This window comes from Leopardus geoffroyi, chromosome E3 (assembly GCF_018350155.1).
Source record: "Leopardus geoffroyi isolate Oge1 chromosome E3, O.geoffroyi_Oge1_pat1.0, whole genome shotgun sequence".
NCBI lineage: Eukaryota > Metazoa > Chordata > Mammalia > Carnivora > Felidae > Leopardus > Leopardus geoffroyi.
Window position 1 is genome coordinate 37,564,154 of NC_059340.1, and position 114,719 is coordinate 37,678,872.

A 114,719-nucleotide genomic window follows, 5' to 3' on the forward strand; every position below is an offset into this window, starting at 1 on the left:
ACTACACTGATGGGTGGATGAATGAAATGCAGCAGCAATGATAACTCTTATTTGTGCAGCTTTCTCCTTCCTTCCTTTCTCTAACTCCTAGTTCAAGGAAGTAGGGCAACATAAGGGCTAAGAGGGCAGACTCTGAAGACAGACTGCCCAAGTTCAAATCCCAGCTCCACCATTTACTGTGTGACAATGAACAAGCTATCTAGCCCCCTCTGTGCCTCCGTTTGCCCATCTGTAAAATGAGGGTATTAATAATCCCTTCCTAATGAGACAATCAGGTTTAGATGAGTTCATATACATAAAGCACTTGGAACAGTGCCTGGTATGCAGCAAATGCTCAAAATAAGCCTTAGTTGTTATTGTTCCCATACTGGTTTTCTCGGCACATGTATTATTTCAGGCTTATTTGACTTGCCTCTTGCTATAAGCTTCCTTGAGCCCTTTTGGGGAAGAGGCAGAACACAAATCAATTTAATAAATGAACTACTCAAATATAACATTTACAGGGTGGACTTAATCTAACAGATTTTCCCCTAATAAGACACACTTGCAAATTAAACTGTCTAATTTAGTAATATCTTTCAAAATGTTAAATGCTCATACATTCTGCCCCAGAAATCTCACTTCTAGGGACTGATCCCACAGATATGCTCACATGAGTGAGTCAAGATGGTATACAAGGAAATTCATTGCAACATCGTTTGGAAAAGCCAACAACTGGAAACAACCTACATGTCCATGCATGGAAGATTGCCTAAATGAATTTATGGCATAGCCATAAAGCAGAATATATGCAGCTACTAAAAAATGGAGCAAAGTTTTATGCATTGGCATAGAAATATCTCCAAGACATACTGTTTATGAAAAAAAATGTTGCAGAGTATCATATAGAGCATGACTTTGTTTGTGCTTCTAAACACGCGCACCTACACACACACACACACACACACACACACACACACACACACACCATAGTCATTATCCACATTTTATAGATTAAAACACTGAGACTGATAACCCAAAGGTCCCATGGCTAGAAAATGATTATGTCTACTCTTATCCACTCTGCCTTGTAACAGGGTCTCAGCACAGAGAGCCACACAAAAGATCAGAGCACTTTCAAGGTGCAATTCTGGTAACAGATCAGGAAAAACTGAAACAGTTAAAGGTGCTGACATCAGACAGGGCCTGGAGGTATGTACTGGCTCTTTTTTCTAGGCTCGTTCTAACGTCTTGTGCCTCTCTCTTTCTGAAAACAGTATTTACATAACACTTTCTAAAAATGTGCCATTTTCCAAGAGATAAATAAAATAAAAAGATAAATAATGATGAAAATAGAGTATATGCATACAATGTAACATTTTTCTGTCTTAAAAAAGGAAGTTCTGATGCATGCTATAATGTGGATGAACCTTGGAGACATTATGCTCAGTGAAATAAGCCAGATACAAGAAGACAAATATTGCATAAATCCATTTATGTGAGGTACCTACCATCATCAAATTCATAGAGACAGAAAGGAGTATGGTGGCTGGGACAGGGGAGAATGGGAGTTAGTGTTTAATGGGCAAGGAGTTTCAGTTTGAGAAGGTGAAAAAGTCCTGGAAACAAGTGGTGGTGATGTTTGCATAACAATGTGAATATATTTAAATGCCACTGAATTGTACACTTAAAATGTTTAAAATGGTACATCTTACGTTATGTGTACTTTACCACACACAAAAAAATTTTTATGCTCTAATCTCCTAAACCCCATGGGAAATCCATGGAAATCCATGAGAAAAGAACCTGAGGGAGATGTGTGGGATCAGGGTTGGAGACAAAAAAGGCTCAGTTATGGGTACTACTTGCCCACCTTTCACCCTTCCCTGCCCCCTGCCTTCAAACTAAAGTGGTTGGTTGAAACTCTTTTGTTTTGATTTTCTTTGAGAAAACATTTCATCCTAAATCAATGCACCCATGACAATTATAAATTACTTTTAAATTTATGCAACAGACCAGACAGTGGCCTCATGACAACACTCATGAGTTCCAAATTCACACTCTCCTGCTCCAAGCACATTTCCACATAGTAAACATTTCCACTCTGGCATATGGTCCTGGTTTGGGGTGGTTTGAAGGATACATGGTTTCCCCTCACTATATCACCTTCAAAAGTTTAAGGCTGGGTCCCCCATACCACTTGGGTTGACTCAGGGACTGGTGATCCAAAGATTCATCCAAATCTATTTGAACCTTGTATTGGTTTGGATGCTCTTGGAGTCAAGTAACAGAAAATCTGGACTCAAGCTCACTCACCCAATAAGGAAATGTATTTCCTCACACAAGTACAGGTCACAGGTAGGGCAGGGCCCAGGTGCCTTATGCATCTGGGTAATTCCATCAAGATCTGAGGCTCTTTCCATCTCTCTCCTCTACCAATCCCAATCTGCACTGCATGCCAAGACCAGTTCCCCTGCTGATCACAGGATGGCTGTGACGGCATCTGAGGCCCCATGCTCCACTTTCAAGTCCAGGAAGGTTGAGGAAAACCCCTCTCTCCCATGCAAGAAATATAAATTCCCTTCAGCACAACCAGGTAAACTTTAGGACCCAGTGACCAGACAGATAATAGTCACCAGAGCAATGACATACACCAGTCAGCCTAACTCAAGAGCCACCAAACTGTATGCCACAGGTCAAATCTGGCCTACATCCGGTTTTGCAAATAAAGTTTTACTGGAACACAGATATGCCCAGTCATTCATATATTGCTCATGGCTACTCTCTCCCTACAATTGGACAGGTGAGTAGTTGCTACAGAGACCAAATAACCTGCAAAGACTAAAATAGTTACTGTCTGGCCCTTCACAGAAAAAGTTTGCTGGTCCCTGGCTTAACTGGTCACATGGGGCATAAGGGATATTGGGCAGTCAAGCCCAATGACCACCACAGACTGTTTATTATTGTTAGCCAATATTACCTCTTAGACTAACAAAGTACTATTAATTTATCACCCACTGGGTAAAAAAATCATTTCCTTTTGTTTGCTCTAGTGTCTCTCCTTTTAAACTTCAAGGAATATCATTTAGTTCTCTGCACCCCAGATTAGGTAAGTAAGTGTGTTTAAGCAGCCTGATGTAGCAGGATGCACACAGGCTATGGAATGAGTAGCCAAGCCAATAGCCAAGTGGTGGCACTGTTGTGGATATCTCATTCTACTGTTCACCAAGCACCCGTTCCCCTTCTTCTTGGTATGGTCAGCCCACTTTTCCTTTAGGGCCTGTATCCATTGCCTATAATTACATATCAGACCTTCCCAAAACTTAGTGACTTAAAACAACAACAACAATTTATTTTGTTCATAAATCTGCAGTCTTGGCAAGGCTCAACAGGTCAACTAATCTCTGTTTCATAAACCTCAACCCGGTTAATGGAAAATTTACTTTCAAGATGGCTCATTCACATGGATGGTAAATCAGTGCTGTTGGCTGGAAGCTCAGCAAAGCTATGAACAATGGAATTCCTTTCCTCGTGATCCTCTCCATGGGCTCCCTCGTGACATGGAGACTATGTTCCGTGATCAAGAGTTCCAAAAGCAAGGGGGCAGGAGAAAGCTGCCCTTTTTATGACCCAGACTCAGAAGACACAAAGTGCCCTTCCCAGCATAGTCATGTGCCCAGGTTCACAGGAGCGAACACAGACCCCATGTCTCAGTGGGCAGGGGTTTGGTGAGAAACATCCTAAATGGAGCTATTGTATATTCTTGTTTCAATAAAAACAATTCAGCACTATGTTTTTGCCTTGCTTATTGAAACCACCCTCATTTTCTGGATGGAACAACCCATGTATAACTTTCCAAACTCAGAAAATACATTAAGATTCTCTGACTAGCAAATTACAGAAATACAACTCAAACTAGCTTATATTAAAATGCTATTGACTTATGTACCCAGTAAGTTTGAAGGGTGGTCCTAGCTTCAGGCTCAGCTGAATCCAGGTTCAAATAATGTCATCAGGGCTCTGTGTATGACTCTATTTTTATCCCTCAGCTCACCTCCACTTTATTCTCCAACAAGCTGAGCCCAAGTGGACACAACATGGCAGTTCACAGCCCCAAGGCTACTTCCTACACACAGCTCTCAGTACCAGCTTACAAAAAAGCATCTTTCCCCAAACCTCTAACCGCATGGTGAGAGACGATTTGTAGAAAACCATGATTGGCCCCATTCTTACAATATGCCCATTATGAACAAATTAATACCCAGCAGGATCGAGCCCTCTGATTGAACAAGCTTGAGTCACATAAGTACCCTGAACTACGTGAACTAAACAAGATTGCTCTGAAAGTGGGAAGGAATAGTTTACCAAAGGAAAAGGTCCTTTGTACATACTGGTCAACAAGCACGTCTGAAAAATCCAGGAAATCACAAAGGGTTCTAAGAGGATGGCAAACATTGACGCTCTAGGATCCCAAAACTTCTAGGGAAATGGCAAAGAAAAGACTATTTGATGCCTTGAGTTTCCTCCCCCTTAGATTTTCTCTACGGTGGCTTAAAGAACTACAGCCCTTCCAAAGTTTCAAAAGGACAGCTAGGTGATCTGCTTGTTTGTTAGTTGGTTTCGATTTAATAAAGACAGATGTGAGCTCCAGGATCTCTTGGGAGGCTGCCAGATAAAAAACCATGCAGTTAAGGGGCAGCTGGGTGGCTCAGTCAGTTGAGCATCCGACTTCAGCTCAGGTTATAATCTTGCAGTTCATGAGCCCCCTATCAGCTCCATATCGGGCTCGCTGATGTCAGCCTGCCAGTGCAGAGCCTGCTTCAGATCCTCTGCCCCCCTCTCTCTGCCCCTCCCCTGCTTGCACTCTCCTCAAAATAAATAAATATTTTTTTAAAAGGACCATGTGGTTAAAATTCACCCTTGGATCCCATAGTCACAACAATCGCAATCATGGCTTTCTACATCTGGCAACAAGAAACAGTAATCTTTCAGCAAGTTTGAAATTTTACTTGGTGTATTTTTCTCAGCCTTGTCACTAGAACTTCAAAGTTAACCTAAAGATACTCCTGAGTTAGTAGGAAGCTCGACAATATTTTTTTCCTGACAAATCATTGTACTTCAGCTCCAGCTATCTCTAGGAATGCAGTGGGACTCCTGGTTGGGAAAAAACTGCATCTGACCCTTCCATAGTAAGGGCTGTTGCTCACCATATGTAGTGAGGTTTTTCCAAACCCAAGAGAGAGAAATATGTCCCCTTTGCTCCATAACGCAGAAGAAAATAAAATACAGATTCTCACAAATAGAAGAAGGTTGAATTGTGTTTGTTATTCTCAGCTTCGAGGCTGCATTGATTACTTTTAGACAAAAAAGAGTTCCATTTCTAATATACAGTCACCCCACATCAGATTTATATACTTGAGTTTAAAGGAAGCCAAGTAAAGTTATCTGTTCTTGTTGTACCTGATTAACCTCAATACACAAATCCTACAAATCAATAGTTAATTAAAAATGTGGCACTGCCTCCATAGTTACCTCATCCCTCTGCAAACACTGCCCACTCTGTATATTATTAAGCTAAAAACAAAGGAGGCCACCCTCTAGGGCAATGTAGAATTATATAGGCAAGGAAAAAACACAGTTCCAAAATATTTGTACACAGGGACCTCAAATGTAACATTTTGGCTGTACTTGGGGCCTCCCATAGAAGCTGCCTCATTTGGTCTACAGAGTTTCCCGAGTCTTGGAATCATTTCCTCATGTGGCCATGCAGCCCATATCTCTGAATATTCGTGGTTGCGAAGATACTCCCATGGTAATTTGAAGTACTGGGCTTCCATTTTCAAGCTATCTCCAGGCTGAGAACCTACAAAATCACCCTCCCCCTGATCTCATATTCACTGACACCTTCAAAACTACAAATACTCAAGAACAATAAGGCTGAATTGATTTATTTGTTATTTCCTGGTTACTGGTAACTTTTTTGTGGATTTCTTTGCTTTAACTTCACATTCATTTCTGCCATAACAAAATCATATATTTTATTGATAAATGTATCAGTGCTCTGCCTTATTCCAAAGAGGAGTTGAAGTGGCTAAGAAAACAATGCATTGAAAATGGCTTTGTCAGAGTCATTCATTGTGGTAGACCCAATCCACAGTGATTTCTCCTGGCGGCCTTCTCTGTGTCTCCCCATCTTTCTTCTGGTAACAGGTACACCTAGCCTTAACTCTGGACTCAAGTTGGGCCAATCATACTATCTCAAACCCTTGCTCTACAGATTGGCAAGTGGCCAAGGAGGGTCCATTACAACCCTTTCCTGGGAGTTTACACCAATGTGCAGTTTTCTTCCTGGCAACAAAGGCATAGGATAAATAGCCAAGACACTTCTGCCAACATCCCCATCATATACAAAAATTCCATCTACAGTAGGAGGAAAGAAACCAACATACAGAGATGAGAAAGGGAGAGAAAATGGGCAAGAGAGAGCTCCCCATGGTCTGGTTATGTCAACCAATACTTTCCCTTTTCTGATTCAGTGAGTTAGATGCAGAACCCATGAAGTAATAAAGATAAATACTCATACCTCTGGTCTTTACTGAAGTCAATGTTTGCATATTTTATCTGACCCTTGACACCAAACTTAGTTGACAGAATCCAAAAGCCAAGAAATCTCACCAGCCAAAAGCAAAAATTATTGGCTTCTGCCCCTCCATCCTCCTCATTTGCAAGCACGGCAGAAGAACTCCACTCCTCCTATCTGTAAAGCAACCCCTACCCAGGAAATCAGGCAATCGGAGACACCTGATCACTCCTCCTGGCCTGCCTGGGGTTAGGGATCTGGGAACATGGGGTTGGCACTTGGTGAGTACAATTAGCCAATTGGCTACCTAAAGAGAAGTAGCATCCTGAGAGGCAAGAAACCCATCTGAGTAGCCAAAGAGTCTAGGCAGAAGGAAAGGATTTGAGGATCCCAGGGGAAGGAGTTTCAAAGAACAGGTGGAGGTAGTCTGAGGGGACTGAGATGAAGTCATGGCTGCAGCCATCTAAGAGGATGCCCACAGCCTCAAGCATAGGCTTTGAAGATGTCAATCCCACTTGGGTAAGCTCAGGTGCATCAGCTGTGGTTCCTAAAAGTCACCTATCTTGCTGCTGTAGAACGATCTGTGCGGTCCTGAGATGCGCCGGGCGGGGGGCAGGGGGTGGGGGGACCCACCTGCATGCCCAGCAAGCTACAGCCTCCCCAGTCTTTATTAACAAATAACTGATATGTTTTGAGCACCTTCTAAGTGCCAGGAACTATGACAAGAGCTTACCAGGCATTATATAAATTAATTCTTGCAATAACCCTATGAGGTATAATTCCGTATTATAGGTGAGGAGACTATAAGATTCAGAGAAATTAAATCACTTTCACCAAGTCAGTGGCACAGCTAGTCCAAATGCATTCTTTCCAGCTCCAAAGCCACAATGCCAGAGTGCACCCCTGAACAGACTCTCACAAAAGACTGGACTCTATTGCCCACATCCACATCTTTAGGGAGCAGATAGCACCTTTTTCCCAATTCTCAGACCACTAAAATTGGATCAAGGATCAGCACTGGCTCAAAACTGTGATCGCTGGCTTTACCCTCAGGGCTTGACATCCTTGGACAGTATCACCAGCCCCAAACCTTCTCACATTCTCCATGCCTCTTTGTACACAGTAATTGAGAATTCTGGGGTTCACCATCCCCTCATTAAAGCCAACTTGGTTTCCCCAACCCCATTCTGTTAAATCTCCCTGCCCTTCCCCATCAGCCTACCCCAGGGAGGTCCAGAATACCTCATGGCCAAATACACTCACATAATGACACAGGGTCACAATTTTCCATCTCAAGTTCAGAGTGAAAGTCTGTGCACTGGGCACAAAGGAGAGAATGCTTTGGCTTATTTCCAATAAAATGAAAGTACAGAGCAGAGGAGAAATAAGGAAGACCAGCCCTGAAGCTGCACCAAGTCTCATAAATGACAAATGCTATACACTCATGTCAGGAAACCAAGGCTATAAAAGCCACAAGTGAATTAGGAAGGAGTCCAAAGTGGTGATGTCATGTGAGAACATCTTTATGTAGCATCATTGCCTTGCAACGAGGCTGTCGCTCACCTCCTGGTGAGACAAAGTTCTCAGACCCTGATGGAGCCAACCATCAGGAGAAGAAGGTGGAGAAAAGGCAGAAATGAATTCTGTAGTCACTAGTCTCAAGGAAGCCAAGGTGGTCAAGAAACACAGCCACCCTTTCACTGTCCATGAAAAGCATTCCAAGGAAAATATGATAGTAGACATTTGTCAGTCTATGGCTGACACCCCATTAGCATCCTGACCTGTCTTTAGGGAGAAGTCCTCATTATATACAGCTTCAGTAGGGGTTAAATCTCAAACCTATTTCCCACTGCCATTCCCCTTCCCAAATACCCATGATGTTTGCTACCAGGGTTTTGAATCTTAAGAAAGATTTGCAAAGACAGAGTTCAGTTCTATCCCAATAGATAGCTCCAGCTGGCTGGCTCCAACCATCATCACCCCCAAACAAACACACATTCCTGCCCATTCCCAGAGCCTGGTCCTGCAGCTGCCTGTGGATTCTTCAAACCCCCAAGAACCTTGCAGTGAACTCCCTTTTTGCTTCATAAACACTTAGAGCCAAGGATTCTTGCAGCCAAGAGTCCTAACTGATATACGCTTCATTGTGTTCACTGGGTTTGTTTTCAGAGCCAGCAGCCCTGAGGATATTTCAAACTGTGGGCATAGGTACAATTCTATAAAAAGGAGCCAGAAACTATTTAGATGCTTGCCAGGAAGAAGCACTTACAGATGTTTGGAGGAAAGGTATACAATATTGACATATTGAGTGAGGCCCAAATATGGGGTTCTCTCTTTCAATACCTCATGATCTTTGCACATGCTCTTCCCTGGGCTTTCCATCTGGCTAATGCTCACCCAAGTCTCACCCTAAATGTCACTTCCTCAAGAAAGCTACCATAACTGGTCACCATATGTTGACTTTATCTAACATCCATGTACCTCACTAGCTTGTGAACTCCAGAAAGGAGGGACCAGGGCTATTTTTCATACCACTCTGTCCCAGTGCCTATCATATCCTGGCATCAAATAGGCATTTCAAAAATATTTGCGAAGGAATTCACATTCATGGGATAGAATCACCCATCCAAGCTGTTGTTGTTATTTAACCTTCTTGACAACCATGAGGTAGATGTTATCATCATCCCCAGTTTACAGATGAGAAATCTGAGAATAAGGAATTTGCTGTAAGTAACCAAGTGGTTACAGGATAAAGAGGGGATTTGAACCCAGGTATTCTGATTCCAGAGTTCTTTTAATTAACCAGAGCAGGGACTTTATGCAAAGTAGGTGTTCTAATTATTTCTTGTTGCATAACAAACCACTCCAAAATTTAGTGTCTTAAAAAATACATCATTTGTTTTGCTAACAAATCTGTGATGTGGGCAGGACTCCACAGGAAAGGCTCATTTCTGCTCTTCATGCCTTCAATTGGGGTTTCTTGAGTGGGGTTGGAGGGACCACTCTCAAGATGGCTCAGTCTGGGGCACCTGGGTGGCTCGGTCGGTTGGGCATCTGACTTCAGCTCAGGACATGATCTCACAGTTTGTGAGTTCGAGCCCCATGTCAGGCTCTGTGCTGACAGCTCAGAGCCTGGGCCTGCTTCAGATTCTGTCTCCTTCTCTCTCTACTCCTCCCCTGCTTGCACTCTGTCTCTCTCTCTCCCTCAAAATAGATAAACATAAGAAAAAATTAAAAAAAAAAAAAAAAGATGGCTCAGTCCATGGCTGGAGAGTTGATAACACTGTCTTCTGAGAGCTCAGTTGGGGTTCCTCCATGTGGGCCTTGCCATGGGCTCCTTGGGCTTCCTTGCAGCATGGTGGCTGGGTTCCAAGAGTAAGCATGTGAACAGAGCCAGGAGGAAGCTAGACAGCTTTTTTTAACTCAGCCTCCAAAGTCAGAAAGCCACTGCCACCACAACCTATTTGTGGAAATGTTCAGACTCAAAAGGAGGGGAATTGTGCTCTCCTTTCTGTGGGGGGAAGACAAGTTTCTAGAAGAATCCATAAGATGGGAGAGATTATCATGGCCATCTTCGGAGAATACAATCTGCCACAGCAAACAGTATGTTGCATGACCAGGCTGTCCTAACTTACAAACATTAAAATAACCCCCTGCCCCCAACAACCCACCCCAGGGGACCCCAAATAAGAGTTCAGAAAATCAATGCACTCAGAAAAGAAGCTAGAAAAAGTAAAAGCCACTCGAGGGACAGGCATGGCAAAGGGAGTCTTCCCCCACAATATTTACATATTTTCACTTCATTTCCTTACAATGCCTAAAGCTCTACTAATTAGAAACTCATTTGAGATAACTAGTAACCAATTTAAAAATGCAAACACCTCAGGGGCTAGCCAGAGTCCTCCAAACAGTCCTGTAAATTGGTTTCATCAAGGATTTCCTCCTACCCATTGTGAGAGGCCTGTTGCAAGGACAGACTGCGGGAGGGCAATGGGTAACTCTGTTGCTTAAAGCACTTCCCGATGGAGAGGTGGGATAAAGAGACAAATGGAGTTCACCAAGAGGAGGTAGAAAGGGAAGCTTATTTATGCATCTGAACAAACGTCCTGGTTTGTGGCTCTGCAAATATAGCCCCGATCAGGCTACAAGATGTTGTGGCAGCAACATTTACACTCAGTCACTCCTCGTGGGCCCAGCCACTTTTCAAAACACCCTTGCACAGCCGTGCAGAGCGGCCGGCTCCACTGGCAACCGGCAGAGCCATAACTCACGCTGTCACCGCTCCCCTCAAACCTCTTCTGTAAGCACTTTTAATCAATGTAACAAGAATAAACATTTGCTGCAGAGTGGCAATATGCAGCGAGGAACATGGTTCCGCTTGGCTCAGAAAGCAAAACCTTCCAGCTGTTTCCATCTATGAGAGCCCACAGGAAAAGCCCCTCCATCCCAGTGTCACTGCCTGGCTGGACACATTTTCCCCAACCAGGTAAGCTTCTCTTTCAGAGTTAATTTGTGCTCTCAGGTGCCATCTGTCAATGACATTGTTCTCCAGTTGACTTTTCAAAGCATCACTTCTCTCTAAATGGTCACCAGCCCCGCCCCACAAGCCTCCAGGTGACGTTAGACTTCAGTGAGAAAACTGAGCATCCTCAAGTCTCTGCATGGGGATGAAGCCTTTTTTTCCCAAGCTGTGGTCTAAACCTTTGTTTGTAACTTGCTTTGGTTGCTGGAGACTTGGAAACTGACTTCCCATGTAATCAACAAGAGTAATGCCATTGACTTGGGTCTAGCAATGAAGTTTATGATTAACATTACCAAGGGGTGAAACCTGACCTGAGCATTAGCACATTTCATCCTCCTGAGAGCCCTGCAAGGTGGATACCCTTGCAATGCCCACATTACAGAAGCGGAAACCGATCCCAGAGAGGTTGAGCAACTAACACAAAGTCACACAGCTAGTGAACCAGGATTCTAAATCATTCTTCTGAAGTCTGTGCTTGAAATCAATCTCCTCCTGGGATGCACACAGAGGTCACCTTCTCCATGTTCGGGGTAAGAGAAGAAATAGAAGTTGATGGCCTTAGAGGAGAAATAAAGCAGGTGAGAGCATAAAAACAGGGGACCGAGTGGGGAGCAGTCACAGCCTGTCCTTGAGAAGTAGCATGCCTTTCTTCCAAAGACAAACCAGGTGTACAGAAACCCAAGAATCAAGAGTCAACTTGGGGGAGCCACAGTGTAAAAGCAGAAGGGAATCATGGTATGGCTAAGGTGGCAGTCTTGTTTCCAGGGCACCTATGGGGAGGTGGAGGGGGTGGGAGTAGCGAGGGGGCCATGAGGTGCTCAGACTATTTGCATCAGAATCTCTAGGAGGCAGGTTTCTTAAAAATGCAGGTTCTTATATATGGATGAATCCTGAAAACATTTTGCTAAGTGAAAGAAATCAAGCACAAAAGGCCACATATTGTGTGACTCCATGTCCAGAACAGGCAAATCTAGAGGGACAGACAGCCAGGGTCTGGGGAAGGGGAGTGGAGAATGACAATGAATGAGTGTGGGTTCCTTTTTGGGGCGATGGAAAAGCTCTGGAGCTAGATAGTGGTAATGGCTGAGCAACATTATGAATGTTATAAATACCACTAAATTGTACACATTCAAGTGGTTAAAAAAGTAAATTTTATGTGCATTTTACCACAATTAAAAATGTAGCTTCCTGGGTTTCATTATTCATTTAACAAATACTAATGGTACCTCACTACATGCCAAGCACTGTTCTGAGTGCTGGAGATACAGCACTGAACAAAAAAAAGACAAAAACTCTGCTTCCATAGTGTTGGCATTCTAGGGGGAGGAAAGGAAATTAAGTAAGATAAATGCTTTAAATGTTTATGTGTTAGAGATGAAAGTGAGAGGGGAAACAAAGTAGGGACGAGGATAGGGAGTGTTGAAGGAAGTGTGGGTATCATGATTTTAAAGATATTCTTTTAATGTTTATTTTTGAGAGAGAGAGAGACAGAGTACAAGTGGGGGAGAGGCAGAGAGAAAGGGAGATGCAGAATCCAAAGCAGGCTCCAGACTCTGAGCGGTCAGCACAGAGCCCGACACAGGGCTGGAACTCACAAACTGTGAGATCATGACCTGAGCCAAAGTCGGACGCTCAACCAATTGAGCCACCCAGGCGCCGTGGGTATCACAACTTTAGACAGGGAGACTAGGAAAGGCTCATTGAGAGGTGACAATTCAGCAGGGAGTTGGAGGGAAAGACAGAGTGAGCCATATGGATGTCTGGGGAACGGCATTCCCGGGAGAGCACAAGTGCAAAGGCTCTGAGGCAGGAGCAGGCCCAGCATAGTCATGGAACAGAGAAGAGGCCACTGTGGCTTGAGCAGGAGGAGTGATGGGGAGAGGGGTAGCAGATGAGAATGGGGAAGAGGCAATTAGGGGCCAGGTCTTATAGAGCCTTGTAGGTTATAGTCAGGGTTTCAGCTTCAACTCTGAGTGTTGGGAGGCACCAGACAGTTCTAAACAGAGGACTAATACAACCTGACTTCTGTTTTAAAAGGAACATTCCAGGGCGCCTGGGTGGCGCAGTCGGTTAAGCGTCCGACTTCAGCCAGGTCACGATCTCGCGGTCCGTGAGTTCGAGCCCCGCGTCGGGCTCTGGGCTGATGGCTCGGAGCCTGGAGCCTGTTTCCGATTCTGTGTCTCCCTCTCTCTCTGCCCCTCCCCCATTCATGCTCTGTCTCTCTCTGTCCCAAAAATAAATAAACGTTGGAAAAAAAAAAAAATTAAAAAAAAAAAAATAATAAAAAAAAAAATAAAAGGAACATTCCAGATACTCTGTGTAGAATAGACTCTGGGCAGGCAAAGGCAGAAGCAGGAGACCACCAAGGAGAATGAGCAGTGATCCAGGCGGGAGTCAGTCATGGCTCAGTCCAGGCTGGCACTAAAGAGGGGGCTGGAATCTGGATATACTTTGAAGGCGGAGCAACTCATTGATTCTAAGAGTGGCCCCCCACGAGTCAGCATTTGTCACAACCTTCCTAGAGGATTCTAAATCAGCCTGAAGCTGAAGAACTTCAGGTTTAAGCTAATCTTCTGTTTCATATTTTGGGAAGATCCTTCGGGATTTTCTCCAACCCAACTCAGAATAGATTCTAGGAAGGACATTCCACAACATCTGACCTTGTGTGCACAGCTCTAGACAGACCTCATGGCTTCTGGCAAATAACACAAGCTTTGAAGAGAACGTCAGGTGATGGGAGCACAACAGTGAATGACCATGGGCCCTTTCCTCAATGAGCCTTGCCTTTGATGAGGGAAATAAATAGTAAAAAATCAAAAATCAAAAATCAGGGGAACCCGGGTGGCTCAATCAGTTAAGTGTCTGACTCTTGATTTCAGCTCAGGTCATAATCTCACAGTTCATGAGTTCAAGCCCCGAGTCGGGCTCTGTGCTGACAGTGTGGAACCTGCCTGGGATTCTCTCTCTCTCTCCCTCTCTCTCTGCCCCTCCCCCAGCTCACTCTGTGTGTGTGTGTGTGTGTGTGTGTGTGTGTGTGTGTGTGTGTCTCCCTCAAAATAAATAAATAAACTTAAAAAAAAAACCTCATTCACAACTCCAAGTGGAAAGTGCTATGACAAGAGTTCACATGGGGAAGTGGAAGCACACGGAAGAGAAAAAGAATCTAATATTAGGTGGTCGGAAATATATCTCCGATCAGATGACCCTAAGTTGAAGACTAGAAGGTAGTAAAGTTGTCCAGGTGAATAAGGAGGGCCATGGAAGACTGCTCCAAGCACAGGGATAAGCACATGCAAAGACTGAAAGGCAAAAGGGTATGTGAGGAGCAGAAAGAAGTTCATATAATTTTAGGAGTAAGAGCTGAGGAATGTAGAAGTTGGAGCCAAATCATGGCTCTTGCCAACCACGTTTATTCTGTGGACAAAGGGAGCCAAGAGATATCTCCACGCAGAAGAATAACAATCTTCTTTGTGCTATGAAAACAGAAATCTGGCTGAAGGATGGATGGGAGGAAAGGAGACCAGGTGACAGACTGCAAGAACCAAGTGAGACAAGGTGTTGGCTGAACCAAGCTTGTAGTGATGTAGTTGGAGAGGAGAAGATGGACTAACTTGACTGAAGAATGGGGAGAAATACAAGATGGCATCTAAATTTTTTTGGAAGCTTTATGGATGGTGGAGTGAGTTGGACCAGTTGAACCCAGGCAGAAGAGGAAATCAGGAGAGGAGAGATAACCTGAGGTCAGTATGAGAGGGACATCCAAGTGGAGAAGAATCCCCAGTGGACAGCTGGATATGCCAGAGCAGAGCCATGGACAGAGTTCTGAAATGTAAACAAAGATTGAAGGACCTTCAGAGTAGATGATCCCCCAGAGAAAGTGCAGAGGAATAAGCATAGAACCTAGGACACAGAGGAAGGGGAGAGATTCATGATTAAAACCAACCAACCACGGGAGCCTGGCTGGTTCAGTTGTCGGAGGATGTGACTCTTGATCTCAGGGTTGTGGGTTCAAACCCTATACTGGGTGTAGAAATTACTTTAAAAATTTTTTTAATTAAGAAAAAAACCCACAACCATCAGACATATTCCCAGAAACACAAATTGGAGGTTTCCTCAGTATGCGTTATTCAGGACCATATTTAAGATCACATTCAAAATAACTATTGGGAAGTTCTCAAAACATGTAATGGTGCTTTTTAAAAAAAATTTTTAATAAAAAAAAATAGGAGTTCAGCTATTGCACAGACCTTGAAGCAATTTTCCAGCAAGTGTCTATCAAACAAGAATCTGATCTGACTCAAGAGGGTGTCACATCAAGTGTAAGAATCCAATTCCATTGTCTGTACAAGCCTTTCTGCCAGGTACAAGACTCTAATCCAGTTGAAGTGATTTTCTATTGATTAACAGGCTGGGAATACACAGGTTGTTGGTTTTTGAGATTCCCTTTCCTGGGTCTTGATGCCAGCTGTGAATAATTTTCACAGAGTCGAAAAGCTCCATACCATCAAAATAAAAATGACACTCGGTCACGAAGGAGGCAGATTATAGGTCAATCACCTTGATTATTTTTTAACTGTGAAGCACCATTAATGTTACTGAATAAGCAAATCTGTTTGCATAGCCAGATTTTTATAGGCTACTGGGAATAAAGGTTTTCCTAAGTGGATGATTTGTACAACGATAGCCTTTGGGTCTCTGATGGAACAGCTCTGATGAGGAAATGTTCCTTTAATTATGTGGAAGGCCAATTACCATGTTATAGCCACATTGTTTTGCAGATTGCATATAATTTCGCCATTTCCATAGCTTCAGCACTATAATTCTGGAGAAAACGCAGGCACCAAGAAGACACTTGAGGCACATTATGCTGGAGATGAAGATGTTTTAGCGAATTCAATTTAAGCTACAACATTAAAGTTATTTTGTTGAATAAAACATAACGCAATAATGAGCTTGTGTATGTCAACTCTATAGTGGAGGTAATAATAGCTAGAGAGAGAGCATCCCCTCTCCCCTTTCTCATGCTCATTAGAGTAATAGATAATGCTATGGAGAGAACCTTTCTCTAATATGTGCTTCATCTCAGGTTAAGTGTGTTTCCTGCAACTGTGCTTCATAGGGGAAAAAAAAAAAAGTAAAGGGACTAATTTGGGAGCCATTCACAGAAGTACTACTACTTGATGTTTTTTATCCACTGAGATTTCTTGTTCCCAATGCCAGCCAGGAAAGGACTTCCTTGAGAAGGGCAAATTAATCACTATCTTTATGAACTTAACAATGGGAGGTTTGTAGAGAGAAACTGAAGAAATCAGAGCAAAGGTAGAAGAAAAACAACATGATGGCAGAAAGGCAAAACTATTGCAGTATTGGTCTCAATTCTGCCACTAATTAGTGATACCAATGACTTCCCTCTCTAGAACTCAGTTGTTCTTGTCTGCAAAATGGAGGAATAGGAGAGTCTTTAAAGCCCCCCAAAAGTACCACCATTCCATGACTCCAACTATCTATAAAATACTTTTCATTCATACTAGTAGGGATCTTGACCACTTTGCCAAGAAGATACAATAATTATCAAGCTGAATACAGCAAACAACATAGCCTTGAACTATGTAAGCAAAAACTGTGTAAATTATTTGGGAAGACAGGCAAATCCCCAATAAGAATAAGAAATGTTTGGCACACTCTCTGTGTGCCAAACACAAAACTGTGTCCACCACACTGTTCCTCTTCCTGGACATGTAGGACATTTCCCAGCCTCCCTTGTGATTAGGTCTGGAACCATGTGACTGCATTTCCACCAACAGGAATATAAGAAATCATATGTCATTTCTGGTCCAAGATAATTAAAGGCAAGTGTGGGTTCTCCATGCCTTCCTCTTTTTCCACATGGCTGTAAGTGGAAAAACTATGAGATGGCAGAATTACAAAATGGAAACCTCCAAGATCTCTGAAACACTGACTTGCACTGGACTGTGATGTGGGTGATAAATGATTGTGTGAAAACTCTGAGATTTCAGGGTTTATTTGTCATAGCAGCATTGTCAGAGTGTTACTCTGACTAACCTACAAGGTTCTGAGAGATCTAGCAGAGAAAGAAGTTAGACTTCAACTATACTGCTATCCTTGACTATATATTTAAAAATTAAAACTCTCCTGGGGCGCCTGGGTGGCGCAGTCGGTTAAGCGTCCGACTTCAGCCAGGTCACGATCTCGCGGTCCGTGAGTTCGAGCCCCGCGTCAGGCTCTGGGCTGATGGCTCAGAGCCTGGAGCCTGTTTCCGATTCTGTGTCTCCCTCTCTCTCTGCCCCTCCCCCATTCATGCTCTGTCTCTCTCTGTCCCAAAAATAAATAAACATTGAAAAAAAATTTAAAAAAAAAAAAAAAAAAAAAATTAAAACTCTCCTAAAAAGACAGATCATCCACATGCCTTTGAAGGACACATGACATGTTTGTGAAAAGTTGACCACAATGGAGGCCCTAAGAGAAATCACAACAAAATCCATGACATAACTGGCATTTTACAGGCCACATTTTCTGACCATAATGAAGCAAAATTAGAAATTAACAGCAAAAGATAACTAAACATAAGCATACATTTAGAAAATCCTTCTGAATAATCCACGAGTTAAAGGGAAAATCACAATAGAAACTACTAAATATGTATACTGAATGACACAACTACATATATTTTTTTTTTCATGTGAATTCATTCAGCTACTTGACTTTTGCTTTCATCAAGTTATTCTAGGGGCAGTAGTTGCTCATTCCAACCTACTTTTATTGCAACCCGTAATTGATAAGAACACACCTCTTCCAGAGGGCTAAACACTGAGCTGATTATGCTGCAGCACAACCATGGAAGGAACAACTATGCTACTGGGGAGCGATGGGGTGAGCATGCACACACTGGCAAACCTGTGCAATGACAGAGACAAACAATGGCTTGAGCAGGTCTTTTGTTATGCCAAGCATCCAGACAGAAGCTAAAAGTCAATCACTAAGCCATCTCAATACATTTTTTTTTAATTTACATCCAAGATAGTTAGCATATAGTGCAACAATGATTTCAGGGGTAGATTCCTTAATGTTCCTTGCCCACTTAGCCCATCCCCCCTCCCACAACCCCTCCAGCAACCCTCTGTTTGTTCTCCATATTTAAGAGTCTCTTATGTTTTGTCCCCCTCCCTGTTTTTATATTATTTTTGCTTCCCTTCCCTTGTGTTCATCTGTTCTGTGTCTTAAAGTCCTCATGTGAGTGAAGTCATGTGATATTTGGCTTTCTCTGACTAATTTCGCTTAGCATGATACCTTCTAGTTCCATCCCCTAGTTGCAATTGGCTTAATACTTTGATTTCACTGTAACTTTTGGCAGCAGGTTGCAATTGAGAGGAAGAAAATAAAGTAACGAGAGTGTAAGGTAAAGTACACACACACACACACACACACACACACACGTATAAAAGAAGCTGGTGAGACCAGACTATATATTTATCTCTCTGTAGCTCCTCAGGTCATTTGTCTTATAACATACCAAGGGGCAAAATACAAACTTGCTCCTGTGTCTACTTCCTGCTCTTTGCTCATGTGTCCCAGACGTATGAGGCCCTTTCTAGGAGCCAGTGTGCAGGTCAGTTCTATGTGACAAGCATGTGCTCAAGAAAGCACAGGCAGGAAAGAACTTTGGACAGTGGTTTCCTCTGAGAAGGGGGGAAATGAGATGGGGTGGGGATGTTCATCTGTATCTGTGATGTCGTTTCTTAAGAAACCACAAAAGATCTGAAGCACATATTGCAAAGTGATGTTAATAGGGGTCTTTTGTATTATATTTCCTTATCTTCTGTACATTTCTGTATGTTTGAAATATTACACAGTTTAAAAGAAATTTAATAAAAGAAAAATGAATTTAGAAAAATACCTAACCCTCCTTTGGGGGCGTGGTGGGGGGGGGACATCCAAACTGACTTTGAAGCAGACCCAGCTGGGAACATGACTGAGAATTCATCTGAGAACACCTTCAAGGAGGGGCTCCCAGGAAGACACCTTATGTGGCCCCACTTGTCCTGCTGCAGGCTCAGCCAGAGCTCAGAAGTCCTGCATGCAGTCAAGAGTTTAATTCTACAATGGAGTTTAATTCTAGAGTGTCTGGATTGAAATGCTTTTGTGAACTCCGTGGCTGAACCACAGATGTAACAGTGGATGGGAGGGAAATAAAACATGGGGTTTGGGAAGGAGCAGGTCACCTACCCCGCTTTCCCCACTGAGGGATGCAAGGGCATACCTACGTGCCCTCAAATACCAGCACCCTGATGGAGGTCCCTTCCACCCCTCGACATACTACTGTTCCATTCTGACTTGGGGAGAGGGTGCCTATAGCCTCCAACTAAAATCAAATCCTTCAGGGCTCTGCGAACGAGCCTGGAACATTTTTGATTCATCTTGGGCACCAGAAACACCCAGGTGTTAGAACACTGTCCCTTCCACATCTGAAACACCAAACTTCATCACAAATTTCAACCTAAATTGGAATGTTTCTATAAAGAACTCACCAAACTCCACACCCGAAAAACACATAATCCAGTGAAGAAATGGGCAGAAGACATGAATAGACACTTCTCTAAAGAAGACATCCACATGCCCAACAGGCACATGAAAAGATGCCTAATATCACTCTTCATCAGAGAAATACAAATCAAAACCACACTGAGATATCACCTCACACCAGTCAGAGTGGCTAAAATGAACAAATCAGGAGACTATAGATGCTGGCGAGGATGTGGAGAAACAGGAACCCTCTTGCACTGTTGGTGGGAATGCAAACTGGTGCAGCCGCTCTGGAAAACAGTGTGGAGGTTCCTCAAAAAATTAAAAATAGATCAACCCTATGACCTAGTGATAGTACTGCTAGGAATTTACCCAAGGGATACAGGAGTGCTGATGCAGAGGGGCACTTGTACCCCAATGTTTAGAGCAGCACTTTCAACAATAGCCAAATTATGGAAAGAGCCTAAATGTCCATCAACTGATGAATGGATAAAGAAGTTGTGGTTTATGTATACAATGGAATACTACTTGGCAATGAGAAAGAATGAAATCTGGCCATTTGTAGCCACATGGATGGAAATGGAGAGTTATGCTGAGTGAAATATGTCAGGCAGAGAAAGACAGATACCATGTTTCACTCATATGTGGATCCTGAGAAACTTAACAGAAGACCATGGGGGAGGGGAAGGGGGGAAAAAAGTTACAGAGAGGGAAGGAGGCAAACCATTGGAGACTCTTAAATGCTGAGGACAAAAAGAAAGAGAAAGAAAGAAAGAAAGAAAGAAAGAAAGAAAGAAAGAAAGAAAGAAAGAAAGAGAAAGAGAGATAGAAAGAAAGAAAAAGGATGGAAGAAAGAAAATGCTGAGAACAAACTGAGGGTTGATGGAGGGTGGAGGAGAGGAGAAGGTGGGTGATGGGTACTGAGGAGGGCACCTGTTGGGATGAGCACTGGGTGTTGTATGGAAACCAATTTTACAATAAATTATATACATATGTATATATATATATATATATTTATATATTTATATATTTATATATTTATATATAAGAGATGGATCTAGCTACGCAAACTCAAAAAAAAAAAAAAAGGAATGTTTCTATACAGGTTTTATAATTCTAGGTTAAAACTGATCATTCACTCCCTCCTACTTTTTTCTTTTTCTTTTTTTTTGTTTTTTGTTTTTTGTTTTTTGTTTTTTTGGAACCAGTTGAATTTCTGATGGAGCTTCCTTACAATCATGGTGCCTGGTTCAGGGCCAGGCAGGAGGTAGCAAACCCTCCCCATGCTGCCTAAGGCTGAGGGGTTGGGAGTAAAAACAAAGGTTTAAAGCTATGTTTGACAGTTTGGGCACTGACAGTGCCCTGGATGCAACAACCAGGAAAATCATGTTAATCAAGGAAACAAAAATCCTTCTAAACTCTGTGATACTCTTTTTTAAAAGCAGCAAATGAACAAAAATAAGTTGCCTAAGCTACTGCTCTCAGGATAATGGTTGGCCCGTACACTCCAATATGTGGCTGCTGTGTTCAGAGTTCCTTGATCCAGTTATTACTCAAAAAATGGTTACTGAGCACTGACTGTGTGCCAGGTACCACTTGAGGCACTGAGAACATGGCTGTGAGCAAGAGAGACAAAAACCATGGGTTTCATAGGGACTGCAGTCCCTAAGGAACACAGACAGTAAACAAATTAATATAGTAACGTGTTATTAACTTACCATCTGTGGAATGTATTACTATACAGTTACAGCTAATTAATACATATCAAGTAATAATAATATGTGCATATAACTGTATATTGACATTACATATATAGTATATACATGACATCTAGTTATCAGTTAGTTCATTAGTTGCAAGTGCTAAAGGGGAAAAAAGTGAAGCAAGAAAGGAATAAAAAGTGCCAGGGTTGGGTTGCAGCCTCAGTTGGTTGGCCAGGGAAAGCTTCCATTAAGTTAAAGATGACCCTGTAGACCAGAGTCAAGCCCATACCACTCCTAGGGGAAGAGGATTCCAGGTGGTGGGAACAGCAAGATTGAGTGCCCTGAGATTTGGTTTGTTGCAGGAATCCCCAGAAGCAGGGAGGAGAGGGCAGAGCAGCAGGAGATAGAAGACTCTGCTCTGGCCCACTGAGATGGAGGGAGGCCTTGTGAACACAGGAGTGACACATTCTGGCTGCTGTACATGGGGGAGGACAGAAGCAGGAGGGCCAGGTCAGAAAGTGCTGTCATAACTTGGAGGAGGGATGAGGCAGACCCGGAGCAGGGTGGTAGCTGTGGAGGTAAAGGCAGGGAGAAGCCCTTGGGAATTGCTGGTCAAAATCACTGCTAGGATGGGCAGAGCGATGTCAATCTAGGGAGTGACTTTTTTTCTATGTGCGTTCAGATTTCTGTGCCTTCTTTTCCTTGTCTTGAAATGGGCACAACATCACCTTGTCTGCTCCTTTGGAACGTTCCATTAGATTCAGTGATCTAAAAGGCTGTCAAGACTCAGAGGAGAAGTTGGCTCTGATGACACTGAAGGAGGGCTAACTCACTGTCCTGGTCACACTGTCATAAACGCCATGCCCTCAAATTTGCTAATAGAGAGTCTGTCCTCTGTCAAGATACCAGTGGTGGAGAAAAACAACTCTCCCCACAGAAGGCCAGTCTCCCCAAAAGCCTGTCCCCACTTGGATCCTTTTTTATTATTCTTGGGAAAGTGGTGTGAAAATTTGATAAGGCAAGACATCAAAGTCCTGGTATTGTTACAGAAAGGGCTCTCACTTGCTGATAATGTGCAGATACGGCAGGTCAAAAAGTACTTTTTTATTGCTTCAGGGCGCTCACTCAGTATCGAAGTTCCAAAGCAGCTGGCTGAGTCAGCTCATTCTCAGCTACTCAACCTTCCAGAACATCATCTGCACAAATCTGCAGCACAATGCTGATTTCTGAGTTCATCTTCTGGGTGAAACCAAACCGTCTCAGGGAGCAGGATGGGTCAGCCACTATCTCCACAACAATGGCAGTCATGATGGCAGATGGCAGACACCCAAGCTCTCTCAGGTGGAGGGTCACTCTCCTTGGAACACAGGTGTTCCAAATGTAACATCTGGGAAGGATTCTCCTCTTGGTTCAGTCCTGCCACAACAATCTCATTAACACATACTGCTGTGTTTAAAACTTCTAAATCTTTCCTTTGGAATATGTGATATCTGGATTTTACTTGTAAGTAACCAAGGAGCTAGGGGGAGGAAGCATATGGGAGGTATAGATTAAACAAGACTGGCCATGAGGTGGTAATTTTTACTGTTGAAATGCATGATGGGTACACAGTATGCGTTAAACAATTCTCTCTACTTTTATATATTAGAAATTTTCTATAATAAATTTTTAACCACCCTTAAAGCAGTTTGGCAATATCTCATAAAATTAGAGAGGTTCATATCTTTTGACTCAGCAATTCCACTTCTTGAAATTCATCAGACATACTAGCAAAGGTGCCAGATAGTTTTTCCTTGTAGCACCGGTTGGAATAGCAAGAGGCTAGAAACAAGCTAAGCGTTCATCAGGAGGGAATAGGTTAGGTAAATTGTGGTATATCCAAACAATGGAACATTGTCTATGAGGCTGATACGAGGGAAAGAACACTCTATGCCCTAACATGGAACAATCTCCAAGAAATATCATGATGGGTACAATAATGGTCCCCAAAGAAGTCCACATTCTTATCCCTAGAACCTCAGAATATGTTACATGGCAAAAAGGACTTTGCAGATATGATTAAATTAAGAATTTTGAGATAGGGAGACTACTCTGGATTATTCAGTCGAGTCCAATGCAATCATAAGAATCCTTATAACAGGGAAGAATGAGGATCAGAGTCAGAGAGAGATTTGAAGATGTTATATTGCTGGCTTCAAAGATAGAAGGGTCCTTGGGGCGCCTGGGTGGCTCAGTCGGTTAAGCATCTGACTGCAGCTCAGGTCATGATCTCACAGTTCGTGAGTTCGAGCCCTGCATCGGGCTCTGTGCTGACAGCTTAGAGCCTGGAGCCTGCTTCAAATTCTATGTCTCCCTCTCCCTCTGCTTCTCCCCCGCTCATGCTCTGTCTCTCTCTCCTTCAAAAATAAATAAAAACATTAAAAAAATTAAAAAAAAATAAAAAGAGTGGTCCTTGAGCCAAGGAATGCAGGCAGCCTCTAGAAGGTAGAAAAGGCAAAGGAACAACTTGATTTTAGCCCATTGAGACCCATTTGGAATTTCTAACCTCCAAACAACACAAAAATAAATTTGTGTTGTTTTAAGCACTAAATTTGTGGTAACTTGTTATAGCAGCAATGGGAAACCAATGCATAATTTAAAGGAAAAAAGTTACAAAATAGTATTTATAGTAAGCTATCATTTATAGTAGATGAGTAGGTATAGGTATAGATATAGATGATATAGACATAGATATTCTTTGTGGAAGGAGACCAGAAACCAATGAAACTTGTTGCCTGTGAGGGGAAAACTGGTAGCAGGGGGAGAAGGATGGAAGGCTGACTTTTCAATGTGTACCCCGTCTATAACAAAATACCACTCAAGCTGCTATAACAAAATACCACAGATTGGGTAGCTTATAAACAACATAAATGTATTTCCTCACATTTCAGTCAAATGGGAAATCCAAGATCAAGGTGCCAGCAGATTTAGTGTCTCTTGGTTCATAAATGGCCATCTTCTCCCTGTGTCCCTGGTAGAAAGGGTGAGGGAGCTTTCTGAGGACTCTTTCATAAAAACACTAGTCCCATTCATGAGCTCCACCCTCATAACTTAATCATCTTCCAAAGGCCCCACCTCCTAATACCATCACATTACAGGTTAGAATTTCAGCATGTGAATTGGGGGGGAGGGGAGGACACAAATATTTAGTCTATAGCAACCCTTACGCACCTTTTGAATTTTGTACTATTTGAATTTATTGACTAGTGAAACAATAAAATTTCAATATAAGTAAACCTCCCTCCATTACTATGACATATAGATTTTTGAAGATTCAGATTATTTAAAATGCACAAACTGAAGAAGTGTGGAAATAGAATGATCACTACCCAGTGGTTGGGGCTCCTGGGAGACCTGGAGTACCTGAGAAGTGGAGACAAAAATGGGAGGAAAATCTTAACCAGATTTCACCAGCTACATGGCATTCAACAACTCACAGGGCCAGTGGCCCATTTCAAGACTGACTTAAGGAAGAAATTTCTGGCAAATAATCCATAAGCCCCTATTACAGACCTTTCTCCAGTCTTCTCTGGATCCTGCAACATGCCCCAAAATGGCAGTAAAAACAAGCTGTGATGCCACCTATCCTGGAGCCTGCTCCGTCCTTCGAGGTTCCAAGTAGGCCACAGCTAGACTCTGCAACATCCCTTGCTCTACCTAAAAAATCCTCAATCCTCTGATTTTATATGTCAGCTAGGGAAAAGACTGGAAGACTATAATAGCCCAAGGCAAAAATGCTTCCAGACCTAAAGTGATTAGCTTTATGGAAGCCATTATGCAAATTTATGGCTATTTCAAAGCTATTCAGCCTTGAGAAGACCTGGCAGAGAATGAGAAGTAGAACTCAAAAGTTTTTGATTATCCACGTTCACTCAAATTCTAATATGAATATTAAACTTGCTATGATTACTATATGGTCCCTGTATCATCAGATACTTTTAAGCTTTACTGATATCATGTTCAAAATCAGGGCTGTAGAGAAGTGAAAACAGTAATGACTCAAAGAACAAAGGTTGGTCTAGTGTCATCAATTCCTGGGGGTTTTCTCTCCCATCACCTTTGTACCTGGACCAAGGCATCAGCCTGATCTTACCACTTAATTCTTGGACAAGCAAGATGAGGTAGCTGCAGACATACCCAAGCTCAAAGACTTTAAGCTAGAGTCCAGACTGAGGTCCCCAACAACTCAGAAAGAGACAGGAGAACATTTACTGAGCACTTGCTACCAGCCAGTCACACTTCACAATAGAGTACTTGTACGAATTCACGTACTCCTCCCAGCAGCCCCATGAGTTCCACACTGATACTACCGACCACATTTGACAAATAAGGAAGCTAAGGCACCATTGATTAGTGACAGCAGGGGTTCCATCCAGCAATTCACACTGTCTCCTGGATCAACATATGCTTCCCCCTCTAAAGCATATAAAACTAGTAATTTGGGATTTTTTAGATATGACATGTATGTATCCTACTTGGATGGACAATGTTCTGGACAGGATGAGAACGGGCTTGGGCCCTGAAAGGAGACAACCTGAGTTCAACCTTGGCTGTGACATTGTTCCTTATGTCATCACAGATGAGAGTCTTGTTGTTGTTGTTGTTGTTGTTGTTGTTGTTGCTATTGAGATATGACTCACATATCTTAAAGTGCACGGTTCAGTAATGTTTAGTGTATTCACAAAGTTATGCAACCATCACCACTATCTAGTTCCAGAACAATTTTCTTCACCCCAAACAGTAATCCCGTACGTAATCGCAGTCACTCCCAATCCCTTTCCCTGCAATTCCAGGCAACTGCTAATCTACTTTCTATCTCTATGGATCTGTCTACTCTGGACATTTCATATAAAAAAAATCAGACAACACGTGGCCTTTTGTTTCTGGCTTCTTTCACTTAATATCATGTTTTTGAGATTCATCCATATTGTAGCATGTGTCAGTACTTCATTCCTTTTTATAGCAGAATAATATTCCATTGTGTGAATGGACCACATTGTATTTACCCAATCATCAGTTGATGGACATTTTGGGGTGTTTCCACTTTTTGGCTATTATGAATAAATTCTCTATGAATATTTGTGTACAAGTTTTTATGTGGACATATGTTTTCAGTTCCCTTGGGTATATACCTAGAAATGGAATGGCTGGGTCATATGGTAACTCTATGTTAACTCTGAGGAAATGCCAGACTATTTTCCACAGCAGCTGCACCATTTTACATTCCTGCCAACAATGCATGAGTGTTCCAATTTTTCCACCACCTCACCAAGCCCAGTTATTATGTCTTTTTTTATTATAGCTATCCTCATGGGTATGAAATGGTATCCCATTGTGGGTTTTTTATGTATTTATTTTGAGAGAGAGAGAGAGTGCGCATGGGAGAAGCAGAGAGAGAGCGAGAGCAAGAGTGAGAGAGAGAGAGAGAGAGAGAGAGAGAGAGGAGAGAATCTCAACCAGGCTCTGCAGTGTCAGCACAGAGTCCAATGCAGGGCTCAAACCCACAAACCATGAGGTCATGACCTGAGCCAAAATCAAGAGGTGGACACTTAACTGACTGAGCCACCCAGGAGCACCCCCACCATTGTCATTTTTTAAACTGAGATATAACTCACATATCATGAAATTCACCTTTTAATTTACAATTCAGCATTTTTTGGAATATTCATAAAGTTGTGCAACTATCACCATGATCTAATTCCAGAACATTTTCTTCATCCCCAAAAGAAACCCCATACCTATTACTGGTCACTCTCCATTTCCCTCTCGCTATAGGCCCTGAAACCACTGGTCTACCTTCTAAGGGACAAGACTTTTATCCTCTCCATCTATACAGAAAGGCTGATAATAACCCCTGCCTCTTGAGCAGTGGTGAGGATAAGATGAGATCGTGTGTAGAAACTTGTAGCGCAGAGACTGGCACACGCATGCTCAGATCTAAATCTAGGCACTGGGCTGATAGACTCCCCTCCGCTCTACTTGCCATCCTCAGGGCTGTGTCAAGAAAGACCCCCAGCTCCAAGGCATTACTCAGAAATTCAGAATATTGGCCAGCACTTTCTTTTCCTAAATGAATGATCCTCCTGAGAAAAATTCTGTGAATGAGTGCAAACCCTGCTTGGTATGTCCTGGACCCCACACCCAGCAAAGCACTTGAATGTGACAGTTTCAAACTGGCCTGATCACACCATTCCCTTTCTTAAGAACCTTCACTGTATCCCCACTGCCCAAAAATGAAAACACATGAGTGACTCTCCACAATCTAGCCTCAACCTATTTGCTCCAATGATTACGAATTGTTGAAGACATTCCAGTTACTCTAGAGAAGCTCCTTTGAACTCAAAGGTTGTGACCTTGCTGGCTGTGGCCTTGAAAAATCACTTCACCCCTCTGAGTCTAAGATCCTCATTGTTAAAGAAGAAGCAATAATGGCTCCCTTGCAGGGCTGCTGTAGTTATTAGATGGAAATATAACTAAAAAAGGGTCTGCCCCAGCTTCTGGCATACACAAGACCAGGTATCACCTATGTTTTTGTTTGGTTTGGTTTGGTTTGGTTTGGTTTGGTAAATGGCCAGACAGTAAATCTTTAAGTTTTGTGGGCCATATGGCCTCCATCATAATTACTCAAAGCTGTAGTCATAGGGCCAAAGCAACCATACATCATATGTGAAGGAATGGGAGTGGCTGTGTTCCAATTAAACTTTATTTACAAAAGCAGGTGGTGGGCAAGTTTTGGCCTAAGGGCCGTGGTTGCCAATCCCTGCACTAGTCAATAAATTTCTCTCATTTGCCTACGATGTCTTATTCCTGAGCCACACCAGATTCCTCACAGTTTTCTGCACACAACCCTATACTCCACTCCATGTCTCCACTCAAACTTGTCTACTACCCCAAACTGTCCAGCATGAACCTTTGTCTCTTTTGTGGAGAATGTCCTAGATTCCCCCATGCCCTGCAGGCTGCCAAAGTCCATGCTCTTGTCAACACATGTCCACATCATCCCATGATGAGTGGCTTACAATTCTCTCTTCCAAACTGGACAGAGATCCCTATAGTCCTCATAATCTCAGGGCCTAGTACAGCACACAACACATCACAGGTGATCAGTAAATATTTACAGAGGAAAAGCAGCAGTAATATTCACACAACACGATGAAGAAATCTCACAGACATGATGCTGAGTGAAAGAAGCTGGACACAAAAGAGTTCCTACTGCAAGATTTCAGTTACACAAAGTTCAAGAATAGGCAAAACACACCAATGATGACAGAAATCAAAACAGGTTAGCTCAGGTGAAGACAGAGGTTATAAACTGGGAAGGGGCCCAAGGGAAATTTCTAGGTGCTAAATCTGCATCTCAGTGGTGGTCACATGGGTATATCAATTTGCTAGGTTTCTATAACAAAGCACCATAAAGTGGGTGGCTTAACACAACAGAAATTTGTCGTCTCAAGTTCTGGAGGCCAGAAGTCTGGGACAAGGATATGTCAGCACAGCCACATTCTCTCTCTGACAGCTCTAGGAGAGAAATCCTTCCATGCCTCTCCCAGCTTGTGGTGGCTGAAAGAAATCCTTGCCTTCCTTAGATTGTAGAGGCATCCTTTCAATCTGCACCTTCATCTTTACATGGTCTTCTCCCTGTGTGTGTGCCTGTAACCAAATTCTCTCTTCTCATAAAGACGCCTGTCACATTGGAATAAGAGTCCACACCAACCCAGCACAATCTCATCTTAACTAATTTTATCTACAACAACCCTGTTTCCAAATCAGGTCACATTCTGAGGTCCTGGGGGTTAGAACTTTCCATATATCTTTTATGAGGACACAATTCAAATCACAATGGGTGTATACATGTGTAAAAAATCATCAAATTGAAAATTTAAGATGATTACACCTTACTGTATAAACATCATGTCTCAACAAAACAAAATGAAAGAAAAACAATAAATAAGCATAACCAACAAGTCCCACCTCTCTGTCAGCATCTGAGAGAGCCGGTAATAATACACCTCACTTATGGAGAAGATATGTTTTATTTTTTCCTCTCACTTATGGCATCAGATATGCACTACCTCCCCATAAAATCTGCTCAGGCCCCTGGGATCTGACTCTTCCAGAGGTCAGGGAGAGACTGATTGTGAAACAGCCATCATTTTCAGCGTGAAGCCGTCTCAAAATTAGCAGGACCAGCCAGCTGCTCACTTTCCACCCTCACGTGCCACCCTTGGCAGACAAGAAGGAATTTTAAAAGACTGATTACACATTCTTTTTTATTGGTGCCATGTTTGTAGTATTTGCTGTCCCCAGCTGGTGCCACAGTAGGTGATATAAAAAGATATATGAATAATGTATACAACAGTTCCAGAGTCATCAGAGAACCTCACTGCCAAAACAGGCAAGGGACAGCAGGTCGAGATAATGGATTCGAAGGGGAAGCAAAAGAAATGCATATTCCTGCTCAGTTGTTCCTGAAAACTGTGGGCTACAGTCGGCTTGAAGATGAGCAAGTGAGACCCTCATCTAGCCCTAGAGGAAACTCTCACCAGGAATGTACAGGGTATTTGAACACAGCAATGCCACATCCCAAAATGTAACTTACCAAAATATGGTAGCGGATGTACAAATATTTATGGACAAGGATGTTCATTTCAGCACTGTCCTATTTGTGAGGAAAATAATTAAACCTACTGATTTAAGAGGGTTTTTCCAGAAAGTCCTCTTCATAGAGCATGAGCCCTACAAACAAAAGCTGCCTCATAATGAGACCGTCCCTGACATGAGTTGACATATATAGGTCTTAAGTGATCAACAAGATATGACTTGTTGCATTGGGAAGCGCATGGAAGAGCATAATGGATTAATTGGTGATTTACTTGGAAGAGTTGGAAGGTTGTCTATCCATGGGTAGAGACCCCTCCTCAGCTCTTTCTTTCTCTCTTGCCTCTGTCTACAGAGGCTGAACAAGAGATGTTTGCTTTCCCAGCTTCTCTTGCAGCTGGGGTGGCCAGGTGACCCAATCTTGACCAGTGAGATATATAGGAAGGTCTCCTGGGAAAGACATCTCCTCCTTCATAAAAAAAAAAAAAAAAAAACCTTCCTCCCACTCTCTCTCCCTCCCTCTCTCTCTCCCTCCCTCCCTCTCTCCCTCTCTCTCTCTCTCTCTCTATCACACACACACACACACACACACACACACACACACACACACACACACACCTGGCCATACCCAGCACCCTCTCACTCACTCACATTTCACAACTTTGGATGGAGCTGTGTGAACACTTCCTGCTTGATTCACAGCAGCCATCTTGCAACCAAGAGGGAAAAGCGAAAAGAAGCGCAGAATCCCCTGATATTGTGAAGTTTCTGAACCATCCCCAGAAACACCAACCTTCAGGCTTATTATGGATCTTCCCATTTACCTTCTGAGAATTGGGTTCTCAGTTGCTTGCAGGTGAACACTCCCTAACTGCCCTATGCCTAGCCTGTGACTGCCTGGCTGCCACAGTAACACCTGTTCAGCTCCAGAAAAGTCCCAGCCTTTTGCCTAGGACAACTGGAAGTATACCAGAACTCTCCCTGAGATGAGTTAAATAGTATGACTCTCCCCACTCCCAAATATCTACCCCAAGCCTCAGAATATGACCTTATTGGGAAATAAGGTCTTTGCAGATGTAATTAAGGTAAGAATTAAGATGAAATCATTAGGGCAGGCCTTAAATCTAATGAGAGTATCCTTGTAAGAGAAAAGGACACACAGATATGCAGGAAAGAAGGCCATGTGAAGACAGAGGCAGAGCCTAGAGGGACATAGCCCCAAACCAAAGAACACCAGGAGTGACCAGAAGCTGGAAGAGGCAAAGAAGGATCCTCCCCTGGAGCCTTAGGAGGGAGTATGATGGCAACACCTTGATTTCAGACTTCTGGATTCCAGAACTGTGAGGATAAGTTTCTGTTGGTCTAAGCCACCAAGTTATTGGTAATTTGTTGTGGCAGCCCTAGCAAAGAACAGCATTCACTCGAGTCTGTTCTGTGTTCTGCTAGACTCACTGGTGAAACCACTGTGCCTCCCTGACCAGATGGCCTGACCCACACTCTTCCTGAGGCCTTTCAGGCTGTGGGGATGATGACCCGATCCCCACCCCATGGCCAGAAAATTGCACTCCTTACTCCCTGGCTCAGAGACTCCTCCCTCCCACCCCACTAGGTGTGGAAGTGGCAGGAGACAGCCATGAAGTACATTCTTGTTTTACTTAAGTCTACAGAATCTGTGTCTTCAGTATAAGGTCCCCTTCAAAAGAGGAAAAAAACCTTTCATTTAATTCCACATTTACAAGTAGAAAATGCATCCTTATCTGGCTAGTATCCAAAATATATAAAAAACTCACCAAACTCCACACCCGAAAAACACATAATCCAGTGAAGAAATGGGCAGAAGACATGAATAGACACTTCTCTAAAGAAGACATCCACATGCCCAACAGGCACGTGAAAAGATGCCCAATGTCACTCCTCATCAGGGAAATACAAATCAAAACCACACTGAGATATCACCTCACACCAGTCAGAGTGGCTAAAATGAACAAATCAGGAGACTATAGATGCTGGCGAGGATGTGGAGAAACGGGAACGCTCTTGCACTGTTGGTGGGAATGCAAACTGGTGCAGCCTCTCTGGAAAACAGTGTGGAGGTTCCTCAAAAAATTAAAAATAGATCTACCCTATGACCTAGTGATAGCACTGCTAGGAATTTACCCAAGGGATACAGGAGTACTGATGCAGAGGGGCACTTGTACCCCAATGTTTAGAGCAGCACTTTCAACAATAGCCAAATTATGGAAAGAGCCTAAATGTCCATCAACTGATGAATGGATAAAGAAGTTGTGGTTTATGTTTACAATGGAATACTACTTGGCAATGAGAAAGAATGAAATATGGCCTTTTGTAGAAACGTCGATGGAAATGGAGAGTGTTACGCTAGGTGCAATAAGTCATACAAAGACAGATACCACATGTTTTCACTCTTATGTGGATCCTGAGAAACTTAACAGAAGACCATGGGGGAGGGGAAGGGGGGAAAAAAGTTACAGAGAGGGAAGGAGGCGAACCATAAGAGACTCTTAAAAACTGAGAATAAACTGAGGGTTGATGGGGGGTGGGAGGGAGGGGAAAGTGGGTAATGGGCATTGAGGAGGGCACCTGCTGGGATGAGCACTGGGTGTTGTATGTAAACCAATTTGACAATAAATTTCATATTTAAAAAGAAAGAAAGAAAGAAAATGTGTCCTTACCTAGACTAAACATAGCTGAAATTCCCATTAATAGGAGACAGGATAAATAATTTACAGAATATTTATCAGTGGGATATTACACAATAGTTAAAAAGCCTGGGGGTCTACTGAGAAAGTTATAAATGCAGTGATATGATATATGGCAATATGTGTGGGAAGGGGGGAATTGGATGGGGTAAGTGTCTAGATCAAATATGTTTGGCTAGGAGTTGATAAATGTTAAGATTCAGTAAAGAGGATTCATTTTATTATTCTCACAACTTTTGTATGTTTAAAAGTTTCTATCATAAAGAATTTTTTAAACAAAGTCTTCAGCAATTCTAATCTAACACTGTATGTCATTATATTTCAATAATAATTTTTTTAATGAGGCAGTCCCTAAGTATACTCCAGGAAAGAGATCCATGATATATTCTAAAGTAAAATAAAACAGCTAGTTGGTGAATAAACCCACTTATATGTATAAGTGTGTGTGTATACATGTGCATACTTTATACAAATGTAAGTATGGAGAATAATCTGTAATTATTATTACAGAAAATAATTATAAGGTCTATAATGATTTAGTTATAAAATCTATAAATTCTATAATAATCAATTCAACAAACCCAACAATGGTTTTAAAATTTGGCCCGCTGTTATGCTCTCTCATATTACTATTTCTTTTCCATAATATGCCTTCTTGTGTTTGTGATCACACACTTACAGCCTGTGCATATTAATCACTCCATGGATGTTTCCTGGGTGGGTGTTTGACTTCACTTCCCCATACCTGTGCAGGTTGAGAAGTCACTGAATTCACCAAACGAACAAGTAAGATATTGGACCTAAGGAGGCTCCGGAAGTTATTACCATTCCAGAGCAGTTTATTATTTATTCTCTTAAAGACAAAAATTCTACTCTTGGCAGAATAGCCTGTGGGCTCAAGTGCAAAACTGTAACATGAAGGCAGACCCTAGGAACAACCCAGGCAGCCCCAAACAAGATCATAGGCTTGAAATCGATCAACACAAAAACCCTGGAAGGGCTTCCCACCAGGAAAAGTCCATTTTGAAAGAGCACTTCACTGGAACCCAGAGGTCAGCTCACAGTGGGAGGGTCTGCTTAGGCTGGGAGCAGTGAGGAGTGGGGGGCACTCCATGAGAAAGGACCTGTCTTGACTGGAGTTCACTCTGCCAAGTTCAGCTCAAGTTGCTGTCAAAGGCTGGTACACAAGTAAAGCCAGGTCTGAGGTAGACACACTGACTCAACAGGGAGTATGGCAGCCAGGGCTGAGGTCAGGATCCTACCTTCTCGACCTGTACTATAAATTTATAGGGAGGCACCACGATGCCTCCCGCAGCTGGGAGTGGGAGGTATGGCAAGAACAGATTGGAAGCTGCCCAATCCAACACACGCCACACACTACCCACCAGTTACCCATAAACTCCACAGTGCAAAGTACAAACTTGGAACTGGACAGTGCTGCCAACAGACCTGGGCTCCAGTCCTGGCTTGGCTCCTAAGCATGGCCAAGTGGCTTCCATTCTCCAAGGCTCATTTTCCTCACCTGTAAAATGGGACTGATGATCATGGCTCCTACTGGGCAAGGATAATGTGAAGATTAAATACGAGCATATGCTTAAGACAGTTTAAGCACATACTGTCCCAGAAGCAGACCTCTTGAGATAATGGTTTGGGTGCAAGTAGTTGATTTGGGAGGTGATCCTAAGAAGCACTGATAGGGGAGTGGGGATGTGAGATGGTGACAGGAAGAAGCCAACACTACGGGTGTGATGAGCAAGCCCTGTTGTGGGCAACTGGGGCTCAATTGCACTGGACAACTCAGGGAGACTACGTACAGCTTATCTCAGAACCTGTCTCCTAAAGGGAAAGGAAGCTGGGGGTTTAACAATGAACCCCTGGGGGCGCCTGGGTGGCGCAGTCGGTTAAGCGTCCGACTTCAGCCAGGTCACGATCTTGCGGTCCGTGAGTTCGAGCCCCGCGTCGGGCTCTGGGCTGATGGCTCAGAGCCTGGAGCCTGTTTCCGATTCTGTGTCTCCCTCTCTCTCTGCCCCTCCCCCGTTCATGCTCTGTCTCTCTCTGTCCCAAAAATAAATAAATGTTGAAAAAAAAAATTTAAAAAAAAAAAAAAAAAAAAAAAAAAAAAAAACAATGAACCCCTGCCTGTGGTTGGCTGAGGACTGCTCCTGGCATGGTAACTTCCTGGTGACTGGTAACTTCCCATAAACCACTTGGTTACATCTGGTCTACCCTGTGCACTGGCTGAGCAAGCAGGTGGACATGGGTGCAGAAAGAAGCTCTGTATACAAAGGAGTGTGAGTGCTAAGCAATGAAGCAGGGCCCCAGCAGCGTCTGCTATAGCTACCTGCTACGGTGAATAAGAGAGCAGACTTTGAAGCCAGGCTGCCTGGGCTTGTACCCTGACTCCACCACCTAGCAGCTGTAAGACCTTAAGAGAGTAGAGGAGGAGGCAAGAGTCCACAGATGATAAGAGGGCTGTTGACAGAACATGAGGAAATGGGAGTGAGCAGCAAACAAAACTACACTGGGCACAGTGATCATTTAAAAAGTCAGCCCAGGGGCGCCTGGGTGGCTCAGTCGGTTGAGCGTCCGGCTTCAGCTCAGGTCATGATCTCGCGGTCCGTGAGTTCGAGCCCCGCGTCGGGCTCTGTGCTGATGGCTCAGAGCCTGGAGCCTGTTTCGGATTCTGTGTCTCCCTCTCGCTCTGCCCCTCCCCTGTTCATGCTCTGTCTCTGTCTCAAAAATAAACGTTAAAAAAAAAAAAAAATTTAAAAAAAAAAAGTCAGCCCAGTGATCCCTGAGAAACACAAGTACTTTGTAATATAAAATATATCACATAAGCAAGACAACCACTCAAAAATAAGTGGAATGACTCAGCTGACATGCAAAAAGAACCTTCTGAGCCTCATCTATGGCGGTGATTCTCCAGATTCTTATGCATCAGGGTCACAGGATGGGTTGATTCCTGGGCTCCAATGCGAGAGATTCTGATACACGGTTCCCTGGCAGGGCCCGGAAATCTGCATGTTAGCAAGCTCTCCAGGTGATTTGACACAGATGGGCAAAGGACTACATTTTGAAAAACACAGTGCTCACAGAACCCAAGGCATTGGTTTTTCAGATCTCCTGGCCATATCAGATGAGTAAGAGACCCCCTCTAGGGAGAGGTCACTATTCAGCATTTAAAATGAGTGCACGCACATCAACACTCATATATGTGTGCGCACGCATATGCACATATATGTGTGCGCACACATCAACAATACCAACAAACAAGGCTTAGAATACCAACTATGTTTACTCAACAAAATAAATGACTCTGCTCCCCAACATACTCCAGAAATTATCAAAGAATAATTCATAAGCTCTACGACCATCACCACCAACACCTCCCCCCAACCCAAAAAAAAAACCTCTTGAGAATGAGCCAAGGTTAATGAGGCTGGTGGTTATCTGCTGAGTAAGTGCTGGCCATGCAAGTTAAACTGCCTGAAGGTGGATTCAATTTATGGGTGCAATTTTTCCAAGAGTGCAAAGAAAAATGTTTGCATGGGAAGAGAGGCCAGACGCCGCAGGCCTGAGTAAGAGACGGCAGGGTTCCACTAGGCCAAACTTGGAATTTGGTCTGGGGAGGCTCTCCAAATGCTTTGTTTCCTCACTTTCAGACTTGCTCTTTTCCCATTCCAACCACTGAGCCAAAGGCAGCAAAAGGAACCTCTCCCAAACCTTTCTGTCACCTTGAGCAATGCTCCCTACTTCCTGCTTCTAAAGGCAAAGGTATCTGCGGTTTCCAACTCCCCTGTTTAGCTCCCCATCCATCCACAGACAGTTGGCAACAGGCTACTTTCAGTGAGTGTTACAGCTGGGGAACTTTTCTTCTGATGTGCACAGTGGTAGCACAGATCCTTGAAAATTTTATTGCTCAAAGTGAGGTTCTCGAACCAGCCAGCATTGGCAATGGCACAAACTTAGTAGCTCGTCAGAAATGCATAATCTCAGGGCGGCTGGGTGGCGCAGTCGGTTAAGCGTCCGACTTCAGCCAGGTCACGATCTCGCGGTCCGTGAGTTCGAGCCCCGCGTCAGGCTCTGGGCTGATGGCTCGGAGCCTGGAGCCTGTTTCCGATTCTGTGTCTCCCTCTCTCTCTGCCCCTCCCCCGTTCATGCTCTGTCTCTCTCTGTCCCAAAAATAAATAAACGTTGAAAAAAAAAAATTTTTTAGAAATGCATAATCTCAGGCCCCACCCCAAACCTGCTGAATCAGAATCTGCATTTTATTAAGATCTCTGTGTGACTTGTATTAAAGCCTGAGGTCCCAGACCTTGGCTGTTTAGGACACTAAAGTTTACAGACAGTCACTTTAGGTCTTCATAGACAGCACTTGGAATTTTTCTTCAGTGTATTTTTTTCAATTAATGAGAAATTGGCCATTTTTTTTTTTAATTTTTTTTTCCACGTTTTTATTTATTTTTGGGACAGAGAGAGACAGAGCATGAACGGGGGAGGGGCAGAGAGAGAGGGAGACACAGAATCGGAAACAGGCTCCAGGCTCTGAGCCATCAGCCCAGAGCCCGACGCGGGGCTCGAACTCACGGACCGCGAGATCGTGACCTGGCTGAAGTCGGACGCTTCACCGACTGCGCCACCCAGGCGCCCCAAAATTGGCCATTTTTATTTTGTCCCTAAACAAACATGATTGTGTTTGGCTACACAGATGATTTCACATACTTTTAAACTTCTCTCATGAGGTCTCAGGCCACAGTCCAAATCAGGGCTGCAGACCTGGTTGGATTTGCCTGCACAGTGTTTTTAAATTTTTGTTAATTAGTTGCCAATATTCAAAAATGAGGATTTTCTGCATTTTCTTAAAATCGGATTTATAACTTCTCCTAAACACTCAGAATATATGGCACAGTCAGCCAAGGCTTAGGGGTGGCTGTCCCTCTAGATAGGGACTATTTGTTCTTGGCCCCATCCAGCCCCTTTGGGCAACTGATTCAGCCACCCCAGTGATCACCACAATTCTAGTGTTTATACACTTTCCTCCTGGGGAGCAAGGGGACTGAAGGAGCAGATTTGCACCTCCTGCATTTTCCACCCCTCCGTGTTAGCTTTCCCCATGGCTAATGTAACAAAGTACCACAAACCAAGAGGCTTAAGACCACAGAAATCTATTCTCTCACAGTTCTGGAGACAGAAGTCCAAAATCAAGGTGTTGGTAGGGCACTGCTCCCTCTGAAGGTACTACAGAAGCCTCCTTCCTGCCTCTCCTAGCTTCTGGTGGCCCCCTGCAATGTCTGGCACTCCTCGGCTAATAGCTGCATCCCTCCAGCTGCCCCCATCACACACAGCCTTCTCCCATGGCCCTCCATGTCTCTGTGTCTGAATCTCCCTCTTTTTTTCTTGTGAAGACACCAGTCATTGGATTCGCCCTCCCCTTCCCCAATCCAGTATGACCTCATCTTAACTTAATGTCATTAGCAGAGATCCCATTTCCAAATAAAGTCACATTCACAGCTACCAAGGGTTGGAGCTGGGGCATATCTTTTTAAGGGGACAGTGTACTGCTAACTCCACTCACTTCTAGCTTCCTTTCCTATCTTCTCCCTGCCCATCCCAACTGCCCACACCCTAATCCTTGGGAATTCCACTCTGTCCCCCATGCCTTTGCCTTTGTGGGATGCTTTTTTAGCACTCTTCCTCCTGGCCCCTGCCCCATTCCTACTCCTCCTTCAACCTCAACCCAAGCCTTACCGTAGACCACTGACCACCCAATAAAGGCCCTTGTTTTTTTTTTTTCAAATTATATCCCATTCCTTGAAACTGCCTTTTAAAGCATCTCTCCTACCACTGTACTTAAACTCCGAGGGAAACAACTGTGTCTATTTGCTCACCTTTGTAACTCTAGTACCTGGTGCTGTGTGGATATGTGGTAGACACTCAAATATTTGTTGAATTAATGAATGAGCAACAGTGAATGAAATGGAGAAAGTAGGGAAGAGGGGGAGGAGACAATAGCATACATCACAACCCAGATTTACAAGGATGTATGCTGTGGCAAGAGATACTTTAAACAAAATGCAGTCATTGCCTGAGATTGTCAAGAACCGCTCGGCACATTTTATTTCCTCTCTTAATCAATATTGCCCAATCTCAGTGCTTGCTCCTGTCTCATTAACATTTATCAACAACGCTCGATGATATGTGGTCTTCTGCAATTGTTTTCCGACTCTGAATTTTAGTTCATCTTACAGGCAGCCCATTTAGCATCAGGCAAGGACAAAAGCTTCTTCTAATCTGTATCCCATTGAGCATCACCAGCTTTATCAATGTCATTCCAAACCCAGGCTGGCTGAGACTCTCCCTCCCCCTTTGGAATTATATCAATTCTAAGAATCCTTCATAATCCAAACTGACGCTCCATCTTACTCTATCATGCCACCTTTTCTGTTGACAGAGGAGGGTCCTTCTCCATCTTGTCTGGCAGTGATGTACAAGCAAGCAATTTCTATCCATTCTGTAGGGCAGATGTTGACAAGAACTAAGAGCAATTTCAAAGTGCAGAACAGAGCTGGATTTGAAAAGGGAGTGAAGGGGGCCCTCAGGCCAGCTTAAGACCTCCCTGGATATTTATTTGCTCCACTGTGGTCCCATTAGGGGAGCTGTGGGCACAGCTCTATGAAAGAGACCCTGTCACAGGCCCTATGAAAGAGGTCTCAGAGTGACCCTTTCAGCTCACTCCCCGGGAGTGATCCTGTCATGCTCAAGGCTTCACTGAGAGGAACTTAGAGACCTCAAGGTTAGTGGCTTTTTGTTTCTAGCTGACCTTGATTTGTATCTTGATTGTTATCAAGTGTGCCCCACGGCCCCGTGAGCAAGAAGAGACTATTTTCCTGCACAGGTGGTTAGTAATTTGGGTCTCGGCATATCACACCAGCTCCTGCAGCCCTCCTCCTGCGGAACTGAGACAGCATTTGTTTTGTTTCAAAGAGTCTCTGACATCTGGCAGTTTCCGAAAAAACATCACCACTTAAAATTCATTTTCTCTCTGGGTTTTTGTTCACTTGAAGTTTGTCTTCTTTTGCCTGTGGTCTGCGAAGCCATTGGGAAGAAGCATCATGGGTACTTCTCTGTCCCTGTGATCCCACCTGTTGCTCACCTGCATCTCTGATCATGGCACCTGGTGATCCTAACTCACAGCTGAAGGGTCTCAGGCTGGGATGGGGAGGGCTGGGAGACTACAGGCAGTGACTGGGGAGGAAAGAAGCAAAAGAATCCCAACAACCTGGTCTTAACATTGGCCTTGGCTTACGAAGGCACAGCCCCAGCAGAAGCACAAACTGGACAAAGTTTTATACACTTACTTCCCAGCTTCCTCCATCTGAGCCCAACATCAGGCTCTCTCAACCTCTGGGCTATGCTCATCTGTGATAATCCCTCCCTTCAACATCTTTTCTTCTTAGAGTAAGGCAATAATCTAAGATAGCCCCAAGATCCCCACTCTCTCGTGTCCATGTCCTCTATAATCCTCTGTCGCTGAGTGTGGGCAGAATCTGTGATTAAGTTACATGGAAAGGGGGAAGAAGTTTTCAAATGTGATTAAGGTCCCTAATCAGCTGACTTGGAGTTAATCAAAAGGGAGATCATCTTGGGTGGGCCTGACCTAATCAGGTGAGCCCTTTAAACAAGGTGAAGTTTCAGAGATTCACTTCTTGGTCTTCAAGGAGAAGCAGACAATCATGCTATGATCAGTCTGTGGAGAGGGACAGGCTCTAAGGAGCTGAGGTCCTCAGCCCAACACCCACAAGAAACTGAATTCAGTCCAATAAATTGGATAAGCTTGGATGAAGACCCCAAGCCTCAGATGAGACCCCAGCCCCAACTGACACCTTGATTGCAGCCTTGTGAGACCTAGTTAAGCCCTGGCCAGATTCATGACCCATGAAAAACATGGGATAATAAACCAGTGTTGTTTTAAGCCACTAATAATTTGTTATATAGCAAAAGAAAATTAATTATAGAAGCTACCATTTTTGATCACTGATAGAAGTTTCCATTCTCTCTTACATAATGATCTTTATCTCAGCCCTGAGATAAACTCCATTTCCTACAAATGAGGTTGAGACCCAGGGAAGTGATATAATTTAGCAAACTCATTCCCACATCCATACAAGTGAAGTCCACAATCTGTAAAACACCTACTAAATTCTGCCCCTCTCCCCCAGCCTTGCTCTTCAAAAACTTCTCCCTTCAATGATGGATCCCAGCCAAGAATTCAAAGTTATTGAACTCCTGATTTTGAGAAAATTTAGTAACTATCTACCAAAATTAATAATAATAAATACTATTTTTGAATCCATATGTTTCAAATACTGAGCTCTCCCCATTGGGATAGATGATATTATTATGATTATTACATATATTTTTATTATAAACTATATTATATAATAATATTATCATTTTAATTATCTCCTCCATTTTATTTATGAGGAAACTGAAGCATGAAAAGGTAAATAAAGTTGCCAGAGATTACACAGTCAAGAAACAGTAGAAATAGCACCTGAACACAAGCAAACTAACATCAGAGCCCTGCATTTAACCATCACAACACAGTATCCTCTAACAAAGGTCTTAAGTCTGACATTCTGAAACCAAAGAGTACCCAATAAGAGCTTGGAACTGCACATAGCCTCTGAAGGCTAATGGATTTCAATTTGCTTCCGGAAAATCACAAATAAGTACATTTATATGAGGTCTTCTGTGTAACTGATGGGAGTAGTCAACGAGACTATTCACAATTATTTGGTTCACGTTCCAGGCACATGGAAGTTGGCATAACCATGTGATCTATTTTGTCCAGTGAAATATGAGCAGAAGTAACTTATGTCACTACCAGGTGGAAGAATTAAGACACTGTTATTTGCCACATTACTGTCCCCCTGCAATGGTGATCAAGCAGACAAATACAGATGGAGCTTTCATCAGCCTGGGTCCCTAAGTGACTAGAATGGACAGACCACCCCCACAGTACCCAGACACACATTGGACATGCAAGTGACTAAGAATAAACCTTGTTGCACTGCACAACTGAGATTTAGGGATTGTTGTTACAGCAGCATAACCCAAACCAAACTAATACATTGCCCTACCTAGGTCTTCTTACCAAAAGCAAAAGCATTTTTAAAGTTAATGACATTATAAATAAAAAAGCAAATATCAACATAATCTGCACTTTGTCAGGCTAACAGACCCCACAAAGCCAACAGCCATAAGTTAAGAGAAACAAATCATTAAATTGAAAACATAACTGTCAAAAGAGGCACAACTGACTAATTTAGTGATTGGTGATGAACATCAGGCAAGACACAGATGTTGTCCCATCATCATTTATTGTATGCCTAATTGCACATAACGTCTGACTAAGAAAAACACAAAGTGTTCAAGCTCATTGTCTGTAGTTCAAAGAAGTCACTCTCCATTAATTTATCTGTACAATATGGATTTATTGAGCAATTCTCATGTCTCAGGTACTATGCTGGGTGTTGGCAATTCAATGATGAGCAAGGTCTGGCCTTGCCCTTGAGGAACATGGGTTACTGTGGGACACAAAAATAAAAAAGTGATTTAAAAAAACATAAAATGAAAAAAATAAGAAAGTCCATGAAGTGAGAAGCAAGAGGCTGAGGTGGAGAACAACAGGAAGTCCACTTCATAAAGGGGGTCAGGAAAGACTTCTCTGTGGAGACAGCATTTAAGCTAAGACATAAAGGATGACAGCCTACTTTGGGGAAAAGCCAAGGAAAATCATTCCCAGAGATGAGCAGGTCCTAAGACAGGAAGAGGCTTGTTGGGTTCGAAAACCAAAAGGAAACTAGGGTGACAGAAGCAGAGGAGACAAACAGGTGGGAGACAGGAAAGCAGTGGAAAAGTGGGAAGGAGGCTCAAGTTCTCAATTTTATGCTCCAAGCAATGGGAATCCAAAACACGAATCCTAAGATCACTTTAGATGCTGCCAGGTGGGATATGGATTGCTGAGGGCTCTTGGCAGGAGCAGGAAGACCAGTTAGGAGGCTGCTGCCAGAGCCCAGCTGAGATATGGTGGTGTCCTAGACTAAGAAAGGAACAATAAAGATGGAGAGAATGGACAACTTGAGATAAAGTTTAGAATCACAGGACTTAATGATGGGGGGAAAAGGCAAAAGAAAACAATGCCTAGCTTACTGCTTTAAATATCTGGGAAGATGGTGATGTCATTTAAGGAATGGAAGAGGCTCAGATTGGGTGCAAGGAAGGAAAAGGATGAAAAGCAAGAGTGTGGTTTTGGTGACTTTGGATGTGTTAAATGTGAGATGTCAATTTTGTTGACAAGTGGGAAAAAAAAAAAAAAAGAAAGAAAAACACTGAATGTGTAAGTCTCGTGTTCAAAGTAGAAGTCTGAGCCAGAGCTAGACATTTGGGAGTCAACAGCCCAAAAATGGCAGGTAAAGCTATGGGAATGGTTGGGCTCCTCTAGTGAGAAAGTCTAAGGAGAGCAGAGAAGTATGTCAAGACTAGGCTGTGAGAACAGCCAACATTTAAATGGTGATATTGCTGGATGAACAAAGACCTAATTAAATGCCATCCCCTACCTCCCAATCCTTGCATTACATTAAGAGGGGGCTCAGCCTCTGTGTATTTCCAAGGAACCCCTAGGTGTCTCTCTCTTCTGAGACCTTTTCCAAAATCCTCCTTTTATGTTTAGTGAAAGGGGGTTCTCAAAATACTTGCTTTTTCTTCCCCCATCCAGCCTAAGCAAAAACTTTTAACTATGAGAGGAAGAAAGAAGCTTTAGTATCTGTTCTGCACTGCTAATTCCATCAAAGATTTCTCATTATTCATGCCTGGCAGTCTAATTTTCTTCTTTCGCCTCTCCCAGCACAGTCAGAGCCTTAATTATTGACCTTTTCACTCTCCTACCACCACCTCTTCCCCTCATCTCAGTTCTCAGGGAGTTCTGCTCACAAGATTATCTGCTGGATCCTCATCTGGGTATAGAGGTTGTTTCCCGTGGATGAGTGTCCCCTTCAAATCTCTATCAGAAAAGTCAGAGATCTCTGTGCAACAAATATTAAACTCAAGCTGAACAGATCATGCTTCCGGTTTCTTTCCTTCCAGCCTGTGGATTAACAGGTTTACAACCTTTACTAAGAAGGTCACCAAATGTTCACAAGGTTGGAGTTCCCAAGGGTAATAGTACGCCAGCTCTCGTTCTCCTGCTCAGAATGCAGCATGAAACAGTATTACATGGCCGCATTTGCAGAACGATCCATCTTGTTCTAGGGGCCACATTTTAAGAGAGATGGACAAACTAACAGGTACTCAGAAAACGGTTACTACAATGAGGAAGAAAACTGAAACCACACCAAGTAAGCAGGGGTCAAAAGACTTAGGGATGTTCAGGCTGAAGAGAATATTCTGGTAAAGGGGCCAGGAAACTACGGTTCATAGGCCAAATCCAGACCGATGTGTGTTTTTGTAAATAACATGTTACTGGAACTCAGTTACATCCATTTATTTATGTATTGTCTGGCTGCTTTTCATGTTTTTCATGCTAGTGGCAGAATTAAGTAGTTGTGACAGAGACCATAAGACCTGCACAGTCTAAAATATTTACTATCTGGCTCATTACAGAAAAAGTGTCCCAACCCAGATCTGGAAAAGGAAGGGAATGGGCAGGGGGAGAGAAGCGCAAATATGGTTGCATTCAAACATCTGCTGTAAGTAAAAGGAATTCAATTTGCTCGGTGTGGTCCAAGGAGGTCAAATGAGGGGTGAGAGACTGAAGGTACAGACAAAGGATCAGTTGAGTATGAGGACAAACTCTCCAACAGGCATAGAATCCACCCCAGAATGCCTCTCTGGAGTAATGAAGATGATACTGGTAGAAGTCTGCATGTGGCAAGTGCACTGTGTCCCCTAGAAGCACACAGGTTTAGATGGAGATTTTGTTAAAGGAAGCATGCAAACTGAAGGGGTTTTGAAAGGCAGAGTGAGACTGGAGAAAAGGCTCCGGCCAGAGAGAGCAGAGAGGAGAAATTATAGGGAGGAAGGACAAAGTGATGTGGCCACATAGCAAGGAAATTCACAAAAGTTCCGTTCTTTGGTTTAATTTTTTCTTTCATTTTATTTATTTTAGAGACAGAGAGAGCATGAGTAGGGGAGGGACAAAGGGAGGAGAGATATACCCAAGCAGGCTCCATGCGTAGCACAGAGCCTGATGTGGGGCTCGATCCCACAACCCTAGGATCATGACCTGAACTGAAATCAAGAGTGGGACACTCAACCGAGCCACCCAGGCATCCCCAGTTCTTCAGTTTAATTTTCAGTTAAAGCAGTATTTTGTAAATGTTTCTGAGGTTGCATTTGTGGAAATTTAGAGGAGAGTGGTGGCATTTGTCTTAAAGAAATAGTACATTAGCCCCCAGAGACCTAGGTCCACTCCAGAAGAACCAACCCTTCTGGGTATGTCACAGACACTGGGAGGTCATTCTGATCCTGATAACCCTGAAGCCGTGTGAGTCTGAAAACATGACCTAAGAATAACACCAGCACTTATTTCAACATGTGGCATGAATCTGGCTGAAGTGAAGCCACAAGAATACGTTTTTAAAAATTTTTCTTTCATGTAAAATCCTTCCTCGGAATTTGTAAGGCTCAACTACATGGAGATATTTCCAGGAGGTAAAACAATTTTTGAGTTTTGAGATTTCCCTGAGATGGTCCAAACCTGTGAAAATTTCACAGAAGCTGCCCAAACCCACAGAATGTACAACACCAGGAATGAACTATAATATAAACTATGAACTTTGGGTGACTGTGATGTGTTCAAATGTAACAAATGTCTCACTCTTGTGGGGGATGTTGATAATAGGGGAGGCTGTGCATGTGTGGCGGCATGGGGTATGTGGGAAATCTCTGTGTCTTCTCAATTTTGCTGCGAACCTGAAACTGCTCTAAAAATTTAAGTCTTTAAAAAATGTTCACAGAGGTTTCAAGCAAGAGGACATTGAGGAAATAAGTCAGTTCTGGGTTGAATCCTATGAACTCATGGGTTTTCAGCAGATGGGAAATGCAGATCCTACATGCTCATCCCCTCATGAGCTATTCCTACTGCACCGAAAACTAAGTAGCTTTAAGCCACATCAGCTCATTATTTCTCATGATTCTGTGAGCTGGCCAGTCTTTCCCTCTGCTTGTTTCACCTGGGCTCACTTGTGTGGCTGCATGCAGCTTGAGGCCCAGCTGGGCTGGAAGGCTGACAATGGCCTCACACAATGCCTGGCAGATGATGCTGGCTATTGGCCAGGGAACTTGGTTTTCCTCCACATGGCCACTTATCCTCTAGAGCCCCTCTCCACACGGCCCCTTGAGCAGGACAGGCAAGGCTTCTTTAGTGCTGGCTTGCAGGAGAGCAAAAATAAGGGAAGCTACAGGGCTTGCAAGACCTAGAACCAGAAGTCAGAGACCATCATCTCAGCCACGATCTCTTGGTCAAAGCAAGTCATAGGCCAGTCTAAGTTCAAAAGAAAGGAAATGACTCCACTTTTTTTTTTTTTTCCAAGTAGGCTCCATACTGGGTGTGGACTTGAGCTCATGACCCTGAGATCAGGACCTGAGCTGAGATTAAGAGTTGGATGCTTGGGGCGCCTGGGTGGCGCAGTCAGTTAAGCGTCCGACTTCAGCCAGGTCACGATCTCGCGGTCCGTGAGTTCGAGCCCCGCGTCAGGCTCTGGGCTGATGGCTCAGAGCCTGGAGCCTGTTTCCGATTCTGTGTCTCCCTCTCTCTCTGCCCCTCCCCCGTTCACGCTCTGTCTCTCTCTGTCCCAAAAATAAATAAACGTTGAAAAAAAAATTTTTTTAAGAGTTGGATGCTCAACCAACTGAGCCATCCAGGTGCCCTGTTGACTCCACTTACTAATGGAAAGGTTTGCAATCACATTGCAAAAGAGCATTTGTGGCATGTTGGACTCATGTTTGGAAATCACCTACCATACACATACATACACACACACACACACACACACACACACACACACACACACACCCCTTTATATGCAACCCTCCCTTGAGGTGCATCCACTGCCAGCCAGAATCTAAACCTGACAGTACTCAATGGCAGAAAGAAACTAGAGTGTCCTACATGCCAGTTCTCTTCTTGCTTAATTTTGGCCTCATCATAAGCAGTGCCTAACATGGTTTACATCTCTTGAGAAACACTTTAATTGATCTTTGGATCTATCAATAAGAACTTGAACCCATAGCAACAGCCTGTGCATAGGAAATGTTCAGCTCATATAGGTTTTTCCTTTCTAGGGAATCATCCTGAGAGGACCACAATGAAACTTGATATTCAAAAAGTTTAAGTCCCAGTAATTACTGGGTTTAACAGGATGCATCTCCTAATCCTTTCCTTTCATCACAAACATGTAGCTTTTTCATCCTACCACTCCTCTCTTCTACTGAGACTTGTACCTCTTCCTACTTCAGCCATGTAGCTCTAGTGAAGGCTGCCATGAGCTTACATGGCCCTGCCCCCTGGTCACAGTTGATTGGTCCAGGGATGGGCATCTAACCCAAGTAGGCCGATCAGAGTTCTTCCCTTGGATTATTTTTCCTAACTGGAACTGGAATATAGTCATCTTCTGTGATGACAGGAATTCTGGAATGAGGAAATACAGGAGATTTTGTGGTCATATTCCTCACCTTATGGAGAAAACCAGTCCTGAATGAAAGAAAATTAAGGTGATACGCAAAGGCAGACACAGAGATAGAAAGAGAAATCTGGTGGTATGTGACTACCTGCTTGTGAAACTCAGCTGAATCCCTGCCTTTCTGCAGGATGATTTCAGTGACATGGGAAATCATTCCCTAAAAAACCCATAGCAGAGGCCATGCCCATAGCATATTCGTACTCATCATTCTAGCACTACATGTACCCAAGACTGAAACACCCCATGTTGGCCCCCTTCCCTTCCTTGAATCACTTCCCCATTCCCCTAGTGGTGCTTCCTGGGATTATCTCTCAAATAAATTCTTGTACCCCCATCCTTGTTTCAGGGTCTGCTCCAGGGTGAAACCAGACTCAAACATGGTCCCTCTTCTTACCTAGACTAATAATATATGGGTTTTTGCCACTTTCAACCAAGAGTTCTATCTATTACCTCCTTCTGGGATAATTCCCAAAATGTGTTTGGAATTCCCCATCTCCACTCCATTAACTATGTCATAAATATACAGATTTCTTTAAAAAGTTTAATGATATTCTTATAACTTCACAAAGTTTAATGGTATCCTTAGGTTTGACACAACACCCTGAAATTTTATAAAAGTTTCCATAACTGATATATGAACCATTCAAAAGACAGTAAGAGCCAGAGATGGCTCTACTGGACTTGCAAGGAAGTATGGCACAATCAAGAGGGCATGGCTGGAAGATGCTTCTGGAACTGTGGGACCCTCAAGCCTGCATGCCTCAGAGCTGAATACTAGGAAGCTTGAAAACATACTGGCAAGAAGAGATTTACTCTCTCCTCTATATTTCATCCTCCACCCCATTCAAAGTGCTCAATAAATATTTGATAAACAAGTGATGGATTTATGCCTTTCAAACCAGAACTTACCAAAGAGAAAACAAGACACTGCTATAACCATAAGCATCATATTGACCATAATGAGATTTTTCTCTAGTCAACTACCTCCACCAAATTCTGCTGATTACACCAAATGTGGCACTTCAGGGATGTTTCAGTGGACATGGCAGACTGTTTGTTGCATTATTGAAAGCTATTTTTTCTGTGCTTTCAGAATACAGAGATGCATACAGATTGTCCCAAAAAGGGCCTAAGTGATTACAATTATACAATTGTATACAATTCTCAAAGGGCCAAACCACTTACTACATGTATTCTAATTCCCTTGGAGAATCTACACACCAAGACTCAATATTCTCTCCTTGCACAGTCCCAATTCTGGGATCAACAGCAATTCTCCTCTGGGTCCGGCTTTCTCAGAGTAGCATACATTGTTCATTGCCACCAAGGGTATCCAGGGACACAAACTAAAGATAATAATGCTTTACTGTCCCTCAATCATCTGTCCCTGCCACATGTGGAAAGGAACGCCAAGTCCAGTTTGTCCAAGCACAAAATAGCATCATTGGCATCATCAGATCAGATAACAAAATTTTTAGTGGCAATTTATCATCATGCTACAAGTAACCAACATCTGTTGAGCACTTACATTGTTAGGGACCAACATAAGTACTTTACCTGCCGTATTAGCCACGATACACTGGTTATGCCACAGCAACAAATTAACCCCCAAAATCTCAATGGCTTGGCAACAAAGGTTGACGTCCCACACTCCATGTGCACCATAGGTTGGCTGGGAAATATGCTCCATAGGGTCACTCAGAGACCCAGAATTATGGGAAGCCTAACACCTCAACACAAGACTTCCAGTTAATGGGGTGGCAGAGGATAAAAGAACGGGATGGTCAGGCACCAGCTCTAGACACCTTCAGGCTGGAAGTCATGCATGTGGCTTCCACTCATAGTACATTGGTTATAATTCCAAGGGGGCTGGGAAATGAGGGGGAGAAGATGGATAGCCCATGAGCAATAAGCATTCCTACCAATGTACAGTATCTCATCAAAGTCCCACAAACTTAGAAAATACATCATTATTCCTTTTTACAGAGAAGAAAACAGAAATAACAGGGAAGTTAAGGGACTTGTGCCAAGGTGTCACAGACAGTAAGTGGCAGAGTCAAGATATGAACCCAAACTTCAAAACACACTCAACCTGGAAAACTTCAAAACACACTCAACCACAATGCTGCACACTCATCACAAAATTCTATGGAAATCCCTCAAATAGCAAAACACCACGCTAATTAATAGGAGAAGCCAAGTTATGCAAATACACAATGGAGCTCCTCCAACACACCACCTCTTCACCCCAAAGATTCAACCTAAGCAAATACCTGGAACAGAATTCCAGGCAATTTCAGCAAGGGGTAAATGAGTCATTGATGTGGGGTCTGATATCCAGCCTTCAGTCCCCCATGTCAAGATAAAAATCTTCCAAAAACTTCCCCTAAATACCAGAGCAGACCTTCAACTCCTGTCACAGAAAAACCCATTGGTGACATCTTTACACAATGCAAAGATCTTTCTAAAAGAGCAAAGGTAAATGTCATCCATATACCTACAGGAAGAGGTCAGAAGCAGATGCTGTCATATCCAGAGGGATGGCTGAGCGATGGTTCTTCCAACAGGTTAATTCCACCCAGCCTGCAAAACTCAAATCTAGCACTACCTCCTCCAAGGAACCCTCCCCTACCCAGCTTCTCCAGGTTGGGACCCTCTATCTCTGCTCCCACATCACTTCCCATGCACACCTCCAGCAAGGCCCTTCCATTGCATGTAATACTTGTCTGCCTGTCCCCTGGACTCTGAGCCACCCACAGGCAACCTCTGCATCTATTTTTCTGTGTCTCTTACCCCTAGGATAGAATATGTGCTCAACAAATGTGGGGTGTGGGGCGCCTGGATGGCTCAGTCAGTTAAGTGGCTGACTTCAGCTCATGGTTCATGAGTTTGAGTCCCACATCAGGCTCTATGCTACAGCTCAGAACTTGGAGCCTGAAGCCTGCTTCTGCTTCTGTCTCTTTCTTTGCCCCTCCCCACCCTCCAAAAATAAATAAAATAAACATTAAAAAATAGTACGCTTTAAAAAAAAGAATAGTATACAAAGCAATTTGTTCCCTTGGGAAATTTAATACACCCCTCCCATGCCCAGCAAACATGTAGCCAAGTATAAAAACTGAAGTTCCAGCCTCACATCTGCTGTAGTACCTTGAAGTGGTTCCATAGTCTCTCTGAACTATTTATGCAGCAGATAATAAGTAAAAACCACCTGATAGATATGTTGTAAAAATTCAGTGGAAAGCAGAGGGTATTCAAACAAATATTCATAGTAGCACTATTCACAATAGCCAGAAGGTGCAAACAACCCCAATGTCAATCAGCTGGTGAGTGGATGTATAAAAAGTGGCATATCCATACAGTAGAACACTAATAAGCCATGAATAGAATGAAATGTTGATGCATATCACAACATGGATGAACCGTGAAAACATCATGCTCAGTGAGAGAAGCCAAACACAAAAGGTCACATACTTTACGATTCCATGTATGAAATGTCCAGGCGAGGCAAATTCAGACAAAGAGCAGATTAGTAGTTGCCAAAGACTAAGCAAGGTAAAAATGAGGAGTGACTGCTAATGGGTATAGGATTTCCTTTTGATGGGATGAAAAAGTTCTGTAATTAGATAGAGATAATAGCTTTACAACATTGTGAATGCACCAAATGTCACTGAATTTGTACACTTTCAAATGGTTAAAATGGTGTTATCCTATGTGTATTTAGCCACAGTATTCTTTTTTTATTTCTTATGGGGCATTTCCAACTAATAACCTACCTAGGATTTTTTTTAGTTAAATGGAATAGATAATGTATATACAGTTCCTAGTCCTCACAAGCCCTCAATCCATGGTGGCTGCGTTTGTAGTCATAATTCACAATAATTTGTTCTCCCTATAAAAACAGAATATACTGAGCAAAGGAAAGCACCAATCTAATTTGTTCCCCAAATCTTCACAATAGCGGAATTGATATAAAAGTCCAAAATATTTCACATGGTTTGACTTATTTTTATCATGGTAACATATGCATGACATAAAATTTACCATTTTTACCATTTTACGGTGTACAGTTCAGTGGCATTGAATGCATTCACAAGGTTGTACCACCATCACCACCATCCATTTCCAGAACTTTCCATCACGTAAAACATGACATCTTGTTACATTCCAGGTGTTTTGATCCACGGCGGAGCTCAGGCAGAATTATCAATTTGGACTTTGTTCAATCGCAGATAAAAAAGGGAGAAAATGGGAGCCGGCCCACAAACTCTGTGATGTTGGTGCTCGCAGCATGACAGGGTTTGGGGTCCTCACGCTGCTGCTGCCCGTCCTGCTGGGCTGGGCCAGCTGCCACCCTGTCCCTGGAAGGAAGAACTTCAACAAGCTGCTGCTGATCTCCTTCGATGGCTTCCGCTGGAACTATGACCAGGATGTGGACACCCCCAACATGGACCGCCTGGCCCAGGAGGGCGTGAAGGCCAAGTACCTCACACCACCCTTCGTGACAATGACGTCCCCGTCTCACTTCACCACCATCTCAGGTAAGCTCCACTCTGCAGCCAATTTGCCAATGCTAGTGGAAGCCCCAGTGTCTGTCATTCCCTGAGATACAGCCCATTCTCAACCAGCTCTTGGGAGACGGAGGCAGTTCATGCAAATGGAAGAAGCACTAGCTAAGAATATTCTGGTTTCTAGAACCCCACTGCTACAGAGTCCCAGTCTGCAGACAGAATCAGGACCACACAGCTGCAGCCTCCCTAGCCCCTGCTCCCTGTTCCCCAGACCCACCCACCCTGCCCCTTGCCTTACACACAGTGGCTGGTGATCTTTTCCAAAAGTAAATTATTAGGGGCGCCTGGGTGACTCAGTCATTCAAGCATCTGACTTCAGCTCAAGTCATGATCTCGCAGTTCATGAGTTCGAGCCCCACATGGGTCTCTGTACTGATGGCTCAGAGCCTAGAGCCTGCTTCAGATTCCCTGTGTGTGTGTGTGTGTGTGTGTGTGTGTGTGCCCCTCCCCCACTCATGCTCCGTCTCTCTCTCTCTCCCTCTCTCTCTCTCTCTCTCTAAGATAAACATTTAAAAAAATAATGATTTGAAAAAACAAAAGTAAATTATTAAAAGAACTTTATAAAAATAGTAAAACATTAAAGTTTAAAGAGCTCAATTAGATTAGAGGATTCCCTGGCTTATTACTGAAGAGTTGGAGGGACACCAATACTCTTTGAAGAGAATTCAAATTTTGTCTCTCTGTGGCCCAGAAAGTCCCCATGACCTGGCCCCTGATCCACTCTCTCCTATCTTCTCTTATTTCTCTTTCCCTTACACGGTTCTTTCCAGATCACAAAGGTCACCTGCCTGTGCCTCCACCCAGTCCCCACCTGTCTTAGTACCTTTGCCCTTGCCAGTCTCCCCAGCTTACCTAGAACGTGTAGCCCAAGAGGAGTACACAACATTAGACAAGAAAAGATACTAACAGATCTCATTACAACTAGGAAAGTCACTGAGAAGGAAGAGAAGAGTTTCTCCAGAAGAGAGCAAGGGCAAATTGACTTGAAATTGGAAACAGGAAAAGGCTCTCTGAGATGGAGCAGTTGAACTGAGAACTGAAAGAGAGTACAGGAGACAAGAGGAAGGAAAAGCATTCAGGCATAGGGAAGAGCATGTTCCAGGTGTCTGTGATAGGGAGGAATGTGGTCATTCCATAATCCCAAATACCAAAATGCAAAGGATTCCACGATAGTAAGAATAACATCAGCTTCCTTTTCTCCAACATGGGCCTGAAGCCAGGCATGTGCTAGGTGCTTAGGCTTCAATGTCTCCAATACAATAATACTGCAAAGCAAGTGTTGTCCTCATTCCACAGATGAGAAAATGAAGGCTCAGAGAGGCCAAATAACTCATCAGTCACTTGGCCAAGAAATGGGCAAGGAAGAAGCCAGGCCTGGAACCAGGGTGTCCCTGGCCACAAGGAACTGGTTCTGCCCAGCTCTGAGCCTGGAATCCACAGACCCCTCTTGTGGGGTATGGAATGGTGCCTGGCAGTATGGGCCTCACCCCTATCCAGAAAACCACGCCCTTGGGGTCCAAGGCAGCTCTGGGAGCCTCTGAAATGATACACAAACTGCTAGTACCTTTTTCGGGGAGAGGGTTTTATCGCTTCCATCAGACTCTCAAAGGGGCCCTTGAATCAGAAACTTAAAAAATAAAGCTGAACAACCACTCAGAGGGAGATTTTCCTACATGTAAACTCTTTGAGAGGCAAGTCATTTGGGAACTATTAGTGCCAGGAAGCAGGAACTAAATAGCCCTTTTCTGGAGAAAGAGAATGCTACTTCCCAGTGGCATTAACTTTGTAACACTTAAAAGACCTCCCATGGGCAGATTCTGGGTCCCTGAACACTGAGAATATGATGGGCACAAAATATTATAAGGCATGTCCACCTTTTATTTATTCCCAGAAGATTCTTGATGAGAAGATATAAACAGTGAGAGCAAATTTTAAAAATTATAAAATTACTGCACCTCCTCGTCTACTTTCATTGCCAGTGGGAAATGGAATTGGGTACAGCTTCAATGGAGGGTAATTTGGCAACACCCAATACAATCAGAATTGCACAAATTTTCTTATTTGGCAATTCCACTTGTAGGACTTTATCCAACAGATATATATCTGCTGGGTGGAAAATGATGCATGATGTACATGCAAAGTTATTCATTGCATTGGCATTTGTAACCACAAGAAAACAGAAACAACCTAACTATTCACCCAGAGGGGAATGGCTAAATAAAATACCAGACACCCATTGAATGGCATAGTCTGTTACCTTCAAAAGAAAAATGAGGAAGTTCTTTGTGTCCTGATAGGAAGCTATCTCCAAAATGGATTCAGTGACAAAAGCAAGATGCAAAGAATGTGTGTAGCATGAATATATGTGTTCATATAATATGGATGTGTATATATATATGCATACAATTACTTGTAGATGCATAGAGGAAATCTGGATAAATACACAAGAAACTGGCGATACTGGTTCCTCCAAGGAGGGCACAGGGTAGGAGACTGGATTGTACCCCCTGTATAATTTTTAGATCTTGGACCATGTGAAATGTATTGCCTATAAATAACAAAGCATTGTATACAAAATAATCTTTTTAATTCACCCACTGTGGAAAAAAACATGTTCCTTTGAACCCTCTTATTTATAACTAGACCTGCCATTTATTGAGCAGGTGAACATTCACTCTGCTTCAACTATAAAACAGGTTTTTCAACATCAGCTCTATTGACATTTGGGACTAGATCATTCTCTGTGCTGGGGTTGGAGGGGCGATATCCGGTGCACTGTGGAATGCTGAGCAGCATCCCTGGTCTGTACACCCACCTGATATCAGGAGCACCCCTCCTCCCGATATGACAACCTAAAACGTCTCCAGACATTGCCCAATGTCTGCTGTGGGAGCAAATTGGCCCCAGCTGAAAACCCCTGCCTTGAATGGTTGAACCTGCTTATGAATAGGCCAAGCAGGTACCGTGATCATCAGATCTTTCAATAATTTTAACGGTGATATGAAGTCAGGACAGTTACCCTCTTTACAGGGCAGAGATATCTGAGGCTCAAAGATGTACAAATCTTTTCTGGGGCAGAGGCAGGATTCAAACTCAGTCCTGGATGGTTCCAGACACTGGCTCCTCAATCCCTACCCTCCAGCATGACTACAGCCCGTCAGTGTCTTTGATTCTAAGTAATCTTTCCAAACCCCTCTGAATGTTGTCCATCCCCAGAGCTTCCAGGAAACGAGTATATATCCTGGATATGTTGTATTAATGAAACAGAGACCACCCCAGACCCAGCAAAACCCCCAGCATTTGTCTTCATGAGCTGAGCTCAAGCCGACCTCTGTCTGACTCCAGTGTGCGCAAGAATTATCCGTAATAGAAAAAATAATGGTTAAAATGTGTGCTGACAGCGCCCAAAGACCTCATCAGATTCTAGGGTACAGGCCTGACACAAACTATGATAAAGGGGGCTCTCCTAGCTCAACGACTAATTAACTTGTGTCCTTACGAACACCTCTGGGCAATTTAACATAGAAGAGAGGTGATGAGGAAGAGCCTGTTGCACTGCTTCACATCCTAGCTCCAACACAGGCTCAGGTCTGAGAAGCCATGTGGCCACCTCCCTGAGCTTCCTAGACAGAGTACAAGGAGCAGGGGCCAGGTGGTCCCAGGACAGGAGAAGCCATGCCCCAGGCACAAGGACCCATGAGCAAGCTTCCCTAAGACAGCTGACTCAGCTGCCCAAGGTCAGAACCCTGGGCCCCCCAGAGAATCTGCTGCCCAGATATGGGCAGCAGGGCCTCCTCATACCTGGGGGCTGTCAGATGTGTGAGTATCTCAGCCCTCACCCCAGAACCAGAGTCACATGACCTTCATCAGTTTTCCCTGCTGCTGGTAAAGAAAGTCCTCCTGGAGAGTTTTTAAGGGGGCTTCCAACGTATTCATTCTTCCACTCAACAATTATTTTAGCATCTCTGTTGGGCCTGGCAGTGGGAACAATGGCCAACTATACACTTAAGTGACTCCAAGGTCTTGCCACTTCCTAGGACTTGTCCCAAGACACAGGCTCATGTCCCCTCTGTTTCCAGATCCCACAAATCTATTCAGGTGTTGTTTCCTTTTCTCTGCAGCTCTGCCAGGGAGAAAGATGAAGAGCCCCTTTCTTGTGGATCCTTCTGCCTCTGTGTTTCCTTTCACTGACAGCTCGGGGAATCAGACAGAGAGATGTGTTCTCACTTGCCTGTGTCCCCCCCATAAGCCTTTTTCTGCACCACAGCTCCTCCATGGCTACCATAAGGGGCAGAGCTTAAGAGGAATACCCACTTCCCATGCTTTCTCCAATAGCATCCTCTCCTTGAAGCAGGAAGGGCAGAAGTCCTGAGCAAAAGACTCAAGGAAAGAAGATTTCTTAAAAACTGGCTACTAATTCAAAATATCCAACTTCATCACCTCTACACTCAAAAAAATCTTTGCATCTTTACAAAGAATGTAAATTTTTCCTCCAAGTACAGGCTTCCCCAGAACCATCTACAAGACGGGGAAGTAGAGCCCCTGTCTAGGATTTAAGCTCCCAAGTGCAAAGCAAGCCTTGGCTCTGGAGGAAACATTCTCCCTCCAGCTCCCCAAAGACGGGCACTGGGTAGGCCTGCACATTAATCAATCTCATCCCCTCCCCCAGTGAATGGGCCATTACTTCCTCCAACATAGTTTTCTTCTTCCCACCTGGCCTCATAACCCCCACCCCCAAACTCCATGCCACACACACACACACACACACACACACACACACACACACACAGGGGAATTTGGCCACAGGACCTGGAAGTTTCTTAAAATAGAATGATGTATTACTTTTCTGTGGCTGCAGAACAAATTACCACAAACTTAACAGTTTAGAACAACACCCATGTATTATCTCTCAGTATCCATGGGAAAGGAGTCAGCACCAGTGAGCTGGAGCCTCTGCTCAGTGTCTCACAAAGTCACAATCAAGGTGTCAGCTAGGATGGGGTCCCAAGCTCTCATGGCTGTTAGAAGAATCCATTTCCCTGAAACTGTAGAATTCATGGCAACTTGCTCCTTTGAGGCCACAGGAGAGGGTCTCTCTGCTCTAGATCCTATTTTAAGAGCTCACCTAATAAAGTCAGACCCACGCTGGATAATCTCCCTCTTGATTAACTCAAAATGAACTGATGAGGATTCAAAGGATCTGCAAAATCTCAACTTTTCCATGGTCTGTTGGTTAGAAGCAAGCCACAGGTCTCACCTATGTTCAAGGGAAAAGAATTATACCAGGCATATATATCAGGGGACAAGAACCTTGAGAACCATTTTGGAATTCTGCCTAGCACAAACAGGTCCCTGATGGGGCTTAGATAAACAGGAGGTGAGCATCAGTCTTTGTGTAAAGGCAAAAGTTAACAGGATCATGCCCCAGAGTGAAGCTCCAGAAAGCCCGCAGAATTATGGCTAACCCCTGAACCCAAGGGTTGATGTCAGAGGGGCAATAAATGTCCATGGAGGCTGGGCTGTCCAATCATAGTGTGTCACCACATCAGTATTAGACTTTCTGTTGCTTAGGCAAAAATGAGGAGGAGGAGGACAAAGAGGAGGAGGAGAAGAAGTTGGGGGAGAATTATTAATTGAAAGTATTTATAGTCATTTCCTAGGGCTGCCATAACAAAGTACCACAGTTTACTCAACAGTACTGGGCAGTTTAAAGCAACAGAAAATTATGAAGTGCCTGGTTGGCTCAGTTGGTAGAACATGTGACTCTCCACCTCAGGATTGTGAGTTCAAGCCCCATGTTGGGTGTAGAGATTGCTTAAAGATTTTTTTTAATCTTACAAAAAAAAACAGAAATTTATTGTTTCACACTTGTGGAGTCCAGAAGTTGGAAATCAAAGTGTTAATGGAGCTGTATGCCCTCTCAAATCCACAGGGAATCCTTCCTGTCTCTTCCTCACTTCTTGTAGTTTGTTGGCAATCTCTGGCAGTCATTGGCTTGTAGATGCCACAGTCCCATCCTCCATCCAATCCACAGAATTTTCCCTGTGTCTCTGTTTTCACATAGTCATCTTCTTATAAGGGAACAAGTCATTTGGATTAGGGGCCCACCCCACTGCAGCATGACCTCATCTCTGTAGTGGACCTATTTCCAAATAAGGTCCCATTCTGAGCATCTAAGCTTAGGACTTCAACATCTTTTTTGAGAAACAGTTCAACCGATAACTGTACCATAAGACATAATTAGTTGATAACTACAGGCATTAGTAATCCAGATCCTCATATTATGTCATCACAATGATCTATCTCCCTCCTTTTCCCTCTCCCTCTCTGTCTCTCTCTAAGAGTGACCACAAAATTCCCAAGACTGGCTCTCAATGGACCAATTTACTTCTCAGAACCAATCGCTATGGCCCGGGGGAGAGTGGAACAATGCTGAACACCCAAACTGAGACTACGTGTCCACCCCCAGTTTGGGGTTAAGGGGGTGGCAAGCCTCACACAAACCAGGTGGACTGCAAGTCAGGGGCTGGTGGGTTCCCAGTGGAAAGTCAAGGACTGTTATCACAGAAAAGACCAACAGAGGAAGAACTGGCAGGAAGTGCTGAGGTCTACCACGCCAGCCTGGGGCTGACGATGTAGGGATGGGGGTGTACAGTCCAGTGGCCCAGTACTCAGTCCCAAGAAATCACAGCCTCAGCTATGGGGCACCCCGTGGACACAGTACCCACACCTGCAAACAGCCACATCCCAGCATGGTCCCCCCAGTCTCCCTGAACTGTCCCAATTCCCCTCAGATCTCACTGAAATGAAAAGCCATTCTCTGAGGGTTAGAAGCTCATTCTGCTAGTTTAAATCACCCAATTCCTTCTCCCTCTCCAGAAGCCTGTACTTACTGCTCCATCACTGGTAATGACAGTGAACATTTCTGCAATCTCAGTTTTTATTGCAAAGTGATTGAAGACCAGGGAGAATAAGTTATGCTGCTGAAACTAAGGAAATCCCGCCAAGCAAGTGGTGGGTGGATAGGAAGTCTTATGGCAGCAGCATATATTTTCTCCCCCAAGGAACCTACTGAAAATAAGAAGCTATCACCACCATGTTTCAGACAAAGGCTATAGAAAATTTAAGCTGTGATATTATAATTTAACAATTTTAAATCTAGTCAAATAGATATGGATCAGAGGTGAAAGGGGGATGCTCGTAAGGAGATGATGGTGGAGGATAATAACAGTGAGGTCCTCTCTGCTCTTCATTTCCTCCTTTCTTGGAAGGACACTCGATGGTAGGCTCAAGGTCCCTACCAGTCAGAAATTAAGCTTCTCCCAATTCCAGAACCCCGCCAGAACAACTCCAAAATCAGAACCACCACTTGTAACCATGTAGACGGTGTACAGCACAATTCTGGGAAGAGCTGTCTTCATGAATGCTATGTGGGTGGTGCCCCCTGGAGGTGGGCAGGGCACAGTTTGCATAAATGATCAGTTACTTACATTCTATCCCAAAATCAACCTATAAGAGGTAAAAAGTCCTCATAGATGTCGTAACCAGTCATGAATCCACCTCTCCTTCTGCCTGAGACAAGAGCAAAAGAAGCATGGCCAAATGTATTTAGATGATCTTCAAGACTAGAGCAGGGTTCTCAATGTCCCACCACTGACATTTTAGGCCAAATCACTCTTTGTCTTTGGGGAGGTTGTCTTGTGTGTTGTAGAATGCTTAGAAGCATCCCTGGCTTCTACTCACTAGATGCTAGCAACATCCCTCCCCTCTCCCAGTTGTGACAACCGAAAATGTCTCCAGACATTGCCAAATGTTCCTTGGGGGGCAAAATCACCCCCTACTTGAGAACCCTTGAACTAGAGGTATAATACACAAATCACATATAAATCAGGGGGCCAAAGGTCACCCATGTGACACTCTATCCAGTGAAAAAAAATAGAGTCTGAAAGGGGTAAAAGAGGTAGGGAAAGGAAAAGGAAATTAAATCCCTGCTGCTGGTTAACAGTACAAACCCAGCAGATGTTGTTGGAAACCTAGTTAGAAGATGTAAACCTTTTAATCAGCTCCCATCCTTCTCCTCCAGAAACCACTCTCCACTGAAAAAGTCCTGGAAGTCAACAAAGCCCCAAACACAGATGAAACAAAGCAAAGAAAACCACAGATAGAGACAGAAAAGACGTGCTTCCAACACTAATCATTTCCACAAGGAACGAAAAGTGGAGAAATAAGAAAATATTTCTTATTATTAAGAACATAAATAAGAAAAGAAAATAATTGAAAATAAGGAAGGCTTGGGGCGCCTGGGTGGTGCAGTCGGTTAAGCGTCCGACTTCAGCCAGGTCACGATCTCGCGGTCCGTGAGTTCGAGCCCTGCGTCAGGCTCTGGGCTGATGGCTCAGAGCCTGGAGCCTGTTTCCGATTCTGTGTCTCCCTCTCTCTCTGCCCCTCCCCCATTCATGCTCTGTCTCTCTCTGTCCCAAAAATAAATAAACATAGAAAAAAAAAAAAAAAAGAAAATAAGGAAGGCTGGAAAACCAGGGTATTCCCTAACTTTTCAGTACACTAATTTCTAAAATTAGTATAGAAAAAGCAGAGAAAATTGCACAAGGAACCCCCTATACCCATCACCGAACTGTAAGAATTTTTCCACATTTTGCCAATCTTGTTCCATCGTCTCCACTCAGTGGACTTTTCTTTCTTCTTTTCTGCCTGCCTGCCTTTCTTTCTGGAAACTTTTTTTTTAATGTTTATTTTTTGAGAGAGAGAGAGAGAGAGAGAGAGCACGAGTGCGCGCATGCTCAAGTGGGGGAGGGGCAAAGGGAGAGGAGGACAAAGGATCTGAAGCAGGCTCTGCACTGACAGCAGTGAGCCCCATGCGGGGCTCAAACTCATAAACCATGAGATCATGACCTGAGCTGAAGTTCGATGCTCAAGTGACTGAGCCACCCAGGCACATCATGGAATCTTTTTTTTTTAAGTTTATTCATTTATTTTGAGATGGAGCATGAACAATGGAGGGGGGCAGAGAGGGAAGGAGAGAAGAGAATCCCAAGCAGTTTCGGCACTGTCAGCACAGAGCCCAATGCAGGTTATGTGAGATCATGACCCAAGCTGAAGTCAGACACCTAACCGACTGAGCCACCCAGGTGTCCCCTTTCTGGAACCTTGTAAAACAAATTCCAGACATTATGCCATGTCATCTATAACACATCAGTGTAAATTTCTAACCAAAGATTTTGATTTGGTTTTGTTTTTATGTAACCTCCACACCATAATTAACATGAAGAAAGTAGGACTCTTCCAGGTGGAGAAAAGATCTAATTGCCACCTTAGAGATTCTCCTATTAGTGCTTCTCAAATTTGAATATGTATATGAATCACCTGGGGATCTGGTTAAAATGCAGATTCCAGTTCAAAGGATCTGAGGTGGGGCCATTCCAAGAAGCTCCCAAGTAATGCTGATGCTTCAGGTCTATGGATTACACATGAGAACATGTCAGCCCAAAACACCACAGCAACTGAGAAAAAAAATCATGACTGCTCTGGATTCCAAGGTCTTGAGTGAGAAAAGCTGGAACCACTTGAGGGTAACAGCACAGGTGTATTAGTTTCCTATGGCTGCTGTAACAAAGTACCATAAGCTGGGTGGCTTAAAGCAACTGAAAGTCCAGAGACCAGAAGCTCAAAATAAAGTTATCAGTGGGCCATGCTCCCTCCAGAGGTTCAAGGGGAGAATCTTTCCCTCCCACTTTGTCTTCTAGTGGCTACCAGCATTCCTTGATTTGTAGCCACATCATTCCAATATCTGCCTCCATGATCATGTTGTCTCCTTTCTCCTTTTCCGTCTGCGTCCTCTCCTCTTCTGCCTCTTGTAAGGATATTTGTCTTTGGATTTAAAGTCAACATGGATAATCCAGGATCATCTCATGTCAAAATCCTTAATTACAACTATGAAGACCTAGTTTCCAAATAAGGCAACATTCACAGGTTCTGAGAATAAGAATATGGACATATAAATGGGGGGAGCGGGGGCGGGGGGGGTTGCCAGTGGGCACCATTCAGTCCACTATAGTGGTAAGAGGAGAAAATAAAGTGAGAAAAAAAAATACAGCGGAGAGATCCCATTTCCGTGACAGTGGCTAGTAAGGCAGGTCAAGGGTAGAACTGTGTGTTAATAGAGTTTCCAGATGGAACTCAAGAAGCCGTCTGCTTCCAGCTACTCAAAGAGAGAACGTTTCTGCTTTTGACAGCAGATTAAAGGAAGAGGTATAGAGTGTGAAAGACCATTCTCTGTTGGCCTAGTTCCTAAGGAATCGTGCCTCTGCCTTAGGGCCATTCTCAAGTCTTGTTCAAGGATAAAATGATTTATTGATGGCCATAATTAAAAAGCAATGTCAAAAAGAAGCAGCATCAGCATTTTTCATTCGCACTTACACATGAGCAAGAGTGGTTTAGTAAAATGGGCATGCTAGGGTTTTATATTCTCTGTCCAGACAAGGGCTGCCATCATGAGTGCTAGTGTTGGGGACAAGCCTCAGTTCTATAGCAGGAATTGATAAGGTTTTAAATTTTGATTGGTTCACCTGTTCTCATTTCAAGTACTTTTGTTATGGGTCCAGTGTATTATCAATGGGTGGTACCCTGGGTGTGTAAACTTGGGTGAGTGTGGTTTTCAGCATCAGTGGAGGCTGCTTTCCCATCAGTGTCTTGGCTGTGGTTCTAAATGAGCTTGTTAGCTTGAGAAAGGAATATTGGGTGGATTTAAGGTGGTTAGTTGACCTGATTTGGCAACCATTCTTCCTGACTTCATACTAGCTGGTTAACAAGACATTTTCTTCTTTGGTTTTGGGAATGTGAACTTAATGAATCACAAATTGGGAGGAAAATGAAGATATGCTTATAGTTTATATGGTAGATTAGTTTAAAGGAATTAGTGAATAACACAAGCAGTTTCTCAGCATTAAAGTGTGTCTACACCCAGATGGACTATCTGTAAATATACACTGTTCCACCTGAAAATTAGTAGATAGGAACAGAGCAAATGTTTGGGGGGGCGGGGAGAGGAATGCCCTTATTGAGTTATTAAGTTATGGCATGGTTTATTTTTTTTTTTTTTTTAATTTTTTTTTTCAATGTTTATTTATTTTTGGGACAGAGAGAGACAGAGCATGAACGGGGGAGGGGCAGAGAGAGAGGGAGACACAGAATCTGAAACAGGCTCCAGGCTCTGAGCCATCAGCCCAGAGCCCGACGCGGGGCTTGAACTCACGGACCGAGAGATCGTGACCTGGCTGAAGTCGGACGCTTAACCGACTGCGCCACCCAGGCGCCCCTGGCATGGTTTATTTTAATCCCACTAAAATATCTTTTATCCCAAATTGACTTTGGATTAAATCAGGTTCTGCTTCCTACTTGTTCAGAGCATACCTGGCCATCTGCAAATGGGGCAGAAGAGGGAGTTTTTTCAATTAAACTCAACAAACATTTGTTGAATGCCTACTAAGGGTAAAGCCCTATGCTTTGTGCCAGGTTGATACCAAAATAAATGAGCACAGCCCTACTCTTAGGAAGCTTTTAAACTAATGGAGAAAACATACTTATAGATAATCACCTGAAATTCAAGAGGAAATGAGATGGATGCTGAATGCAAAGTATAAGCAGGATGGAATGGCATTAATGCCATGTGTGCCCAGTTCCAATGACACTCCCTGACAGCCAACGGCAATACTGCACAGATACCCATTTCTTGTATGATCTGAAGGCCCATGAAGGTTTGAGCCTTGGCAGATCTAATAGGTCTACAGTCTACGTCTGGTCTAGTCCTAACCTTAGGAGTGGTTTTCATCCATCACAAGCCAAGGAATAGCCTAAAACACTGGCAAAAACTGAAAAAATTGCAGGTTCTAGAGCAGGGCTTCTGCTCTAGAACAATAAGCCAGTCACAACAATTTTGTTGTTTGTTATTGTTCACAACAATAAGCCTGTCGTGAACCATCTCGATCATTTTGTCATTATAATCAAAAAAGGAAAGATTTTCAGCAGTCTTACCGGGTAGACGCCTGACCCTATCTTAGTTCAAACTATGGAACTAAACTCTCAAGCCATCTAACAATGGCCAAAATAGTGATCTGTCCACAACAACAGAACAGAACAGTGCTCACTTCTTTCCCAAGGCATATCATGTAAGTTTAGGTCATTAACAAATAAGAACTAGGCAAACTTGAGCTACCTAATCCTTGAAGGGAGGGAACTGACAATGGTTACAACTCGAGCAGGGTATTATAAAACCACCACTATCTACTTCTGCCCAAGCAGTGAACTGCTTAGTTTTAATAGTTAAAAATCATGGCAAATACAGCTGACACTTGAACAACATGGGGGTTAGTAGTGGTGAACCCACACACAGTCAAAAGCCCACATAGAACTTTTGAATCCCCAAAAACTTAAAAACTAATAACCTAATATTTACCAGAAGCCTTACTGATAACTTAGTAAATTAACACATATTTTATATGTTATTTGTATTATAATCTATATTCTCACAATAAAAGAAAATGTTGTTAAGAAGGTCATAAGGAGGGGCGCCTGGGTGGCTCAGTCGGTTAAACAGCCGACTTCGGCTCAGGTCATGATCTCACGGTCCGTGAGTTCGAGCCCCGCGTCAGGCTCTGTGCTGACAGCTCAGAGCCTGGAGCCTGTTTCAGATTCTGTGTCTCCCTCTCTCTGACCCTCCCCTGTTCATGCTCTGTCTCTCCCTGTCTCAAAAATAAATAAAACTTTAAAAAAATTTTTTAGGAAGGTCATAATGAAGAGAAAATACATTTATAGTACTGTACTGTATTTGTCAAAAACAATCTGGCATGTAAATGGACCTGCACAATGCAAGCCCATGTTGCTCAAGGGTGGACTGCATTTACTCTCACCTGCCACCAGGCTCCAGTGTCACCTCCTCTGTGCAGCCTTCCGTGATACCCTCTTTTCTGTGTTCCCACTGCACTTTGTTCAGCATCTATTGGAGCACTGATCTCCAGCTATGTCAGGGAACAACAGCTGTAAAATACAGAAATCCTTTCACACTAGCTCAAGGGAAAGAAACACCTTGCAAGACTCTAACAGGCAAACTTGGGCAAGGGAACCAAATGAGGGATAATTAGGAAAAATGGAAAACAGAGTTAGAGAAACCAGATCCCACTTTTCTGGCTCTCAGAATCCCAGTGGTCCCTATTTTTTTTATTTATTTTTTTCAACATAATTCATTGTCAAGTTGGCTAACATACAGTGTGTACAGTGTGCTCTTGGTTTTTGGGGATAGATTCTCATGATTCATTACTTACACACAACACCCAGTGCTCATCCCAACAAGTGCCCTCCTCAATGCCCATCCCCTATTTACCCCTCTCCCCTGCCCCCCCATCAACCCTATCCAAAATCTGTAAAGAACTTACCAAATTCAACACCCGAAAAACAAATCACCCAGTGAAGAAATGGGCAGAAGACATGAACAGCCACTTTTCCAAAGAAGACATCCAGAAACCCAGTGCTCCTTCTAATCAGCCCCAGGAACTCTCTTATCTCTACTTCTCTCACTCACAACCAGCTTTCTCTTTTTGCTCATGACCTATCATGGTAGGCTACTGGGAGCCCACCACCAGCTGATTAGTTACTGCATCTCTTCGTTTAAGTCTTGAGAGAGAATTGGGTTTCTCGCCAGCCAACTGAATGTAGGGAGGAGACATCACATGGTACAAATATGGTACCTAGACCTGCCTCTCGGCAGGGCCTGTAAGTTGGGGAATCCTAAGAGTGAGTGACTGTGAGCATTGCAGGCACCCCCAGAACATGCTCTCTTATTAACTCTCTCCCCTGGTCCCTAGATTATGAACACCATGGGACAATGGAGGATAGTACTTGGGTCAAAATGTTTGAAGGGGAGGGTTTGGATCAAATGCTGGATTTGATGGTTCTCTAAATTCACCTTGCAAGTATTTGAGAAATAAATAAATGTCAGTTTCTGAGAATCAAGAGAAAGGAGTCGAATCTAGCTGGGTTCATTCCCACACCTGAAATGCTCGGCTGGGAGAATTTACCCGCATCTTGCCATAACATGTATGGTGTGGGAGTATGCATTGTACCCTGATTAAAGCATAATTAGCAAGCAGCAGGAATCACGCTCTCTGAGAGAGCTCATCCTACTTCCTGTTTAACTTGCATAATTACCCACATCACAGACACTGAAATGACATGGATAATAGACTCTCAGAATGGATAAAGCCAGAGAGGACCTTGGAAATCATTAATCCTCTCATTTTATGAAGGTGGAAAATGAAGCCCAAGGGAAGAACAAGTGCTTTCAAGAGCCAAGACCAAACCCAGGTGTCCCACTCCTGAAAGCAGCCCTGCTTCTGTAGCATCATACTGCAGTGGGGGCAGCATCACCCAACCCAAGTGAAACCAGTTCCTTTGCAGCTACTGGAACTCCAGGCATGGCCAACACTGTTACCTTCACACAGCTTTCCCAGCCCAGTCCCTGATTGTCTCCAGAGTACAAAATGCAATTTTAGTAAAACTGATTGCTGCTCCCTACAGCTGTTCATTTCTTAGCTTTCCCCCCACCTCCCCGTCTTGTTCTGCCCACATTCCAGAACAGGGCCTTAACCATGATAAAAGGCTTGAGCAGCAGGAAGGAGGAACCGAAGGGGCAATGGAAATTCCTGCTGGGTCATTAGTGGTTCCCAGCCACTGGCTGGATTTAGAACATACCTTTAAGTGTCAGGGTGGAAATAACACAAACACCATGAAGACAGTTCCCTTTTTGCAATTACTGGGACTAGCCATGCCACAAAATGGAAGGGTCATGCTCCCTGAACTCATTTTAGATTAGTTGTTTGAAACTTGGGTAACATCTCTTTGAGGGGAAAAGGGATTCTATGATGGGTTCCCAGGCTAGTCTATTTAACTGATACTATAATTGACCTCTTGGTCCCAGAGCCTGGAAACCAGAATCATTAAGGTCCAGGGAGGGGAAGTTTCCATGTCCATGGTGTCCTTTGCTTCCTCCTATCCCTCCTCCAAATACTCCCAATGTCTCTGAGCCCCCAAGCTTCCCCAGATACTGGAATACTCCAGGTTTTGACAGCTGCCAAGCCTTCCCTTTGGTCTCTCAGGGAAGCTGCTATCAACCCAGATTTTGGAGTAATGGGTAATCTGCTAGAACTAATCCACATACATATGTGAATGACTAACGGTCCCTGAACCAGTGGCTCTGACGTGTCAGTTGGCTTATGAAAATGCAAACTCGCAGACCCAACCCTAGATGTGTGGATTGAGCAAGGGCTAGATTGGAGAACAGAGAATTTGTGTTTTTTAACAGTAGTTCAACTGATTCTCATGTTGGTGGTATAGATACCATGGATAAATACTAGAACAGGTGAAGTGGCAGGCATTTATAATTCCATGGTGATTTGCTCTTTACTGGGCAGGAAGAGTCACAAAGAACAGAATCCAGGATTTGCAGGTGAAAAAGATAAAGACAAAAGCAAGCTACTACCTGGGTGAATTATCTCTGTGCTTCCATTTCATCTGCTGTGATATGACATGGCTCAGCCATGAGAAAACTTGGACACTACAACAAGGAGAGGATTTGTTGTAGATTTCAAAAAAGGACAAGTTCTTGTCTGTTTGGCCCCCACGTACCCATAACAAAGTACCCTCACTTGTGGTATTCAACCCCCCGCGTGACATACAGTATCACGGAGAGATTAAAAGCCCAGGTTGTAATGCTCAACACCATAAGTCATTCAGTAAATGCACAGCAAACCCAATGAGATACCCCTGCACATCCACTCGGTTGACCAAAATCAAAAAAAGGAAAAAACAAGTATTGGTGAGGAGGCAGAGAATTCGGAACTCCTGTACAACGCTAGTGGAAATGTAAAATTGTACAGCCACTATGGAAAATGGTTTGGCAATTCCTCAAAAAGTTAAACATAGAGTCACCATATGACCCACCAATTCTACTCTGAAGTATATACCCAAAAGAATTGAAAGCAGGGACTCAAACAGATACTTGCACATGAATGTTCATAGCAGCATTATTCGCAGTAGCCAAACAACCTAGAAACAACCTAAATGTCCACTAACTAATAGATGGATAAACACATTCTGGTCTATTCATACAACAGAGTATTATTCAGCCATTAAAAGGAATGAAGTACAGATATATGCTACAACATGGATGAACCCAGAAAACATGAGACTAAGTAAAAGAAACCAGACACAAAAAGTCACGTATTGTGAGATTTCATTTCTATGAAATGTCCTGAATACCTAAATTTATAGAGACAGAAAGCAGATTAACGGCCAATAGCAGGTAGGGGAATGGAGAACTGGGGAGTGACTGCTAATGGGTACAGTCTTCTTTTGCAGTGATGAAAATACCTTGGGACTAGAAAGAGGTGATTATTGCACAACATTGTGACTATAATAAGTGCCACTGAATTGTACACTTTAAAACGTTAATGGTTATTTTCATGTTTTGCAAATTTTACCTATTAAAAAAAAAGTGGGGTGTAACCAAACCTCCTGGGTTCAAAGCCCAGTACTGCTACATGATCTTGAGCAAACTCTGTGCCTGATTCCTGTAAAGGGGAAAATCTCTAAAGGCAGGACAATAAATATGTGCCATGATTTCATCACACAAACCCTACTCACTATTATTCAGGCAAACCAAGGCCAGGCAGGTTAGGGGCTTGTTCAAGTTCACATAACAGGTTCAGAAGTTAACTCAGAGTTGGTACCCAGCTCTTTTTGGACTCTAAGTCCATGCTCTTCCCCTGTTGACCATCCAATTTGATCCCTCACCAGGAACCTTGATACCAAGACCCCAGTCCCTGACAGCAGTGCAACTTTTTCCCAGTGATTCCAAGCATGGTGTACCTACAAGGCAGAAATGATAGAGCAACAACTATTTTTGCTTCTTCCCAGCTGAAAGCCTTGGCCATCCTAAGAGGACTTTACCCACCAGCAGCTTGGCAACGACTGAGCCAGTGGAGAATTTTCCCCTCTCGATTCCCGTGACAATCAAGTTTTAGTCACAGAATGTCCTGTCTTGATTTACCTTGGAAATAGGAGAAATCATCACTATCTTATTGCAATCAGTAGGGTCACCCAGAGGGATCTGTTCCAGAAGGTGGGGGAGTGGACACTCAGCTGTTCCCTGGGTCTTTTGGTTAAGTCTCTAGACTACTCCCCTACTCTCCTTTTCCCCAGTACAGTGTAAGATCACAGGTACTTTCTATATCTGGTTCAATTCTTATGTTTTCAAGAATAATCTAGCTTACTCACATTCCCCAAAATCCACTTTCCTTCTTTAAGTAGAGAGAAATAAGTCTATACCCATCTATGTCTAGAAATCTTTCTTGATTCCATTGTTTTCCTCAAACAGCACAGCCAATGGGAGTCCTAGGAAAAACCCTGGGATATTTGCCAAGAATTGGGCCCACTGGATATTCAATATTGAATCAGACCATCACAAGCAGAAGATAAGGAATATCACCCCACAGGATATATCTAAATCCCAGGCTCTTGCCTTCTGGACACAGAATAACCTAAGTAACCTGGCCTCCCTAAGCCTTCCCTCCTCGCCCATCAGTTTCCACAGCCCACCCCAGCTTCCTCCAGGACTGTTCCAGGCAGCAGATCCAATCTGGCAGGCTGAGATTCTATCAGCCCTTTCTTTATGGCTACCAATGTTTGCACCTCCAGAAAACCAAATCTGAAGCCCCAGGGTGGCCACCCAGAGTGACAGTCCCCCAGAAGAAGTAGGCCAACCAGAAGGATATTGGAGGAGGTCTTAAGATCACTTTGACACCGCTGGCAGTATCCATTCATTGAACTTATCAGTACCTTCCCTCCTTCATTCCCAAGGTCGCTGGATTGAAGATCATGGAGTCATTCACAACATGATGTTTAACACAGAGACACGCTGGAAGTACTCCTTCAAGACCACACAGAATAAGACTGAATGGTGGGACAATGGTGTTCTCCCCCTCTGGATCACAGCCCAGAGACAGGTACTTTCAGAAACCCTGGGTTGGCTTCCAGGGACATCGCATCTCATTCCTAAGCATGTGGGATGGGGGTTAGAAGCTATGACCTCGAGTAAGTGACTTAACTTCTCTAAGCATGTTTCCCTAAATGTGTAATGGGAATAATGATGATGTGCTTATTTAATAGATTTTACATAAGTATTAATTGAAATATGCATTTAGCCATTATTGATGGATAAGTCTCTACGAGGGCAGAGTCTGGCGTAATCACAATTGTACCTCCAGGGCTCACCATAGGGCTCTGTCACATTTTTTTAACCCAGCAGCACTTTCATAAATGTCTGTTTATACACTTGTCTCAGACTTAAGCATAAAAGCCCTTAGGAATGAAGTTGACCATTTAATGAATCTTCGGACCACGGAAAGTTCTTAAGAGAACATTCACTCGAAAGGATTCTGGTAGCCATTTATTATTGCTTCAAAAAGGCAGAAATCAGAGCTCTGTGTTTAAGTCCTAGCCCAAAACCTTTTGTCAGCTTTGTGTTTTCTTAATAAGCTTCCACAGTCATCACTTCAGAGTAGGACCTCCTCCTTGTCTTCCCCAAGACACCAATCTTTGCTCCAAAGACCCCCTTGGCACTGGCGCTTCACCTCTATGCTCCAAGGTACACTGGGTGTGTCATGTTGCAAGATGGTGCCATTGCAGGTCAGAATGCAGGCTGCTGACTTGGACACCTGGAGCAGGATCCAGCCAGCTCCACCCTTCTCCAGCTGCATGACCTTGGGCAACAACCTCCTCTGGGTGTGTGATTTGCCCCACCCATAAAATGAAAACTGTCAGAGTCCCTGCTTCTTAAGCCCATTGGGAGGGTGAACTGAGATAATGCACATGTCTTGAAAACTAAATGTTCAAAAACTATTAGTCATTAAAGGAAGTTGAATCATCTTAGCACTTCAGCTGGTCACTACAGCTCTAAACCAGAACTAACCAAAGGAACTTTCTTCGATTATGGACATGTTCTACTGTGTACTTTCCAAAATGGAAGCCACCAGCCATGTGTGCTTATTGAGCCCTTGAAATGTGGCTAGTGAGACTGAGGAACCAACTTTTTAACTGCATTTGATTTTAATTAATTTCAACTTAAATCTAAATACCACATGTGGCTAAGGGCTACCATATTGGACAACGTAGCTTCTAGATGAATCACAGGGAGTTGTCAATGACTCTACCTTAGCTTCATTTTTCCCCCTAACTGTTGGGCTCTAGATTCCTTCCTCTTCTGTCACATTTTTAAAAATTTTTTTAACATTTATTTAGTATTCAGAAACAAGAGAGACAGCATGAGCATGGGAGGGGCAGAGAGAAGGGGAGACACAGAATCCGAAGCAGGCTCCAGGCTCTGAGCTACCAGCACAGAGCCCGACACAGGGCTTGAACTCACAAACTGCGAGATAATGACCTGAGCTGAAGTCAGACGCTTAACCAACTGAGCCACCCAGGCGCCCCTTCTGTCACATTTTAACTTTGAGGCAGAGACCACCATGCAAATAAATTCTGTCCTCCCAAGAAAATAAGATTCATAACACTACATGTCTAATACTGATTTAAGTGCTTTACATTTATTAATTTATAACAGCTCTTAGGTGGGTGCTACAATTATGTCCACTTAACAGATGAGTAAACTGTTAAACAGAGCAGTGCCATAACTTCTCAAAGTCACAAAGCTTGCAAAAGGCAAAGCTGAGATTTGAATTCACTCAGGGTTCAGCAACTCTTAACTCTTAACCATAACAGAATATTATTTCCTTGGCCAAAACATTTAGCCATGGATCTGACAGTGAATCTTACTGCTAGGGAGATCTGGGCAGTCTTCATTAATTCACTACTCAACTTGCTATGATATTTGTTCATTGGCACGAGGGTTCTGGTAGCATTCTTTCCTGCAGTTTTTCTTATTCACAGTTCTTGTCTCATTGCCATTTATTTTCAGGACTTCGTTTCCTTCTGCTCAACTCATAATCAGAGTGTTCTTCCTCTTTGCTGAATTCATAAGTGGTTATGCAGAAAAAGGATCTGGTTCAGGGCCAGGCGACTGAAAACACGCCATTCATTTAGCAAGTGAAAGTCATGTTGGTGCATCTCTCATTCTACCACTGATATCTCCTGCCATGGGACAGAGCCATTGCCCAGCAGCCTGAAGAGATAGCAGGAAAACCACTGCATTCAAGGCACACCTGTGGCCCCAGGTCAGCTCCCCAGTAACAGGATTCCAACTGGCCCTAAATGTCATTCCGGAGCCCATATGTTTTGCCAGGCAGGGCTATGGGGGGGTGGCCTGGCCTGTATCCATCACTGGGAAAATCCATCGTTCTCCTGAGTCTCTTCCAGGCAGGCTTTGTGGAGATTGATGCATTCACCTTTAATAGGACTAAAATGTTTTCCTTCCATGACACTAATGCTGCCAGAGTTCATCAAGATACACAAGCATTGACATGTCTTACACATGATGCCTAAAAGATGGGATTCCTGGCCACCTTTGCGTCCATTAGTCATGGTCCATGAGCATATCCACACTCCAGCAGGACTTCACTAATGGTCAGGGTATGAACAGAGAAGCTCCATTTAGAGAAAGCTCATATTTTAAATGAACATACCTGATAACTGAACATGATTAATGGCTGAGGTGGTTCACCATGTTCAGAAGTCCTAATCCTCAGAGAAAGGCAGACAGCCATGACTGTAAGATCCAAGAAAACCATAAAAACCTAGGGGCACGTTTCACCTCTCTATGGAGGAGCTATAGAGTGTATTAAGGAGTGAAATGGCAGAGGATGATCCGAGTGAGATCCCCATGGCTGCCAAGAGTCTGTATCAGGACCATGGTAGGCTATTACCAGGAGGGGATTCAGAGAGACAGTGGGGAGTTTAGCTATGGTTTTCAATGTAAGCCAAGTCTCCTAGACAATAGCTTCCAAACTTGGAAGAGCTGTGAGCAAGATGGTGCCAGGTACTTCTGCCTAGAGTGTTAATAACAGAATAATTCATCCCAATATTGGCCCAAACCATGTTTTTATAATGCATCATAAAGGCTCTAAGAATAATAATCTGACCTCCAAAAGGGTGTGGGATGGGGAGAAAATAGAATCTTGGCCGTCTGGCTCCTTCTGTTCAGTGACTCCTCTGGAGCACAGAAAAGCAATGAAAACGCTCAGACTTCTGAATTTCACATACATACAGTCCATCTCTTTCCACCCAGTCACTCCCTAGAAGGAGGAACTAACTCCTTTCCCTAAACCACACACACTTCCCACCAAAGCACAACCATGATAAAATGTTCAAGGGCCTTCCTAAAACATGTGTACCTTGTGACATTCACTCTGTCACCTAAAGGAAGAAATAAAACAAAATACAAAACCAAACTGAAACTTCTGCCCTAATGATTTGTTCTGAAGAGTTTGGTGGGATCTGTACAAGGATTTTTCCCATAGTAAGTACCAACTCTTGTTTTAAAAAAGCAACTTAAGAATAATAGCCACACTGATGCAAAACTACACTAAGGGAGAATAATGAACCTAATAAAACCAGCAATTTTCCAATTGCTATTGCTACTGGAAACACTGATTATGCTAATTAAAGGGTAGAATAGTAAATACCCACTCTTTTGCATCCAATTAAGTGCTCAGATTATTTCTCAGAAGTATTTGTTGAAAATAGCACTTTTGATTATCACGGGTCCCAAATAAACAGAGTCGTGTGTGTGTGTGTGTTTGTATGTGTGTGTGTGTGTACACACTCAAATACACATTTATCTCTGGAGCTCTTTTCATGGAGTAGTGTAACTCTTAAAATTCCTATGGGAACAAGGAAAAAATATCATACAGCTTGGGATATCTTTAAAGAAAGTGTATGTTGAGAACACAGCACAAGAAAACAATTTCAAGTTGGGAACATGTGAGATTTAACACACAAACATCAAGAACACAAATGGATAGGCAAGGCTGCCTAAGTCCCTCATAAAGTCAATGTCAGCTTATTCTAGATAATAAAATAGCCAAACTATGTTGTACAAAACGTTGAAATTTTTATCCTTCCAGCCAATTCCATACTTCAGAGCAAAGTCAATTTATATGTAAGTTAAACAAAGTACCATCGCTAAAAACTGAGAATTATGAGTAATGCCAATCAGAAATGCAATAAATAAATATTAGAGGATTTGCAAGTTAAAGCAACCATATAAATTCTATTATCAGAAATGAAAATGTGTTGCCTGAAGAGATTACAAATAAGATGCTAGAACCCAAAAAAGGAAGAGCTTCTGTAACTATTTCCATAAGTTAATCAGGAGTGAGAATAGGATGGGTTTTGCACCCACTAAAGGAGATGCAATTCATACATTCATTCAACATGTGTTTAACCAACAATTACCACCTACACTGAACCAGGCCTATTCTAGGTCCCAGGAAAAGAGTGGTCAACAAAATCAACATGGCCCCTGATCTCCTGGAACTCCCATTCTAAGGGAGGGAAATAGATAGTAAACAAGTCAACAAAGTAAGATAATTTCAGATTGAGTAAAGTGTTTTATAGAAAATAAAACTAAATCACATAATAGAAAATGAATGCTGGAGGGCAGAGGGCACAATATTTCACCTATAACTATGGATAGCAGAGCTTCTGGAGCCTTGCGAAGAATTTAGTATTAAGAATTCTGCCTTTTTTGGGGCGCCTGGGTGGCGCAGTCGGTTAAGCGTCCGACTTCAGCCAGGTCACGATCTCGCGGTCCGTGAGTTCGAGCCCCGCGTCGGGCTCTGGGCTGATGGCTCAGAGCCTGGAGCCTGTTTCCCATTCTGTGTCTCCCTCTCTCTCTCTGCCCCTCCCCCGTTCATGCTCTGTCTCTCTCTGTCCCAAAAATAAATAAACGTTGAAAAAAAAAAAAATTAAAAAAAAAAAAAAGAATTCTGCCTTTTTTTTTTTTTTTTTAAGCAGGCTGCACACCCAGCATGGAGAGAGTCCAATGCAGGCCTTGATCTTATGACCCTGAGATCAAGACCTGAGCTGAGATCAAGAGTCAGACACTTAACTGACTAAGCCACCAAGGCACACCTTAAGACTTCTGTCTTACTTCAAATTTCCTAAAAGTAGAGCTTGAGGCAGGGGTTTAGTGCATGTGAGGCATTGAGGGAGAGTTCTCAGGAGATGGGAGTAAGGGAAACTGACAGGGCAGGGTTTGAAAGATAAATGGTCCCCAAAGTTGGATACCAGCTTCAGCATGATCCCACAGGGAGCTCTGGCGCATAAATTACACCCCCATGTTATCCCAGCCTGAAGCAAGTAAGCTGGTCTTTTGTCCTCCCATTACTCAATTCCTGGCCATAGGCAGCTGGGAGTGAAGGAGCAGTATGGAACAACTTTCCAGGTGAGGCAAGATTTGGCCACTTGGCTAAAGGTAATTTTCCAGAACATGGAGCAGCTGAAGTGAATGTGAGTTCCCTGGCCCAGTAAGAGGATCTGGGTAGAAAAACAACAGCATCTCCTACAACTTCCAAATTGCTTTCTTGTTTCTCTCTCTTAAACAGCATATAGGAAGTTTTCATTACTCTCTATTTATACTCTTCTGTTCATTTGTTAATCAAACAGCCACAACCCAGGTGCCATTATCCCCAAAGTCTTCCTGGTCATTTATTCTCCATACCAAATCAACATAGTTACACCAATCTTGGTTCTACTAAAACCAATAAATCTTTTGTGTTTTTCAGAACATTCAAACCTTGGGTGACACAGCAAGTGCCACAATACAGCCTTCAAGTTAATAGCTTTGCTGAGGCAAAAGAAAATACTTGCTCCCCAAATACACAAGTCATTCATTCATTGAACCAAAAATCTATTGAGCCCCTACTATGTGCCATGTCCTGGTTGAGTAGATGCTTTCCAACAACAGGACTTATTTAGTGAGATGTGTTCATCTTGTGAACTCATTAAAGAGCATATATAATTTTTTTTTCCTAACAATTTTCCCAAACTTTGTCAACAGCCACCTTTCTACTGGGGAGATTACTTAAGAATATTTCATAACTTTGCAATCACATGTGTTGTTAAAACAATATATTGAGTTATTTCTGGTTCAAAGCTTTCCTCAGCCCTTACTTCTCCTCCCCAGAAGTCCCAAGATCAAATCTCGTTGGCTCTAACTGGGACATGGGCCCACGTCTGAACCAACTGCTGTGGCCAATGGGTGCAGTGTCCTCTAATTGGCCAGGCCACAGCCATATCCCACTTCTGGAGCCTGATGTGGAACCAATACATCCCAAACCAGCCATGAAGCAAGGGCAGAGAAGAGAGCCTCTAGGGGAAGTCAGCGCTCTCTGAACCAGCAGAAGGATATTGGGTGGTAGGCAGGCAAACTGTCCACTATACAATTCAGCGAAGGCTTTATGGTGATTTGCTATACTTGGAGGCAAAGAAAAGACTGCCTAGCACATGCCAAAACACAATACCCAACACTTTACCTTAAAGCTATCTGGCTTAATCCTCACAAAAATACCATCAACTTTTTGGCATTTTACATATAGAAACCCTGAAGCATAAGAGGTTAAAGAACACACTCACCATCAGCAACTTTTTCCTCCATTCCAAGGGACTTTTTTTTTTTTCATTTTGCCATCTCTAAAGTTGGAGTGCATCTTAAAATCAGTGGAGTGTCATGGTTTAACTGGCAGCATTTTTCTTCCAGTAGCACATAAAATAATAACATGTCTTGCAACTAACAGTGTTTTAGATTTGATGAGATCCTGGTGAAGCCAGGATGAATGAAATCCAACCCCATCTGACTCCAAAGCTCACATGTTCTCTATGCCTCTGGACTAGGGCAGAGATGTCAACAAGTCAGGCTTTGCTTATTTTATAAAAGATATAAGATACAGCCCTGATAGAATTTTCTTCTTGTACTTGCAGGGGAGGAAGACAGCATCATTCCACTATCCTGGGGGAGGTGCAAAGTACAAAGGGGAGGCTGTCCAGCGGTCCCTGGTGGAGTCTTACACTCACCCAGACAGCAATGAGACAGAGTGGAGGGAGAACATAGATATTGTCATGAACTGGTTCACTAAGGAAGACTTTGATTTTGTGACTCTGTACTATGGAGAGCCAGATAACGTGGGACACAAATTTGGGCCTGAGACGGAGAACAGAAGGGTGATGATTCAGCAAATTGACAGAACCATCGGGTACCTGGTGGAAGCCATTAAAAGGCACAGCTTGACCAAGCACCTCAATGTCATCATCACATCAGACCATGGCATGACCACAGTAAAAAAGAGCCCCAATGTCACTGAGATCCTCTTGACAAACTACATCAAGTTCAAGGACTTGGTCAAGTTTGATATCGTGGACTATGGTGGCTTTGGGATGATCCTGCCCAAACCAGGGAAAGAGGAAGCTCTTTACCAAGCACTGAAGAATGCACATCCTCACCTCAATGTGTACAAGAAGGAGGAATTCCCAGAACGCTTCCATTTTGCTAAACACAAGAGGGTGCTGCCAATTGTGATGTACGCTGACTCTGGTTATAACATCAATGGGGTGAGTCGATTCTAAAATGAATGAAGCCATCTTGGATCTGGGAGACAGCCTCTAGAGAGAAACGATTCTGAAAAAAAATTAAAACATAAGTTGTAACCCACTGTTAGTTCTAAGTGTTCCCCACCCTCACCCCATGTCTCACCCAACCAACCCTGTCCCATGTTACTGCTATGCAGTTATAATGACAAACATCCCCGACCAAAGCTCTGTCCAGCACTGTACTAAAAATTTAACATGAGTTGTTTCATTTTTGTCTTCCCATCAACCCAAAGATAGATACTCTTATTTCCCTTGTTTTATTTAATAAGGAATAAGCCAAAGATAGAGAGAAGTGATTCAGGATTAGAAGCATAAGGTTAATGTTTGAATCCAAGCCTGTGTGCTTGCTTGATCATTATGCACAGATCACCAGTAGATTCACCAAAAATAACCATGTGCTGGTTCCCCTTTACACATATCTAGGAGAAGGAGGAGGAGAAGGGGAAGGAGAGGGACAGGAAGGTAGAGGGAGAGGGAGAAGGAGGGGGGGGAGGGGAAGAAGGAGGGTGATGGGAAGGAGAAAGAGGAGGAGGAGGAGGAGGAGGGGAGGGAGAGAAGAAGGAGAAGCCCTGTTCATACACACACACACACACACACACACACACACACACACACACACAAATTATATACAAATGGTCACAACAGCATTATTCATAAAAATCAAAAAGTGAAAACAAACCAATTGCCCATCAACTGATGAATGAATAAACAAAATATAACCGTACAATGGAATATTATGTTGCCATTAAAAGGAACAAGGTACTGATACATGCTACAACTTGAATGAACCTTGAGAACACTATATTTACTGGAAGAAAGTAGATACGAAAGACTTTGTATGATTCTATTTAAATGAAATGTTCAGCACAAGCAAATCTATAGAAACAGAACACAGATTGGTGATTGTCGGATGGGGAAGGGGGAGAGATGTTGGGAAGAAATGGGGAGTGACTCCTGAAGGGTACAGGGTTTCTTTTGGGGTGATGAAAATTGATGGTGGTGATAGTTGCACACCTCTGTGAAAAAAATTTAAAATCATTGAATTGTACACTTTAAATGGGTACATTACATGGTAATTATACAAATTATATCTCAAGAAAGCAGTTATGAAAAAATAAGCAAGCCTAAAGAAGAAAATACCAAAATCAATGCTAATTGTGAGATACATTTAAGGTGGTCTGGTTTTTGTTAACTATCAACCAATAATTCATGGCAGAACAAAATGTAAGTGATGTTTAAACACTGCATGACAGAAGACCATCCCAGAAATAGTTTGAAGAACACTTGTCCTAGGCTATGGACATGAGCCAAACATTATATTTGCAATCTGTTCAGAGTATAATAGGTATAGGAAAATTCATAAGGTCATTGTTTAGCGTTGGTGGAAATAGTCACAGTAAAATGCAACAATTACTTGATATTTTGCAATCCCTCACATGACCCAGAACACTGAGGATGCATGCCCAAAGCTAAGTTCTTGCCAAGGAGAAATTCCATAGCCACTGGCCTCTTTCTAAACCTGGTTCATGATGTAACAAGTTGAGAGTGATGTGAAGGAATTTAATGCAATAGTCACATTCCCAACATAACCAACCAGGTTTGAGGTAATAGGGAAACTTCTGAACTGACCATTAGAAAATCCTTTGGGTCTCAATGCCTCTCACCGAGTACACTTCTCAGATCCCCATCCACCTGCCTGACTTAATGTGAAGTGGGTGTTACTCTTCTCTCTTCAGGATTAAGGAACTTGCAAAGCACAAGAGGCCATCACCAGAGGCACTATGTTTCAGCTTATTATTGTCAGTATTACCTTCTTGCTGTGTCTAATGGGTATACTTTCTTTATTCTCTTTCTTAAAGATCTTTCATTCCTTGCTCTTCCCTTTGGCACTGCAGAGCAGTGTCCTTCCTTGTCATTTGAATTTTCAAAGGTTTCATGGATCTGACAAGCATGACAATAACTAAGGGACAGTTTTCTTTCAGGGGATTGGAGTCTAAAATGGCTTTTTTATTATTATTATTTTTCAGCAACTAATAATATATTTCAACAAAGGAGATCATGGCTTTGATAATGTCTACATGGACATGAAGACCATATTCAGAGCTTTTGGGCCAGATTTCAAAAAGAATCACCTAGCTGAGCCTTTTGACAGCATCCACATCTACCCACTTATGTGTAAGCTCCTGGGGGTTACCCCTGAACCCCATAACGGCTCCCTGGCAGTCACCCAGGAAATGCTTGTGCAACATGAGCACAGTGAGCAGCAGCCAGGTGAGATACAAGAGCAACCACCAGAAAACTGGCAGTCTGATCTATTCTGTCCTGAGATACAAAAGAATGAAAAAGAGGTTGGGCGGGGGACTGAGGGGGCCACTGGTAGAATCGAGCAGAATAATCCTGTTTGTCCAACAGCTTCAGCATCTGCAGGGCAAGATAGCAGCAGCTCTTAAACAGGTAGCAAAGGAAACAGGGAATCCCTCCACATGCTGGTGACATTTCATACAGTGCCTCTGGGGCCAAAGGAAGGCTCTCCGTAGACAGTCAAGCAATAATCCTTCTGATCCTTAGAAATCACATGCAATCTGCCCCCCTGATGTCCCTTGTAGTACAGAAAAGCAGTCTTCCTTCAGCAACTCAGCCTTAGCTAGTGCCTGGAAGAAAGCTGCTCACAGTGGAGGAAACCTTACCATTCCACTCATTGCTGAAAAAAGAAGGAAGGAGGTGTTTCTGTAAATGGGGTTGCTAATTCTTAAGACTTCAAAACCTTAAACCTGGGTGATATAAAGGAAGAATGGTATAGGCTCTAAGAATGCAGTTGTTTGCAACCAGTGGCCAGCTTTCCTTCTGCCAGGAGAGACTTAGATGCTGTTCAGTGATTTATCATACTTAAAGCAACTACACTCAATCAAAACAGAGTATAAAGGACACGCTTTTCCCTTCTTCTAAGCCACTGCACACGATTTTCTTGTGAACTTACAGGATGCAGGCCATTCTGTAGGAAACTACTTAAATGAATGACCAACTCAGGAAATTATTAGGATTTTTTTTTTTTTTAAGTTTTAGAGTTTTGCTATAACTATTTGGCCCCTACCCCGTCTCATAGCCCATTGGGAACCTGGGGTAAGGTGTCTGACTGCTGTCAGTTATTGATAAGCAGGATGTCCCACCAACTGATTTTCAGCAAATTGGCTTTTAGCAAATTGGTCACTTGGCAAAGTGGTCATTAGGCAAATGGGTCATTTGGCGAATAGGTCATTTAGTAAATCGCCTTTCAACGACTTGCCCTATGAGGTTTCTCTACAGTGAACACTTTCTTGGGTTAAATGTACATTTCATTTCCATAATTAATATTCACCAGAGCTTGGATGAAAAACTTCCCAGAGACCCAGGAGCAGCGAGAACAGCCTCTTAATAATCGGACAATTAAAAAACCATCTTATATTTTATCAGGAGCAGAGACACAGAAGATAGTGTTCCCTCTCCAGAAGATAGCGTTTGGCCTCGGGATTGTGACAGGAGTTCTTGCAGTTCTGTGTGTTGCTAGTGTGACATACACGGTCATTCGTCGGAAAAAGAAGTGAGTATTCTTTGGGTTTCCCAGGGTTTATCAGTGTACATTATAATAGTCCACTTCAACCATTTCCTGCATGCCAGAGGGGATCCAGCACCTTGAGAACCCAGCAACCAGAGCCAGGTTCATGACTTGTAAAGTGAGCAGTCACTCAAGGCCCAGGGCTCAAAAGAGCCCTCAACTTGGTTTAATAATCTACTAGTCTGTCACCATTTCAGAATTCTTGATTTTTTATTTATTTTATTTGAGACAGAGGGAGAGAGATAGACAGAGAGTCCCAAGCAGGCTCCATGCTCAGCACAGAGCCCAATTCAGGGCTCATTCGTGTCACAATCCTGGGATCATGACCTGAGCCAGAATCAAAAGTCAGAAGCTCAACCGACTAAACCACCCAGGCGCCCCAGAATTCTTGATTTTTTTTTAACAAAGACCCTGCATTTTCATTTTGTACTGGGCCTCCAAAATTAAATACCAGTTGCATTAGTTTTCCACAGCTGCCATAACCAAGTACAACAACGTACCTGGCTTAAAACAACAGGTACTTATTGTCTCACAGACCTGGAGGGGAAAGTCCAAAATCAAGATGCTAGAAGGTCAAAGCTGCCTCCGAAATTTGTAAGGGAGAATCCTTCCTTGCCTCTCTAGCTTCTGGTAGTTGCTGGCAATCATTCGTATTCCTTGGTTTATAGATGCATCGTTCCAGTCTCTGCCTCCATCATCACATGGCCATCTTCGCCATGTGTCTCTGCCTTTACATGGTGTTCTCTTCTCTGGTGTCCATGACACCACTCATGGGATTTAGGGCCCTCTGTACTCCAGGATTACCTCACCTTAATTATATCTGCAAAGAGTCTATTTCCAAATAAGGTCACCAATACCAAAAGGTCCTAAGTACCAGGGGTCAGGACTTCCAACATATTCTCTGGAGGGACACAATCCAACCCATAACACTGGTTCTGCCAGTGTTACAGAGCCTTGGTGCACCTCTTTCTATATCTCAGTAGTTATATCATTAGACTGAGCCTCCCATATTCCTTATTATACCCAACCCTGACCATTCTTCTACTTTAACATAGCTCCTGTCTCAATAGAATGGAGGCCTCCTGAACACTATAAACAGCCTAAGGGAAGTCAGAACTTTACTTAACCTTAACTCCATTACAAAGCCCACATTTAATGTAATTTATATTTGAACTATAAAAATTTCCTATAAGTTGAAACATGACCTATAAAGGTCTCTATGCCCTGAAGCAACATTTTAAAAAGAAATCAATTGGTCCTTTTCTACAGAAACCATCAGCTATAGGAGAGCTAAAGGAAAAACTTCAGTGTACTGATTGAACTGCCATGCCCACAGCATAATTTCTAAAAGGCAACTATTCTGTACGGTTAAAATATATTAGATGGTTGTTGTCGTTGACGTTGTTGCTGTTGTTGTTAAAAACCTCCAATCCAGAAGTTGAATCTTTAATATAGCGTGGGCACATACACATCCCCTCTCGCCACTGGCAGGACCATGGGATGGGTCCTAATGCTTCTCTCCGTATCAACACTCCCCAGAAGTTTTACTTTTTGTGGTACCTAATCTTCATTTACACCTGAACACACACCTGTGAGGCCCCTGGGATGTTAACAATCCCTTCACTGTCTTAATTCTTCCAGATTCAGATCTGAGATATGTGGCCTTATGAACTCTGTCCCTCCCTAGAGCCCACACACCAAAATAAAGGTTTCTTCTGTGTGCAAGTCAGTGTCATAGACCACTCGGGGTCCTTTCCCAAACTACATCCCATCTGGCATTAGGAAAGGCTAAAACAGCCTAGATTTATTAATATCTTAGTATAACGTCATACAGTATTACTTATTATGGCACTGACTGTACATGCCCTTTTGTTCCTCAGAAGAAACGCAATTAATAGCTACTTTGTGTGTTAACAAAATAAGCCTAGTATTTATAAGTTTGACCCTTTCCCATTGGTTTTCATTGTCTACTGCAGGCAGAGAGCTGATCAAATGAGCAAAAGTGGACCAATCGGCCTGGCCCAGTTCTGAAGCATCATTCCCTTAAGACCAAGCCTTGGCCCTGGTTAAGGCTCATCATATCTCAGATGATTCCACCTCAGGATACCGTGAGGAAGAGGATTTCTGCAACATCAGACCCAGAAACCATTAATTCCGTGTAAAAACACAGCAATAATCACGGCCCACCCTCTTGATTTAAATCAACAGTGTGGAGAGAATAAGACAAACCGTTCCTGTGTCAGATCCTGTGCTCACTTGGTACTGGTGGAAGAACAACAGATATGAGAATAAATGCATTCCATTAGAATTAATTCTTCTCTCTTGTTCTCTTAGCTGAGCAGGGCTCAGTGTTTCTCATCTGAAAGGGGTAATAAGATTTAATCTGTCCCCTCATCTACCTTCTGCAAGTATATTTAGCAAATTAGCTCTCAAGACTCTTCCAAATGGAGTTTTATGAGAGATGTGCTAAAGTAAATGTGTTAGACTTTGAACACAGTTCAAACTCCAGAGGCAGCACCGGTGGGTTGCTGTCTATCCTGCCTCTCACTCAAGACATAATAACGTCTAATGGAAATAATAATTTTTTTTTTTCTTTTCTTCCCCCTCCTCAACCACCCCCAGGAACTTTCTCACTCTTCAGATTCCTTTCCCTACAAAGTCAAGACTCCTGCTGTAAGTCCTCCTAGTTCCGGGAGCTCGCCTGCACGCTTGCTTCCCCCTGAGCCCCTGAGCCCCGGAAGGGCAGGGACCACACCTGGGTTTCCCTCACCGGGCACACAGTAGGTGCTTAATAAGTGCTGAAAACAAGGCTGGTTGGATTAGGGACGGACCGAGGCCGGGGGAGTGGGGGTTCTGGCCTGGTATTAAAAGAGGTCATGGAGAGGACGTGACCGCAGGCTGACCTCGCCAAGCTCCTCGCCCCTTCCCCGCCCTGGAATCCACCTCAGCGCACGGGTGGGGCTTCCACCCGGGAGGCGGTTCAGGGTCACCACCCCAGAGCACCGCGCTGTGGAGAGGACGCGGACCACAAAGGGGACTAAACCCCGCCACGGCCTCCATGCGAACGTTTAAGATTCTGACACAGGGGCGCAGCTCATCTTGCAGCGCCCGGGTAGGTAAGGCCTGAGTGACTAAGTTTCCTTGCCCATTGACTGCGCCACCTACCCTACCCGGAGCGGCGAACTCGCACCTCGACCCGAAGGGGCGGAAAAGGCCTGAGGCTCCTAACCCCGGCCTGGGGACGCGGCCCCGGAACGTGAGGGCCGTCAGGCTCACTCCCTCCCAGCTGCGCAACAGGGAGGGAGCTACGCGTCCGCCAAAAAGTGCCTCGTGAAGACGCGGGAACAGCGAGAATGATTACCTGACCCTTCGCCTGACTGGACGCTACCTACCACAAAGCCGTCGCCTCCCGCCTTGCCCTCCCTTGGCGCCAAAGCCCTGACTCCGCCTCTCAAGCCCCAGGCCACCCCCATCCGACCCTGGCCCCGCCTCCCACGCGCCCAGTGGCGCCTGGCCCCGCCCCCGGCCCGGCCCCGCCTCGGCCCCGCCCCAAGTCCTCTGGGCCCCGCCCCACTGCCGCTCCGTCTCCCGGGCGACGCCGCGGCCCCGCCCCGCCCCGCCATGGCGCCGGAGGAGAGCACGGAGGCCGTAAGCCTGCTGCCAAGTTTCGAGCGCCGCTTCCTGGCGGCGCGCGCGCTGCGCTCCTTCCCCTGGCAGGTGGGCGGTGGGGCGCGCGGAGGGCGCGCGGAGGGCGGGCGGGGGGCGGCTGGGCAGGGTGGGGGCGGGGCGGGTTCCGGCGCCCACCTCCTTCTCTCCCCCCCACGTGATGTTCTCGGCTCTCTCTCGTGTGCAGGGGCGGTACGTCTGGTCCTCGTCCCTGGGGCTTAGCCGGGGGCCACGCGGTCTGGCGGCGGGGAGCAGAAAGAATACCTGCGCGGGCTGGGGAGGCTCGGCCTGCTGTCTGCTCCCTCCACCCCTGGCCCTTCCCGCCCTCAAGTGCCTTTGCTGACTGAGTCCACGAATTTAAGGAATGCGGGGTTTCTTCCCAACTCCCTTTGTCACTTGGGGGTTAGGGTCAGGGACAATTCACGAAAAATTCTATTACTTTGTTTAGTCAGTTGTCATCCTGGCCATTGAGTAACAGTTGCTGCTTCCCATTTAAACAGTCAACGTCCGCAAGACCGCGGGAGACCACGTTGCAATGAGCGCAGTGACCAAGTCACAGACACCACACCTCCCCTTCCCCGCCAGGCCTCGGTGTTCTCATCTGTACCATGAGCATTGTACAAAATCCCCTCAGAAGCAGTTTAAGCCTCTTAGGCCTGTGATGGGAGAGACAGGGAAGTACAAAACAGGCCAGAAGAGAGACGAAAGAAGTCTCACCTCCCCTGCCCTGGAGACCTGCGCTTCTCGCACAGGCAAATGGCCATGGCGGCAGCTTCCTTCTGCCAATGCAGGGGCTCTAATGATGCTGCCTCCTTCATAATTCATGTGCAGTGAGCTCACTGGGATGACTCAGATTGGGTACATATTCCTCCCCCCAAGTTTGCCCCATCTTAAGGGGCAGTGGTTAGTCATTTGTGTCTCATTGACCTAACCCATTTAGCATTCTGAGTGGTCTTTCCCGTCAGAAAGGAATATGTACATTTTTTAACCCAAAACGTAAACCTTTGTAACAGCATCCGTGGGTCCCAATTCAGTATCGACTATGATTGTTCACATGAAATCAGCGCTTACTATGTACCAGGCCCATGATAAATGCTTACTTAGGCTGACCCACAACAGCCGTGCAGTGGGTACTATTACTGCCATTCACATTTGACCAGAAAGGTTTGATTAGAAAAAGAAGTAGCGTGTATCAGTGGAGAGATCAGGCCTGGGAGCAAGCATGCCTGCTTTGAATCCTGGCCCAACCCCATACAAGCTGTGTGACCTTGAGCAAGTGACTGCATCTCTGTTATACGTTAGTTTTCTTATAAAGTGGGGGATATAATGAGAGGGCTCTTGTTGGAATTACAGGAGTATGAAGCATCTGAGGCAGTGCCTAGCTCATGGTAAGTGAATGTGTTAGCTAGTATTTTTATTCCATCACCAAATATGTACTGAATGCCTTCCACGACCCAGGCCCCAGGAATCAGCACACATTACAAATGAGGGCCTGCTTGGATGCAGGAGCCAGAGAATAAACAGGTAAATGAATAAGCAACACACCAGGAGATGATAGTGGCTGTAAAGTCAGTAAAACAGGGAACTATATGTATCAAAGTAGAGGAGTCAGAAAGTCCTCCCCCAAGAGGTGATATTTGAGCCAGAACCTGAACAGGTAAAGCAGCCAGCTGTGGCAAGGCCCTGCCGGTGAGAACAAGCTGCTGCAATTGAGGAACGGCAAGGAGGCCAGGGGTGATGGCACATAAGGTCAGAAAGAGAGGCAAGGGCCAGGGCTTATAGGCCTTTTAGAGCATGATAAGTCACTCTGGAGAAATGAAATGGTTTGCCTGGTGTCACACATCAGCCAGGACCAATCTGCCTACTTCTAGAGCCTGAGCTCACTGCTGGGTTGGAGTTCCCTGTCAGAGAGGACAGCATAACCTGGCCTGGCCTGTATGTCCATTTTAACTCAGATGTCAAGTCTAAGGTGAGCCCGTCCGGTGTTGATGTCATGGCTTCCCCTCATAATTCCTGGTTGACCATTTCAACCACGGAGCTGGTCTGTGACCCAGGCCAGCCTAAGCATCCAGGGCTAATGCAAACCAACAGTCGTCTGTCTTCTGATGTTCTCTCTTTGACTGATCCAGGTGTAACCCAGGACTTCTCAAGTTCAGGCTCTCAGCCCGCCTGTGGCTTCCACTTCCAATTGGCCCCAGGTCCCTGGGGAGAGATCACTTAGCACTTTGCTAACATGTCCTATTACATGTTTAATGTTCCTGTGAAAATGCCCTTGAGATTTCTCTCTTTCTTCCCCCACTGTCTCTCTCTGAATAGAGCCTAGAAGAGAAATTACGGGACTCATCAGGTCCTGAGCTGCTGCTGGATATTTTGCAGAAGGTGAGAATCAGGATAACCAGGTCGTGTCACCAGCCTCCTGACTTCCCCATGAAGACATGACAGAAGCACAGCGGACGCACTTGTATCCTTTAAAAAAAAGACACTGCATTTGGGTGGCACTGCCTCAGACAGCTCTGGCTCTTTTGTTTTCTTAGATGAAGACATCAGAATATACAAAAATCTGCATGAGAGGAGGGAATCTGGGGGATGTTTTTGAAACCATCCACAATGAAAACCAAAGTGACAGCTGTGGGAACATCTTCTAGCATTTGGTAGCTGCTCAAAGACTTTCTCCTTTACATTTAAGGAAAAAATAAGGAGGCGAGTCTTACCCACTCGTGTCTCTTCTAGATGTAGATTTGTCCTGCTTTTCTGAGGTGGGGTTTGAATTCTAAGGTACATCTGGGCAAGAGTAGAGGTGAGGCCACCACACTGCCATGTGGATCAGGTGGAGATCACACTGTATCCTGGCTATGAACCCTCTTAAGGATCCTGAACCCTTGGGGCGCCTGGGTGGCGCAGTCGGTTGAGCGTCCGACTTCAGCCAGGTCACGATCTCACGGTCCGTGAGTTCGAGCCCCGCGTCAAGCTCTGGGCTGATGGCTCAGAGCCTGGAGCCTGTTTCCGATTCTGTGTCTCTCTCTCTCTCTGCCCCTCCCCCGTTCATGCTCTGTCTCTCTCTGTCCCAAAAATAAATAAACGTTGAAAAAAAAAAATTTAAAAAAAAATAAAAATAAAAAAAAAAAAATAAAAAAAAAAAGGATCCTGAACCCTTCTGAAAACCCAAAGCTATGCACTGCCCCCCCTAGAAAAAACAACCAGAAGAATACATTTTTTATACAAATTCGGGGAAGCCGTAGACACCCCTCCAACCACCAAGCCCATTCAAGAAGGCTAGGTTAAGAATTCCTCTGAGGTGAGTGAACCAAGATTGTCTGACCACCACTTGAAGAAAATGCAGCCATAGTTAGGGGAAGCTTGCAGGGCCATCCAGTGGTTCAGGACTGTGAGCTCAGGGATTCTGGGGTCCTTTTCAGGCAGCCGACTCTGATTTTCACCCTGAGGCTAAAACCTGACACCAGCCAACTAGAAACCCCCTGAAGAGTTGTGTGGGTATTTTACCTTGGGTAAAATTGTGTTCCTCAAGCCAGCAGATCCCACGTGACCCAGCCTGGCCTCTCACTGCCTCTGTTGCCCCACTCCTTCCCAAAATGCCAGGCCATGGCCCCCTTGGAGCCTGCACAAACTATCCCCTCTGCCCATAATTTGCTCCCCCTGCTCTTTGCTTCTCTAGACTTCAGCTGAAGTGTCACCCCTGAGGACCCCCTTCCCCTCCACCACATCCCAGTCAGAGTCCCCATCTTCCTCTGTCCTGACCATCACAGTCCTCATTCTCAGCCTGGCATGTCATCTCCAGGAGAGCAAAAGCTCTCCCACTATGCATGCTCCCACTATTTAGGCTCTCACCTTTTCCATGGAGCCAGACAATCCCACAATTGTCCGCACTACAAACTAGTTCATGCTGCCTGCCCTGGGAAGGGGTAGCATAGCCCATTCCAGCTGCTATAACAAAATACCATAGCCTGGGTGACTTACAAACAACAGCAATTTATTTCTCACAGTTCTAGAGGCTGGAAAGGCCAAGATCAAGGTGCCTGCAGGTTTGGCGTCTGGTGGGGGCCCACTTCTTGGTTCACTAGTTGGCTGGTGTCCTCACCGTGGAAGGGCCGAGGGAGCTCTCTGGGGTCTTTTTTATAATGACACTAATCTCATTCATAGGGCTTCACCTTCATGACCTAATCACTCCCAAAGGCCCTGCCCTCTGATACTATCACATTGGGGGTGAGGCTTCAACATATGAACTGAGTTTGCGGGGGTGCACACAAAAATTCAGTCTGTAACAGGGTGTTAGCTTGGGTTCATGTGCACCATGTTCTGCCCAGAATGTTCTGTCAGTCTGTGCCACTAGTGGAGAGATTTTTTTAGGAAAGGACTTAAACCTTATGACTTAACTTTTTCAGAGGCATGAGGGTCACCTGAACCCAGAACCCTTGTGTCTGTACACATCTTTTCTGAGGGATCAGATAATGAGGAATGCCCTGTATTCACTTGAAGCTCGTGTGAGTCTTAAGACAGGGTCTTTCCAGCAACCCACTTTGTGTCCTTTGTCACAGACCGTGAAACATCCTCTGTGTGTGAAGCATCCGCCATCAGTGAAGTATGCCCGGTGCTTTCTCTCGGAGCTCATCAGAAAGGTCAGTAATGGGCACTGTCCGTCTGGTAGCCAGACAGCACCTGGGACTTGGCTGGCTCTCCGGAAGTGGACTCTGCTTGGCTTTGCCTGTTGGAGCTCAGATCTATCCCATACCCTTTGCCTGCTCTGCAAACCCCCATATGGCAGTGGACTCCCTGTGTAACTGTTCCCAGCTTGGTTCGGTCAGTGAGAGGCTATGGAAGGCAAGTGGAAGAGATGCCAGGGTATTTCTCTCTTCTGTGGTCCCAGCTCCACCCACCGCCATTCCCCTAGCCCACCAGCCCACAGGGTTTTGACCCGTTCCTACCATTGCCAGTCTCTGGATTACCGCACTGCCCTCTACTGGGGGTTTTAGGTCTTGCAGTACCTTTGTAACTAGTTCCCTTTATCATCTTCTCAGTAACTACCGGATGTGGGCTCTTTTCCTGACTGATACAAGATGGATTTTAAGGATGAGCCCACACTTGCTGGGTTTCACATTAGACTGGACCTCAGAGAGGTGATTCCTTAGTGGTCAGCATCAGACCTCCTGTGTTTGGTCACCAATTGCAAGGGCTGTGTCCCACCCGGGCTTAGCATGTGAAACAATCCCAGCTTCCCCATTACCTCCCCACCTAGTTCTCCCCAACATGTGTATCTAGTCGTGGCCACAGGTCTCCCCAGAACCACCAGGAGAAGCATGCCCACTCTCTGCCGCCCCCATGAGTTGCACAACAGAGGCTTTCCCATTGACGAAGCCACATCACGCCATGTAGAGTGCCCATCCTTGTGGCTATTGCCTTAGCTCACTTAAAAGCATCAGTTGTTTGATCCACGTACAACATCATGATAGAAGGGCAGAGCTCTCTGTCACCATCACATGGCAGCTCACACAGTCCCATTCCTGCTGCCCTAGACTGCGTCACCCTCACCCTCTCTGTACTTCTCTGAGAATACCCTCTGCTCCCCTACCAAATGAATTTTTTTATAGGCCAGGTTGCCTATATTAAGTCAACCCATCCCAAATCTCCCATCAAAATTTGGTAAAAATCCTCCAGCCATTTTTTACAAGTCAGAGTAAAAGCAAATACATGGAACGTCTGTTTGGTTCATGAGGGTCAACTTAAACCTCTTGGATGAAGCTCTTGCTCTGCCCACCCCCAGCACGAGGCTGTCCACACAGAGCCTTTGGACGAGCTGTACGAGGCGTTGGCAGAGGTCCTGATGACCACGGAGCCCACCCAGTGCCACCGGAGCTATCTGCTGGTAGGAGATGGGCACCCTCCCCACAAAGTCCAGACATCTGCCCCTGCACACAGAGTTGAAACTCAGGCTCCAGTCAGTCTCAGATGGGATCAAATCCTGACCCATCAGCTCCTGAGATCTTAGAGGAGGTCAGTTAACCACCCTGAGCCTCCGTTTCCCCTTCAGTAAACCAAGCATTTCAACACATAACAGTACCTATTTTATGCGAGTAGCTGAGGGTTAAATCAGACAATATACATTATCGCACACTTGGTGCTCAGTCCTCAGTAAACACTTGATGGATGGGTGTTATAGGACAGCAGTCTCTCTCTGCTGTCCGCCGCCACCATCCTTACGGGCCTGGCAAATGCCACAGCTCTCAGACTGGCTTCCAGCTTCTTGGCCGACAAAAATACATTCTGCACAGAACAGTCAAGTCTTGGGTTTTTGGGTTTTTTTTGGACCTTTTATTATAAAGTAAAACAAAGATATGGGAAATCACACAAAATAAACGTACACGGACACCTAGGTGGCTCAGTCAGTTGAGGTCTGACATTGGCTCAGGTCATGATCTCACGGCCCATGGGTTTAAGCCCCATTCGGACTCTCCACTCTTAGCACAGAGCCTGCTTCAGATCCTGTGTCTCCTTCTCTCTGTCCCTCCTCTGCTCAACGCTGCCTCTCTCTCTCCCAAAAAGAAATAAACATTTTTTTAAAAATAAAAAATAGGGGCACGTAGGTGCTCAGTCAGTGGGCGTCCGACTTCTTCAGTTCAGGTCATGATCTCACAGCTAATGAGTTCGAGCCCTGTGTTGAGCTCTCTGCTGACAGAGCTGCTTCAGATTCTGTCTTCCTCTCTCTGCGCCCCCCCCCCAATATAAATAAACATTTTTTAAATGTTTTAAATAAAATGAATAAATAAATAATAAAAAAAATGAATGTACAGCTTACCAAATTGTTGCAAGGTACCTACCAAGGTAACCACCACTCCAGTCAAGGGACAGAGCCCAAAAGCCCTCCATCAGACCTGTCCCCTCCCAGCAAAAGTAGCCACCATGCCTTTGGAGTAGTCACTCTCGTTTTCTCCCGCCATGTGCACCTCCAGACACCAGCATTTAGTCTTCTTGCCCATTAACTAGGTTTGGTTTCAAGTGTCTCTTCATCTGCAGGCCCCCCTGTAGCTGTTTCTTCTCTGGACCTGCCTGTGTTGAACAGGCTTAGAGAGCTTTCCACGGGTTAGCTTTGGTCACATATGCATGGTGCTGTTCAGCTCGTTCTTCCATCCTCTGTTTCCCTCTAATTGCTGGCTGGATTCAGAGGCCAGCTCAGACTCGCATCCACTTAATCCCTTTGGCAGGAACACAACATGAGGTTCTAGGAGGCACATCATACCTGTTATGATAGCGGTTATGGATGCTCAAAGCTTAGATTCTTTGATTCTTGGAGGGTACAAAAGGGTGGTTTTCTAATTCTATCATTTTGTTTTCTTTCATTCATTAGTTGGAGAAATTTTATGAGCTATCTCCCTTCATCTGCTGCTTGGTTACCCACTGATAGGGCCCACTGAGGACAGCGAGGATACTAGCTTGATTCCTTCCTTGTCAACAAGGTGAATTGGTTTCCTACCATCCCCAGAAGAGATACAATCCATTGAAAATTGTATCTTTATTGAGGCATGAAGTGTTACTGTGGAAAAGCCTGGTAATAATTGTCTTTCCTGTTTATGCCACATGCCCTTTACTCCTGGATGGCCAAAGGACTCTTCCCTTTGAAGTCCAGAATTTTAGTAGAATATATCTTGAAGCTGATTGTTTAGGGTGAGTGATCTCAGATGCATTGTGTACCCCTTCAGTGTTTGTTTCACATCTTTTTGTTTTTTCAGGAATGTTTTGTTGAATTATAATTTTTTTTAACATCTATTTATTTTTGAGAAGAGAGAGACAAAGCGTGAGCTGGGGAGGAGAGAGAAAGAGGGAGACACAGAATCCAAAACAGGCTCCAGGCTCTGAGCTGTCAGCACAGAGCCCAACGTGGGGCTCGAACTCACGGACCGCAGGATCATGACCTGAGCCAGAGTCAGACGCTTAACCGACTGAGCCACCCAGGCGCCCCTGTTGAATTATAATTTTTAAAGTTTGTTCTTTGCCTTCATTTTCTGTAACAAGTACCTAAAAATGGATGCCTTAAACAACAGAAATTTATCATCTCACAGTTGGAGAGGCCAGAAGTCCAAGATCAGGGCATTGGCCGGGCTGGTTCCTTCTGAGGGCAGAGAGGAAAGGATGTGCTTCCGGTCTGGTTTGCCAGCGGCTGCAATCTCCTTGTGTCTTCACATCATCTTCCCTCTATGCCTGTATGTGTCCTGATCTCTTCTTACAGAGACACCAGTCCTATTAGGTTAGGGCCCACCTAATGACCTCATCTTAACTTGATTCTCTCTGTAAATAAGATCTCTTATTTACCCCCTCTTCAAATAAGATCACAGTCTGAGGTCCTAGGGTTTAGGAGTCCCAACACATGAGTTTGGGGGGAGGGTACAGCTCACCCCAAACAATCTCTTACTTTCTTTTTTTTTTTTTTAATGTTTATTTTTGAGAGAGAGAACGAGCAGAGGGGTGGCAGAGAGAGGGGGACAGAAGATCCCAAGCAGGCTCTGCAACGACAGCAGCGAGCCCAATGCAGGGTTCAAAGTCACAAACCGTGAGATTACGGCCTAAGCTGAAGTCAGACACTCAACTGGCTGAGCCACCCAGGCACCCCTTAATTTCTTCTTGATATTTAAAATTTTACTTCTTTCACCTCCTATTTTTTGAAGGGGCTTATCTGTTTGTGTGTTTTGTTTCCATTCTCCTGTTCCTTGATGTCTGAAATGCTTTCCGTTGTCATCACACATTTCTGAGTGTTTCTGGTTGCCATGAGGCCTTGCCCCAGGTCCCTCACACCCCTGATGACTGAAGCAGCAAGGTCTCTCCTCCATGGGCCATGGTTTGCAGCTGGCACCTGCATTTCCAGCAAACACTTGTTGGCTCCTGGGGTTCTGTTCGCAGGCCTGTTGCACACCCCATTGCACACACACACATGGAGTACATGAGTTTGTGTCTCTTGGTGGTTTGCCCCCCACTTATTGACATTTGGGGTTCACAGAGATGCCTTGTCACCTAGTTTTGTTAAATGTTGTCCATATCTTGCTGCTCTGTCTCCTCTTATGTGGGGATTCAGGAAGGTTCAGAACTACACTGCAGCATCTTCCCAGAATCCTCAGAGTGCTCCCCTAGATTTAAGAGGTAAATCAGAGTACGTCACTTGACCACCCAAACCTGGCAGTGCCTTTCCTTAGCATGCAGACTCAATTCCTAATTCCACGCGTGGCCTTCAAGGCCCTGCGTGCCCCGCCCCAGCCTTTCTTTCTCATTTAGTTCTTCCTGCTCTCCCTGTACTCCAGACCCCTGGCATTCTTTGTCTTCCTTGAACTCAGAAACTTAAACGCTGCTGCCCCAGGGCCTTCGTTGGAAGGCTATGCCTGGAATGCTCGCTATGCCTGGAATGCTCTCCCCCAGAACCTCACATGCCTCACCTTTCCTTTTTACTCACATCCCAGGTCACGTGATGCCTCCTCAAAAAGGCTGTCCCTGACCAAACTATCTGAAATAGACCCCCAGTCTTCTGTTATTGTGTAATCCTTTTTATTTTCTTCATAGCACTGAAAAACTGTGAAATTACTTCATTTATTATGCTTTTATCCCCTATTGGCACGTAAGTTCTGTAAGAACAGGGAACGAGTTCATCTTGTCACATCTGAATCCTAGGCACCATAGTAGATGCTCAGGAAAAATGTGTGGATGAATGAATGAACAAATGAATGCTCACAACACCCCAGAGACCTGAGTCCCCTATGTGAGTTTTCTGAGCTCAGAGATAGCCAGAAACCACCCCTGGGTGACTGCATGTTGGAAGCACCATTCTCAAAAGCCCCATATTAAAGAACACGTTTCAGAATTGCATGTTCCATGAAGCACTTACCAGCAAACCACCTGCTCTGGGGGCGATGGGAAAGTTCAAAGGCCAGAGAATTCCCAAGCCCTAAATGTCACACTAAATTGAGGAAGGCCCCACACCCTAAAATTTTTCACATCTAGCTCATGATGCCCAAGAGTTGTGACTCTTTTGTTAATATTATAGATTCCTAGAAATGGCAAACATAGTACAGAGAGGTGCCCTTTCTCCATTTTCCCCCATTGGAAACACGTGACCCAACTTGTGCAGCATCACAACCAGGACACTGATGTAGACACCATGCCTATGTAGTGGCCCTCGGACCCCCCCCCCCCCACCCTGGCAGACACTGATCTGTTCTCCCTTTCCACAATCCTGTCCTTTTGAGAACGTTAGGTGAATGGAATCACACCATGTGTGGCCTTCGGAGATTGACCTTCTGTTGTGCAGCGTCACGCCCCTCTGGACCCGTCCAGGTTGGCGCAGACAGTGATTGCTCTGAGGCAGGATGTTCCATAGTCTATGTGGCCATCCATCTGTTGTGATGTTTTTCTTTTTACAATCAGCTCCTTGTCTGCTGGTAGCTGGATTAATTCTCTCTCCCTCTCTTGGCTCAGCCTTCCGGAGACTCAGTCACGCTCTCGGAGAGCACAGCCATCATTTCCCATGGCACCACCGGCCTGGTCACATGGGATGCTGCACTCTACCTTGCAGAATGGGCCATGCAGAACCCAGCAGCCTTTGCTCACAGGTGCCCTCGGGGTGCGGGGCAGGGCAGCAGGGCAGGTTTTCCCCAGCAAGGTCTCAGACACAGGCCCCCTTCTCCCCCCAACCCAGGACTGTCTTAGAGCTCGGCAGCGGAGCTGGCCTTACGGGCCTGGCCATTTGCAAGACATGCCGTCCCAGTGCATACATCTTCAGTGACTGTCACAGCTGCGTCCTTGAGCAGCTCCGAGGGAACATCCTTCTCAACGGCCTCTCATTAGAGGCAGACGTCACTGACCCTGCAAGTCACCCAGAACACAACACCTGCAACTCAGAGAGCCCCAGGGTGACGGTGGCCCAGCTGGACTGGGACGTCGTGACGGCCCCTCAGCTCGCTGCCTTCCAGCCCGATGTCGTCATCGCAGCAGGTACTGCCCCCCATCCCCGGGCCACTGGAGCGGCTCCACCCAACTCTCAGCTCTGGGAAGGGGACAGTGGGTGCTGCCAGGGCAGAGGAGTGATGAGATTTTTAGAAGGTCCATTGTGGGCCTCCAGGGTGACATCAAAGCATAGCTCATGCCCCTTGGGGGCCATAAAGCCACAGCCCTCACATTTGACACAGTGGGCACATGTACTCCTGTGCAAATGGTCCCATCAGATAAATGAGCCCAGCTTTTCTCAGCAAAGCCTGACATGGAAAGAACAGGCCCCAGGACACCAAACCAGTCTGACCTATTAGCCCGGCTGCAGCCGAGGAGAGAGATTATTATGTCCATCTCTAGAACCAAAATGAAATGGCCAGAGCAGCTGAACACCAGCCCCACTTGTACCATCACCCCATCTTCAGATGTGGGGAAGACATAGCCATGGCAGCCCTGACTTTTCAGGGCTGCGAAGGACAACGTGATTCTCCCAGGACCATGTCATGGGCATCCAGCCCCGGGCCAGGCCTAGGGTCAGGGCACAGTGGTGTCTGAGTCAGGCAGAGAGCTCTGAGTGCCCCCCACCTCTGGGAGCTTCTGTCTGCTCTGCGCATAGCTGTTGTCACATGTTTGCATGTCTGTATCCCAGGTCCATGCCCATGTCTTTGGATAGGGTCCTTGAGAGGAGTGTTTGGCCAACGGGCCCCTTATCCTCCACCAAGCTCACCCAGTCCCCTATCCAGCTGACAGTGCTGTGCCTCTGGTCCTGAGCTGCGACTCGGAGACCCACAGCGGTCAGAACACAGAGCCTGAGCAGCACCCTCCCATGTAAGCATGCCAACAGGGAGCGAGCTTGTCCCCCACCCCCCCATACAGCTAACAAAGCAGCAAGGTTTGAGATAAAGTCAGGGTGTTCTTCATTAAGCATCTTCTAAATAGACCACAGGCAAAGAATTGATTTTTTTTTAATGTTTATTTTTGAGAGAGAGAGAGAGAGCAAGAGCACAAGTGGGGGAGGGGCAAAGAGAGGGGAGACACAGAATCAGGAGCAGGCTCCAGCCTCTGAGCTGTCAGCACAGAGCCCAACACAGGGCTCAGACTCCCAAACCACAAGATCATGACCTGAGCCGAAGTTGGACGCTCAACCGAGCCGCCCATGCACCACTGATTTTTTTTAAAAGGAACATCAGTAGGTCCTAAGTATGTTCCATTTGTTGCATGGTCTTTCAGCAACTTTCTTTCTCTCCTAAGAGTTTTTCTTTTTACCCACATCATCTTCTTTGTATCCAATAGGGCGAGTCTAAAAAAAACTGCTGGGGGCGCCTGGGTGGCGCAGTCGGTTGAGCGTCCGACTTCAGCCAGGTCACGATCTCGCGGTCCGTGAGTTCGAGCCCCGCGTCGGGCTCTGGGCTGATGGCTCAGAGCCTGGAGCCTGTTTCCGATTCTGTGTCTCCCTCTCTCTCTGCCCCTCCCCCGTTCATGCTCTGTCTCTCTCTGTCCCAAAAATAAATAAACGTTGAAAAAAAAAAAAAATTAAAAAAAAACTGCTGGTTTCCAGGCTCCCACCCTGCTGCTGAGGTCAGCACAACCAGGCAAGCTTTCTGGGCACTGAATCCTAGACCAAGCCCCTTTCAGTAACCTGAGGTTTTTCATTGCAGATGTGCTATATTGCCCAGAAACTGTCCTCTCCCTGGTCCGAGTCCTGCAGAGGCTCTCTGCTTGCCTAAAGAACCAGCAGGCTCCTGACGCCTACATTGCCTTCACCGTCCGCAACCCAGAGACATGCCAGCTGTTCACTAGCGAGCTGGGTGAGCCCTGGGCCCCACACGGGACTCCGGTGAGGCAGAAATAAGCAAAGTAAAAGAATGAAGCCCTGGAAACAAACCAGAAATCCCCAGAACACACAATGTGCTGGGCCATCCACCCACCACCCCCACCCCCCTGGGTGGTCTGCAGAGGAGGCAGGGCCGGGGAGCGGTGCTCTGGAAGGAGGCAACTTATGCAGCAGTCCCAGAGGTCAGAGACTAGCAGCCCTAGAGCAGGTTTCAAGGACGTGCAGGCCTCTTTCCTGGTAAAATGGAGAGGATGGCGGATGCCAGTGGGTGTCAGGGTAGGGGAGTTCTGTCCACACAGCGGTGAGGTCAGGCTCTGGAGCAGATCCCACCACCTGCTCTGGTGAAGCCGGGCCACTACTCACATCCCTGTCCTCATCGGTATGGTGGGAACATCCCCCTGGGAGGTGACACAGGGACTGGCATGCAGGGAGCACTCGGGAACGTGGTAGCTGCTGCTGTCACTACAGCAAGCATCCAGTAAATGGAAGAAGAGGAGGGAGGCCTCTGCCATTTACGCCCTGAACGAGCACTGCTGCGCCCAGGCACTGTCCTCAGACCTGACCTGTCAGGAGGGAGGGGTGTGCTGCCATCCTCTGTTCTCACCCATGGAAACTTTGGGGTGCAGGGGAGCTGTTTCCCCAAGCTCCAGGGTGGAGTCAGGCAGCCGAGTCTCGCTCTCCATTCTCCACCCCACAACCACCGACCACTGCCCTGCAATCCCCGACACGCGCCAGGCCCAGCCAGGACTTTCCACACATGACCGGGCAGCAGTGCAGGACTGGGTTTGCCCTGATCCACACCCCCAGGCACAGCCCCACCGACAGCAGCCTCTGCTGTCACAGCAGACACAGAGACGACCCAAACGCCCACCACGTGTGCTCATGCCCCAGACGGTGCATGTAACCTTGAAAAAGAATGAAGTCCTTCTTCAGACACTATGTGAAAATTATCTATGCTGTAGTTTAAGGGAAGAAAGCAAAGTACCAAACACCATATATGTATAAGCCCATTTGTATTTTTAAAAATAATCATGTTTGTGTTAATGTGCATCTAGGGGATAATCTGAAAAACACGTACCAAGTAACAGTAGTTACACTTGGTGGCAGGATTATAGATACACACACACACACACACACACACACACACACACACACACACACACTTTTTGTAAATAACCACTAGGTCCAACATGGGGCTTGAACTCACGACCCCAAGATCAAGAGTCGCATGCTCCACCGACTGAGCCAGCCAGGTACCCTGACACTTCTATACTTTTATGTCTAAGATTCCATTTTTATAAATAATTATTTTCATTTGTAAAAACATGATGACAAAATGATCTTTGCCAAGGGCTTCTGAGACATCTGTGCTTATGAAGAGATGAACCCTTTCTGATGCACATCTAGCCTGTGTGAAGAGGCACCAGGCTGAGTGGGCAAGAAACCCAGGCAAGTCTGTGACCTTCCAGGGATGCACATGGCCCAGAAGGCAGGGGCACCAAACCTGGCTGCTGTGAGCCATTTAAAAACTCAGTTCTTGGCCCATCCCTGAAATGCCTCTAGGTGTCTGGTTGGGGCCTGGAAGTCTGTGGTTTGTATATAACCCCTAGGCCTGTCCTGCAGCCGTAACCTATATCGGGTGGTGTCGTGTCCCCAGACCCACCTTCCTGAGACACATATTCTGTTTCCAGGCATTGCTGGGATCCCATGGGAAGCAGTGCCTCATCACGACCAGAAGCTGTTTCCCTATGAAGAGCACTCAGAGATGGCAATTCTGAAACTAACTCTGTAGGTTTACAAATGGTTTTAAAGATTACCATTAAAATTAAATCACCATCCTGGAAAGAATTTTTATGTGGAAAAGCTGGTAAAATTTCCACTGGACTTGAATGCTTGAAGAATGTTAAATTCAGGGAGCGCCTGGGTGGCTCAGTCGGTTGAGCGTCCGACTTCGGCTCAGGTCATGATCTCACAGTTTGTGAGTTCAAGCCCCACATGAGGCTCTGTGCTAACAGCTCAGAGCCTGGAACCTACTTGGAATTCTGTGTCTCCCTCTCTCTGCTCCTTCCCCACTCCCGTTCTGTGTGTCTCTCTCTCAAAAATAATTAACCGTTAAAGAAAAAAATTTTTTTAAGAATGTTAAATTCAGAATCAGGAACCACAAACTGTGTTCTAATAAAATACATTCAAGTGGGTGCCCCTTTCTATCACTAGTTCTGGCTCTTAAGTAAACAAACCTCCATAAATCAAAAATGAATTTTTGGCTCAGAAACAAGCATTTCATTTGGGCAAATAAAAACACAGATCAAGTATGTTTCCCCCCAACCGGTGCCTGGACCCACGTCCATCACGAAGCCAAGCCTGTTGTATATGTGGCACGTCTTATTAAACTCTTACAAGGCAGCCGACTGCAGTGCCTGTCCTCAAGGCAGGAAAGACAATACTAGGGACACAACAGGGCAGATGCTGGGAAAGGCAGACACCGTAACAGGCCTAAGAGATGTTGACGATACCACGTGCAAACAACAGGAAAGTGATAATACTGGGGGGAAAGAAAGACTCAGATCAGGAGGAGAGGAGTGATTGAGAGCCTCGAGGGACGAAACCAGGGTTAACCAGTTTCTTGGGCCACAAACTGGGTCATAAAAACATTTCATTCCACAGCCATCATTCCAGCTGCTATCCACTGGGAGGCGCTGCTCTAAAGCATTTGTCAAGGCCAGATAGGCTAGAAGAGGCTAAAAGGAATTGGGCGTGGCTCAGGAGCTCTCAGTATTTGGCCCAAAGGGTCATGTGTCCATAAACAAAGGGAGCACGGTCTGCTTCCAGCTCTCATCCCAACGAAGCTGCTCTGATTCCCGGAGGTTCTGCCGGAACTGGCTTAGTTTGCCAGTAGGATCAGGAAACGCTGAGAAAAGCATCTAGAAGAAAAATAAAGACCAGAACTTACCTCATCACTGCTTCCCACCCCTATCCCAGGTCCCACCAGAGAGCTGTCCCTCTTCCTTCCCAGCAGCCTGGATTCTGGTCCCACTCCAATCACAGGCAGCCAGGCCAGTGATGCTACTGAAACCCTCTGTCACTGCACTTCAAGAACCACTGTCAGTGTCCTGGAGACCCCAGCAGGCCTCCTGCTCTGACCCAGCCTCCACGGCAGGCTTGGCTAATTAAATGTTCTCAAAACACAGCTCTCGGAATATCCCCGACCCAGCAAGCCCCTTCCTCATGGGGCACAAGAAAACCCTCACACCCTGGCCCGTGCTCCTTCCCCTTCTCTGCTCCTACTTAACAGTGCAGCCAGGCTGCAGCATTTTCCACCCACTGTGCCCTGCTCGGCCACAGGCCACCCCAGCAATGTTCTGTCCACCAAGAGCACTCACCCTCAGCCTCTGCCCAGCACCGTCCAGCCCACATGCTGGAACTAGGCAGTCTTCCAGCTTTGCTAAACTTTATCAGGAGTCTCCAAACTAAGCCAGTGGACCAAATTTGGCCCCCAGCTGTCTTTGTAAGTACAGTTTTATTGGAACACAGCCACACCCCTTCATTCACAGGCTGTCCGTGGCTGGTTTCATGTTACAGCAGAGACTATGGCAAAGCCTAAAACTTTTTCTCTCTGGGCCTTCCCAGTTTGCTCCCCCTGGTCTCAACTGCCAAGAATGATGATGTATTACTTTTGTAGTAAGTGCCCTTTGAAGACTCCCACCCACCCTCAGGGAAAGTTTGGGAAGCCCCCTTCACGCATCCCTCCTACTCAGAACCAGTCGCTCCCTAGACAGAGCACACGGTCTACCAGCTCTGGCATCATCTGTGTGGTGTAAGCTCCACAAACCCAGAGGGCAGTGAGAGCATGTCCAGACCCCCGAGCCCACTGAGGCCCAGCCTCTGAGACCACTGCTCCCGGCCTTAGCTCTCGGATCCAGCCTGGCCGGCCACAGGAGCAAAGAATCGGGGGGCGTGGGTCGGTGCCCTGGCATGGGGGCAGACGTGATTACCTGCAGCTGAGCCGCCAGCTCCTCAGAGCCCTCAAAGACCAGGCCATTTTCGTCATGTTTCACAAGCTCGTGTAAGCTGCAGAGGGAATCACAGAACCAAGAGGTGCCTAGAGAAACCCGAACCCTGCGGTGCCCACCCGGCCTCCCACACCACCCCTCCCACAGGCCAGGCAGGGGTCAGAACAGTCTGCTTTCAGTGAGTCTCAGATTTAGCGTCTGAATAGAAAAAAGGCCTGCAGGGATACACATTAAAAATCCAAAATGATTCCAAAGAGGAGGTACAGTGAACACACATTTGACCTTTTCTGCTCTATGCTCTTTTCAGTGACTATGTGCTCAGCGAGTTCTCCATGTTTTTCTTAATTGCACAGCAGAGAAACAAGGTGAAAGGCAACCCCACTGGAGGTAGACTTGGCATATTAAGGATGACTTTGCTGGGTCACCAGGGAGTTGATGCCAATGTGCCCAGAGCTCAGGGTCTAACAGAGGCTATTTCCCATTCAGAGGCTGGCTCCTGAGCTGGTGGTGGAGCTACTATTCCTCTTGTACTGAACCTCTTGTAACACCGCCCTCTCCAAACACCCATCTTCACCAGGAAAAGTGGTGACAGAGAATTACACTCATTTAACGGATTCCAGTGCAACTGTATGAGCTCAGAAAGAGAGAAATAAAACCAGGTCAACTGTGCAGTCAATACCAGCCACCCGTCTATCCATGAACAAAGACCCCCTAAGTAGAGAAGACACATGTTTTCTGTTGGACATCAGCTCTCCGTGGAAGCCCACCCCTTCAGTAGGGTGCAGCCCGCCCACAGAAACCCCAAGGGCCCTCCCCCCAGAGGACCACCTGGCAATGCTGCACAATCTTCCAGGGCAATTCCTTGAGCAATTTTGACCTCACTGGCAACACCCCCCCTCCACCCCCACAGCTGATTTGAGAACCGAACCCTGGGAAGATTCAGTTTCTGCTCCTACCACTGGAAGTTCACGGCACACACGGGCAGACAGCACCCGAACATGTCCACCACCTTCATGGGCAGGTCCAGGCCGCTGGAGGATTTGTGCAAGCACACACCCAGGTCTGCCGACCCTGCGAGGTGGGGGCAAAGGGAGTGGTCAGAGCACCACCCATGCACCCGTGGAACACAAACCCTGAAAGGACTGTGGATCGACACCCCAAGTGGGGAGTGGAACGTGGGTAATAATGCCACAGGCTGGAGAAGGCCAAGTACACAGCAGACCTCCCCAACTGCCACTCCCAGCCACTCGGCCCTGTTTGAAAACTACCTGCCTGTCACGAGTAGTTTTCTTTAGTCAGACCCCCTTTGTCTACTTAACCACAATTTCTTTAAAAAGAACCTGTAGCGGGGCGCCTGGGTGGCGCAGTCGGTTGGGCGTCCGACTTCAGCCAGGTCACGATCTCGCGGTCTGTGAGTTCGAGCCCCGCGTCAGGCTCTGGGCTGATGGCTCAGAGCCTGGAGCCTGTTTCCGATTCTGTGTCTCCCTCTCTCTCTGCCCCTCCCCTGTTCATGCTCTGTCTCTCTCTGTCTCAAAAATAAATAAACGTTAAAAAAATTAAAAAAAAAAAAAAAAAAAGAACCTGTAGCAATTATTGCTTAAGGGGTTCAGAGTTTCTGCTTGGGATGATGAAAACGGCTTGGAAATAGGGCGATGATTGTACAACACTGAACATAATTAATGTCATCAAGTTGTACATATACTTTAAAATGGGAAAATCGTTAAAATAGCAAATTTTTATTATATGTTTTATCACAGTAAGGAGGGGGGGGAAAAAACGTAACAAAACCAGCTGTCTCTATGAAAATAAAGCCAAATAAACAACCTGACACCACTAAACACTGGCTAGAAAACTCCTGCCAACCAAAGGCTTTCCGCTGGAGACTGCTCACTGGCTGCGGGAAGATGAGGCCTTGGAGATACATCAGCACTAGGCCAGCACGCCCCTCCCAGAGAAAGGAAGACAGAGGAAGCCAGGGAGACATAGGGGAGTCAATGCTATTTAGCACATTATTTCTACACCTCCCAAGCCACTGCCCTCCCAGACCTGGGGAACGTGGACCCCAACCCAAGCCCAGGACCAGCCTTCCGCCCAGATGGAAAAGAAGGACTAAATGGAGGGCTTGGAGAATAAGAGGACAGAACCCTCTCAGATCCATGGAGAAGAGGTCCAGGCCCCAAAGGCAGGAGGAGCCGGCACACCAGGCAACAGCCTGGATCTCCCCCAAGTACAGCCAAGAGCTCCTCCAACAAGTTCCTGGCACATGGCATCCCCCTGCCCCACGTGGCCCTTGAGCAGGACCCAATCCAGTCTCAGGCCTGTGTGTGTATGGCCCTTGGTCTAAAAATGACTTTTAACTTGTATAGGGTTATAAAAACAAAGAATATACAACAGAGGCAAATAAAACACTTACTATCTGGCCCTTTTCAGGAAAACTCTGTCCCCCGTACCGTAAGATACTCCTGTTTAACCCTCAGCTCTCTCCCTGCAGTCCCCCTACTGAATGCCCTTACCTAGAAGCAGGGGGTAGTCCTCAGCCTCCAGCCACGGAGTACAGACTTGGATGTGCTGGAAATGCTTCTGGCCGATGAGGCCTCTGTAATACTCCTTCAGAGGCCCTTTGCCTTGCAGAGAAAATCTGAGTCACTGCACTGGGCCCATCTCTGGCTCCATCCCATGGCCTTGGGACTCAGAACCCTGCACAGGTGTCAGGAGAAGGCCCACATTCTACAGCTGTGATCAGGTCCCCATGTGGCCCCTTCCAGACCCCTCAGGGGTATGCACCCTGACCAGTGAGGCCACGGCCCTTCCCCCAGCAACCTGCATCAGTGGGTCTCAGGCTGGGAAGGTGACCAAGATAAACTCTGGCGAGGCACCAGAGTGCCAGCTGGATACAACTTCTCACCCAGACAGGCCTGTGTCTTGCTTGATGCCCCAGGTGGCATGGTGTGTGCAGTGGGCTCCTAGCCACCCCTGGGAGCTCTGGGGCCAGGAAGAGGGGAGTATGCAAGTTGGGGCAGCAGGCCCAGGACCCTGCTTCAACCACAGCTCTCTGCTTCTCTCTCCCGTCCTGGGCTACTCTGGAAGCAATTTTACATTGAACTCTTTATTTAATGTGGATTCTTTCATTTAAAAAAAAAAAAAAAAAAGATGCCTGGAAATTGCTGCAAGAGTGGAAAGCTCAGCATCTCTGAGGCCATGCTATCCAAGATTCAACTAGAAACCATGCCCTGCTGTCAGGCCCCTCTGAGCCTCAGTTTCCTTCTCTGTCAAGCTGGTATAGAAAATCCTGTATCACAGAACTGTGGTCAGAATTAACAACACAACCAACATCACATGCCTGGCATGGGGAAGGCACACAATAAAGAGAGATGCCTTCATCCCCCTCCACTGCCCCCCTTTAATATGGGAACACGGAAGATCCTTAGCAATACCTGTTATCACACAGACCAGAGAAGGAAGGCTCTCTCCATCCAGGATCAGCTGTTCAAACTCTGTGTATAAAAAAATAAATGATAACCAGGATTATCTCGTCAGGTGAGGAGCAGTTGGGGGAGCACTGGGGGAAAGCCTCTCCCAACCACAAGATCAGTTTCCCAGAGGTGGCACTTCAGACCTAGGGTCTGGTCACTCAGTAACCCAAATGGGGATCAGAGGCACCATTTCCACCACCCTGTTCTTAGGCTGGCCTACCCCGTGGCCCTGGGGGCAGGAACATGCTGCCAAAGACACCATGCAAGGCCAGGTGAGCACCGCACAGCTCAAGAGCCAACAAGCCCAGCTCCTGATCAAAGCCACACACCTACTTTCTAATGCTGCCAGCAAGATGGAGAAGTCTTCATCTTCTGTAAGAAAAGAAACCTAAACGTCATGGGCTGGTTTCTAGATGCCTCCCTCCCAACTCAATACCTCCCCTTTCTCATCAGGGCCCAATGTCCTTAAATACATGTGGGGCACAGGCCTGGCAAGGGCAAGGATAATGCAGGCTTAGCCAGGTGCTCATACAAGCCCCAAGGGTCCAGAAGGGTCCTGAGACCTGTCCAGCTCGTGCTGCTGACCAACAGGGCCGGCCGCCCACGAAGATGTGTCACCACCCCACTCTGAGGATCCCGCTCTGTGAAGGCCGACCTCTCTGTGTCTGGGTCCAGGGGTTCTGAGCTGAGGGAACAGAAACAGATCCCATGAGATGGTGTCAAGCAGGCCCTCGGGCCCCAGGACAGCCATCTCCTACCAGAGTGAAGCCCACAGGCTCCCAAAGGTCAGAACGTGGCCATGTCAAAACCATCATCCAGCCTCTGTTGCAAACTCTCCTCTGTTGTTGCAGTGCAAAAGCAACAAGGGACAATGCAAAGACGGATGCATGTGCTGCACTGTAATGAAGCTTTATTTACCAAGACAGGTGTCAGGCCTGTGGTCATAGTTTGCCAACCCCTGGATTAGTGGATTCCCAGGTCTGCAGCCAGAAGATGAGAGAGGCCAGGCTAGCAGTGAGCAGACAAGGGACATGGGGCAGCAAGGACATGGGGGAGAGGCCAGACAGTTGCAAACAAAAGAGAAGGGAGATAAAGACTGGGGATGGGAGACCTACCAGGCCTTGAATGCAGAGTAGGTGCAGCTCAGCTTCATAAAGAGCCGGTGTTGCAGGCCCAAGGGCGTCTCTTTAAAGAAAGATGCTGGCTTGTCATAGACGGTCACGGCTCTGCAATGAGATGGTTGAGGGCTCTAGAGACAGACAGAGAAAAGCCTACAGAATACATGATCCAAGAGGATCAAGAAAATAAGAGCACTCAGAAGATCCAAGTCTCAGACAAGGACAAGACCTGCTTGGGGAAGCACAGAGACATGTTCTAAGACCAAAAGTGCATGGGCCATCTGGCCTCTTCCTGCTCCCTCGGCTTCCCAAACCAGGAACCCTCTCCCAGACCCTTAGGGATTTCTAGACACCTGCCAATAGGACATAGTAGGCATTGCAGCTGGGACCCCTCGCCTCCCCAGGCACCTACTTGATGCCCCAGTTCTGTGCCAGATCTTCCCGCATCGAGTTGGTCACACACAAGTTCAGGTGTGACAGGCGCCCGCAGAGCTTCTCGTACCTGAAAAGACGTATCACTGTCAGCCCAGAGCCTTGGGCCTTGGGCCCCACCACCACCACCACCACCACCTCCACATGACTTGACACCTTCTGATGCAGAAGAACACAGAGCTGGGGTCTCCCAAATCAGGTTGCTGGTGAGGCACTTTCCCAGAGTTTGTGCTGAGTTCCATCTGTACTATTATTTCCTTTACCCCTTTCTTTAAGTCATATTGCTTTTCAGCTTAAATACGGTTAGAAACCTTATCTCTAAAGAAGGGAAAATCTAGTCTCTCTTGCCACAAGAGAAAGAAATATAGTAAAGGCCTCGTTATTAACCTTAGCCACACTGTGCTCTTGCTGCAAAGGCTGTGGGGCTGAGGCTTGTGCATTACCAAGGGATGTTTTTAAAAATGTTAGAGAAGCCTTAGTGACAGATTAACTCCCAACTGAGACTTGAGCCCTGATCTGAGGGCAGAACTGAAAGAGAACCAGAAAGGGAAGGAGCACACAAGGTTGTTCAATGCCACTGGTTTATCACAGCCAGCTCCTCACTCAGGATGCAGAGAAGGCGAGAGAGCTGGACAGCCTGGGACTGAATTTTGATCCTCATGCAACAATATCAGCTGTGTGGCAAGCAGCAAAATGGTGCTCGACCTTGGTTTCCTGGCTTGTAAATGGAGAGTGACCACAGGACGTTCTCACCAGGGGGAGTGTAGACTGAACAGGATAAAGGGCTTGGCCTGAAGCCTGACATGCAGCATGTACGCACTGATCGTTTGCTGCGGCAGCTGTTACCACCCTCAGTGAATGTCCCTCAGGGAGAGGCGGCAGATGTCGCCCACTCAGGCTGAGAACATGACTCTTCCTGCTCCATGTCCAACCTGCTCCCACAGGCCCTTCTTCCCTCTCCCTGTCTCACTGACTGCAGCAGGCTGTTGCCTGAGTCCCACTGTCTAACAGCAACTTCGGTTTTTATTTGGGCATCTGGTCTGGGTTCACCTGGGACCTCAGGTCTCACAGAGGAGCATTTCCCCTAAGCCTGAGACATTGGGTTACTGCAGCCCCCCTACCTCAGTGGGGTGTCAGAGCCTGGCAGAGGAGCACAAGCTGATCAGAAAGGGTCCCTGTCTCCACTGAGCCTGTCAGTGGGGGTTTGAGTGCCGGGAGAGCTCCCAGCACCTAAGAAACACCTCCAGGACAGAGCGTGGAGAGAGAAATGAGAGGGGATCCTGACAATGCCCTTTTGAGTTTAAAGTCAGCCACGTCTCTGGACTTTGCAGTTTTAGGGACCAACAAATGCCCTCCTTGCCTTAGGCTATTTCTGTCACTTGTAACCCAAGTCAGCCTAATTCCCCAGCCTTGCCCTCACCCACAAAGAGCACAGAGGGGACAGCTTCACCAGGTCTCTGCACTGGCCCTTCTTCCTACCAAGGTTCAGGGAAGGTGTCTGCACCCTCTTCCAAGACCCTTACCACTTGGCCAGCAGAACAAGCGGGTGGCTGGAACCATGCACCAAACCCATAATGGAGTAGCCATAGTTGTGCCAGTCAATGACGAGCTTGCTTGCACAGAGGCAGCCCACAAGCCAGCACACAGCAATGGCAGGCAGGCCCGGGGGGTTCTGGGAAAGAGACACTTGAATGAAGAGAAGGAAACCCAAACCATGGTCAACAATAATAAACTGAGTGAATAGTTGCAACATACGTAACAAAGAGTCAATTTATCTTTACAAACCTCCTGATAAGTAATAAGACTCTCTTCTCACCAAAAAAGAAGTATAAAAGTCATAAAGGAAGGGGTGCCTGGATGGCTCAGTTGGTTAAGTGTCCGACTTCAGCTCAGGTCATGATCTCACAGTTTGTGAGTTCAAGCCCCGGGTCAGCCTCTGTGCTGACAGCTTGGAGCCTGGAGCCTGCTTCAGATTCTCTCTGCCCTTCCTCCACTCACACTCTGTCTCTCTCTCAAAATAAAGAGACGTTAAAAAAAAATTTTTTTAATAAATAAATAAAATAAAAGGCTGGGCAGTAAAGGAAACTTAACAATGGTTCTGAGAGAGCAAGAGGAGACTGACATTTACCTGGAGAAAGATGTAGGCTGCTGGCTCCATGCACATCAACTTCCACAACAGGTACACTGACTGAAAAACAACTTTGACTCCATACTGAAAAATGTGGGGCCCAACTGCAAGTCAAAAAACACCCGTTACTCCAAAAGGAATTCTTGGCAATGTGCGGGTCCTCCACTCACCCACACACACACACAGATTCAAAGGAATCTGGAGTTGACAACATCCTACCTGCAAGTTTCGGAAGTTCTGTCAAACTCACAATCTGAATTCTGTTGTTCTGCAAGAGCTCATCATAGGGTCTGGAGTCTGAAAAGAATGTCCCCTTCAATGCACTAGACAGGGCAATATAAAGTCAGATGATCCCCCAGCTCAGGCTGAATAGTGAAGAGTGTTTTTGGAAAATAAGACTTTTCTCTCTGTTCCTCCATAGCCAGAACAGAGCATGAAGACACTTCTTGTCCAGAGTCTCCCCCAGAGAGGGAGGGCCTCAATGGTGTCCACCTTTATTTACTTAACACAATGTCTGGCACATAGTAGGCACTCAAAATAATCTAGAGTCCCTGAATGGTGGATTTATCCCACCATAGGGAGACCCCTAGGAAGTCTCACCCCACTCCTGCACCCTCCCACAGCAGAATCTAAACAGGGACCAAAGGCAACCAGTGCTACTCCCCCTTTTCCCTGATACACGGTTGAGCTACCCTCTAAAGATGTCATCCTGAAGGAGGATGAAGGAGCAGACACCCCTGCTTTTGCACACTGAGAGTAAAAGGTGGAAATGCAGCACAATGAAACCTCTCCTGCCTGCACAGCTCTACGCCGAGGGTGTGGGATGGAGAGGAGACAAGTTGTCCCGTGAGACACAGCCTGACAAAAGTAGCCACAAGGAGCTATGGTTAGCAGCACTGGCCCCGGAGTCACACACACACTAGGTTCCAGTCCGTCTTTCCACTCACTAGGAGGATTAAGTGAGACTATATGATGAGTTCACTTAATTTAGAACACTCTTGGCATACGGCAGGCACTCCATTAACGCCAGCTGTTCCTAGAGACCCACCCAGCAGAAGCTGGGCAGAAACCTGGCCAGAACTAGATAAACCCAATCTCGGAGAGCTGTCCGAGGGAGGAGGGAAAAAAGGGACGTCCCCATCCCGGCCCCCCTGGGCAGGTCAAAACCGCGGGTCACAGGCTGAGGGCTCAGCCTCCCTCCCAGACCGCGAGCACTCACTGCAGAAGCCCATAAGGGTCACGGAGAAGCCGCTCTTGACAAACGACAGTGCGTGGTACTGCATGCGGGGGCTGCGGCCCACGTCGCCCAGCACCACAATGATCACGTGCCAATCCGCTCGCCCCCGCCGCCAGCGCTTCCACAGGACCAGCAGCAGCAGCAGCAGGGAGGCGGCCGTCACCAGCACGGCCACGCAGGAGGCCGCCATCTTGGCCGAGCCGGATGGCAGTCACGTGACGGCCCTCTGTGGGCCGGGCGCTCAACGCGCAAAGACCCAGCCTCCGAAGTGGGCGGAGAGAAGGAAGGTGGGGAAGTGGTTCCCTAAGTGGCGGCCCACTGAACTTCCCAGGAGCCTCTGGGGGCCAAAAATTAGTGATATTAAGGTAAAGCTTCTTCCATGTAAGGATCTAGGAACAATTTTTTTCAAAATTCTAAGATAACTTCAAAATACAGTGAAGCAACAATTTGTATGACTCTCATCAGCATAACGTTAAGAAAAGAGGCCAAATGCCAGAGTACACACTGGCTGGTTCCACATATATATAATCAAAACCACACTTTAACTGTTAGAAGTCAGGAGAGTGACCTGCCTTCGAGGGTCGGGGAGTGAGTGGGAGGGAGCCAATATGAAGCTGGTGGGTTCTCTCTACTGACCTGGGTGCTGATAAGGTAGGGGTGATCCTTTTGACACAATTCATCGAGCAACAAACTTGTTCATTTTTCAGGATGTTATGTTGTACTTGAATGAAACACTTAAAATGTAAAGGAAAAGGACAGAGAAGGAAGTAAAAAATATGATTTTAAGTCTATGTCTATGTAAGAAGGGAAATGTTGCCACTGACCTTTTCATTTTACCTTTGAAAGTAGTCACACTGAAGAGTTCAGTGTGTGTCCACGTGATAGCCTTTTCACTTTGAAATGGGTCCCCTTGCTAAGAAACATCGACAGCATGGTGGTGAAGCCACCCTCACTGCCCTGGGTTGGGAGCTGCCCTAGAACCTGCAGAGCACCACCCACCCGCCAGCTGTCTAACGCACTCATGCATTGGACAAGGAAACAAAACAGCTTCTCCTCCTTCAATAAGAGCCTAGACAGGGCAGCACCTTGTAGATGTTGTTCCCGAGTCCCTAGAGCCCAGGTCAAGACTTGGCATATGCTTCCCACCATATCTTGTGACTCCTTTTTTATGGATAAGGACATTAAAGGTCACACCATTAGTCAGTATGTGACAGAGGCAGGGCTTGAAATTTTAGCTAAAGAGGGAAAGGAAAGATGAGTACATATGTACAGATGGGAGAGATAGGCAAATAGACACTGAGGGCAGCCTCCTTAATCCCTCAGATGCAGGTGCAGGGCCTGGGAGGCTGGAGCACATGCCCTGCCCACTCTCTCCACCCTTTTGTGATGAGATGGGGCTGCGGTCTGAGGCCTCAGCTTCATGGGTTCCATGATCTGGAATAAGCCACTCTCAATCAGTTGGCTTTTCTGACGTGTAATTAAAGGAGGGGACTTCTCAGCTCAGCCCCTCCTGCTCTGATGATCTATGAGGATAAGGACCAGGTGCCATGGATATGACAAACCAAGAGTAAATGTCACATTCTGGAAGCTGAATTCCCAGTTGGAAAACGAGTGAGGATTGTTTCTCTAGGAAGAAAGGGACAAGATGCATCACCAGCTTGGGGTGCTTTGGAGCTCAGCCAGCCCTGGCTTGTTCTACTTGCCCACTTGGCATACATCACATGGAAATTTCAGTCCTTCCAGAGGTCAGGAGGGGGTTGTTTCCCCTTCCAGAGATGGGAGGTTGAACTCTAGCAGGATCACCTCATGATTAAGCTGTGGATTCAAGGATCGGAATTCCTGCACACCTCATACTAGCTGTGAGGCAATATGTCACAAGAAGTCACTTACCCCGTCCCCTAGAGCCTCAGATTTTAAGTTATAAAAGGGAATAGGAAAAGTACCCACTTCAGGGTTGTTTTAAGGATTAACTGAAGTGGTGATAGTGACAAGTCTTACCTGGAACATTCATTCTCAGTGGTACACCCAAAGGAATAAAAAATAGTTGTGGGGGGGGGGATCTAGCTCTTTTTATGTATAGGGCACAATATAGATACAGTACACACAAAAATATACAGTATAACTGCAGTATCATGGGGTTACCACACAAAAACATGCATGAGGAACTCTCATACATCATCACTAGTAGGAATGTAAAATGATGCGACCCCTGTGGAAAATCCTTTGGTGGTTCCTCAATAAATTAAGCATAGAGTTACCACAGGACCCAGCAACTGCATCCTAAGTATGTGCCCAAGAAAATTGAAGACAGGTTTTGAAACAAAAACTTGTAAATGAATGTTTATTCACAATAGCACAAAGGTGGAAATAACTCAAATGTCCATCAGCTTATGAATGGATAGGACATAATGTGATCTAGACACGGAAGGGAATGTTATTCAGTCATAAAAAGGAATGATGTCCTGATTCATGCCACCACATAGATGAACCTTGAAAACGTTATGCTGAATGAAGGCAGTCAGACACAAAACATCATATATTGAATAACTCTCCATTTCTATGAAATGTCCAGAATAAGCAAATCCATAGAAATGGAAAGTAGATTAGTGGTTGCCAGGGGCTGGAGAGTTGAGGAGGCTGGGGCAGGGGTGGTGGGCAATGGGGAGTGACCACTAATGGTTACAGGTTTCTTTGGGGGAGGGGGAGGAAGGAAAATATTTCAGAATCAGACAGAATCAGACAGTGGTTGAGCAACCTTGTGAATATACTTTAAAAGACACTGCTGAATTGTACACTTTAAAAGGGCGAATTTTATGGTATGTGAATTATATCTCAATAAAGCTGTCGTTTTTAAATGTTCAGGAAAAAATGTATAAAAAGACTGGCAGGGGTGGGGGAAGGAAGGACAAGAATGAAATTAAATGGTTGGCCTACAGCATGCCCACGGAGACCATCAAGATGCACATTTTGGTGATGGTATTTTTATTATTTTTACAGATCTGTAATCTGTTAACTGCAGCCCTTGGGGCCAGATATGTTTCTAACTTCAGAATTTTTTGGACTTTAACATTATTATGGTGCACATCACGTAACCATCCAGCAAGGTTCAGGATAGCACCTAGTAAATGAACATTAAAATTCCCACAGGAAAACAGATGTGCTTTCACACTGAATGAGCTAATAAGGGCTGAGGGTCTTCACTGTCCAATACAGAAGCCACATGTGATTGCTTGGCTCTTAAAATGAAGCTAGCCTGAGTTGAAATGTGCCTCGAGTGTAAAATGCCAGATTTCAAAGACTTAATTTGAGAAAACTGATATTTTTAAAAATGTTACAAGGTTGATCATGTTTATATTGATTATAAGTTGAAATGATGTTTTGGATCCATTGGCTCAAATTAAATAGATCATTAAAATTCATTTCACCTGCTTTTCTTTACCTTTTTTTTTTTAAGTTTATTTATTAATCTTGAGAAAGAGAGCATGAGGGCGGGGCAGAGAGAGAGGGAGACAGAGAATCCCAAGCAGGCTCCACGCTGTCAATGCAGAGCCTGACGTGGGGCTCAAACTCATGAACCATGACCTGAGCCACAACCAAGAGTCTGACGCTCAGCTGGCTGAGCCACCCAGGTACACATTGTCTCTTTTTTTTTTTTAATTTTTTAACATTTATTTATTATTGACAGAGATAGAGCATGAGCATGGGAGGGACAGAGAGAGAGGGAGGGAGACAGAATCTGAAGCAGGCTCCAGGCTCCAAGCTGTCAGCAGTCAGCACAGAGCCCGACACGGAGCTTGAACTCACAAACCATGAGATCATGACCTGAGCTGAAGTCTGACGCTTTACCGACTGAACCACCCAGGCACCCCCTCTATTTTTCTTTAAATGTGATTATCTAGGAAATTTTTTCAGTACCCATGTGCTCTGTCTTTGCAGCTCATATTCTTTTTTTTTTTTTTAATTTTTTTTTCAACGTTTTTTTTATTTATTTTTGGGACAGAGAGAGACAGAGCATGAACGGGGGAGGGGCAGAGAGAGAGGGAGACACAGAATCGGAAACAGGCTCCAGGCTCTGAGCCATCAGCCCAGAGCCCGACGCGGGGCTCGAACTCACGGACCGCGAGATCGTGACCTGGCTGAAGTCGGACGCTTCACCGACTGCGCCACCCAGGCGCCCCGCAGCTCATATTCTGTTTCTAGTGGCCAGGCAGGCAGGCACTGCCCTAAGGAGTCTTCTGTCTCTTCTGGCAGATGTGCAGTCAAACAAGCTTATTCCAAACTTATTTTAAAAAAGAAAAAAAGTGGGGTACCTGGGTGGCTGAGTCGGTTAAGCATCCAACTTCAGTTCAGGTCATGATCTCCGTGTTTGTGCGTTTGAGCCCCGTGTCAGGCTCTGTGCTGACTGCTGACATCTCGGAGCCTGGAGCCTGCTTCAGATTCTGTCTCCCTCCCTCTCTCTCTGCCCCTCCCCCCCCACCCCCCCACGCTCTGTCTCTCACTCTCACAAATAAAATAAACACTAAAAAAAAAAAAAAAGAAATCCTTTGCGTTTCAGTGCTTTTTGATATCTAGAGTATAAGTTCAATTGGGGGA

General features: G+C 45.1%; 3 protein-coding genes across 4 annotated transcripts; 2 read left to right on the forward strand and 1 right to left on the reverse strand.

The window, feature by feature from the left end:
* Positions 1-51,648: 51,648 nt before the first annotated feature.
* Positions 51,649-83,563, forward strand: LOC123589271 (ectonucleotide pyrophosphatase/phosphodiesterase family member 7-like). The gene is made up of 6 exons (XM_045461149.1): positions 51,649-51,964; positions 69,920-70,065; positions 76,994-77,620; positions 79,687-79,930; positions 81,110-81,236; positions 83,228-83,563. Exons 1-6 carry the CDS (start codon positions 51,715-51,717, stop codon positions 83,280-83,282), a joined length of 1,449 nt encoding a protein of 482 aa, XP_045317105.1. The 5' UTR covers positions 51,649-51,714; the 3' UTR covers positions 83,283-83,563.
* Positions 83,564-84,839: 1,276 nt separating this feature from the next.
* On the forward strand, positions 84,840-99,933 carry EEF2KMT (eukaryotic elongation factor 2 lysine methyltransferase). 2 transcript variants are annotated; one of them, XR_006708044.1, is made up of 8 exons: positions 84,840-84,968; positions 87,234-87,296; positions 89,471-89,551; positions 90,694-90,795; positions 95,385-95,518; positions 95,605-95,900; positions 96,544-96,722; positions 97,553-97,663. XR_006708044.1 is itself a non-coding variant. In XM_045460206.1 (8 exons), the coding sequence occupies exons 1-8, from the start codon at positions 84,873-84,875 to the stop codon at positions 99,518-99,520; spliced, it is 1,023 nt and encodes a 340-aa protein (XP_045316162.1). In that variant the 5' UTR covers positions 84,840-84,872; the 3' UTR covers positions 99,521-99,933. The 2 variants fall into 2 exon arrangements, 1 of the variants encoding a protein (XP_045316162.1); XM_045460206.1 differs by lacking the exon at positions 96,544-96,722 and adding an exon at positions 99,420-99,933 and having other exon boundaries at positions 97,553-97,702.
* A 48-nt stretch (positions 99,934-99,981) lies between these two features.
* On the reverse strand, positions 99,982-110,350 carry ALG1 (ALG1 chitobiosyldiphosphodolichol beta-mannosyltransferase). The gene is made up of 13 exons (XM_045460205.1): positions 110,109-110,350; positions 109,109-109,186; positions 108,890-108,993; positions 108,285-108,433; positions 106,742-106,831; positions 106,327-106,437; positions 105,775-105,896; positions 105,545-105,583; positions 105,173-105,232; positions 104,252-104,362; positions 102,695-102,809; positions 101,721-101,796; positions 99,982-100,649 (listed from the first exon to the last, which is right to left on the reverse strand). The coding sequence occupies exons 1-13, from the start codon at positions 110,314-110,316 to the stop codon at positions 100,518-100,520; spliced, it is 1,395 nt and encodes a 464-aa protein (XP_045316161.1). The 5' UTR covers positions 110,317-110,350; the 3' UTR covers positions 99,982-100,517.
* Between the last annotated feature and the right edge of the window lie 4,369 nt (positions 110,351-114,719).

What these genes read in the sequence shown, in the direction of transcription:
- LOC123589271 (XM_045461149.1), top strand. Translation starts at nt 51,715, where the DNA reads ATGACAGGGTTTGGGGTCCTCACGCTGCTGCTGCCCGTCCTGCTGGGC. An exon ending in TCACTTCACCACCATCTCAG is followed by an intron (nt 51,965 to 69,919) that starts GTAAGCTCCACT and finishes TTCATTCCCAAG; the next exon opens with GTCGCTGGATTGAAGATCAT. An exon ending in GGATCACAGCCCAGAGACAG is followed by an intron (nt 70,066 to 76,993) that starts GTACTTTCAGAA and finishes TTGTACTTGCAG; the next exon opens with GGGAGGAAGACAGCATCATT.
- EEF2KMT (XM_045460206.1), top strand. Translation starts at nt 84,873, where the DNA reads ATGGCGCCGGAGGAGAGCACGGAGGCCGTAAGCCTGCTGCCAAGTTTC. An exon ending in TGCGCTCCTTCCCCTGGCAG is followed by an intron (nt 84,969 to 87,233) that starts GTGGGCGGTGGG and finishes CTCTCTGAATAG; the next exon opens with AGCCTAGAAGAGAAATTACG. An exon ending in CCAGCAGCCTTTGCTCACAG is followed by an intron (nt 95,519 to 95,604) that starts GTGCCCTCGGGG and finishes CCCCCAACCCAG; the next exon opens with GACTGTCTTAGAGCTCGGCA.
- ALG1 (XM_045460205.1), bottom strand. Translation starts at nt 110,316, where the DNA reads ATGGCGGCCTCCTGCGTGGCCGTGCTGGTGACGGCCGCCTCCCTGCTG. An exon ending in CAGCCTACATCTTTCTCCAG is followed by an intron (nt 108,434 to 108,889) that starts GTAAATGTCAGT and finishes TCTCTTTCCCAG; the next exon opens with AACCCCCCGGGCCTGCCTGC. An exon ending in TCTGGTCTGTGTGATAACAG is followed by an intron (nt 104,363 to 105,172) that starts GTATTGCTAAGG and finishes TTTCTCTGCAAG; the next exon opens with GCAAAGGGCCTCTGAAGGAG.